Source organism: Borostomias antarcticus (assembly GCF_949987555.1).
Source record: "Borostomias antarcticus genome assembly, chromosome: 4".
Lineage (NCBI taxonomy): Eukaryota > Metazoa > Chordata > Actinopteri > Stomiiformes > Stomiidae > Borostomias > Borostomias antarcticus.
Genome location: NC_140237.1, coordinates 30006570 through 30138597, shown reverse-complemented (window position 1 = coordinate 30138597; position 132028 = coordinate 30006570). Strand labels below are relative to the sequence as shown.

Sequence of the window (132028 nt, the reverse complement as noted above, 5' to 3'; positions counted from 1 at the left end):
CCTTTTCCAAACAGTGTCCAACGGATAGTTCCCAGATGGTTATGCGAGACAAACCATCTGGCGTGTCAGGTTAGCATTGCTAGCCTAGACACTGGTTCTACGGGCCGCTGGTTGGGTTAGGGTTGCTGGCGTCGGTGACACGGGCGGTCGGTAGCCGGTCAGACGGGGGAAGCAGACATCTCCGTGGCCGCGTCGTCCGCGCTCCCCAGCGGACGCGGAAAAGCCCCTCGGTGTCCCGGTCCAGTTGCGGTCCGGGCCTTCCCCGTGGCGAAGGGGGCGGGTGCATCTACCCCTGCACCGCACATTAATAACAACCGCCCATTCATCAGGGGCAGTAGGAAAACCCAGGCCTCCCCCAAACGCCGCTTGTTAAATACAATCACAAACATTCGTCCGGTCCCCCCCCGAAAAACAAGTGGAAACGGGCTTTGTGTGTGAATCTTTCCATACAATTAAGGACTTAGAGAGCGCAATGCCGTGTCCTTGGCAGCGACGAGCGGCCTGGCATCGAGCGTTCCGCCAGCCTGCGTTTCAGATGGAAGATCCCCGAGATCCCGCCCCGATGATGAGACCAACATGCTGCTCTGGAAATTGGGGGGGGAAAAAAGATCAGAACACTTTATTTTTAGGGAATTCTCTCCAGAAGGTCCGTGTGTATGTTTGGGAGTATCATTTTAATGTCTGAATACACACACTTTGCAAAAATGACCCTGAAATGGAAGCTCCTGTGTTGTGGTATTGTTGCCGGAGCTGTTATTCTTGAACGTCAGTGTCGATCGGATTGTTTTCCAATAGAGAGCTGATGCGAGGCGCTAGAGATTAGCTAGAAAACGAACGCTACCACGTGGATTATGACGCAGCCGCCTCCATGACAGACGGAGAGGAAGTGAGCTGATTTGAATCCCCTTATTAACTGTAGCCTCTTCCGTGTGAGAAAGGGAGTGCGACTTTGTCAATCCAGTTTCTCAGAGAGCTGCTCGTGAGTCACTCTGACCCCTGGTGTAGCCAAGCGGCCCACATTGCGTGACAATCGGCACAGTTCAATATACAGCAGCCGCCATCTTGGCTCTGTGGGAACTGGGAGTTTTTCCAGGAGTTCAGACATCTCTCACCTTAGAAAACCCACTGGAAAGCAATGGGTTGTTATGAACTTGGTCCCTGTGATATGGAGAGATGAGGCGTTGTGGCGTATCCTCACCGAACAGGCCAAGGTGAAGCCTCAGTGGTGCTTAGCTGAATTCTCTGGGTGACCGTACGGGTCGCGCAGACCTGATGGCTTCCTCTCCAAACCCACTCTCGTGGTCATCTCCTGGCTTCCTGTTAGCAGCCATTATGTGGCCTGACTGAGGCCTTGTGAATCACTTCCAGGCAGAACAAATGAGAAAGCCAGCGATGATTCACAGAGATGACTGACTTTGCGAAAACGTTTAGAAACACCAGCCCTCGAGCTCCGTGCACTCTGGGAGACCTAGAAAAGAGCGCAGGGCCAAGAAAAGGCAGTTTAAGAGATAAAAGATTGAATCGGAGATGTTAGCCTAGCAACCGACCGAGCCGTTTTCCAGGAGTGACCGTCTGTTTCCAACGCACCAGCGCCCGGCGGATCTCTCCGTCCGACCGAACAAGCGCCTCGCCTCTCTCCTCCGCCCTGTTCCGAGGAGACGACGGGTGCGTGTCGCTACACGGCCTAAAAATGGAAACAAGTGTTCTCCTGACGTCTCCCTCCTCTCAGACAGACCGGGTCTTTGCCTGTCCCCCCCCCTCATACCAGGGTTTTCCATTGTAACATGTTTTCTTCATTTGGTACACAGAGAACAATCACTCAGTATTCATGTGATTTTCTTAAGCCGGCTTCCCTGGAGTAGTGTTTCTGTGTTGCAGTCACTCCACTGTCAGGGGCTGTATTTCATAACCTGTCAGAGAGGAGGATAATGAGACGTTTTCCGTCCTCGCACTGACAACTTGTTTACCTCAGCGAGTGGACATCTGTCTGTTTCCCCTCTGCTTCTTATTAGGAATAATTATTCGACGTGTCTTTTTTCATTTACCGAGTTCAGACATGCGGAGTTGGCTCCGATTTTTTAATTAGATGATCCTAAGCTGGGAAATAATGACAAGGGTTCGGAAGAGGCGCTCTATGCAGATTTGGCAGGGGAACGTTTTGACTGTGATTAATGCGAGTTCCCCCTTTTTCAGTCAGACCGCGACTGATGCCTGCTGCCGGTCAGACGGTCGTGAAGGGACTCGAAGCGGGGAATTCTAGCACTGACTGTAGCCTACTGTAATTACCCTCGTTCACAGTTGAGCGATGGCCTCCCCCCTCTGAAACACACCGAGAGGTGACAGCAGCTTAAACAGGAACGAGACCCCAGCGTCTCAAGGCCGGTGCAGTCATGCTTTAGTGAATCACCCCGCCGGGAAGCCGACTACGCACCTGTCGGAGCTGCTAGGCCCCGGTGTGAAGAAGAGAACGGTAGGCCCGGTCCAGACCTAGGGAGGCCCCCCTACCAGTCATGTGTGGAGGATCTCCCTGCCGGGGAGGTGCGGGTACCCACTGGCCCTACGGCAAAACGGGGTGATTCATCAGGTTTCTACTGCGCAATCATGAAGACGCCAGTCAGTCTGAAACGTCGTTGCAGATGTGAAACCTGGCAAATGATGCACAGCCGGATGATTTAAACGACCGAGAAAAGCGTGGCCTACGGTGAATCATTAATGCAACCGCCCCAGCCGGTGTCACTCAGGATGCATCGAACTCGAAGAACTGGAATTTAGTTCGACGTTGTGTTTTCTTCCGGGCAGGTGAACGTAGGCTATAGATTGGCCTCCACAGATATCCCAGGTGATCCGGAACATTCCGAACGTGGATTGTTCTGTTGGTCAGCTGCTGCAGTCTGAAGGAGGGGAACTTGCAACCAAGGCCTCGCTATAATTTTTCTTGCTGTGAGAACCACAGGTGACCTCGGGGCAGAGCGCTAGCGCATCTCAAGAAGGCTGTGTGAAAGTTTGCATCACCCGTTGAGAAGTGTGAAGTGTGTGGGAGTGGGAAGTGCAGGCGCTTGCACATCTGTGAATACACTCATGTGAGTTTGTGTCCAAATTTACCTGCCAGGGTGAGGGAACATTTACGTTATAGAAACGTCAGATGTGGGGGAAAACAATGATGATTGGAAGTATGTTTGACAGGCTGTGACCTGGGCTGTGTGAGATACACTTGCATAAAGAACGCAAAACAAGAAATCGGAATAAAACACCAGCACTTGGGACACTGGATGCATAAATATTTCTGTTTGTATTAGAGAGAAATATCCTTGAGTGAATAGCTGTGTTTCTGTGTGTGTGTGTGCGTGCGTGTGCGTGTGTGTGCGTGTGTATGTGTCTGTCTGTGTGTGTGGGTGTGTGTTGGCGTGTGTGTGTGTGCGTGTGTGCGTGTGTGTGCGTGTGTATGTGTCTGTCTGTGTGGGTGTGTGTTGCCGTGTGTGTGTGCGTGTGTGTGTGCGTGTGTATGTGTCTGTCTGTGTCTGTGTGTGTGGGTGTGTGTTGGCGTGTGTGTGTGTGTGTGTGTGTGCGTGCGTGTGCGTGTGTGTGTATGTGTCTGTCTGTGTGTGTGGGTGTGTGTTGGCGTGTGCTTGTGTGTAGCTGGCTGATGGAGGAGGAAGAGCCGCCCACACGAACAGGATGATGTGAGGCAGTGGCCAGGCACAAAGGTCCCTGTCACATCATCAGCTCACTCTAACAAACACAAATAAACGCCTCTGTTTCTGTCATGGAACATCGGGGTTTACATTGCTTTTCAAACGAAAAGAAACTCAAATGTAACTGATACTCAAATGTACCCAAGAGTGTACAAAGAACTTTTTCATTTGACTTTTTGAAACAGTTAACATTTAGAGCATGAAGTTGATGATTGTACGGTGATGGTGCCTACAGGGAAATATTGTTTCATGGCAAATTCTAAAGTGCTTAGTTATGTCTCATGTAGCAATACAATTGATTGAATTTAATTAATTAATTAGTGGAATGAAGACTTGCAATTTCAATATGATTACAAAAACTAGTCCACCCAATTATGATTATAGAATATAATGACAAATCAAGCAATACAAACAACTAATAATTTCTAAATATAGGCTAATGTTTAAAACAAAATAATAATTAGATAAAGTGTTTCCAGCATTTGTTTATTTTATTCTCATCCTTGTGCTAAATACAGTAGCTACCAGTCCAAATCCAAAACACAGATGTGTTTGATTTTCTAGTCATCAGTCGGACCCGATCCACTTTCAGTAGAAGACGACTGACGCACGGCGCCAACCTTGCCCATCAGGTGTGCCTTTAACCCTCTCCTCACCAGGGCCCGGGCTCCAGGAATGGGGGATTTCACAATTGAGTTGCACAAGCGGCCAGTGGCACGGGAAGAGGAATTCACCAGAGCGGGCTGGTTCTATCATAACTGTCGTGTACGAACAGGTCTACTGGTCGATCTCCCACGGCCATATTTTGCTGCTGCAAAGCAATGAGCACACCTTTAAAAAAAAAAAAAAAGAAAGTCTGACAAACAGCAAGAGATTCTGTCACTTGACATTTCTAAATGTTGTTCTTTAATATGTTCTTTAGACCTATTTATTTTGAGGGGTTCTTTGCTTCGTATCATAAAATCCGGGCCCTCGTGTTCAGAGATATATAATTTTCTCCCTGAAGCAGTTTGTCAAACCCATACTTAACGTTGCCGTCGTATTTCTGACCTGTCATCACGTTTTACACCTTCTCCACACCAGGAAATGGAGGTATAGGAACAACACAGCAGCAGCAGCAGCGGCTTGAATGCAAAGCTTCCCATCGCTGCTGTGTGGAAAATATTTTATCACTTTTTCCACAAATACCAAATGAATGAACCTTCCCCTCTCTCTCTCTCTCTCTCTCTCTTCCATCTTCTGTTCCCAAGGTGAGAACGGTCCAGTATGTAGCCCATAGTTTACAGTGAAGTGAGGTTTGAAGTTGATTTACTTTACGGCCGTGGGTTTTACTGGCTCCCCGCCGGGCGGCACGCTGGGCCCGCTGCGAGCAGAAAATGGCTGCCGTACCGCCGAAACAATCAGGCCTCTGTTGGAGGTGCTTGCAAACGGGCCCGAGCAGTGAGCGGGAGTCCATAGTTATTTATTTAATATCGGGGCCTAGCGGGGCTGGCTGGGTAATTACCCTGCTGCGCTCGAGTGCCTCTCAGGGTCGAGAACATATGTTTTAACAATGGATTAGTTTTATACAACCCCTTCACCGCGCTCGCAAACCCCAATAGCGGGCCTGCGGAAATACGCTCAAGCTCTATTAAACATCTAATGAAGTAACGGACAACTTGTCACACAGTCAATGAAATTGTTTTCTCCGTCTTACTGTTGATCGGTGGTGATTATGTCTGTATATGCATTTCTGCCAGGCTTGGTCTGCTATACCTGTTCAATGTTCACTTGAGATCCCCACAGTCACACGGTGGACGGCACGGCATCGCCCCCTGGTGGACTGAAAGGGTTACTCCACAGAGTCGTGACCCACTTCCTGTCTGAATACATCCTTGCGCAAATGTGTAATTACTTGGCAAATTGATAGGGCATGAGGTACAGATATGAAGCTGTAGTGACCCTGTGTATCTGTGCATCTGTTCTTGTGTCACAGTGAATGAGATCATCGGCAGAGACATGTCCCAGACCCCCGGAGGCCACGGCTCGTCGGTGACACACAGCCAGTCATAGCCCGGCCGGCGTCCAGGCCTGCGCACACCCCTCTGGGCCCAGCGCTGTGCCCCCGCACCCCACACCTCCACCAGCCACGGCTCCATCCACACACCCTGGACCCCGACTCTGCCACCCCACGCCAGGGCAGGGCAGGGCAGACTCTGGGCTGAGAGATCCCCTCGCCCCCGCCGCGCCCTAAGGCCCCGCCGGTCGAATCCCCGTTTTTGCAACGAACATACAGTACTACTTAACAAATACAACATCGACACACACACACACACACACACACACGACTGTCTCTGGCATACAGTATATCCATGTAGTGGAGTGCAGCACACACATACAGACAGCACGGGTGGAGTCCTACAAAAAGGTCTATGAGTGGCAGCCAGCAATACAAGGTTTAGTTGAGATGAAGTTCTCTCTCCTGCTAAGTACGCACACTAGCTTCTCAGGCTCCGGCCGCCAGGCCCGATAACAGGGGAAGCTGATTGGCTCAGAGGCCGACCTCTGTGCCCAATCAGGTTCTATGCAGCAGAACTGGCCCCTCCCACCTGCTCAGCCAGGAGATTTCCTATTGGCGTTCGCAATCTTGACTCCTCCAGTCACAGCGCAGTCCGTTCGCAGGAGTCTGGTTGGGGTTTCTTTTCCGATCAAGACGTAGAGGACGCTCCCTGGGAGGATGAAGCAGGACCGAGGAGGCGATCCGTCGTCCGACGCGTCCTCGTCCGACCACCAGCACAGAGGCCCCTCGTTAGTCTTCTCTCCTGCTCAGCCTGCCTGGAGACAGCCCCCCTCCACCACGGTCAACACGCCCACAGTCTCAGGTCTGGAGAGGTCTGTGTGTTAGCGCGTGTGAATGTGTGTGTGTGTGTGTGTGTGTGTGTGTGGTTGGCCCTTTCTCTGGTGCTGGACTAGGATCAGTAATATGCAACATTCCACACTTCTAGTGACCTTCCAGCCATGTAGATAAGTGTACATTACTGCCCCCTCTGCCCCAGATCTCTCCTCTTCAGGTTGAACAAATGCCTTATCAACATATAGCAGCTTCGAATGATAGCAAGAGCTTGTTTGTTTGTTTTGCTCAGCTGGCTTTCATTCTGAGTGAGGTTTTTGGTTAGCTATAGACGGACTGATGAGTTGGTTGGTGGATATGATTTCAGTGAACGGAACGGTTTTGCGATGGATGTAATCCATTGGTTTGCTGGTGTGCAGAGAGTGTGTTTTCCAGATTTGTAAGTGTGCATAGAGAGAGGCGCGCTGGACGTCGAAGCGAAGCCAGCGTTTGAATGATCCACAGAGACGGACCCGTGTTCCTCTGTCATGCAATAACTCTCCCGATCTCCAGGGACCCCTTGTGTGCCTTTGACTCCGTAACAACCACCATGCCCCAGGGTGTGGCAGCTTAGTCCACTTACTATGTGATAACTGTGCAGATTGCAATTGTTGTGAAAGTATTTTATATATAGGCCTATATAGTAAACTGTATTTATGTATAGTCTCGACCTCCCACCCTTATGAACAAGGTTAAGTCCGTGTTAGTTCAAAGAACATCGCCCTGTCTTTAATGTCGTTTGTTCTCCCATAATTCCCTGTTACCACGACAATCACTGGTCAATTTGTAGATTATCATCTGTAATCAATTGGTTTAAAAAAAAGTTTATTAGTTTGCCTTTGAAACCGAAACTCTCCCAGTCAACTGAAACTGGTACAGATTTGCAGTGGATGTTGGGAATTCTGGCAGCAATAACAAAACTGATTTTTGCCTGATAATAACAACACATTAGTCCAAAGAAAATGTCAAAAGGCTAAGTGTTTAAAAGTTTCAATCAATCGTCATCAGAAGGATGTGCACAGAGCCTGGTTCTGAATGCTGGATAGATAGAACATGGCACAGTTACTCTGCAGTCACTGTGTGGTTGACCAGTCTGGTAAAAGCAACAACTCTATGAAGAATTGCATTGGCTCTTGGCCTTAATGAGTTCTCTTTGATTTGACCGTGCTACTCTTGCATGTTTGTGTATTTGTTTTCCGAGGAGGGTGTTAATGACAACTGTCAATGTCCAAGTGGAAATAAGAGTCATTCTGCTATGCACTAAAACTCTGCCTGAAGCCTTTAAAAAGAGGAGAAAAAAAGAAAAGAAAAAAAAAAGAAAACCTTGATGCCTATAGTTGTAGACGCTAACGCCCTAGACTAGAGCAGCACATTTATTCTTTCATATAAAAGTCAGCGAATTTGCCTTGTAAAGGACACAGTGCAAGCGTCTTAATAGGTTTGTGTGTGACTGTGTGAGTGTGTGTGTTTTTACCCAATAAACAGTAGACAGGCATTTTGAAAGTCCTGAATTTCAATGACGTAAAGGCACACAGATGCTTTAGGCTATGCAAACCACAGGAGCAACATGACGATGTGACATTTGGAGTCGAACACAAATGACTGATGTAATTTGTTTGTATTCTCTCTCATGAATTGTTTTATGTAAACCCTTTCAAATAGTGAGAGAGGTCACTACTTGACTGTGTAAACTGTAGGAATGCCTTAACTCATGTTTGAATTTGAGTACCAATTATTGGTTGTCTGAATGCTCTTCTGGGTTGATTTAGGAATAACAAGTTCTTTTGGACAGGATGTGAGAGAGATGGCTGGTTCTGGGGCCCTGGGCCCCCAGGGGTGGACAGACCAGACCAGCGTTAATAGGAAGCGCTTGCAGCCGTCCTCTGTCAAACCAAAGACTGAACAATTCTGTTCCCATTTTACATACTGGCAAAACAAAACAACACAGACTAGAACTCTATTTTTGATACTTTGAAATGGATGTCATTCCTAAAGGTTGGGGACATATATCTATAAATATATAAATATATATAGTAATGTTTTGTAAAATAAAAGGGAAATGCAGGTTTAGCTGATGTTTACGGAGCCTTGTATTGTCATTTCATGTACATTTTGTATTTTAACATTTTGTAATTTTTAAGACTGCAGTGCTTTTTGAAATTATTCAAAGGGAATACCTTGCATCGTAGGTTCTTTAGTAGTGTATCAATAAAAAGGAAAATGTTCAACTACTGCTTTGTGTCTCTGTTTCAAACTAAATGGCCTGTTGAAAAAAATGCTAATTCTAGTGGGAATCTTTAAGTGGTGCAACCGCTTCTATACGTGACAGACCTACTGTCCTATTCGTACAGTAGCAGGAGATTTACACCAATTCTGTTGAACACCAGCAGAGGGCAGTAGTGTTCATAACCTGCACTGCTTACTTCACCACCTGATTTTTGTCAAAGCACTCAAACACAGGATGGAGGGGCCAGTCGTGTCACATTAAACCTATGCAAGTCATTAACATCTACACTACAAATGACGCATGTAGTTTATGGAACTGCCTCTCAAGCATAAGTCACTGAAGCCATTTCACATCAGACCACCAGAAACTAGGCAGCATCAGTTTGATGCGCAGGACCACCATTATTTAAATGGGATGTTCATCTGATGAATTCAAAGTGATGTTGAGGGTGCAGTAATGTATACATTTAACAATTCACATGTGAAGTTCAATAACATTTCATATGCACCGGAAATGAAGAGGCCATCCAGATGAGGCAATATCAACATCAATTTATTGTTCTACAGTCATATACACAGGTTAGATCTAAATTCCACAAGTCTCAAACTTGAAAGAAACAAAAACGTTTCCTCTGCCACCAGAGGTTAGCCTAGCCTCAAACAGGCTCGTATTGCACTCTGGGTATTGTAGGCACAGCGAAGATGAGAAGCCAAAGGCTCTAGTGTTCTCGGCCGCCCAGTCACAGGAAAAGGAACTTGGCTTACACAGTTTGCCAGTCCAAAAACAAGGAAGAATCTAAGGCTTGTTGCAGACTGTGTATAAATATGGGTTGGCTTAAACTCAGGCGATATCACAGAGGTCTACTGCCTTCAAGAGAAAGAGATATACCTAAAGAACAGACCTACAGTCAACGTTCTGTCACATTTAAATAACATAAATCTGAATTATTTTTTTCATAAAGAAGTTGGATTAAACAGAGAATCAATTTGACATGCTAATTCTACAACATTTCATGAGGCGAAGGCCTTTTGAGCCTCACTTTTTGATTGAAGAAAAGTAGAAAAATAAACAGCTACAGTGCCTGGACAGTCTAAATGGAATGGCGTTACACCATACATGCTTGTAAATGCTCTTTCAAAAAAAAAAAAAAAAAATCAAAAGATGCATATATAGTTGTCAAAAGGCACATCCATGTCACATTGGCTTGAGCCTACTCCATAGACAATAGTGGTTTAGACTTTGAGCCATTCCCATGATTCACTTCTGCTATCCAGTACAGTAGTATAGGTTTGAGGCAGTCTATATGGCTTATTATTAGTTACACTGCACAGCCCAGCATTAGAAGGTAGTCAATCAATGCAACACACACACACACATACGCACACACAGTAGTTACTGCCAACAGATAAGACGACGCATGGGAAGACAGACATTTTGTTTGCGGCACAAGCGTCCCATGTGATGGGTCCGTGGTTAGCGTGTAAAACATAAGGCAGGTGGTCTCGTGCTCGTCAGTGGTCCGTTTCAGTGGCATTTCTGGGGCAGACGGAGATGATTCACATGAACCCACTCAAGACAATTAGGAGGTGTGTGTCATCATATATGTCATATATATATAAATATGTGTAGTGTCGTGCTGCTCTGTGAGGGGAGGGGGGGGGGGGGGGGGTGCCCGTCTGTGTGTCAGTAGTGTTGGACAGAGGGAGGGAGGGAGGGAGAGGGGGGCGGTGGAGGTGGTCAGTAGTGTTGGACAGAGGGAGGGAGAGGGGGGCGGTGGTCAGTAGTGTTGGACAGAGGGAGGGAGGAAGGGAGAGGGTGGCGGTGGCCAGTAGTGTTGGACAGAGGGAGGGAGGGGGAGGGCGAGGTACAGAGGGGGGCGATGGTGGTGGTGGTGGTGGTCAGCGGTGCTCTCTCCTCCGGCCCGGTCAGTCGCAGAACGCCAGGTGGACGAGGTGACCAGCGAGGGGGTGGCTGGAGCACTCGGCCACAGCCCGCCTGGCCGCCTCCTCGCTGGGGAAGGTGACCAGGGCCTCCCCGCTGCGCTGGCCGCTAAGGTTATACAAGACGAGGACGCCGTCCGACTGGAGCTGCGCGCAGAGCAGAGAGACAACGGCGGAGAGGTTAGCGTTCTGTCCCCACGGCTGTTATTACCGCATCCCAACACCAGGGGGCGACGGTCAGCCAGGCTGGAGGAATGACGAGACCCTGAGGTGATCAGAGCACTTGAAGAAGAGATGTTGAAGAGTAAAAACAGGTAAGATGGGCTGAATGAATCCATTTTACACAAAAAAGGGGGCCTTTGGCGTTTCACCAGTATTCATTCCCCTCAGGAGACATGCAGTCCATAAGACAGCCTAAGGTAGAAAATGAGCCAATCGGGTTAGCACGGTGTTAATTCACCCCAAAAGAACCCCGCACCCGATTAGCAGGCTTGGGATGAGAGAGCGACAGTCAGAGAGAGATACAGTAGAGGTAGAGAGAGATAGGTTAACAGGGAGAGGGGTCCCGGGTTAGAGAGCAGAGCAGGCGGGCGAGGGAGAGAGGGCTACGGGGGTTGAGGGTTCTTACCTTGTGGGTCTCCCTACAGACAGAGCCACTCTTTGGGCTGGATCAGACTCCTGGCCTGATCGCTCATCTGAACCAAGCTGCTGTAGTCATCAGGAGCATACTACAGCATAAGTGGATTTAGTCAGAACGGGAGGCCTTCATACACATACACTTTAAATGACACACACACACACACACACACACACACACACACACACACACACACACACACACACACACACACACACACACACACACACACACACACACACACACACACACACACACACACACACACACACACACACACACACACACACACACACACACACACCTCCCCTAGTCCCCAACACTGCTAAGAACTGTCTTTTGCATTATACATAAGACCTGTTGTCCATGTATACAGTAGGTGCGTAAGGGACACCGGCCTCCACCCGAAACGTTTCTCACCCAAATCCCGCTGAGCGTGTTGAGTGTGAGGACCCGAGCGTGTTGAGTGTGAGGACCTAACACAGCGAGGTGAGCCAGGGCCAGAGACCAGGGGGGCGTGCCGCTACAGCTCGACAGGATGGCGTTACACTCGCTCAGCCAAGAGGCAGGCTGCCCCTCGCATTTTCACGCAGCACACACACACGCAGTGCACACACACACGCAGCACACACACATCACACACTTCTCCATGTGACTGAGCAGCCCTGTAGCAAATTGACAGTTGCTCGAGCATGCTGGGAACTTATCTACAGTAACCCCAAAGGAAACACACAAGCACACACACACACGAGAATTCAGTAGTCTTCTGCATCTTCTCAAGACTAAGTGAAACGAACAGATGAAGAAAAAAAACAAAAAAAGACCCAAGCTCCTTCCACAACACACCGCCCTAGTCCCCCTGAGGCCAGGAGAACCGCCCAATCCAGCGCTGGGAGAACTCATACCATCCTCTGAAGACTGCGCCTACTCAGGGTGGCAGCCAATGAGGGGGCAGCAGAGAGAGGGGAGAGCACAAGTGCACACATGTCCCTGTATTGAATTATGAGGCTGAACAGTGGCGTCGAGATAAATCACTCCGGGAGCCTTGAGGGGGCTCGGTGCCCTGTGGTGGATTTCTGATGGGACCCTTTACGTACGACTGGGCGGGCGGAACTGGGCTATTGTTGCGCAAGAGTGGCATTGCACAGTTTAAAAGGACAGCCGGTCGAGATGGGGGATATCAATATTATAAAGATATAAAAACTCATATTACTCCTTTAAGTAATACACATCATCTGATCCCAAACTGCAGACAAGACTTCTAAGCAAACAATGTTGAGCAAAGCTGTAAATCTTAATTGCCTCGCACACACACTCGCGCACACACACTCGCGCACACACACACGCGCGCACACACACACACGCGCACACACACACACGCGCACACACACACACACGCGCACACACACGCGCACACACACGCGCACACACACACGCGCACACACACGCGCACACACACGCGCACACACACGCGCACACACAGGCTCAAACATGGGGACTTGGTTCACACAGACAGGCTTGGCGGGCGGCCTGGTTGGTGCTCTATGGAGGGGAGAGAGAGAGTAGGGGGGTGTGGGGTCGGAGGGTACTGACCTGGTAGCCTTGGAAGAAGCTGAGGATGTCTTTGACGCCGGCGTTGTAGGGCAGGCCCTGCATCCTGACCAGGGCGCCGTGCGGCTGGGGCAGCATGGACGAGGCGGCGTGGCCGTGGGGCTGGGCCGCCACCGCCGCCATCGTCCCCGGCGGGGCCGCAAAGTAGCCCACCGTGGAGGGGGACACCGGGGGGCTGGAGGGGTGGAGGGGAGGGGGGGTGTTAGCGTCATACACAGGTATGTGGTGGCTCTTTATAAACTGTTGTGGACGCTAAAACAATGTACAGAATAGCATAGATTTAGTATGCTAGTTTGCAGAGTGGATGATGCACTAACCTGGGGTAGTATGTAGTGTACTTGATGCACTAACCTGGGGTAGTAGTGTATTTTATGTACTAACCTGGGGTAGTATGCTAGATATTTGGTTCACTAACCTGGGGTAGTATGCTAGGTGTAGTTATATACTAGCCCAGGGTAGTATGCTAGGTATTTGGGGCACTGACCTGGGGTAGTATGCTAGGTGTATTTATGTACTAACCCAGGGTAGTATGCTAGGTATTTGGGGCACTAACCTGGGGTAGTATGCTAGGTGTAGTCATGTACTAACCCAGGGTAGTATGCTAGGTATTTGGTGCACTGACCTGGGGTAGTAAGCGGTGTAGTCATGTACTAGCCCGGTGTAGTATGCTAGGTATTTGGTGCACTGACCTGGGGTAGTAAGCGGTGTAGTTAGGTACTAGCCCGGTGTAGTATGCTAGGCATTTGGTGCACTGACCTGGGGTAGTATGCGGTGTAGTTCATGTTCATGTTCATGTTCATGTAGAGCTGGGGCTGGGGCTGGTAGTAGGCCAGGGTGGGGGCCGGGCTGTGTGTGGGCGGCTGGGCTGTTCTGGGGGTGGCCAGCAGGGGGGGCTGGTAGAGAGCAGCCTCAGACAGCATGGCAGGCGGGCCGGGGAAGGCAGCGAAGGCTGGCGGAGACAGACCTGGGAGAGAGAGAGAGAGAGAGAGAGAATGGAGAGAGAGAGAGAGAGAGAAAGGAGAGAGGCAGGGGGCTTCATGTGCTGTATCACCTGACCGTCACTCGCTCTCACACTCTCTCACTCACAATCTCTCGCACACACACTCTCTCGCTCATACTCTCACACACACTCTCTCTCACACACACACATTACATTAACATTAGTAACATTAGTAATTTAGCACACTTATCCAATGCGACTTACAACACACACACACACACACAGTCCCACAGACACTTTCTCTCTCACACACACGATCTCACACACACATCCATCCATCCGCTCAAACACAGGCCTGAGACACCCCTCTCACACACACACATCCTCAATCACCTGGTTAAAACACAGAACCTTATGCCGCGTTCCAGATAGGATTTTGAGCTCGTAAGTTACGACTTCAAGTCACGACTCACGACTTCATAGCGTTCCAGGCAAACTGTCTGAATGCGTGGCATTCTGGATAAATGTAAACAAGCCGATATGGTAAAAGCTTGAGATTTGGCACATTGTCAGAGCTGACAAGCTAAACATTGTATGCCTAATTTCGCTATGCTAAGAAATTGTACGTTACATTTTATTTATTGACATCGACTTTTCGCCGTTTGCATGGTCACGTTCAGGTTTACCTTAATGTTAGCTAGCTAGCACTAGCTATCTCTTGCCAACATATTTGGGCATCATTACATACACATAGCAGGTTGTAGTGCATAATCGTTTGTATTATTTTGATTACAACGTACAAATTTACTTTACGTTGCCCTAAAGTTATCTTTGTCGCCATACCCATGGGGGCTGCCATCTTGCTTAGAGGGCTGTGTGAAGTCAGAGAGCGCAACTGGGAGTACATCGATCTGTACGAGTTCACGGGTGGGAAGTTACGGGTTTGACTGCCATTCCAGAGCATTTTCACGTGTAGGAGGTAGGAAAAACACGAGTTACGGGTTGCCTGGAACGTGCCATTAAGCCAACACCGTTTAACCATTGGCCATTGGTGTGTGCTACCCTGTAAACACACTGAAGGAGACCGGCACTGGAGGTGTGTGTATTTACACACAAACTGGTGGTGGAGTCGGTGCGGGGCTGTGGGCAGCTCTGGTCATCCCCCTCCCCCTTCTCCTCCTCCCCCCCCCCCTCCTCCTCCCTTAGGGGACACGTTGACACAGAACACGCGGGTGACCTTGCGGCGGTGGCGCCGCCTTTTCCTGGCACCGCCGACGTCAACGGACCCGGAGTGAACCGCCGCGGCCCCCCCGCTAGGGGAGATTAGCCATTAAAGGCGGAAGTCACTCTCCGCCGCTCGCCGCTGAGCAAACACGCAGCGAAACCGTCGGCGATTCCGCCTCGGCTGAGACGCCGGTCAGAATTTCAAGAGAGCCGGCGGCGATACTGGCAGCTGCTGCTGCTGCAGAGCATTCTGGGTAGCGATAAGCGGGAATCTAATCTCCAGTGCCAGGTCCAGATAGGAGACAGAAATAGAGCAAAGTCCACTCGGGTGGGGGTGGGGGTGGACACGCCCCATCTGACCATGCGTCCAGCACGCCACGTCTAGACTCGCCTCTGGGATCCAACCAGATGGACTGACGCCGTTCATCATACAGTAATCTACAGTAAACGATAGGGTCATCATAGCTACTGTACTACTAGGAAGGGCAATTCATCACACACACAGGACCCCTGCTATCCCTTTCTCTGCCCAAGTCATGTACTTGTGTAAGCTGCCTAAGCTATGTACTTGTATGTTCATCTTAGCAAGGATGGAATTGAGCACCACAAACTGGGCTGGCTTTGGCAAACTGCTTTGGCCTGGTGTGTGACCGGCCTGGTGTGTGACGTGTGACCGGCCTGGTGTGTGACCGGCCTGGTGTGTGACCGGCCTGGTGTGTGACCGGCCTGGTGTGTGACGTGTGACCGGCCTGGTGTGTGAAAGGCCTGGTGTGTGACCGGCCTGGTGTGTGACGTGTGACCGGCCTGGTGTGTGACCGGCCTGGTGTGTGACCGGCCTGGTGTGTGACGTGTGACCGGCCTGGTGTGTGAAGTGTGACCGGCCTGGTGTGTGACTGGCCTGGTGTGTCGGGGTGCGCTGGGGGCGGGACCTACAGGGCAGCTTGCAGGGCGGGGGTGAGAGCCCACTGCGGTTCAGGGTTCCGCCCATCAGGACAAAGCTCATCTCCTCGGTGGAACACTGGAACACCTCCACGTAGCGGTCCTTCATCATCTTCTTGTGGCACTTCTGGGCCACCATGAAGGCCCGGTCGGCCGACTTCATCTGGATGAAGGCGTCGCCGGAGGGACGACCCTGGAGGGTTGGGGGGGAGGAGAGACGCGTGCCATCGTTTGAGGCTTCAAGAGTTCAATAATACTGGATGAATGGATGTCTGTGTGTGTGTGTGTGTGTGTGTGTGTGTGTGTGCGCGCGTCTGCCTGCCTGCCTACCTGCTGGTTGAGGACCATGTGGACTCCGTGGGGCTTGATGTCGACGGTGTGGTCTCCCATGAACTCCAGGATGTCCTCGATGGCGGCGGTGTAGGGCAGGCCGCGCAGGCGGATACAGTCGCGTGTGCTGCCTGTGGTCAGGAAGGGGGGCGTGGCCAGGACCGGCATGGGCACCATGGGCTGCGGCGGCAGCGTGGAGATCAGAGGGGTGGACATGTAGCGGTTCAGAACCTGAAGCGCACAGGGAGGGGAGACAGACGGACGGACGGACGGGGGGTCAGCGGAGGTCAAAGTTCTGAGGACAGTTCTGTCTGCGGACTCATTTGCTTCTTTCATTCAGGACAATAGTAGCGATTTCTGCATCGATGTGTGTATGTGAGCGAAAGGGAGTCACAGAGTAAGCCCCGCCTATTGTAGGTGTGTTTGTAGGTGTGTGTGAGTGTGTGTGCCTGCCTGTCTGTGTGTGTGTGTGCATGCGTGCATGTGTGTGTGTGCATGCGTGCGTGCGTCTGTGTGCCTGTGTGTAGGTGCGTGTGTGTGTGTGTGTGTGTGCGTGCGTGCGTGTGTAGGTGTGTGTGCGTCTGTGTGCGTCTGTGTGCGTCCGTGTGTGCGCGCGCCGCTCTCTCTACCTGCTGCACCTCTGCGGCCGTGCTGCGGAACAGCTCGATGTATCTCTTGCCCAGGATCTGCTTGTGCTTCCTCAGGGCGTTCTGGGCGTACTCCTCGCAGGAGAACAGCACGAAGGCGTCGCCCGTGGGCCGCCCGTCCGGGTACTTGACGAACAGCAGGCCCTCAGCGCCGTCCGTCACGGGGCTCTCGGGCCCCAGGAAGGCCAGCGCGTCCTGGGGCGTGGCGGTGAACGGCAGGCCCCGCATGCGGATGATCACCTGGTTCTCCTTGGACAGGAACTGGGCCACCTCGTTGGATGTGCCTGGAGGCGCGGGGAAGACGGCCGAGTGAGACATGGCGGAGGATCCGGGCGGTGCCGCTCGGCAGGTGATTATTAGTGCCCGGCAGTCGGCGTCCTGTGAATTGTAGCGCGCTCAGACGGCAGCGGTGATAAGAGATAGGGGCCCGGGTGAGAACAGGGGGCCGGTCCCAGCGCCTGGCCTCCCTATCTGCTGACGGTACATCGTGCCGTCTGAGGTATTGATCTCTGCTCGTCTGGGTTAAAGTCCGCAGGCGGCGGAGGATGTGTCTCTATCTGCTCTGGCTCTCTCTCTCTCTCACACTCACACTCTCTCACACACACACACACACACACACACACACACACACACACACACACACTCACACACTCCTGTCCTCCTGTACTGTCAGCTCGGCCCCGCTCCGCGGTCCAGAGGCCCGGGGCCCGGTCTTTGTCTCTTCACACCCCCTTTGTGTGAGCCCGGAGCGGGGCCTTTCAGCAGCCGACGGCTCCTTGTCCCCCAGGGGAGTGCGCTCTGGGCCGGGCGGACAGGTGAGCCGCTGTTGGCCGGCGGGGTAACGTTTCCTCTAGCTACCCTCTGAGGGGTGGGTTATTGGGGGGGGGGGGGAAGAGGAGGGGAGGGGGGGGGTGTGAGGCTTACAAAGGACCTTTCATTCCCCCAGGATAAGCCGAGTTGCTGAGGGTGGTGGTGGGGGGTGGGGGCAGACTACAGGGAGAGTCCCTCTCTACGCTCGCTGAAGAGCAGCTCTTTCACAGACAAGAGGGGGGGTCCTGGTTTGTCTGGGATATGGTGGTGGGGGGGGGGCGCAGTAATAGAAGGACAGAGTAACAGCGAGCCTTTCAACATCCGGCTGCACAGGGAGGTGGGGGGGAGGGAGAGAGAGAGAGAGAGAAAGAGAGAGAGAGTGTGAGAGAGAGAGTGAGTGAGAGAGAAAGAGAGAGAGTGAGAGAGAGAGAGGGGTGGGGGGCGAAAACGACTGAAATATGACCTCCAGCAATCTTGAGGAATTCCTCCCCTGTGGCTTTGTAGACCTGCAAGGATGAGAAGAAAAAAAAACATGGAGATTAGCAAGCTTTGACCAGCATGTGTATTATATTGTTGTTGTTGTTTTTTTAATGCACATTCGTGGCAATCGTGGCGCTCTTTCTCTGTGCCAATGCTGGATTAGTAAGTGCCGTGGGTACTGGAGGCGTCGGCGGTGCGGTGTGAGGGCTGACCTCGATGTAGCGGCTGCCCATGTGGTGCTTGTGTCGCTCCAGGGCGAGGTCTCTGTGCTCGGGGTTGACGAAGCGGACCAGGGCCTCGCCGTTTCTCCTACCCTGGGCGTTCAGACAGAGGGCGACGCCACCCCTACACACACACACAAACACACACACACACACAAAAACACACACACACACAGTCAGTTTCCCTCTCGGCGCAAACGTTACGCCGCTAACGAGATCTAATGGGCGCTAATGGGCGTTTGCGAGGTGTTGAGTGACACCTACTTGGCGATGTTGATCCCTTTGAAGAAACGGGCGATGTCCTGGTCGGACGACTGCCACGGCAGCCCCCTGGCTCTGATCACCGTCTCGCTGTCCACTGGCTCCGTCTTGCTACTGCAGACAGGGGCGGAGACAGGTACGGTCAACACCGGCACCGTGGCCGCTCAAGCGCGTAACGCGGCCCACTCAAAACACTAACCCGCTCTCACAGTAAATGCCAGGGGGTTGTCGGGCCAATGGGCACTGGAAGCCTGAGAGGGATTTGTGCGGGGCTATCGCATAGCCAGGTAAGCGCCTGATGGCGAAGTTGGACCGGTTTAATTACACGCTTGAGGTTTCCTTGTTGCTGTAATCAATGCTGAGAGCTCGGGTTTGAACATGGGAGCCAGAGGTGAGGCAGTGAGACGCACACTGAAGCTAAACAACATGTTTGGCCGATAGGTGTGGCGACGCACGGTGGTAGAGACTTCGAGAGGGCCGAGTTCCAAGTTAAAGCCTAGGAGTATAGCCGAGCTTATACGTACCACGCTCCCGACTCAAACTTGTACTTCACGGTTTCGAAGCAGGAGAACGTGTGGTCTGGAGGGGATTCAAAACAAGACAGGCGAAACGTAAACATTAACCAAATCCGCTTTTTCTATGAATAAGCACCGTGTGAATTTGTGAGGCGCATTCATATCTGTAGACAAAGGAACAGTACCAAGCAACTGCAGGGTTTTGGTTGTTTTTTTTCCTAGGGCTGTGTGCCGCCAGGGTTCAGGCTCAACAGGTCGGCCCTGTTTTCCTGTTTCATCAGCATGCTGCATTCCTGCTGTAGCTGGGTTGGCTGTCACAGACGTGGGGGGGGGGGGGGGGGGGGGCAGGGGGGGTACTTACTGTAGGGCTCAGCCAGGATGTGGAGGATGAGAAGGACCATGCTCCCGACCTCCCTCACGCCCATCACCTGCTCTTCCAAGGGGGAGATGCACACATCTGACGCGCACCCGCTTAAGGAAGAAGCCGTCATGCGTGACTGTAACCTGCGCGGACGTTCGATGACAATGAATACTGAATGGCACGCGACCTGAGGGGTTGGGGGGGGGGGGGGGTATATTTAAAACGGCTGCGTGTTCGCCCCGTGGAGAAGGATACATTCGAGCATGGAGGGCAGGGTGAGGTCCTGGGCCGGACCGGCGTTGGGGCAACATTTGTGAAACTCTTTCCTCACGTCCACGAACGAGTAGAAGCATTCTGAGAGGACCAGGTTCTAGAGGGACGACACGCAGAGAGAGGGTCCAGTCACTCATCGCTGACAGACACAGCAGTGGCTCACGCTCACGAGGAAAGAGAGAGAGAGCTTAGGAGAGGTGGAGGGAGAGGGGACGAGAAGAGGGGAGGTCATGTCTGATTGGATATCTGGCATTCCTGTGCGGATTATGACATGTTAGTACTTCGGAGGAGCTCTCGTGCCTCGTTTTAAACTAGGGAGCCAGGCTGCCACCTTGACCCACCAAATACAACGTACACACTTGTTGACAAAGTTCAAAGGTAGAAACGAATACGGTGCCGATGGCAGAACCCAAGCGTACGTACCAAATCCCATTGGTTTACAACGTGCTTTAGTAATACACATCATACGTTTGACAAAAGAGACAGAATGATCCGCTTTAACAGCACTGGTTCAGTAGGTCAGTAGATCGGTCACCTACCTTTTTGGAGGCCTCGGGGTGCAGGGCCTGTCGTACGACTAAGGGGCCGTCGACACACAGCGTATAGGAGCTCCTGCCCAAAGCCTTGACCTCAACTGAGACAGCCTGCTGGAACTACGCAGAGAAAACCACAAGAAAAGAGATGATTTAGAATTTTCTGCAAGCTAATATGAGGAAAACTGACTTTCCTGTGTGTTTAGTTAGCTGCCTTTGCCGTTTAGAATCAGGCTCTGGGTAGTCTGACTCAACAGATGCATGTTTTGGGGATAAGCCTCGTCATTTGTTTATTACTGCCCAATCAGTGGTGGCGAAATCTGCTGTCTGACCAATCAGATTCAATCCCTACTACGTGAAACTACGCCGAAGACGATTGGTTTAGAAAGAAACACAGCGTGTAGTCCAAATGAGTGATGTTCTGATCTAGTTACAGCTCACAGGTGTTCTTCCACCTGATTCTCCTGGAGGCAGTAACACTGAGGACTGTTTTCTAAACGTGAGGGTTCAACTGGTAGAGCTGTGTGTGCGGTTGCAAGATGTGAGCATTCTGTACACAGTGTGTGTGTGTGTGTGTGTGTGTGTGTGTAGGGGGGCTGGTCAGACTGGTTCTGTGTTTGCACTAGGAAGCAGACAAGGATCACCGTGCTAATCACCAGGATCAAGAAGATCACACTTGGCAGCGAGGTTGGGAGGGGGGGGGGTGCGGGGGGGGCCTGCCGAACCTGCTTTCCATAAACACTCTCACCAGCCCAACACCACGCTGCCCCGCCCCCGTACCTGTGTTTGGCCATCACGAGCGCATCTAATGGGCCCCATTATCCTTGTTGGGTAAACCCAGTGGTGTCTTTTAACCGTCAACAATCGTCTCTTCCTCAATCCTCTCCTGCACAAGTCCTCCACCTTAATCATAGCGTACCTCGCCAGACAGCGACTGAACCATATCCCCAATACGTAGCTAGCTTCTTCACATCGCTTATACACTCTTCCAATTTCCCTTTCCATCAGGCATTCCACGCCCAGAGTTAAACTACAGAGACCCCCCCCTAAAACACGTCTCTCTTTGAGGATCTTCAGAGAGAGGTACCAAGGTTATCTGTCTGGGGGGGAAGGGGGGGGTTGATTGACAGGTGGGGTAATTTCACGTTGCCAGGGGCCATGTACTGTATTCTCTGACAGCCCTCAGACGGTGGGTGAGCGAGTGTGTTAGCGGGGCGTGTTGGAGCACGCCGCCTGCAGACACGCACGGCCATTACCTGCCCAAACAGCTGCTGACTCAGGGACTAAGAGGCTGGGAGAGAGAGAGGTAGAGAGAGAGAGAGCCCTGGGTCATACTCCTCGCCAGCCTCAGGTCACCGGGTTCAGCTGGACTGACCTGCTACCCGCTGCCAACCAACACACACGGCCGTCGAACGGCCGCAGAGAAACCGATGAGCGTAACCCACAGGTAGGTCCCCGGAAGCTACGAACAAACAATGTAGTGGAGGATGACTAAAGACGATTATTTTGCTACTCGTGCACTTAAGCACTAGGTTATGCTCTTAGTCACTTGTTTAGAATGGAGATACACTTGTGAGCTCTGGTGAGTAGTTCTACACTGACTCCCTACATTAAATGCAATTATCGTAAGTCGCTTTGGATAAAAGCATCTGCTAAATGACAAGTTACTGTATGCGATCCATCTTAAACCCATCAACACCCCTTTGGTTGGAATTAGTAGGGATGTGACAGCTGTGTCATCGTGGCGACCAGGATCAAATGAGAGCATTATTGACTCACAAGGCTGCCTCCCTGACACATGGAGCGTGTTGGGGGAGGGGGTTTACATCTGGGTCAGGGCAACGCTGGGGCGCGCCCGTGCCCTTAACCCCTCACTGACGTCCCTGGTAAGAAGATCACCAGGGGGTCCGTAGGTCAGCCGACCATCGCGGCTCTATGGACCCGTCATGGCTGTGCGCCACATCACCGTCACACCATCTCTAAGGGGTGGAATAAGCTGGAACTCTTTTCAATAAGTCCCCAGACAACTGTCCAGCCTAGTCAAGATAGGACTGTCCAGCCTAGTCAAGATAGGACTGCCCCCCCCCCCCACGCTGTGGAAGCTGACAGTGTGGGACGACCGAGGTGTGAAACGAGACAGGCTGTTGTGCTACTTTGGACTCCAAATGAGATAGAGGTTAGATTCCACACATTTGATTGGTGAACCTGGCATGGTGGCATTCTCAACACTCCTTGACTTATCTACCTGTATAGTTAAATTTATACTGACAATGTATGCAGGTACATGGATATCTTATCCTATTGTACTACCTACTGCACAGTCACTGTAGATATGGATGTATATAGTCCCTGATATCCCTCTTTTTATGCTGCTACCCCTCCCCCTTATCTAGTATCTTTTTTTTTTTCTTTTTTTAACTCTGTAGCTGGTGTTCCTTTTCTTTTCAACCTTTCTGTAATTTTCAACTGCTGAAACGCCACATTTTCCTTTGGGGGGGGCGGGGGGTCAATAAAGTATGTATCTATCTGTCTATGCATAGGGATGTGTCTGTGACAAAAGTGGCACCGGGCCACATCATTCTCTCTCACACACACTCACACTCACACTCACACTCACACTCACACTCACACACACACACACACACACACACACACACACACACACACACACACACACACACACACCCTATATATCATGTCACATATCTCCCGCAGTCGCACAAAGTCGCGGGCCTTCGGGCCGGGACCTTCCCGGCGGAGCAGTCGAGTCTCGGTACCGGCAGAGGGAGGACTGCTGTTTGCTCACGGCCAGGCTCGAGGGTATGGAGCCCCGCCTTGCCCAAACACTGGGCAGGATTAGCGGAGACACACAAGCGGTTTAAGGACAACAGAAGGCACACCCTCCGGACCTGTTCTCATTCTGAGCTGCCTCGCTCCATAATTAGAGCAAACACGTCGGACAAAAACAGAGGTTTGCTAATGAGAGCAGGCGTAGGCAGAGGGAAAGGCCAGCGCTGTCCCATGAGCTGGAGAGGCATGGTGCGACAAGAGTGGGTTTGCCTCCGTAGAGTAATGCCACACTTGAATGAGGAAACGGCATTGACTACAACCCTTTCTAGATGACAAGCTGTCAGCTCCACTAATGTATTCGTTGGGAGTGGTACGATTCTATCGGTTCTGTCTATCTTGACCAGGGGAGTGTCTCGCTGTACCAGGGGTGAGACTGGGAAATATTACCTTTGAACCTGGTGCTATCTGTGTTTGCTCTGTGGTAAGACCTGCTCATGTTTGCATGGCGAGGCTGAGCCCTAAACGCTAGCTGATGCAGTTCCATGGGAATTCCAGCCCCAGATACAGTACATGTGTAGCCCGTACATTTCGGCATGGGTAGGATTTGTTTTAACCAGCTACGCCGATGAAGAGGCACGGGTGCACGGTATTTAGACTAAGGAGTGAGTTTAACAACCCTAACAACTCGCTACCTACCTGAGAACTCACAAGAACCCACTTTCACCAAGTTACACTCACCCCCCTCAACTCACTCCACAGCCACTGGGCATTCGGGTCACGGCACCAGTGTAACCCATCTGTTTCAGCATTGCGGGATTAGAACTCGGGTCTCCCGCTTGGGAAGTCGGGCGCGCTGACAACTTCGCCGATATGGACGTCTCTCTCTCTCTCTGAGTGTCAGCGCTCCTTTGAGGAGTGCGTTTCACCAGCCGCTCCACGTCTCACTCGGTTACGTCTCACTCGGTTACACGTGCGCCGTGTAGCCTGAGCACCTCATCAGACTGTGAGCCCCGGGGTCGTTCTCAGGGCCCCTCTGAAGAAACGGCCCATAGCGTCGGACCAGTTGGGCCATGCAGAACGGGTGTTGGTGTCAGAGAGAGGGCTTGGCTGTGTGCAGCTGCCTACCAGCCAGCAGCCTGGCATGTTCAGATCAAGCAGTGACACAGGTGGAGCACCGACTCCCCCGTTCCTAGGAGCAGAACTCGGGCAGGTGCTGCTGAGTGTTAGATAATAAATAAAAGAGATAAAAGTGCCCACAGCAATAAACCACTCTCTCTATCTCTCCTACCTCACCCTCTAACAGCGTGAACCCTTGTATGGAGAGAAGTGAGAGCCAGTGGCCCGTTCAGACTGGAACTAGTTTTTCTCTCGGTACTGGATGCACAATACAAGGATGGCTTTATCATCTAAATGCTAGCCGCTAAAGACAAATCGTCTAAATGACACAGAGAAAAGACATGTTGAACGCATGTTCAAACTGTGCATTTGAAAGGCACCCATCTAAACCTCTCTTCCTAAATGAATCTTTCACTAAAGAAAACAAGCCGGTGTCCTTGGGTAGCCATACATGACCCTCGGGGGTCCAGTCACAGATATGCCCCCTGCGCTGTTAGTTTGCTGTTCCTTAATAAACACACTTCCCTTCCCGGCACAAGTACACAAGAACTCAAAACTAGCTTGGATGTTACGCTATCTATCTATTCATTCCTCCACTGGCTGGAGTTGATTATTAAATCAATGAGGTTCAGTTGAAACTAAACCTGACCAATGGCTGGAGAAAGTGTCCCACCAGACAGAAGTAAGCAAAATTGATTGCTTTGGTTAATATGTAAAAGGCTCCACAAACAAGATACGCTGCATTAGAATAGGAAGAAAGACAATGGCTGCCGCAGTCGGATTCAGCTGCTTCAGAGTCACAGCAAATGTCTAAACCAAGAGTCTTAAAAAATGACTTCTTGTTGTTTAGGATTGGCTCAGCGAGCCTGCTTGTGCTTGTAGGGGAGCAAACCACAGCTCTGGTCATAATTGTAACCCTAAATCACTAGGGGGGATGATAATGAGAGGTGTTCAATTATGAAATACTGGGGGCGGAGTAGGGTGTATCGAGTGCAAACAAATACTCTTGTCAAAGCAGTTGAGAAACACGTTTGGCAACATAGGCCTTTTGTCACAACATACCTGGCGAAGCTAGGGAGGAACCTGGAAGCAAATTCACATCCTGGTCATAAGCGAGTGGCCTGAGACAGCGGCTGCTGTCGCTGTCTGACACGGGGTCGCGTCTCTCTCTGTCCCCTGTCCCTCTCTGTCCCCGTCCTCTGCCCAAGAGTGGTGCGTTCCCAGGTAAACATTCCGTCTTCCAGATGTCAGTATGCATCAGTCTGAGACAAGACAGGACCTGCTAGTCCCCCCCCCCCCCCGCCTTCCTCCTACCAGCCCCCGGCACTGCCCAGCCAAGCTCCTTAAACCAGTCTCTCTAAACTGCCAGGGAGTTTAACTATAGGCCACAAGACACATCTCAAACCAAGTTGAATACTTTTTTTTAAAAGGTCATCGAAACTGAATTCCGACACGCCTCACATTAATGTAAAGTTTTACAGCCAGGCTTGTCATGTCCCATCTTGTTCCAGGCAACGGTCTTAAACTAACATTGAAAGCTGTCAGTTGCACTGAGCACAGCTGCTCATCACTTAACGTCAAATATGCCATTATGATATTATAGACTAAATGTTTTGCTCAAGATGATAATTGGAGTCAACCTGAAAAGATAAAGTAATAAAATATGTTGTCTGCCTCTAAAGTAAGTGCAAAAGATTCTGTTTTGCACTTGAGGAAAGGGTTTTACACCTAGTCTTCGCCACCTATTACCCATAATGGGTCTCACCTGTTGCAGAACTTTGTCGAGAGGCTCGGCCTTACAGATCTCATCCAAGCTCAGGCCAGTCTCTTCTTTACACTGCTCTGTCAGTTCCAGAGTGTCTGGCTTCACAAGTCGCCTCTGAACCTTTCCAACCTGTTAACAGAAGTTAGTGTTTCATGGCATGTGTAGCGTGATATCACCGCTACTTTAACCATATCCCATTTAGGCCTACCCCCTCAGCATGAAAGACCAACATTTATGAACTCTCAAAGCTTCTGATATTGACAATGTAGTTGCAAAGCAGTTAATTGTCAACGCAGGGTTGCTTATGTCGAGGCGCTGACATGCAACCAAAAAGGTATGCTTTTCTCTATCAAACATTCGTACGTTATTTTAGCCTACGTTTGTAATTAATGCACACACCTGAGGACCCAACGCTGAAATCAGAGCGTTGGCCGCGTTAGTCCCAAGTTGGTTCATTTCATTTTGCAAAACGTGTGATTTTGTAAGAGAGCATACCTTGTTGATATAAATGTCAGCTGTCAAGGTAAAACAAGACTATTCCACTACAGATTGTGCCACAAAAACACTACATAAGAAACCTTACAACAGGGTCAGAAAGGTTCGTACCTTTTTCTCATGTAGATCCACAATTTGCCACACCAACAGAATTATTTCCCTCTCATCCGAACCCAGTTTACCCCTATTTGCACCAGCTGTTGCCCCAAAGAACACCACCAGAGTATCACTGTGCGAAGCCATCAGGGACCACAAGGGTAAAAACTACAATTAAAGCAAAGATCAAATAAAAATAACACGAGGGTTCACCTTTTTCCAAGTGATAAGAGGAGCAAACAAAAGATCTGGAAATTCAATTGAGGTAAACGGAGAGGGAAAGAAGATTATTTTCAGAGAGGGCACGAGAGAGTTTGCGGCCACAGACTCTACCTGTTCCAGTACTTGAGTGTGTTCTATCCAGAGATACTGGTTTAACTGGTAAAGAAGGGTGGAAAAAATCCGTGTTTCTTTCACACGAACTCCATAACAAGCCCTGAGGGTTTTTTTTCCTGCTCCCTTCGCCGTTTTTTTCGGAGTTACCTGCGTATGCTCTGCCTCTTACTCCAGTCAATCTCCCAGGGGAGCCGCGCTATTGGCTGCTCGGCAAAGGTGAGGGAGGGGCGCAGCGAAGCATACCTATGTAACCTCACCTGATTGGCCAGGGAAGTTAAAGGAAGTACAGTAGGAGCACACAGAAAGGCGCCTAGCCGCCTGCCATAACAACGCTACCACCACATAGTAAGTGGTCTGTTCATTTTGAACGCCCACGAGGTTTTGGTATTTACTTGAAACGGGCTATGGGCAGTATTTGCACCACCAAGTAGGCCTATTTCGGCTATCAATATCATTGGTATAGTAGCCTAGACTAGCCTACATATCTAGACTTGAACGCAAGCACATACAAGCACACGCGCACACACACACACACACACACACACACACACACACACACCAAGTGCATTTCCAATGTGTACCACCTCCTCAAATACCGATCTTGTGGTGATGATAGACCCACACCTCCACTCCTCAGAGACAACATTTGTTCAGACACATGTCTGATGCCACAGAGCCATGCGAGCTGTATTTACATTCCTGGCCTGGTTCCCAGGGTGCACTGTTTTGTTGATCTCGACGCCCTTCCCCGCTGTGCTGCAGGTAACCATGGACAGGGGACAATGCCGAGGAAAGGGCCTTTGTTTGATCTCAACCTTTCACTATTGAGTTGCCCCGCCTCAGGAGTTAATCCCACTCATGAGTTTGTAGTAAAGTAGCCTAGTAGGTTCCCACTGTGTGTGTGCGTGTGTGAGTGCATGCGTGTCACTCTGTCATGAGAGGAGGAGCATTTCCCACAACATTAGGCAGTGGTGTAGGCTAATATAATATTGGGCGGCTGTGGCTCAGGAGGTAGAGTGGGTCGCCCAATGATACTATGGTCGGCGGTTCAAATCTCGGCTCTTCCTGTCCTCGTGCCTGTTTCCTTGGGTATACTGAGCCCCAAATTGCTCCCAATGAGCAGGCTAGCACCTTGCATGGCAGCTGACTCCATTGGTGTGAATGGGTGAATGAGGCCATTGTAAAGCGCTTTGGATGAAGGCGCTATGTAAGTGCAGTGCATTTACCATTTACCTTAATATATCACAACAAACTAATAATTACCTGCCCCAAGAGAGTTCATCTCAGTAAGAGTTAATGAAGAGATAAAATCCATTGAGAGATGATCATGCTCTGACTGGCCTTCATGATTGACACTCTTTTCTTGCACACAAATGGCTGCTTCCTCATTTTCAGCCATGTTTCTTATGACTTCATATCACATCCTTGACTGACTGTGAATTTCCATGATTGCACTCACATATATATGCTGACTCACTAGAAGTCAAGTTGAACATGAGTCTCTTCTTTTGAATAGCCGAGTATCGCACTGGAGGCCACTTTTCAGGGGAGAGATGTGAGACTTATGGTCAGTTTACGTTCAGGTGGTGTCAGCTAGCCTAAGGCAGGTGAGGCCTCTCAGTGTGAAGCTGCTAGACCTGACTCAACAGAGCAGTGACATCATGAGGGGAATTTGATCTCAGTGCACAGTGAAAACATCTTCACGTTATCCTGCCCACAACCACTGGTCAGGACCCAACAAACCAGCACCTGCCTTAGCCACAGTTATCACCCAGCTACAGACCCACACACACTATGTAGCAGCCAGTGAGGAGATGAGGTAGTGATAATAACACATTTAGACTTCTATTATTAAACTCACTAGTTCAGGAGCAGGTGAAAACTGAGGCAGTATTCTCATGTTGGGTTGCTGTAATTGGGCTGTGTTGACACAAGCCCCTCAGCCCAACTCTGTCTCCTGCAGTTATGCTCATATTCGGAGCACAGTGGCTCAGCCATTACATGCCTGTGTGTGTGCTGAGTGACAGCAGAACACAACAGCTGAATAGATCCAGGCTTACTGGAGCATGATGGGACAGAGCTCCTGACTCCTATCTAACCATGACTCACTCAGTTAGTATATAGGCCTACATCAGAGTAAGGGAAGGAAGGAGAGAGGGAGGGAGGGAGGGAGGGAGGGAGGGAGGGAGGGATGGAGAGAAGCCTTGGATCTGTTTAGCAACCCTAGCTTATCACTGAAGTGTTGCCAGTATTTACAACCAATGTTTTTTCTTTGTAAGTGAGACAATGTTATTGTGTCATTGTTTAGTTAGAAAGTAAAGCAGAGAGTGGAAGTTAAGACAGGTGAACAACAGGTTTAGGACAGTTTCTGTAGTTCCAGGGGAGGGAAAGGCACACGCGCCACCTAATGGACTATAGTCAGAAGGCAAGTACAATCTTTCATCAGTGCAGTTAGAGTATAAGAAATTCACAGAGAAAATATGATCTGAATTAAATATTTATTTAACCAATAAACATATATCTGACATAACAGTGGGGCTTTAATTTCAATATGACTGTGGCAAAGGGTAGTACACAATTCCCCTTTCCATTCTTGACAAAGGGAACACAAGCAGCTTTTCATTTTGCAATATCTGGGTATGGGGAAGTTGAAAGCATGACTGGTGCTGTCACATACATTATTGTATGGCGTCTCTATAGGCCTACTGGGAATCCAGCTTTGAGCAGATTTGATTATTTCTGATGCCTACAGTATTTTCTTCTTTATACAAGGGTATCCAAGTTCTTTTTTAGATGGAGCCCTGCTTTCACGTAAAGATCAAGACATAATCATTATTATTAAACATGTTTCAACAGAAATTAGTAAAAATACACATCATAATTGTATTCCCAAAGAGAGATGTAGAGATCCATACAATAGAAAGAGGATGAAATCTGCTATCGCCATCATGACGGCAAAAGCTCTGTATGAAATATGATCTGGCCAAGTCAGGAGGATCAAAAATAAATATGTTAGGGCAGAGGAGAAGCAGCAGAATACATGTAGCCTACCGCACACTCATAAATCATAGCTTTTGTGGGCCTATGTTTATAAATTCAACAAAATCATTGGCAAACCTATTAGCAGATTTACTATAACTTTGTTTTCTTTCCTTTTCTTTCCCATTTTGTATAGTATTACATACTACAGTATTATGTAGTATGCAAGTATGTAGTATGCTACAGTATGTTATGATATCATTGTGTAAGAAAGTAACATTTGTTACGCATAGTTGAGACGCAATGAGCCTCATTCAATCTAAAATAGCTTTATTCAAAAATAATATTTTACATATTACACGCACACACACACCATATCTATATTTCTATGAAACTCAGGATGAACCATTGTCATGAATCTTTACATCCAGTAGCTCTTTGGGCTCCTCTGTTTGGCCCTGGGAGCTGTGGGTGCGCGAGCCCTGTCTCTTGCTCACGAAGGACAGCTCCTTGGTCCCCTCGCCCGGCGACGTGCTGGAGATGTGCCGGAACAGCTTCTGGATCCCCGTGTCCCTCAGCGAGCTCCGGAACGAGCGTGCCGCGAACACATAGAGCACGGGGTTGACCGCGCAGCTGATGAACGCCAGGGCTCCGGCGATGAAGGTCATGGTTTCCCTGATGCTCTCCAGGCGCTCCGCCGTCTTCCAGTCCATCCTCTTCACGGCCAGCTGGACGAGCGAGAGGACGTTCCCCACGTGATGGGGGGTCCAGCAGAGAACGAACGCCGCCACCACGCTGGCGATCAGGCACGTGGACTTGCGCTTGGACTTGAAGGTCATCTGGGCGATGCGGCTGCACAGGCAGCCGTAGCAGGTCACCAGGACGCAGAGGGGCACCACGTACCCCACCAGGGTCTCCAGCAGCACGATCGCTGCCTCCTGGCCTTCCGAGGCGTACTCTCTGAACAGGCACTGCTCCTCCCCTGGGTCCCCGGCCAGGGTCTGGGTGGGTATGACCGGAATACTGAATAAGAACGCAGATGCCCAGACGACCAGCAGGACCTTGTTCAGGGCCGTCTGTCTCCTCCAGCCGGCGGAGGCGAAGGGGAACCGGACGGCCACCATGCGCTCAACGCTCATGAGGGTGATGAGAAACACACTGCTGTACATGCAGGCGTTGATGACGTACACCATTGCCTTACAGCACGCCTCCCTGAAGACCCAGGAGCGGGCCAGCGAGTAGATCCACAGGGGCAGGGTGACGAGCGCCAGCAGGTCAGCAGCAGCCAGGTGGAGGATGAGCACCACGGTGTGGGAGCGCCGCTGGACGTGCCTCAGGATGGTCCAGATCACCAGCAGGTTCCCCGGAAAGCCCACCAGGAAGGACAGGCCCAGGATCACGCAGGCCACCGCGGTCCCACCGTCAAACCCCTCGGGGGCCATGGCTTCCGAAGGCAGGCCGGTCGAGCTGCTCATGCCGCTTGCGTGCCGACGGTCTCGTCAGACAGAGAGAAGAAAGAGCTGCGCAAACAAAACCCACTTCCCTTTAGCCTCCACAGAAGGACAGCAAAGCAGTTTCTCACAGGGCCATCTGACACAGAGTGGTGAATCATCCATCTGGGTTTGGTTATGAGAGGCTACAGCTTTGTGTTTTAATAAACTGACATGTTTTATTGTAAGAAAAAAATGATGTACTGTATAAGTAATTCATCAAAAGGTCATCACAGCAGTCACCTTCTAAGAAACTCTTTTTCAGATTGACATTGTATTGTATAGGGGCCTATCATAATATCCATCTACTGCAAACTTCACATTTATATTTAAATAAATATGCCACTTTTTTTCTACTGTTATTTCTCTGTTTGCTTGATGTGTTTTCACACTACAAAGGCCTGTGACTTCACCACAGAAATCAACGGCAGCATTCTCAAAGATGGAGCTGAAGGTTGTGGTTTTCATCATGGTTCTGTTCTGGTTCTCAGTGATAACACTAAGCCCTATAGGTTAACATCCCTCTGTGTCACTCATTAGTGGTCTAAATAGCTATGATTAACCCATCCATCTCATGATAGTGTGTGTAGTATCCTCAGCTAAGTCATTTGTGGTAATCTCTAAAGTTGCACCACACAACAGGCTATTGTGCAGTACCCATTTTGGTATGTATGTAGGGTTGCAAAGGGGCGGAAAATTTCCAGTAAATTTCCGTAAACTTTTAGATCAGACCACTACACCACCGCAGATCCATATAACACGGAACTTAGCCTCGTTGGGGAAAAAACATAAAATGCAATTCTAGATCTTGCAGCATGATCTTGGTTAAAACAACCCGATTTAATGAAAATTCAGTTGAGTTTCAACCGTTCTATGCATTCATCCATCACATGTGGATACACACTAAGAGGGCTGTAGAATCCATTAAAGTTCTACTCACAAATAGATTAAGCAAAACATGTAATTTAGAAAAAATTTATTAGATGTTTTGCCTGCATTTCTGCTTATGACAAAACCAAATGTTTGTCTTTATTTATGTCTGTTTATGACAAGGTAGATACAGTTGGTATAAATAACCCCCAAATTCCCAGTTTATTCCCGTTAATTCCCATTAATTCCTGTTAATTCCCATGGAAAGTTTCCAACTTTGAATATTCCTGGAATTTTGCAACCCTATATGTATGTCCAGTTCCATTATCTACTGTCATACCACAGCATTGAGCATTCTATTGCAAATAAGCAACGGATTGCAACATTCATGCAATTCAATATATTAAATCACTTGGGAAATTCTGTATTTTCGGTTGCGTCCCCCTAACTACTGAATTCTACAGCATCACACTCCAGTTCTCTCTTTGGTTAGTTTGCCAAGCTGCCTGTTCCGTTCCTCTTAGTCAAGGTGTGGGATGCCACTTCTTGGAACTGCCTGACCAGGTGAGAGTCTTGCAGAATGTCCTGTAGAGCAGTGTTTCCCAACCAGGGGTCCATGGACCCCCTGTGGTCCCTGGCATAATTACAGGGGGTCCTTGGGAAAGTGTTTAAAATATTTTTTTATGGTATTTTTGTTAAATGTATCAAAAATATATTTAATATTGTATAAGCCCATCATATTTAACAAAAATGAATGCTGTTTCAAAATGAACCAATAGACTAGGCATATTCACACACATTCACAGTTCTCATGTTAGCAGAGCTAACTCACTCATTCTTGAAAAATAATGATTCACAAATGATTCAAAGAGATAGCAAATGTCATTGAAGCCGTAAAATGTGTAAAAAAAAAAAAAAAAGCTTGAAACTGGCCTATGTTAAGATCATTAATGTTAAAGGAGTAGTAAAGGGAAAATGCATGTTTAGCCCTGTTTTAAGGTTATTTATGATCATATACAATGGTTCAGATCAAAACGATGACAAAGCTAGCATTTTCGAGAAAGTTGATAATTGCTCTACCACCGTTTTGGTCATACAATGGATGTGGATGGGCATCTTGAAAAATCATTCAAAAACATGTTAAACTCTTGATTTCAAAGACAAGAAGCTCACCGAGGGGGTAATTGGTGTTCGTTGGTGTTCTGACATCAAATTTGCCGCAAAGTATGAATCCTGTATGGTTTTATTGATCATTTTATGAAATCCATTGACTTGTATTGAAGCGACCGTTGTAGATGTGTAGATCAATCCGCCGAGGGGATTCAGGAAGCGGAACTACTTACGGTAGCTATTGTTATTGTTTATGTTGCTAGGCTACCTAGTTTGCGGAAGTATACACATGTATGTGCTGCGACTAAATAGTTATATGCTAAATATTTTAAAAAAGCCTTTCCAGATGAACTAGAATCTTACTTTATGGCGAATTATTATGTCAGAACGCCAACTAACACCTCGGTGAGTTTCTTGTCTTTGAAATCGAGAGTTTAACATGTTTTTGAATGATTTGATGCCCACCCACATCCATTGTAGGCCTATGACCAAAACGGTGGTAGAGCAATTATCAACTTTCTCGAAAATGCTAGCTTTGTCAACGTTTTGATCTGAACCATTGTATATGATCATAAATAACCTTAAAACAGGGCTAAACATGCATTTTCCCTTTACTACTCCTTTAATATGAATACTATACAAATTACTGTTATGGTGTCTTATATACAGTAGGCCTACCAGGGTTTTTCCTGGTTCAGAATGAGGTGGAGGTGGTACTGTAAGTGGGGGTTTGGGTGAATGACTTGGTTTTGGATTTGGATGAATTTCGCGGAGGTTTACAGTATGTAGGGATGGCTGTTGTATGTTTGGTGAAATTAGTACTGTTTACAAGTTACTGTTGTTTCGAAATGCAGAGGCGAAAGGGCCTATGGTGTTTACAGGACGACTTCAGAGCTTGGTAAGCATAAACCATGTAATTCCTGAACTTGAAATCTGTGTATATCATACTTAGTTTTTCGAGTGTGCCCATAGCTAGCAACGAGCCAGGGTGCGCGCGCCGACATTATTGACAGAACTCTGTACTGCACAAAACAGAAATATTTTAACCTGTACTAGTCAGATACATGCCATGGAAGCCAGGAATAGGGCTAAACATGAAATTCAGTGTCCTTATAGAAAGAGTTGTGTCTCAGAGAGCTACTCCATATGAGAAAGGTTAGTGAATCATCCATCTTGAATTTGTCATCAGTGGTCACAAAATGGGTGCTCGGCCGCACCACGGCTGTGAAACAGCCTCCCCGCCCGAGGGCAGCTCAGAGCACGGACTCTTTTAAAGCAGGCTGAAAAACCTACCTTTTTAAAAAGGCCTTTGCCTGTTAAAATTGTGTTATATTTGTTCAGTTGTGTTTTGTGATGCTATGCTTTTAAACATGTAGCATTTTGAGATTTGCGTTACAAATAAAATGTATTATTATTATTATTATTCGTTTTCTTGGAAAAATCGGAGTGAATCTCACAGAAACCAGTAAACCAAACTGAACACATTTATTTCCTATGGTGTTCTCTTCTAAATATTTCGGATGTCCTACCTATGGTCCAGTTCCCTGCATTCAATTTTGAAATTAAGCGTATCAAAGGAAGCATAAACATTAATTGTGGCATTAAAACATAACATAAAACATAAAAACAAGTATACAATACACACTGATTAGAAAGTTGAACCATACATTTAAGATCCTAAGATCTTCTCTAGTTGAATGTTTACATACAGTACAAATCACAGACTTAATGTTAAACAATAACACAATACAACAATAACAGGTGCATGTAAAGTCTCATGCACCTTCAGTTTCTTGTAGACAGGTGCTTAGGAGGAAATGCAAGGGAAGAGATAATTCCCACACACTGTCCTTTTACTTGCAATAAACTTTATTAGTACTGTACTGATACAATGTTTCAGTCCGTAGACCTTCATCCAGTTTTAGTACTGATACAATGTTTCGGTCCGTAGACCTTCATCACTTAACGGCCGAAACGTTGTATCAGTACTTATCCAATTTATTGCAAGTAAAAGGACAGTGTGCAGGAATTCTCTCCAAACAATACCGCAAAAAATGCAAGTATTTCATCAAAAGGTTCCTCACAACAGCAGTCACCACCTAAGGAACTATTGTAAATCATTAACTCCAGGGGTGTAAACAGGAATTTTGGGCCCCCGAAAAAGATATTCTACTGGGCCCCATATCAGTTATGGCTGGTTTTCATTCCCCCTTTTCCCCCTTCAACAACACCCCTGATTGGCTTCATGGTAAATTTTATACCATCACACACAAAGACACACACACACACACAAGCCTTATTTCCACTGTCGTGCCAAACCGATACCTTGCTCAAACCGCGCTGATCCGGACCCGTGGGAACGGTTACAGTGTCTGTTTCCACCTCTCGGGCTGTTGCGTTCCACGGAATGTTGTTTGCGGAACTAACATTTCACATTTCTACTAAAGAACGGTTCTGCTTCACTCAGTACGGTTAGACAACCGTGCCATGGGAACGGTTCTGCGAATGGTTCTGGGCCCAACCGGTCCTATGTGGAAACACCGTCGGAACAGTTACCCTGCGTGCTCAGAACGGTTCGGCACGACAGTGGAAATAAGGCTACACACACACACACACACACACACACACTTCCTTTTCAATGTTGCCATGTCCCATTCTAAGTCAGAATTAACCACCAAGTTATTGAATTCTACAGGGTCACGCCCAAGAAGGTTATATATTGGTCACAATATTTCTCTCTGAGGGATTGTTGCCCTCTGGTCCATCGGAGGGCAAGCTGTTAGTTCCTCTCAGTCTGGAGGTGTGGGAAGCCACTTCCTGGAACAGTCTGACCAGACGAGACTCTTGAAGAATTCCCTGGAAATTCCTCGCAGAAAAGGTGTATAGCACAGGATTCACAGAACTACTAATGAAAGTTAGGGCTCCAGAGATGAAGACTGCACCCTGAGCGTCAGAGCTGGCCCTGGCGTCTGGCCCGGCCGTCAAGATCCTGACTAGGTCAACAGTGTTGAGGACATGGTAGGGCAGCCAACAGACAGCAAAGGCTATGACTACACTGCCGATAAGAACTGTGGACTTCTGTTTGGTGCTGGAGCGCAGCCTCCTCAGTTCGACCGCCATTAGACAGTAACATACAGCCAAGATGGAGAAGGGGGCCACAAATCCCACTAAGGTCTCCAGACTTAAGGCAATGGCTTCTTGGGCAACTGAGTTGTACTCCTTGAAAAGACACTGCTTGGTCCCATCAATCTCATCAACGGACTGAATCAGAATAACTGGAATTCCCAAAAGGATAGACAAGAGCCAAATGACTGCCAATAATCTATTCATTACCGACGTCCTCTTCCAAAGCCTCATCTTGAATGGATACCGGATAGCCACGTAGCGCTCGACGCTCATGAGGGTGATGAAAAACACACTGCTGTACATGCAGGCGTTGATGACGTACACCATTGCCTTACAGCACGCCTCCCTGAAGACCCAGGAGCGGGCCAGCGAGTAGATCCACAGGGGCAGGGTGACGAGCGCCAGCAGGTCAGCAGCAGCCAGGTGGAGGATGAGCACCACGGTGTGGGAGCGCCGCTGGACGTGCCTCAGGATGGTCCAGATCACCAGCAGGTTCCCCGGAAAGCCCACCAGGAAGGACAGGCCCAGGATCACGCAGGCCGCCAGCCTGCCCACTGCAGACATATGGTCAAACACTGCATCCTGATCCGAGATGGAGACGTTCATTTTGCACTACTAGTCACTACAGTTTATGGAGACTTATAGAGGGTGTCTGGGGGATAGTTCCTTATTATCAGAGTGACCTTGTCAGCAAGTCACTTTTACTTCTCTAATGCAACATGGGGCCTAGCAACTGAGTAATAAACAGTCTTGTGTAGTATGTAATGTTGAAATATAAACATGAATTTCCTTTCAAAAGTGGTGTTAAGAAATGGCTTCTGGAGAACCAAGTGTCAACACTGATCTGTGTGTGTGCGTGTCTGTGTCTGTGTGTGTGTGTGTGTGGGAGAGCGTACGTGCCCGTCAGGTCCTTAGCTAACATTTGTATGTTTTTTATGTAATTATCAGTGGCGGCTGGTGACTCAAAAAACTGAGGACAGGAGGAAGAGAGGCGAACCGCCCATGGGCGCCGGGGGGCACTTTCCCTCAGTCAGTTATTATTTGAAATATCAGCTTTAAAGTGGATAAATTTACAGTCAATTTTAGCACATGAAAAACTGAATAACACTTTCTTTAACTACATGCAGCATTTATTTATCATATTCATGATAAAATATTACTAAACAACAATAAAACATTGTAATCAATAGTTGCTGTAATGGATTGTACTCTTCTCTAAAGAGAGAAAATAATTGATATTGGTGAGGTGCTGGAGAGGTTAGGTGATATATGAAACAAATATTTAATGTATTAGGGGACACTAAGGTGTGCTGGATCTCAAACAGTTTGTTGGCAAATAGATTTGACAACTGGACAATGGAATACGTTGCACAGCAAATGCAGTATCCAATAGTTCGCTCATGGCTAGCTAGCAATGGTACAGCTATGGGATTAGCTCATTTGGGTTGCTGTCAAAGCTGCCACTCTTATGTTGCTATAGCCTACAATTATCAGAACAATATGAACATTCAGTTGAAAGTTTTCCATCCACCCATCCATCACTGGATGAGGAATAAGCACCACAAAGCGATAAATTCTCACGCAAGCAGGCCAGGCTGTGGATTTCTCCGATCCGGTGTTGCGACCCAGTCTCTAGTTTTTTTTTTTCGACGAGTTGCCGATAGTTTGCGCCTCCAGCCAATCTGCGCGCCTGCCTATGCCGTAGCCTGACGTGCACCTCGTAGCTAACGTTACCTGCTATAGCCAGCCAGTGGAACTGTCGTGTTCAGATGGCTCTAGCTCAAAAAGTATTTATGTCAGCTAAGATGTTTAGATGGCTAGAATCAAGACAAATAGACAAACAGTTTGATGTATATGTCCCATAATACTTTCGGATGTATTATATTATGGATTTACGAACACACAAAAAGTCTCCAATGGCACAGGGAAGAGAAACACAGACATCAACGCCGACCCAATCGGCCTTCACTGTGTAAATCTGGAATCTGGAATGTGATTGGACCAGAGACATCACAAGCCTGGAGGAAAGAGATACTGATTGTTTGGAGTGGCCTGCGGGGGAAGGTAGTGGTGGGCTACTTGAAAAAAGAAGATCTGGTGGCAAAATATAAGGTGATTTTGTCTTACAACATTGTGGCATTCATTCCTCTTAGGTGATGGATTAACATTTTCTATGTTCAACTGTTTAGCTCTGTTCCATGTCAGGCTGCATGTTAGCAAAAGATATATGGATTCAGAGTTTATGAGAGAGAGATTGAGGAGAGAAAAAGAGAGAAGGAGGAGGCAGCTTACAGGGAAGAGCTGAGGGAAATGAAATGGACTGCACTTGGGTTATGTTGTTAATTTATTTATTAAACTTTGTTCAATTACATCGGCCTCTTGTCTCATTCCTTATAATGTATGCCCAGTCAAAAGAGAGCAAATGTCACTCTTCCTAATGTCCCGATACCGATCCCCGGGTCGGATCGGGGCCGATCTAGGCCTTTTCAGCTGGATCGGTATCGGCCGATCCAATTTAATTTCAAGGCTGATCCATTTCATTTTTATTACTTCAAAATAATAGCCTAAATAAAACGGGTAAACACACATTATACCATGGCCTGGGTTAATACTCTTTTCTGATTGGCCAGCAGACGTGTGTTAAAACGCACATGTAGTTCGGCTGAAATTAATGCACCGGCTTTGACAGCAACCCAAATGAGCTAATCCCATAGCCTGCTGTACCATTGCTAGCTAGCCATGAACGAAGTGTTGGATACTGCATATTTGCTGTGCAACACATCCATTGTCCAGTTGTCAAATCTATTTGCCAACAAACTCTTTTTGATAGCCAGACACCTCACTGTCCCCAAATCAAAAACTGTTTTTTCACTTCGTGTTATAATGTTAGCCTATCACTTTGTAACGTCAGTCTGAGAGTTGCAGTAAAAGAAGCCAGGCGTATGACGGCGAATGTCAAAACATTAGCTAAATATCATTTTGTGAAGAAATTACAAGGTAGGAAAGACATTCAAGTGATTCAACATGTTTATTAGACTACAAGGAACCATATAATCGAGGAATTTCGAAAATAAACAATGAACGGATTGTTTTGATTCACGTTTCGTTGGGTACCTTTAAAGGACAATGCTCGTTTTTGACAACCTGGACCTTATTTAAGACATATTATAAGACGTTTGACTCACCGAGATCACTTTGGTGTAGTTCGGAGGCATGTAGAAGAAATTTAAAATCCAGCGCGAGCCAGTATATCCATGTAATGGCGGTGGTCGGGGCAGAATGCAGTTTCTAAAAATCTATTTTCTGCCGCGAAACGGTTGTTTTCATCAATATGTCTTGATGAATCGCTAGTTGTGCTTACATAGAGCATAGGCCTGTTGTGTTGTTTTTCACATGCCTCTGTAATATGATCTTTAGAAACGTCTTTAGACACGAAATAGCTTCCTCACTTGCTCCAGCACGCATGCGCACAGCGTGCTGGAGCAACGATTGCGCGCTGTGCGAATGCGTGCTGGAGCAAGTGAGGAAGCTATTTCGTTTCGAAAGACGTTTCTAAAGATCATGGCATGTGAAAACCACAACAGGCCTATGCTCTATGTAAGCACAACTAGCGATTAATCAAGACAGATTGATGAAAACAACCGTTTCGCGGCAGAAAATAGATTTTTAGAAACTGCATTCTAAGTGCCCCGACCACCGCCATTACATGGATATACTGGCTCGCGCTGGATTTTATATTTCTTCTACATGCCTCCGAACTACACCAAAGTGATCTCGGTGAGTCAAACGTCTTATAATATGTCGTAAATAAGGTCCAGGTTGTCAAAAACGAGCATTGTCCTTTAAGGAAAAATAAAGCAAGCGGATGTTGGAGGCGGGCTCTACAGGCTCGAGCCGGATGATGGGGCGGGCTTAAGGCAATTAAGTAAATAGATACCTAGCCTCGCGTCACCAGTCTCTCCTCGGGAGAAGCGTGATGCAAAAGTGCAACACATAAAACGTCATAAAAACGAAATGCAAATCAATTAGTGAATGCTAATCTTCACATTTTTACTTTGTCCTGTCAATGGACAAGGTAAGCTTAAAGTATTTGGACAAAAATATGAGTTTTCACTGTTTATGAATTTGCATACATAAATCTAGCTATGTTGGTCAACTGATAGTAGTGGCTAGTTAGTATTATGACATATTATGACAACAGTTATGGCATTATTCATGTTTTTTTTATTACTGTATGGGGAACATTTTAATAACCATTTATGTAAGATTTCGGGGACCTATCTTGATCGACCAATAGGCCTATATCAAATAATGCTCCCACTACAAAGTAGGCTAATTGTATTTCACCATTAGGCTAGGCTACTGTAAGAATATGGGGAGCATATAGTTTACTCTAGATTCAAGATATGTTTATTGCATGTCTATTAAGACTTCAGGGGTAGCATCTATCGGCCAATATCCTCTAACGCTTTTTACCATCGATTTGATCGAGTAGTAGTACACTGACTACCTATGTTAAATGCAATTATAAGTCGTTTTGGATAAAAACATCTGCTAGATGACTGTAATGTAATATAATAAAAACATCAAGGTCATTCCATTACTGATCTATAGCATGTTCTTAAATGTCAGCAGTACTTTTACAGCTCCTTTTGTGAGTAATACTCTCCATGGGCATCGTGGTTTTGATGGTGTTCAATTGTTAATGGGTGTAGATGGTTTGGTGTTGAACTTTGTGGTTATTGAGTGATTGTTGGTCTGTTTGATATTTGGTTTAGAGGTGGTTTGGTTGTTTTTGATAGAATAAGCATTGGTTTATGGGTTTGCTTTAGTAGAGGTATTTACATAGATACACATATTACGCTTTGCATATTGTGTGTGTGGTGTGAAAGAACTGAGTGGACGGACAGTAGGACTCAACTTGCGGACAGGCAAAGTGGCGTTGACATTTTGATGTTTATGCCAAAATCTTTTTTATTTTAATTTATTATTTTCTGGCATACAGCGGTTAATGAGGGGATTGTCCTCTGATGCACAATACCCTAAGCTTGTGTCAAATCAGGCTTTGTGGTTTTTAATTTGTAAAAATTAAAAGTGCTTAAATGAGGCCGATCGCTCCCTGTGCTGAAGACTAGGGTTGAGATTGAGCAAGATTAGATCTGGTTAGGAAGTTTAGTCAGAGCAAGAAAAGTCCTATGTCCGTGAGTGATTGAGTGTTCATTTCTTTATTAATTACATAATTGATAAAGCTTCATTTTAATAGTGTTAGATTCTTAAGAGGTTTATTAATAGTTTGAATTGTTAACAGTTTATCAATTCGTGAGGATATTAAGTGGTCATGACACTGTTCAGTAAAGTAGGACAGAGACAGAAAACAGCATTGGAAGCAGTAATCACAGCGCAAACTGAAATAAATGAAGTCAACAGCACGATGGACAAGCGGTTGAGTTTTGACCTTGCATTCCTATGACATCAAGTATCATCATAGAATTTACTATGGCTTATTCACAGATACCCGTGCTAAACACTGAGGGAAGATATGTCATCAAAGATGATAATGACGACATTATGCAGACGGGAAATGCCAAAACGACCATCATAACCCATCCTGATGCGAAGCGCAAAACCAAGAAATTAGCCCAACCTCTGACACCAGCTGAAAAGAAGAAGAAAAACAAAAAGGGAAAACATGAAAGTGACAGTGGTTCCTCTGAAGAGGAAGGAGTGGATATTGGAGGATATGATGAGCGTATTAGACAGATTATGGCACGTGCTGATGGGAGGGGAAGAATTGAGCAAGAAGCAGACTCTAGTAGTAGTAGTGAAGAAGTGAATGAGGAGTCTGACTCGAATGAAGATGATACAACGTGGACCAAGGAGGTACCAGTGGAAGTAGAATTGAAGGACATGAGAAAGTAGAATTGAAGGAAATTAGAAAGTAGTTGAAGGAACAAGATGCAGAGCTGAAGAAGAAACTCTCACAAACTCAGATATTGGATGGAACATGGAAAGTAATGGAGAAGAAACAAGCTGTTGTTTTGCAGAATTAACAATCACAGATTCAACAACAACCAATGATGCAATCTTCACTCCTCGTTTTCCAGCAGCCTCAGACATGGAGAGGTGTGGAAGAGGCTTGTTATTCATTCTGAAGAATTCAAAACCAATTCGAAAAAAAAAAAAAAAAAAAAGGAGGGGGGGTGAAGAGGAAGTCGAGCATGTCATTGGACAGGTGTCATCAGCTCCAAGCAATGTCAAGAGTTGTCATCAGAGGATGAAGAGTTACAAGCTCAACCTGGGGGGTTATGACCAGCCAGGACGAAGAAGAAAAAGCCCTGATGGCAGGAGGACTATGCCACCTAGTCCACAGGTGTGTCTTCACTGTCAGGAGGTGCAATGGAAAATCTCGAGAATAAGAAGGAATTCTGGTCTATCCCTGTTTGGATGAGTCGCCGAGATCAATCACAGAAAGAAGATGAATAGAGAGCAAAGTTGAAGCGGGAAATGGCTATTCGTAGCCGGAAGAAAAGACATTTGAACTCCATTGAAGCTGAGTAGAGGAGTACAGTCTTACTGTCGTGAATCTTTAGGCATAACGCCTATTACCAACAAGTGGATAAAGAACAGAGAGGGGCTATGTGCTAGTAACCTCTGGCCCCTGGATAGCTTTGCTGCTGTGTGATGATTTGGTTATTTGTATGTGTTTTGGGGATTGTTTGTTATGTTTAGTGTTGTTATGTGTCGAGGCATTAAGACGCCTCGAAGGGGGGATATGTAGTATATTTTTATACTGTATTATGCTGTATTACATCAATACATTTGTATTACTCTCATGTCGTAATCATTTTATTAAGAATAATGAATAAACTTTACTTTAGGTGGAACTGTGTTAACTTAAGGAGTTTAACAGGTGGGTTACAACAGAGGTCTTTGCCCCTGTGTCAGCATTCCTTTGTCCTGTCTCTGAGTCAGCTTGACCTAAAGTTCACCTCGGATGAAGAAGTCAGTTAGCCTACAGTTAAAACATGATTCTAGGAGGACACATGAAGTACCAAGCAGCCCCTTTGTCCGGAGGGGGGCCAAATACCAGCTGAGTTAATGAACATTACTTGTATGCAAATGTGTTTTTCATGTGATACCTGACCTGAAGCCAGGACATATAAGCTTGGCGCCTCTCTGTGAACCTTAGTATTTTGCCTAGAGATTTGACCCTGTGTAGGCATGCTCAATAAAGTGATGATTCGAAGTTATTGGCCTCCTTGAAGTTCTGTTCCACACGAAGATGATGCATTTGAAATCATTGCAACTGCTTAACTAATTAGAACTGTTAAAGACATAGCCTACCACATTCTATGGCATAAGTGGTGGTCCACCTGTCACCTCCGACATGTCACTTTCCCGTCCAAGTCGGGGTCACCACTGTGTCTTCAATGGTGATGGCCAGGTCCTGGTGCGGGCAGCCCTTCCCCGGGAGGAACAGCAGCTCAGTCTTGTCCAGATTGAGCTTGAGGTGATGTGTCGTCATACACTCCGAGAAGTCAGCCAAGCACCCAGCTATGCATGTCTCCACTTGTGTTTCAGAAGGGGGAAATGACAGGACCAGTTGGGTGTCATCGGCAAAGCAGTGATAGGAGAAGCCATGCGAGCGAATGACAGAGCCCAGAGATGTAGTGTAGAGGGAAAACAGAATTTTCCAGCGCCAGGCCCTGGTTTCCACCTCCACGACATGCCTGCAGAGATATCAGAGGAAAAAAAAGTTATTCTACATGGTACCACAATGCATAGTTAAGTCTAATAGTAATGTGAACAGGACAACACATACTGTTAATGACATTTAAAAGAGAAAATGGCTGGATAAGGGCCGTTTCAGACGGGGAGTGATATTCCGCCTGCGTTCTCGCTCGGATCAGTGGGGGACGCACGCGTCCTGTGCGCAGCGGGGAAAGCTGACTACAATTCAGCTCGTCGCGGGCGGGCGTGTGCACGAAACGAGCACGCGCGTGACAATTTCGCCTCTCTCATTGAAAATGAATTACAGTGCGCGGATATCGCTCCTTGTCTGAAACGGCCTTTATAAATACTCATTTCTGATGATTAGGTTGTAATGTTGTCATGCCTTATGTGGACATCTGGGGTCAAGAAGATTTCTTCTGCCCTCTTACTGGTGACATTTTGTACTGCTGCAATTGCTCTGATTGTGGCCTGTCATGGAGAGAAGACTTTGTTAGGAAAGACCAGTTTACTCCATGAGACAAAGCTGAGTTAATGACAAGCCAATTAGCCTCCGCAACATGCATTATTTTTCAATAACCACACATTTTGACATGTATTATAATTGAAATATGTGAACAAAGGCTTGTTTCGTTATCCTGAAGATATAGTGGAGAAATACATTAGTGAGTGAAAAGTAAAATATAAGTATATATAATATATGTTCAGGTAATCAAACATGGGAGGATGCTAGTTGACTTAGGCCCATTTGGCTGTCAGCAATTATGACACCAACCATTCAATCAGGAGAGCTCATTTTAATTGGATAACATATAGGCATCAAAAGTTGTAAGGCTACATAGAAGTCACCATAACTAACTGGCTGCTACGTTCGTTTAATTTTAACCCTTATACACATTCATACATTCTTAATTGAGCCACAAAATAAACCAAATGAGCCCGATGAAATGAAGCAAAAATAAATACTTAATAATGGCGTGAGCAAACATTTCCCTCAACTGGAATACATTAGCATGCACTGTTACGTAGCATGCGACTTTACGTGGGGCAAGCTAGCTATGAAGCTAACTAACTTAGCGATATATTCAAGTTAGATAAAATAATTATTACGCTGGACTAAATGACCCAGAACTTCGTAGTATACAAGTTAAATATATACATGTATGGTTTCTACTTCATTTTAACATGCTTGGTGACTTCACAGACCTGTCAAACATAACCAGTAGGCAACGCCACAGCTTGTCATCGCTATCGCTAGATAGCTATGGAGAGCTTCCGGCACGAGAGTGGTCCACGCATGGATGTATTAATAGATAATTATTATTAATTAATAATAATATAATATAATAATAATATAATAATAATATATAATAATAATTAATTATTAATTATGGATGTATTAATAGATTAATAGCTGCAGCCTCCGCCTATAGCTGGTGACGGCGGAAAAAATCAAGGCGAATTATGACCCATTTGGCGTTCCATAGAAATAGACGCCGTAACCATGGAGGTAAAGGCCGTAACGCCAGTCGTATCATAGGAAATCAATTTGACTAGCGTCTGTTTCTAGCGTCTTTCCCAGGTGTGATCCGTTATATTATACCTCCATGGTGTGATCGCCCCCTGGGAAAGACGCTAGAAACGAGACGCTAGTAAACCCATTGATTTCCTATGATACGGCGCGTCTGACTGGCGTTCCGGATCAACCAACCCTAACGTTCACGTTACAAAACAAAATCTGTTTTCATGTTTTCAGCTGGACTTGCTTATCTGCACAAGTAGCCTTTTAATTATTTTGGTTTCATTATTTTTAAGAATGGGTTATTAACCCATGGGTTTCTATAATGTGATTTGTATAAAAATATGTAGGCGGTTATAAATTACATCGATTTCTGTTGCTCTAAATCATATGATTGCCCAGGTAAAAGCAGTATGACATTAATCACCCATTTCGGTGCAGTGTTCTTTGAATTGAGATTTCCAACATGAATATGGAAAGAGTTGTGACGTGCAGAAATGTGTATTGTCATTCTTAAGTAAATACTTTTGGATTCATCACAAACAAGAATCACAGGCAGTAATGTAGTTCGCATATGACCACAAAATGAAATGATTTCAGTTGAACAGACATATATTGAGGGTAACACAGAGAGTTCTGATAATGTAAAGGGGATTTGACTCAGCCCAAAATTTATTTACACGAATGCCTACAAGAAAAACATGTAAAATTGAAAAATTGATAAAAAAAGCCCCACACTCACAATAGTAAGAAATATGTTTTCACGTCAACGTGATATCGCAAGTGCTGTCCCATTCCTTTTTATAGTAATTCGAGCCCTTGCAGCCTCTCGCACTCAACCACTTTACCAGGTGACGTCAATAAATCTGTGAGGGCTCAGGGCTTGAGGGTTTAAGGGGGACATTGGGACTGGGCCATATTTGTCCCAGGCGTTTCAAGCGTTTTTGAAGCGTCCGCGTTTCTGGCGTCTTTTCCAGGGGTGATCGCCCCCTAAACTAGCCTCCCTTCCATATCTATAGGTCCTCCAGCTGCATGTTATAGATGTCACTGTTGGAGCTTTAGAATTTAAATAATGGGTTTTTATCCATATGGAAAACCTGCTTTATGAACGAAACTGAGATAATATTAATTATGAATAAATACATTCATATATTTATATTTTAATCCCTCTCTTCTCTCCAAAAACTGAGGAGGACTGTCCTCCCCTGCCTCAATGGACGAGCCTCCACTGGTAATTATGTATTATTTGTTATTATGTATATAATGTATTTTAATTATTGTAGTGCTCATGCCATCTGCCCCAGAGACTATGGTTGGAAATTAGCCAATTTATATGACCTTGATTCCTATAGTTAAATGCAATTACATGAGCTACCAAGTGTCATTATCTCCGCAATTTATGGTGCGTTCCAGGCAACCCGTAACTCGTGTTTTTCCGACCTCCTACACGTGAAAATGCTCTGGAATGGCAGTCAAACCCGTAACTTCCCACCCGGCAACTGGGAGTACATCGATCTGTACGAGTTCACGCGTGGGAAGTTACGGGTTTGACTGCCATTCCAGAGCATTTTCACGTGTAGGAGGTCGGAAAAACACGAGTTACGGGTTGCCTGGAACGCACCATTACTTACACAGCAATCATTCGGGACCTTTATTTTGAAAGATGCCGTGATGACGTTGATTAGAAGTAGCCAGGTCTCGCGCTACATGCGCGCTACCTACCTAGCTAGCTAAATTACCGTAATAGATACGAGGATTTCGTCAATATAGCTAACTGGACTCTGAATTGAATACACACGGGCCTGCCAGCAAGCTCCAACCCGTAAGAAAGGGACAATGGGTGTGGGACATATTCCAAAGTTATGAAAGATCGTAGCTGGCTAACGTTAGCTAGCTATCATCATAGACACACTGTATGTTTATTATGTTCACTGAATGTTTGGGTACATTTAGCTAGGTAGCTGGCTAAGGCTGGTAGGAGTCGCCTTCTGCCGCTGGAGCAACTATCGCTAGCTAGTTAGTAGTACGTTAAGTTACTTAAACGGTCGACAGGCACTGATCGAGTACGCTGGGGCTGTTGACAGTCGAACCTAGCCACCTAGAAAACGAGCTACTGGCTAGCTAGCTAACTTAGGGGCCAAACGTTAGTACTAGTCTAGCTAAGTTAGCAAGGAACCGAGAGCTAGCTAGCTAACGTTAGCTATCCAGAACTAGCCGGCCAGCTGCAGTCATGGCAGCCAGGCCAGGGGACCAGGTTATTTCATGATCGAACACACCGTTAAAATGACTTACTTGAGATAATCAACTGTTGCTGTGCTGCTGTGTTGTGTTTGCGTGTTATGATGGATCAGTTAGCCATCAGCAAGGCGTCAACCTGAAACGGAAGACTGAAGTTGGCGTAGGCTACTTGGGGATTACGCCCACTGACTGAAAAACATTTTGTTTTCTGCTCTTTTACAACGTAGCAAAGCAGAGCTCGGGTGTTTGGGGAATTGATGTCAAGCCAATTAACTTCCCAAGTCTGATAACAAGAGAAGCCCGACCTCAACCATGCCTCTGCTGTTCCTGGAGAGGTTTCCGTGGCCCAGCCTGCAGACCTACACAGCGTTGAGTGTGGCCCTGCTGGCTGGGAGTATCTTCAGTGCCTACACCACTGTGACAGATCCTGGGTATGGGGACCCAGACGTGGACGAACCTCCGTCCGTTCCCACTGAAGTGGACAATGAACACTTGAGCAGCGAAATCGAGGACACAGAGTTGGCGACCACTGTTCTGTGGTACCTCGTCACTGACAGTCTATTTGTATGGGTGAGTTTGAGTTGTTCTCAACTGAATGCTGTTGAATGCTGAATGCTGTTTATTGGGTCCAATTAATCAATTAATCGTTCATGACAGTCAAAGATGATTTTTGGTCACTAATCGATTTTGGTCAAATTGTGGTAATAGCGTTGGAATCAAATCTTTAGAATGTCGGCCAAGAAGTGATTAATGATTAGTGATTACCACCCACTGATCGACTATGAAAAATGTGAGTTGTGCACATCCCTAGTAAGGGTCTCATTCACTCATCTCCTGTCTTTACCCCCAGGTGTTGGTGAACACAGCTTGCTGCTGTCTGATGCTGATCGCTAAGATAATCCAGTGTGTGGTGTTTGGGCCACTCAGGGTCAGTGAAAAACAGGTGAGCTATGTGGTTGTAACAACATTGGCACGTGTTTCTTCTGTAAAACGACTAGCCTTCTGTTACAAATATGGCCTGAGCCTAACATCGTTCTCCCCCTCCTCTCTGATGTCTCCTCTTGCCTCCAGCACCTGAAGGATAAGTTCTGGAACTTCATCTTCTACAAGTTCATCTTCATCTTCGGGGTGCTCAATGTGCAAACGGTGGAGGAGGTGGTGATGTGGTGTCTGTGGTTCTCCGCCCTGGTGTTCCTCCACCTCATGGTGCAGCTCTGCAAAGACCGCTTTGAATACGTAGGTGGCCCTTCCGCCCGGCTTTCCTATCACACACAGCTTTCAACCTTGGGTTGAGAAAGTTATTTTTGTAGTTGTTGTGACATCTGTACCTTAGAAGGGGATTCAATAGGAAAAGCCTACCACAGTTCAAGGGTTGTGCTAAAAAGGCATGCCAACTAGAGCGTTTGATATAGATAGTTCAAACACCTGCTAAGATGTATTGTATGTGATGATGTGATGAAGTACAGTCAAGTCATATATGGAAACCAGGTTTGTTTTATTATTATTTAGTTATTATCCACTTTAGTATTATTTTTGGCTCATTTTCAAGTGGTGGTGCGGGGTGTATACGGTCAGACCCACTAGGGATAGTTTATTTGTTTACAGCATAAATATACTGTATACAGGCTTCTTGGCTAGGCCTACTTTGTGGATGCCACTGCCATGACATGTGACATTACAGTCAGCGAGTGACACAGTATCGTTTTCAGATCTAGCACTATTAATAGACCTTGCTACATATGTTTGGGTCTTCACTTTGTTGTTTCCGAGTTAAATAAATTAACATCCAGCCCTAAACTACTAGGTCCTGGTCCTTGAGGCTACATGGCAAACAAAATGTGGTCATATCAGATTCCGCTCCTTTGGAAGGAAAGGAAAGGAAAATAAATGGCTTTTGAAATAGGTGTCAGGTTTGTGCCTTGTCACTGATGTAGGATACTTTTAGCCAACTGTCTGGCTGATAACAGACGTTATCTGCCGTCAATAGCCTATGTCGGTCACTGACGTAATATGCTACCCTTTTGCATGACGACTGCAGCCTACTATCTTTTGGCCTACTATCTATCTGTTATGTTTGTCATTGTGTCAGTCTTCAGTAAAATGTGTGTGTGTGTGTGTGGTTAATGTGTCTGTGTTCTCCCTGGCTGCAGCTGTCCTTCTCCCCCACCACTCCCCTGAACAGCCACATGCGTGTGCTGGCCCTTCTGGTGTCTCTGCTGCTGGGCTGCTGCAGCCTGGCGGTGGTGTGTGGCCTGCTGGGAGCCGCCCACGGCATGCACACCCTCTCCTTCATGGCTGCTGAGGTGAGAAACCCCCCACCACGCCCCATCATTCTCTGAGCATTTACCTTGCCTGTATGCTTTGACAGTTGAACACAGATGGCTGATAGTAGGCAACATTTCAATAATATTATTTGAATAATAATAATAATAATACTTATTATTATTATTAGTAGTAGTAGTAGAAGTAGTAGTAGTAACTTTTTCTTTTTTTTAAACAGATAAGTCAATTAAGAGCTTCACAAACCACCATTACAAAAAATAGTTAATGAAATAATTCATACTTAATTCAACATTGTTTTCATGATGGAAGCCGACGTCCATCTACTCATTCCGTTCACCACTGTCTCAAAATTATTTCCAATTCTTCTTTTTCCACTCCAGTGTCTGTTGGTGACCGTACGCACGGGGCATGTCATCATGCGGTAAGTGTTTGCACACTCCGCAGCATCTCTGATGTCTGATGCCGTAGCATCTGCAGATTCACAATGATCCTCCACTATTATTAGCCCAATGTTTGTTTTTCCTCTGTTGCCATGGGCACCCAGCTGAAAGACCGCTTTGTGCTAAAGAGGGTGATCATGGGGTGATTACCTGGAGCTAACGGAGGCTTTTTACTTGCTTTAAGGTGATGATCTCTAATTTCCCTGTTTAGTCTTTTTGGAGACAACTAGGGTGTCACCGGGTGTGTTTTTGGGACTGTATTTCCCGGTGATCACTTGGAAACGGCGTCGCTTGTGTGCTTTCAGCGGACAGTCGCTTTCCTTTTGAAATCGTTTGCCTTCATCTGAACGTCTTGCCGGTGTTCTGCTGATCTATGCTACCTTGTCAAAAAATGCTACCTTAGTGTGAATCTATGGCAAAGATTATTATTTGATAGAGGTCTATCGAAATTTGCTGCCCCTGAAATCTTACATAAAAATGTATCAAATTATGCCCCCCATATTCTTACAGTATACATGGAGTGAATAGAGGTGAAATCTTGAAAGTTGTGGTGGAAGTATTATTTGATAAGGATATTGGTCGATTGAAATGGAAGGTCCCTGAAATCTTACATAAATGTTATCAAAATATGCTTCCCATATTCTTACAGTACACATACCCGTTTTTAATAACAAAAATCATGAATAAAGATGTCACTGCTGTTTTTCTTATCTAGAGTTAAATACACGCATGCGCAAAACCACTATGTAGCAACCCTCGATACGTAGCATAGATCGACAGAACACCCTCAGTTTCCTTTTCTATGTATTTTCAGAAGTTTGCTAATTAGAGGCTGCTCCTCCAACATGGCCACTGTAGCATCAGTTCTGCCTGTCCTCTGAGATTATAACTTAGGAATTATTACATCCAAAACCTACCAAGATATTTAGAGGTGCTACTGTGCATAGCTGACGGTTTTGTGGAAACCCATCGCTTGACGGACTGAGCTCTTCTAGGGACAGACCACTTAGCCTGGCACCGCCATCCTGATCACGCGAGCTCACATTCCGTTTCTCTCCACGGATCAGTCTGGTAACCCTCCTGTTTCTTCTTATTCTGACTAATTCATATTTGCTGAATTGGTCTGGCGATGCCAGCACGAATCCTTAAATCGATCCGCCCACTACCGTTATTGAATTATGGAGCGAACGGCAGTGCACTCCAAAATTCAGGATGGGTCACCAGGCAAACAGCTTCTAGGGGCCAAGTGTTTTGGCTTACCCGGTTTAGTAAGCATTTGAGAAGCTTAGTTTAGGAGTTCAGGTTTTGACATCCTACATGTGTAAAGCCATGTAGCCTGAGCAGGTTTGCTGGTTCTCTCCAGGTATTCCATCCACCTGTGGGACCTGAACCACCCAGGGACCTGGGAGAGTAAAGGCACCTACGTCTACTACACAGACTTCATCATGGAGCTGACCATGCTGAGCCTGGACCTCATGCACCACATCCACATGCTGGTGAGAGAGGCCGAACGGCCGGCTGAACGACCACACGACTGCCGAGCTGATTGAAGTATACTGTACATTTTAACCTTTGACCCCTCTCTCTGTTCCCCCGCAGCTGTTTGGGAACATCTGGCTGTCCATGGCCAGTCTGGTCATATTCATGCAGCTGCGCTACCTGTTCCACGAGGTCCAGCGCCGCATCCGCCGCCATAAGAACTACCTGCGCGTCATCGACAACATGGAGGCCAGGTCTGCGCTCTTTAGCTCCGCTACTTGTTCAGAGGCACCGGTTGTTATCCTCTTGTTCGGCGGCCGATATAGGCCCTGTCCTTCTGTGGGTGTCCGTTGTCTCGCTACAAGATGTGAGCTGTTCCGTCGTGCCGCTTGCATCACGGAAACAGTGCCGAGTTTGAACCTTGACCTCTTGCGACACACGCAGGTTTGCGGTGGCCACGGCGGAGGAGCTGGCTGCCAACAACGACGACTGTGCCATCTGCTGGGACTCCATGCAGACGGCACGGAAACTGCCCTGCGGCCACCTCTTCCACAAGTAAGGGCCCGTGCCGGTCAACCTCGGGAACTAACGGCCACTCGGAGTCAGGAATGGCATACAGGGATGTATTGGGTAACAGTGTCCTAAACAGTGTTTTGTGCGTGCGTTTGTGCGTGTGTGCTCGCTCAGCTCCTGCCTGCGCTCCTGGCTGGAGCAGGACACCTCGTGCCCCACCTGCCGGATGTCCCTGAACATCAGCGGGGACGGGGAGCAGGCGCGGGGCCAGCAGCCCGGGGGGCCCCTAGTGGACAACATGGCCCCCGGGGGCCCTGCCCCAGACGCCAGGCCCCACATCAACCAACACAACCACTTTTTCCACTTTGACGGTGAGACCCACAAAGTACAGATGAAAGTCACGCACACAATCAGCATTGCTAGTCTTTCAGGGATGTTTTTGCCACCGAGTACCTTCGGCAGGATGTGGATGTTCCTCCTCATCTTCAGACCCCTCTAGGCCCTTACAGACGAAGCCAAGAATGTGTTGTATTTTTATTTTATTTTTTAATCATGCGTTCTGGTGTCTCCAACTATCAGGGTCCCGCATTGCCAGCTGGCTGCCCAGTTTCTCAGTGGAGGTGATGCACACCACCAACATCCTGGGCATCACTCAGGCCAACAACTCCCAGCTCAACGCCATGGTGAGTTAGAACCCGTCACGGCCCCACACACGTCTTAGAGAGGACGTTTAGCAACAACCGGCCAACTTTCACAACGCGCGCGATGAAACATGCACAGCTTCGCTTCAAGAGTTTCATCTCGAGTTCAATGACAAGCTTTTTAAAATATTGTTGTGTGCGTACACGTGTAGGCTTTAATCTGATCCAAGATGGCTGCTGGGTAACGTAGTGTTTCCTCCTCCTCAGGCCCACCAGATCCAGGAGATGTTCCCCCAGGTGCCCTACCACCTGGTGCTGCAGGACCTGCAGCTGACCCGTTCCGTAGAGGTCACCACCGACAACATCCTGGAAGGGCGTATCCAGGTGCCTTTCCCTGCACAGGTGAGGTCTGGGACAGGAACTAGACATGTTAACATTTCAGATTATACGTATGGGTCTCCAGATAGTGTAAGTCAATAACCACCAGTAATGATTTCTAAGAGAATTTTAGACTCTTGTACAGATTTAGCGACTAACGGTCGGCTGTTCGCCGCGGTTGTCCTTCCTCAGGCTGTGGAGCGAGTCCCTCTGCAGGCAGGCCCGGCCTCAGACGAGCCAGCGGGGGCCGCCGGGGGGGCGGAGGCCGGTCCCAGCGAGCTGGACAACGTGGAGGTCCGAGGCAGTCGCTTCTCGAAGTCGGCCGAGGAGAGACAGAAGATGTTACTGCAGAGGAAGGACGAGCTGCTGCAGCAGGCGCGCAGGTACAAGACTAAACACACACACACCACGACCAAACGTTCAAAACCAGAATCTCTGTATTTTACTCTGTTTTTATACAAGGGCAGTGATTACACTGTCAATAATCATATTTTTCCCGAGTTCAACTTCAAAAATCATTAACAAATACATCACCTGAACTCGGCTTTCCGCCGTTTCACTCAGGGGAGAAAATCAACCCCGACCTCATCGACGTCAGCTGCTGACGCCAAATCAAGATGGCTGCTCCGCGAATTAACAATAAGTGAAAGCTGTAATTAGACTGTTTATAAGCGCTTCTGTCTTATTTGTGTCTCATTAAATCAGTTGTACACACAGTACTGTCCAACGTCTATCAGCGGACAATGTTGCTGCAGTGTTCGCATGTGCAAAATGGCGCATAGTGCGTTGTTATCAATATCAACTGATATTCCTAACTTAGCGAGAACTACAAAGATGGGGCAAAAGTGAGTTTTTCGCATTTAACGGAGATATGACGTCGTCCCGGGTGCCGAATTTCAACCTCCGATACAACTGGAACGCAGCATGAAATCCCTCTGTCCTAACGTCTCTCCAAAACCTTCAGAATAAAAGTCCCCTTTTCTTATAAGAGCTTATACCTCTCTTGGTAATAGTAGATGACTAAACTTGTCTAGTGATTCAGAATTCAGCAACTGCACCCATTACTGAGGAAGTGGTGAGTAAGTGCAGTCACAGGTCACGGGTTCATAACCTCCTGAATTCTTTCCTTTGCAGGAGATACCTGAGCAAGAGCCCAGAGGATGAAGAGGAGGACCTGTCCGGCCTGGAGGACGAGGGCCCAGGCCCGGACTCAGAACTCGGCCTGCTCAGACGCAGGACCATGGCAGCGGCGGCAGAGAGACGCCTGCAGAGCCACCAGGACCCCACGCCCTGAGGCCAGGCAGACCCCGGACACACCCCAGCCAGCCTCCGAAACCAGCCCCCCCTCCAGAACGACCACACCTATTCTAAGAGAAACCGAAAGAGCTAGTTCGCCTGTCGTTATGACCTATGGGATTACCCTACACGAAACCTGATTCAAAATAATAAAAAGTGATAAAAGCATGGGCTTTGGCTGCAGTGGGGCTGGGCTGTTTTGGGCTGCCTTAGAGAGGCGTGACCTGCTGATGGCAGCTTGAATATGGCCTGCGCTTCAGAGCTTTCATCACTGGCTGTGTGGTGGGCCATGGAGGGGTGTTTGAATAAAAGGCCGCGGAGAGTACCGTTACAAGCATCCGCCTCCATGGTGGTAGTGCGTCCGACCCCTTGGGACTGACTGCGGGGCGAGGAGCCAGCGTCTGTCGGAGGGTGAAGGGCCTGGTATGGTTTTGTACGGTGCTAGCGCTAGATGCAGCTTCAAACATAAATGAACATTTTTCGATTCGATCTATGTGGGGATTTATTACATGGGTGCAGCAGAATCTCAACTGACTTTTGTGTTATTTTATGAATTGAGTTTCAACTGTGAATTAAGAGTAGCCTAGATTATGATTCATTTTTATTTCTTGCCTTCGAGTAAGAGAATGTCACTTTAGTATCACATGAGATATTTATGTACTGATTTGCAAATGCTGGAAAGGAGTATCCTGGAGGATCACTTGGTCAAGTGTCATATATATCTGCCTTTGCAAACTGTCGTATCTGCCTTTGCAAACTAATCATGTCCACGGGCAGCAGGTTCCAAACATACTCACTCAAAGCAGATGATCCCAGACCTCTGGATGTACCGGTATCGTTTCTGCAAAATTAAAAAAAATACCACCATAATATATTGAACACGTTCACTTCTTCTGATGGCTAGACAGTATTGAATGGGCCCTTGGAGAGTGGGGGTGAATGGGGTAGTTGGATGTGCTCCCTCACGCTGCTTACAGCTCTTGGTTCATTCATGGAGACGTTTGTAGACTGGGTATACTGAGTGACTCGGTACCCTTAGATGAAGGCCACTTGTCTTCATCCCAAAGAGCATCCTATGGACTTCCACGACATGCAGATATTTTGTGACGTGCATCTTTTTGTGTTGTATTTCCTCTGTTTGAATGTTTCATGATCTGTGGGAGTACTACAGTATATTGTGATTAAAGATAAACTGTCAAAAAAGAAATGCATTATAGGCCTAAACAACCTTTCTTGAATTGAACTATTCAACTATTTGTATCTTCAGATCCATGGCATATTTTCCTATTCATGGGTTATTTTTGTAACCATTTAATAGCCTATTTAATCTTATCAAAACTGAATGACCTTTTGGACTGAGCTTTCCTGTCTTTGTGCCTAAAAGAAGACTGGTTCAATGATGGATTAATTATGTAAATAATGTAGTTTTTTAAGTGTACTATTAATATGAAGACTCAATAAACAGCGTCTCTACAGCTTGTTAAGGAGTTTCTTTTTGTTTTTGAATATCCCATGTTTCCCCCGTTTCAGCACGGAAAAGGCTAGTTCTCATTAACACCCTTTTAGGGTTAAATTTTAGGGTTAGGTTAACGTTAGGCTTGGGTTACAGTTAGGTATAGGGTTGGGGTTAGCGTTTGACCGGTCTCTGCGTTGATAGGAAATAGTCACTACCGTTTCAGCATTCGTGATGGCAAAATGTTCAGGTTACTACCCAATACATCCATGGTTATAACCAAAATTGTACGAGAGGTGGCGTAATTTGGTGATCTTAACCTCCGGGCGGACGTACTGAACGTAGCCTACATAGCCTGCAGTGCAGAAGGCTGCATGACGCGTTCGAACCAACTGATCAACTTTTCACGTAAGTTTATTTATTCAATGTGTTACATTAGTGGCAATACGGAAGTTATGGTCACATTGCGATGACATGTTTTTGATTCATATAATTGCCTGCATTTAAGCGTGTTATATGATATGTTATATGTTATACTTTTATATGGATAAAAGTAGTCTTTAGAATTAGAGATGGTGTCTCAAGTCAATTTTCAATAACTCGGTTATTCGTCCGCTTTTTTCGTGTCCCACAGTCCCATAGCGTGCCCATGTGTGCCCAGAGTTGGTGAAGTGGTCAATATGCTGTCGCGGATATTTCCAGGTTGTTTCTGGGTGCGCACAGTCAACCTGTTATTGTTCCTCAGCTGTACCCTCACCTCTGCAGAAACAGAGAGTGAAACAGCGAAAGCCTTGATGTCTAAACATCGCCTGATCGATGGGTACGGCTAAAGCAAGCCCAAATAAGCTCTTTATTCTTCCTCCCCGTTTTTTTATTATTATTTTGGAATGCATTTCACCACCACAACTTTAGATGTGATGTATGTATTGTATGTGTATTATATTTCCCTACTATATTCTCACCCACACACTAGTCGTGATATGTGGAGCTATCTCTGCTGGAACTGGATTTCAACATGACTCTCCTCCCTCCCACTCCCCTCCATCTGCCTTCCTGCTCACTGCTCAGCCATAACGACCTTGCTTTGCGCCTGAGGATCCTCCACGAGAACAGGCTGAGTCAAATCGACCTTCACAACGTTAGCAAAGTGGCCACGGACATCGGTCGTCTCACCAAAGGCCATGTTGGTGGTCAGGTAATGAGTGGCCACAGTCTACGCCTCAGTTCTGAAGCCCCGATGATATCCCAACACACAAGCCACACAACAATTGATCCATTCTGAGCTAGCTAGTGTTGTTCCGGGGCTTCTGCCCCTATGTGACTGGGCCCTGGTCTTGTCAGGTGTTCGCAGCCTACGTGATGTGTACCGCTCAGGGGAAGGATGTGGTGAGGCTCACCCTTGAGCAGATAGATCTGATCCGCCGCATGTGCACCGAGTACCCGGCGTTGGAGCTGGTGACGTCTGCCAAAGGTAGGGCAGTGGGCGTCTGATGCTGCAATAGCCTGGCGTAGAGAACGGCACTGAGGTTGTGTGTGTGTGCGTGCGTTTCTGCAGGACTGAGGGAGTCCAATAGGATTGCATGTCTGATCAGTATTGAGGGAGGCCACTCCATCGACAGCAGCCTGCCCACCCTGCGCATGTTCTACCAGCTGGGGGTGCGCTCCATGGCCCTCACACACACATGCAACACCCCCTGGTGAGGAGCCCTGACTGGCAGAAATACATTTGTTTGCATCCATTTTGTAATTGCTTTGTGACACTTGTTTTGTTCTCCAGGGCTGAGTCCTCTTCAACACTCTATAGTGCCTATCAGAGAGTGAATGATAGTCTAACACACTTCGGTATGGTAAGGTTATTATTTTAATGTTTTTTTTAAATGTATTTATTTTTTAAATATGTTATTGAATGTACAGGGATACATATAAACATTAGTTCTTTTTTTTATTTTTTATTTTTATAATACACAAACACCCTACCTACCCCCCCCCCCCAACCCACCCCACCCCGGTCCTACAAACATTCCTATGGATACACAAATAAAGTACAGAGTTAAAGGAAAATGACATTAATGAAAATCAGAAGAGCTTGGGAAGATGAGCTTGGGGGAAATATAGATGATGAGGTCTGGAATGGCACTTTAGCCTGAGTGAATGATAGTAAAATAGTCTGGAGCAGGATGTGCTAAGTCTAGACTTTCCAAAATATACTCTACTGTCACAGATACCAGTACTAGATGTAATTAAACCTTTATTTAACCAGGTAAGAAGCTCATTGTGATTTAAAATCTCTTTTTCAAGAGAGACCTGGCCAAGAGGGCAGCATAAAGACACATTAAGGTTACATAAACAAACACACAAATATCAATATTTATAAATTATAAGATTAGATAGGAACCAATTAGATACAGAGATCATTTCCAATACTTTCATGTTTTAAGTACTTAAGGATTGAAAGGCATCGTATGAAATCAGTTCTGGCAATTGTACAGCAAGTCTTTTTTGCCCAGCTGCAAATATGTGGAACAGTCATCTGCAGAGCATCTTGCGAGGACAGGCTACTGTGTATATTTTGGGTTCTGCTATTATATCAGACTATGGGTTCTGATAAGATATCAGAACCAGAATTCGTTTATTGCTGTAAATGCTAGTGCAAAAAATTATAAGATAAGAAAAAGGACATTAGACAAAAATGAGCACAGTCAGTGCGTATACAGTGAGTATGCAGAGTGTAATGTGTATGTGAGTGTGTGCATGTGTATATGTGTGTGCATGTGTATGAGTGTGTGCATGTGTATATGTGTGTGCATGTGTATATGAGTGTGTGCATGTGTATGTGAGTGTGTGCATGTGTATATGTGTGTGCATGTGTGTATGCGAGTGTGGTGCGTCAAATATACAGCATGTACACAAGTAAGTAGGGACTGATCCAAGGAGAGTTTTAGAGATAAAGCTCAACCAATGGGTGTGCTTGCGTACATACAGAGATGGCCAGTCAGATTTTGCATACAAGGTACAATGACGATGGTTACAATCAATCAAATCTTTATTTGTATACCCAGAGGCAACACAATGCGCTTTACAGAGAACAAGGGAGGTGGGCATACGACCCACTCTCTACATATTCCAGAGGGAAGCAAAAAAACTATCACCCGGGGGCCAGATAAGTGAGCTGTAAAAATTCTTCCCTGACCCCTCTCAACAAGGCGATCGAGCAAGCTCCTGGAGTATGTTTGTCTACCGCCTAAGAACATTTATAGCAGTAAATTACATTAAATTACATTTTCAGAGTAAGAGAGGCTAAAAACATCATAGGAGGGACATGGCAAACACTGGTGTATGTCTGTGTGTGCGTGAATGTGCCTGGGCCCAAATAGAGGCAGGGGTTGGGGTAGGGAGGGGGTAGGAAAAGGATACGGACCCGGGTTAGGGTGAGGGGGAGGGGATCCGAGCCCAGGACTGGTGTATGTCTGTGTGTGTGAGCGTGAGTGTGCCTGGGCCCAGGTAGAGGCGAGGTCGGGGGTAGGGTGGGGGTGGGAAAAGGATACGGACCCGGGTTAGGGTTAGGGTGAGGGGAAGGGGGACTGGGCCCAGGTCCAGGCCTAAGCCAGATGTGGACTGATGTGTGTCTGTGTGTACGTGTGTGTGTGTGTGTTAACTAAATACTACGACATCCACAGCTGACACAGGGGTATCTATCGGACTCAGGGTGGTCTGCAGGCGACAGTGGGGCATCCACTGGACCTGGTTAGAAGGTAGGAGGGAGAGAGAGACGCACTAGGGGAGGCAGAAAACGGTTAGTAGCACGCTGAGCCATTGAAGCAACACAGATATCAGAACAAGCCTGTTTCAGGGCAACCAGCTTCTGTACACAACTTGATATACATACAGTGCATAGCAGGATAAACACCAATGTATACAGAGGATTCACAGGTAGGTTTTAGGCAGCCTTTCTGTGTCTCAAGGTCCTGGCTAGTGATTGTAGGCTAGGCCGAAAAGGTACGTCTTGAGATCTCGCTTGAAGACCTCCGTTGTTTCGGCCCTTCTTAGGCACTCCGGCAGCACTCCGGTTACAAGCTGAACTAACATTCTCAAAGTTTTCCATTTAGTCTATAAAAGTGCTGCACAAATACAAAGTATGTGTCTGACATTCAACCCCTGCTGAGATCTTCAGGATTAAGTGGCAACATTTTATTGCTCATTTCCTGTTTGTGTGTGTGTGCATGCCTGCATGTGTGTGTGTGTGTGTGTATGCTCTTACTGTGTGTGTATGTGTGTGTGCACATACTATTTGTGTGTGTGTGTGTGTGTGCATGTGTGTGCATGCCTGCATGTGTGTGCGTGTGTGTATGCTCTTACTGCATGCGTGTGTGTGTGTGTGCGCACGTACTATGTGTGTGTGTGTGTGTGTGTGTGCATGCCTGCATGTGTGTGTGCGTGTGTGTATGCTCTTACTGTATGTGTGTGTGCATGTACTACAGTATGTGTGTGTTTGTGTGTGTGTGTGTGTGTATGTGTTAACATACGCGTGTGTGTGTGTGTGTGTTAACATACGCGTGTGTGTGTGTGTGTGTGTGTGTGTGTGTGTGCAGGCGGTGCTGGAGGAGATGAACAGGCTGGGGATGATGGTGGACCTCTCCCACAGTTCCTGGGCCACGGCCGCGGCGGCGCTGCGTCTCTCCAGGGCTCCCGTCATCTTCAGCCACTCCTCCTCCCACGCCGTGTGCAACCACAGCCGCAACGTCCCGGACCGGCTGCTCCGCGCTCTGGTGAGACCTCCGGGCCCTCTGGTCTCTCCCCTTTAATCTCTTTAATCCCCCTCCATCCATCTCCTTCAGCCTCCCTCTCTCTCTCTGTCCCTCTCGGTCTTGGATGCGGCGTTCTAGAAACGCAACGGAGGGCTGATCATGGTGAATCTCCACACGCCGTTCGTGTCCTGCTGCGATAAAGCCGACGTCTCCATGGTAGCTGGTAAGAGTCATCTCGTGATTCACGGATATTTTGAGCACTTCCTTGTCAGGCTTGTGATTCACTACTTATTTAATTTAATTCCAATTGATTTATTAAGTGGTTATGCAGCACTCTGTCCTCTCTTCTTGCACAAAAGTTATATAAATAAAGTTTGATTTCATTTGTTGTCCAGACCATTTTGACCACATTAGGAAGGTGATTGGAGCTGATTCAATTGGAATAGGCGCGGACTTTGATGGTGCCATAAAGTAAGCACTGACTTCCAAGAAAAGCATCACACCTGGTTCCAGAGAATTAGTTTAGAGGTCACTTTGTTGTGAGCGGCAGCTGTGCGGCACGCATTGTTACTTAGCGTCAGCGCCCTAGGCAACAACTGCAGAGTCCGCAAATATGTTGTGCATGTGCAGCTTTCCGGTGGGGCTGGAAGACGTCTCCCAGTACCCCGCCCTGGTCCAGGAACTCCTGTTGAGGAACTGGACGGATGAAGAGCTGGCCGGCGTCCTCCGATCCAACTTCCTGCGAGTGTTTGAGGCGGTGGAGAGAGTGAGTCCTGTTGTTGTCGACGATGATCACCGGTTCTTCACATTAGTGTTTAGGGAGTGGGTATAATTGCATTTAAAAACCATTCTGGTGCTTTGAGTACATTCATCCAAGAGCTTAATGCATGGACGTAATTCAATTCATGCTCAGCTCACCATCAGCACTGAAACAGGCTTGGCTTGATTCACCAAAACAAAGTGCTCGTCTTTCCCTTCAGGTCCGTGATGAGTTGAGAGAGACCCCGCCCAGCGAGGTCCAGATCCCCCTGACAGAAGTCCAGGGCCCCTGCCGCCTGGTCCTGAGACCCCCACACCCAGCACCCGTGACTGGCCAGTTGTCCTCCTCACACCGTGCTCAGCTGGCCTCCATCACCCTGTTCTGCACCATCATCACACTGCTCTCCTGCCTCGGCTTACTGGACTGATTAGCATATTAATACTATCAACAGTTACTTGTGACAGACCCAAGTTTACCGTGGCAATTCCATTTACAAATGTCGGTTTGGGAAATGTTTATATTCAGATGTTTATATTCATAATATCTATTACCACCTCATTGTCCCCCACCCAATGAAATTGCAGGGGGGGGCTTTGTCCTGTGTTCATTCATCTGTCACACAAACCTTTTATATTTATATAATTATGTTAGTCACTGATATTTAATACAATACTTACTTTCAAATTAATTCTTACATTTTCTTACATTTTACAACCATGTAAAAATTATGATGGACTTATATGCCGGCTATATAGATAAATATAAACTAGAAAAGCCCTCTCCACTTAGACTTTCAACAACTGTACATGCTCGTTTTGAACAAGGTTTTTTTTAAACATTCCTTATCAACTGTCCTTGGATATATTTACATAAGAGTGATGTCTAGAACCTATGTATAATTTGAATATTGATATATCATTAGAACCTTTTGGTTGGACTGAATCTTACGAGGCTTGTAATAAGTAGTTACATTTAAATGGAGAATTTACTGAATGTTGCTTAGATTTATTTTTAAAGTTTGTATTATCTGTGGACACAATGTAACCTCTTTATAACAGAATGAGGCATAATTTTCCTGGTGCTTCTCTTGCCTCTTTTGCACATACTGTACAAGTACAGCAGCTAGGTATATATTATTGTAGCATTTGCATTATGTAAATATATTATATCCATCTATTCTATTATGTTTAATATAATTGAAACCACTTTGAGTGTGCAATCTTTGGCATCTTGGTCAATGAGTTGATGTACTAAACATGGTTTAATACGGAAGTCAAGATTTCACAGCTAGCATATGAAGTCTCATACATTTTTATTGCCTTGTTTTCATACAAAATTCAGTTTGTAAGCAAGCAGTTTGTTACTAATTTGGTGGCCCAGTTCTACCTACCTGTCACAATGACTACTGAACCTATAATACATTTACAGATGTAGAAACATTCTCTTTTCAACAATACAAATCACAGTCCAGTAAAAAACATAAATTATAAGCCCCTTGAATTATTACTTTACAATCACTAAGCATCCACATTTACAACCTTATTCTATCTCACGGACTGGGCATATCCCAACTGGCTCTTTGTTCATTATCTACAATCTGATTCTCTAACTTCATAGGGGAAGGTTGAGAAAATAAATAAGAAAATAAATATGTTATTTTCCACCATGGAGTAGTTGAGAGGGATGATTTTGCAGTCTACATGAAGGCTGTTCTATGGACCACACAGGAGAAAGCTTGTTGTCTGCCTGCCAAACTATCACTGATGAGAGAAAATCTATCGTGAAAAAAAAAATCATCTGTTTGTTAGCCAAAATGCAATATAAAATACTATCTCAGTTTATGTATAAAATTGCATTACGTGGTTTTGAAAAAAGGTCTACATATCCTTCCTTTCTGTAGTCCCCATTACTCAATAAAAATCCTCTTAATTTCATAAAGATCAAGGGTTTGTGTTTATGTCCACGCTTGGCTGGGAAGCCGGTGCTGCCCCCTGTGTGTGGGGGTGGAATGTCTCCTGAGCAAGCAGTGTGGTGACCTTTGCAGCGTGTGTGGCTCTCATCAGGGTCAGGAATAGATGGTGATGACCTCTCGTCCTCCTCCTCTCACCAGCAGCACTCTCTCCAGGCCCTCGGTCAGCACCTCCAGGAACTCCATATCTAAGCCCCGGGGTCAAGGAAACACCGCTAGCCAAACGACAGCTGTACATGTCCATGTTAACGCAAGGGACTTCCCTCAAGGGAAGTTTATAAGCTTGCCAGCAAAGTAAAGTAGTTGGAATATGGCCCGCCAATCCATTAGTGGACTTTAAAAAACAGGTGGTGGACAGAGTGAACTAGACCCCTTTTGAGGTGAAATCTATATTTGGTGGAGAACCATTCCTAGAGTCTGTAAATAACAGTACGACCTAGAAATGGAGCACAGACCTCTGCCCATGAATGCATTTCTTGGCTCTGTGCGCGTGCGTGTGTGCGAGCAGGACATGTTTGGTATTTCTGCATTCGTTTGGTCGAGAGCTTTATGCCAATCCAAACACCATGTCTCTGTGACCTCCCCATCCAAAAAATGTAATGGGTGGCTGTGTTTGGGTGGCTCTGTGGCACCCCCCTCAGGTCGCAGCTGGCAGGGGGCGGTTTAGTGCACTCCGGGTTCTACCCTGCACACCCCAGTCCAAATCCTGTCTTTAGCGCCCCCACATGGGGTGCTGGCTTCGCTCAAAGTTTTGTTTTCATTCATGGATCCGCCTCATGATATGGATCCAGTCCAAAATGTAGGCTACTGGGTTCTAAGCTGGCCCATGCTTCACCTCTACACCAAGTTTCATGAAAATCGGTCTGGTAGTTTTTGCATAATCCTGCTAACAAACAAACAAACATTGATTTCCAGTAATTACATTTTAACCGGGCCATTCAGGGACAGGACTGAAGAGCATCTGTTTTTCTGCATGTTTTTCGTATTGGGTTCTTTTGGGAGGAAACCCTTGCAAACACAGGGAGAACATGCAAAAAAGGCCCAAAGACCTTCTTGCTGTGAGGCGACAGTACTAGGTACTGCGCCACCATGCTGCACGTGAGCTATTTGGGATTCATTGTCTTGCACAAGGACACTTCGGCACACGCCAGGAGCTGGGATCGAACCGGGGAACTTCGGTCGCTCTACCTCCTGAACTACATTACAGTAAGGTCACACAGGTCAAATAAAACCTACAGTTTAGGGCTAGGGACGTGTGTAGGATACAGTTCTCGTCCCCGTCAGTGTTTCGTGGCGGCCCTGGCATGTTCAGCAGCACCAGTCTGGCATCGTGAGATCTGTTCACAATCACCTCATTCAACTTGACGGCTGTATGCATCCGCCGCACGTTGGACTGGTCTCTGAAACAGGAACACATGCACACACACGCACAGACACACACACAGAAACACACACACCAAGGATATTATAGTTAATGAAAACTAACTAAAAAACTAAAACTAGGTGTGAAAAAACATTTTAGTTAACTGAAATAAAAAAAATTATGGAGAAAATGTCTTTTTCATTTCATACATAAGGATAGTCGGGCTCAACGGATGTAGGTTTTGGCAATAAACCTTGTCATTCGTTGTCACACTGCCCAATCAGTGGTGAGTCTGGCGATGCAAATTAATCTGATTCGGGCCGAGAGATTCTCTCGGTACCAATCAGATTCGATCCAGACTATTTTGCAAGAGCACAGTCGCTGCGTCCGGGGCTGGCTCCGCCCAAGACGACTGTGATTGGTTTAAAGAAATACTGCGTTTTTTTCCCCCCTATTGCAGAATGGTAATATGTCCAGCCAGACCTGTCTCCGGCGCTGGCACAGCGTAAACGAAGTGTGGAGATAACATAAGGGAAGTATTTTGGGTGGATATGAAATCTATCGTCCACTGTTTTTGTTTGTTTTACAGAGTGAAACCATGTGAGCTCGTGAGATCAGGATAGTCTCACGAGGCTAGCACAGAAGAAAAAAAAACTACAACTAATTCTGAAACATAAAAACTTAACTAAAACTAAGCATTTTCAAAAAATAAAAAATAAACTAGCAAACCTGCTTTAAAAAACTAATTTAAAAACTAAACTGAAATTGAAAACAAAAAGTTAAAACGATAAAAATAAAAAAATAAACTAATGAAAAAAACTAAACTATTATAACCTTGACACACACGCATAATCTGTTTAAGTACACAGTTTAAGTTTAACTGCACAGAGGCTCAGAGAGACTGAAGCGCATCTGGCGTGACAGGGACTCACGGTTTGAGGCTGATGAGCTCTCTGAAGTTCTCAGGGGCGTTGCTCCTGTTCCTCCTCTCGGCTTCGCACTTCTCCCTGGTCCAGGTCATCTGGATCTTCTCTGGGACGGTCTCCACCAGCTCCTCCTCCTCGTCCGAGTACAGGCTGCCCATACGCACCAGGGAGTGCCTGTCCTTCACCAGCTGTGCCTGTAGGGGGCCCCATTCACAGATGAGCACAGGAGACATATAGTCGACGCTCGTCCACTCGCCCGCCCGCCCACTCACTCACTCACGGACAAATTTTGCCACTTGTGGAGAAATGTGACATGATGGGGCAGACAGATGTGTGTGTGTGTGAGTGCGTGCGTACCTCTCTGTCTCTCTCTGCGCTGGACAGCCTCATCTGCCTCAGCATCTGGGACCTCTGCTCCATCATCAGCGTGCGTTCGTACGTGTACGCTGAGATGTCGCTGTCGTGCTGTGGAAACACGCCAGCGCTTCATTCAGTGTGCTACGCTAAGAGTAACATGCGCTGGCATTGACCAACGGACGCACACAAAATGGGGGATGGAATATGTAAAGCAAGGCAACCCCTAATGGATGCGTTTGTTCCGAATCAGCTCTCACCATCTCTACCACCTCCACCTCAGCCTCCAGCCTCAGCTGGTAGAGGAACGTGGCCAGGTCCTTCTTCATCTGGATGCTGTTGTCGTCCATCTGTGCCACGGTGAAGATGCGCATCTTGCACTTCCTCCAAACCTGAAACGCCAACGACCACGTAAACTCTCTGAAACATGACGGCCGAGATTCAATTCCATAACCTGGTGTCGCCATCCTGCTCACGTGAGCTTACGTTCTGCTGTGCACGGATCTGGACACATTGATTTCCAGAAATTACATTCTAACCGGGCCAATCAGGGACAGCGTCCTTACTGCTGTTCTGCCCCCATGTGGGAAGGCAGCCACTGATTGGTTCCCGTAGTTGATGTGTGAAAATGAAATACTGGCCACTGGCAAAACCGTCTCCCAAAGCTATAACGTTAAATAAACACAGTCTGCAATTTTTACAGAAATAGACTCAGTCCTTCTGAACGGATTTGGCAAACATTTTCTTACACTGGCTGAAGGAATCGGTTAAAGGAGTAGTAAAAGGGAAAATCATGTTTAGCCCTGTTTTAAGGTTACTTATAATCATATACAATGGTTCATATCAAAACGTTGACAAAACTAGCACTTTTGAGAAAGTCTGATAATTGCTTTACCACCATTTTGGTCATACAATGGATGTGTGTGGGCACTGTGAAAAATCATTAAAAAAACATGTTAAACTCTCAATTTCAAAGACAAGAAACTCACCGAGGTGTTGGTTGGCGTTCTGACATATAATTCGCCATAAAGTAAGATTCTAGTTCATCTGGAAAGGCTTTTTTAAATATTTAGCATAGAACTATTTAGTCGCAGCACATACATGTGTAAACTTCCGCTTGAACAATAACAATAGCTACCGTAAGTAGTTCCGCTTCCTGAATCCCCTCTGCGGATTGATCTACAACAGTGGCGTCAATACAAGTCAATGGATTTCATAAAATGATCAATAAACCCCTACAGGATTCATATTTTGCGGTGAATTTGATGTCAGAACACCAACGGACACCAATTACCCCCTCGGTGAGCTTTTTGTCTTTGAAATCGAGAGTTTAACATGTTTTTGAATGATTTTTCACAGTGCCCACCCACATCCATTGAATGACCTAAACGGTGGTAGAGCATCAACTTTCTCAAAAGTGCTAGTTTTGTCAACGTTTTGATATGAACCATTGTATATGATCATAAGTAACCTTAAAACAGGGCTAAATATGATTTTTCCCTTTACTACTCCTTTAAGGCCAGTAGCTTACTGTACTCCCGCCCACTGAAATCGTTCTGGGCGACTAGAGGTTCAGACTAGCACAAAGGGATTCCGGGCTGTGAATTAGCCATACCTTGTGCTGCTTGAGCAGGAAGGGCAGCAGCATCAGCATGCCCCCGTCATGGACGATCCACCAGACGTCGATGGTTCCGTCTGTGAAGCGCTCGTGGTTGCTGGGGTAGAAAGACACGTTCTTGGGCACCATCAGAGCCAGGTGGGCAGACGTGGTACAGCGGACTGTGTCTGTGGGCGGGGGAAGGATTGTACGGACGCTTGAGTGTAATAAAAAGTTAATTGGTCACGATGACCTTCTAAGCGGTATTCCCGTGTGAAATGCTGGCTGCGCTTGTGCGGCGCGTGTGTGACGGTTGGTGAGGTTCTTACTGATGAAGGTCTTCCAGGCGCGGGGGTCCTCGCTCTGCCTCCAGCCGTAGGGCCATCCCATCACTACCGTGTTGTGCTTCATGCCCCCCAGGCCGCACGACTGGATCATGTGGGTGAGGCCCTCTCGCAACTTGGACGCCACCACCACCTGGCAGAAGCCCTTGACCCGCTCGATCTCCATCATGTTCTTGATGGCCTGCTCTGAGGCCTGCGTCTCCCCGTAGCTGTCCAGGAAGTTGCCCTGGATGACCGAGCCCACGATGGTCAGGCCTTTGCCTGCCTTCAGCTGGGAGGCAAAGGTCAGCAGGCGTGGGTACTTCACGTGGAGGTCCTCGTCAAGCTTCAACAGCACCAGCAGCTGGGGTCTTCGGTGGAGAGAGAGAGAGAGAAAGAGAGAGAGAAAGAGAGGCGTGACAGGGGTGGGGGAGTAGTGATGTTACAGTATCAGCTAGCTCCATAACCAACACAGATGGGGGGGACAGCTGCTATACAGAACTCGTAAAGGGAAGATCACCATAGGGGAATAGAGATGTTTATTTTTTTTATTTTAAAATCCCCATTAGCGGTCGCAGAACAACATATGACCACTCCTGGTAGTCAGGAAGTAAAGTGGGTTAATTTCAGATTAGGCGTGCGTTTTAGTGGGTTTTATTTTCCATCTTATGCTTTGAGGCATGTCATTTTAAAAAGCTTCTCACTTGATTTATTTTTATCGTTAAATCTTACTTCACTTTTATTTTTTAACTTCTTTTATTGTATTTTATGGCCCATCTAATTACCTCCACCCCAGCGACAGTGCAGGGCGAGAGGTAATGTTTTCAGTGGCGTTTGTGCATGTGTGCGTGTTTGTCTTTTAGCAGGATTACACAAAAACTACTGGACCAATTTTCACGAAACTCGGTGGAAGGGTGTAGCATGATCCACGTTAGAAATCTTCATTTTGGAGCAGATGCGAAGCACGGGTCGAGTCCACGGGCCGCCCAAACACGGCCGTCCATTCACCTCCATTCATTTTTTTCAAGAAACTTGGTGGAGCGGTGTAGTATGGGCCAACTTACAAAACCTTACATTTTGGAGCGGATCCAAATCACGGGTCAGGTCCACAGGCTGCCCAAACACAGCCAGACTGGCCATTTACCAACATTCATTTTTTGGACTATGATTATGCCAAAACCGCCAAACTGATTTTTATGAAACTTGGTGGAGGGGTGTATCATGGGCCACCTTAGAACCTAGGAAATTTTGGAGCAGATGTGAATCACGTGCCGGATCCACGAATGAAAACAAAAACTTAGAACGAAGCCAGCTCCTTGTGTGTGGGTGCTAGAGACCCGAGGGGGCGCCACAGAGCCAGCCAAATACAGCCACCCATTCACCTCCAGTCATTTTTTGGACTAGGATTACACAAAAACTACCAAATTGCTTTTTATAAAACTCATGGAGAAACATGATTAATTACTCTACTTGCACAAAGGTTATGTTTACCTGCCTGAAAAATAATATTGTCCATTCGGTCACATAATTTAAACAACATGATTGTGCCAACATGATTGTGGTGTGAACAGATTAAAATATTTTTTAACAACATTATTTTTTGGACTAGGATTAAGCAAATCATGCTTTTCTTGAAACTCGGTGGAGGGGTGTAGCATGGGCCAATTTAGAACCCATTCAATTTTGGCATGGACAGAGCCACGACATGCATTCAGGGGCGGAGGTCTGTGTTCTCTGAACACCATTTTTTCCCCCCATGTTTTTATATGAAGCACTTTGTGCATCTAATTTCCTTGTTGCAAGCACTTTGGGCTGCATCTCTGTATGAAAGGTGTTATACAAATAAAGTTAATAATAATAACAACAATAATAATTATAACAATAATAATAATAATTGTTATTAATATACTATTATTATTAATATTAATAACCAATAAACGTTGGAGAGTGTGGTGGGATGAGGGGTAGGGAGCGGGGCCTACCTCCAGTTTTTAGTGTGTGGGGGTCCCGCCTCCAGACGTAGGAGGGCGTATCGCGCTGCGCTCAGGGACAAGCCCCGTATCCCATCACCCCACTCCTTCTCAGCTCTGAGAGAGAGAGAGAGAGAGAGAGAGAGAGAGAGAGATGAGTAAAAAGACAGTGTGTGTGTGTGTGTGTGTGTGTGTGTGTGTGTGTGTGTGTGAGAGAGAAAGAGACAGAGAGAGAGAGAATGAAAGAGACAGTGTGAGAGAGAAAGAGACAGAGAGAAAGAGAGAGAGAGGAGAGACAGACCAGCAGATTCTGGTTAAGTCCAAAGTCTACTATCTCACTCAGTGACTCAGTGAGATACTGGAAGGCAGGCTGGTAGCCCCCTGCCAGAGTGTGTGTTCCTGCAGACAGACAGACAGACAGACAGACAGACAGACAGACAGACAGACAGGCAGACAGGCAGACAGGCAGACAGGCAGACAGACAGGCAGACAGACAGGCAGGCAGACAGACAGACAGACAGACAGACAGACAGACAGGCATACATACATACATACATACCCCTGGTACTCAATGTACTTGTAGATCATGCCAGCGATGACCATGGCCACGATAGCATAGTACCAGGAGGAGATGAACATCAGGGCCACGCACATGCTCATCCCCAGGAAGGAGAGGGCCCTGGGGAAGAGACAGATACCCATCTACAGTAGCACTAATGCATGCCAGCTGGGACACAACAGAGAGCCGATGCCACATCACTCAGATCTGCAGCACTAACACATGCCAGCTGGAATACAACAGACAGCCAGGAGTGATACCACACCACTCCAACAACACTCCCAGACACCCACTCTCTGCTCTCTGATGGGGCTAAACCTGGTTTTCAGACAGCTGCGACAAGATACTTGTTTTACAACGTCTGTCCCATCAGGAGTCTATAATGTACATAGGTTTTGAATCATGAAAACGGTAATTTTAGAACTTGAGGTGGAGGATGTCTTACAGGCAAATTTGCGGAGGATGAATGGGTGCATGTGACATGTTTACAGGTTCAAACTAAATGTTCCTGAAGCCTTTGATAACCTACCGGGTTATTCAAATAGAATGAATGGGTGTGTGTGCGGTAGAACTGCTGTTTTAAATATACAGCTAAAACACCCACGCGCATACAAATGGGAATGTGCTGACCAAGCTACGCATAGGCCTACAGTACAATACCAACTCACCACATCTTTGCTTACCAATGATAATATTTAAACCTGGGCCTCCAGTTGGGTGTTCTCAACAAGGTCTGTACAGCACAGGCCAAGTTCACAAACAGATAGCACATCAAAAAGAACCTGTTAAATAAAATACATCTCATTGTTAGCAAACTTGTCTCCTAATTAAATACAGTGCAGTACAGTATATGTGTGTTTGTGGTAACTCTATGACTACTGAGCTTGATATTGCTTTGGATTTACACTATACATTCTGGATTCAGAGTGTTACTTTGCTCCCAACACCAGCTACTGTATGTGTGAAGGTGACCTGACTGAGCTGTGGATGTGTACATGCCCATATGCAAAGACAATATATTCTGCTATATATTAACTGTCAATACATTATAGTATACAACATATATGGAGGAAATATATGATATATAATATATTGAATGATACATAAGGAATTGCCAGTTTTCATATATTACAATACATTGGAAAATATAACCACTAGTTTCCTATATATGGAAATGCATTGTTTGATAAATTATATTAGATTTTGCAATATATCGCTATATATATTTTTGTTTCATAAGGGCACAGAGCTGTGTGAACTGTCAAGTGTTTGAATCGAAGTGAGTGGAACACTTCTCTGAGAAGCCTTAGAATTATGCAAACGTCCCTGTGAGATGGACTTGAAAAACCAACAGGAGTTTGTTTGTTGTTGTTGTTTTAGGTCAGTGGGAAGGTAACATACATTAAATGTTGACATTACAGTATTGAGTTAATTTGTGTGTGTTTGTGTGTGTGTTTATTCAAAGGATCCCAATTAGCTAATGCTTTGGCAATCAGCTAGTCTTCCTGGGGTCCACACACAACAAACATTACAACAAACATGAGGACAGTAACAATGGATCCATTTAAATAATCAAAAGATAATTATTTTTTTTATATAGCATCATCAAAAAGCAAACATCTTTCCAACAAAAATAAACAGCAACCAGGTATCCCTCTGAAACCATAAACAGGTTTCCCTGCTACTGTTCAGCCTGTCATCTGCAAAACAATAAATGTGCCTTTGGGTTCTTTTTGAAGGATAAGTTGTTTTTGGACTGACGGATATTAAGGGCTAAATTATTCCAAATTGAAACGGCTCTGTCAATTACTTTTATTTTTAGGGAATTAGCTCTTGGACTAATTTGTATAATATGACCATTGTCAGAATTTCTGGTGTTGGAACATTGTTACAAAAAACGATTTGATCTAGCAAGAACTCAGGCTTATGTATCCGCATTGTGGGCTATTACAAAAAATATGTCACTAAATGTGTGTGTGTTTATGTGTCTGTGAGAAAGTAATTATACGTGTATGTTTTATGTTTTTGTATGCATGTGTGTGTATGTGTGTGAGTGTGTGTTAAACTCACATGGAGAGGATGGGCGCCACCATGTCCAGTGAGGCGATGAGGATGCCCAGCTCCGTGATGAGGCCGGTCAGCAGCAGAGCCCAGGTGGGCTCCCCATTAGCCTTGCCATGGCCAAACACCTACACACACACACACACACACACACACACACACACACACACACACACACACACACACACACACACACACACACGGTCATTTTATTTATATAGCACCATTCATACAAATCAATGTAGCACATAGTGCTTTACATAAAAGGAGACGGATAAAAACATAAATCATACAAACACATTGAAAACATATAAAATAAACAATAAAAGTAAAAGTATTAAAAATTCAAATAATAAAATAACAGAATAATAACTATAAAACAGAATGCAAATTAAGATCACTAAGATATTAAAACAACTATGTGGTAAAAGCAATGTTAAAAAGGTGTGTTTTCAGATCTCACTTAAAAATGACCACAGTCTCAGACATTCTCAGGTCCTCCTCTTAATCCTGGCTCTAGGGGCCGTTAAAAGCTCAGTGCCAGAGGACCTGAGGGACCTACAGTACTGGGTGTATATTTTAAAAGCATATCTGATATGTATTTAGGTGCTTGATTATGTAATGACTTATAGACTAACTAGGAAGGGTGCTCAGAGAGCACAGGGCTCTGCCCATTAATGCATTTTGTTTGTGTAATCGAGTTGAAATGGTTAAACTCACTTGTCAGTATATAGCACACTTGCACCATTGAAGAGTAAGCTTTTTGGTGGTGTAACTGCTAGTGGTTTTTATTAGAGGTGGTCATGTATGAACACAGCTGAACATACTTGTGTAAATTTTTCAATCAGCCATTACAGACAATAAAAGAAGACATACTTTCTGTATATAGTTTTGTAACTTAAGTCCAGTGTTCATTCCTCTGGGGGGTAAAAAGGACGGGCACTAGCCCAGTGTCCATGTCTCTGGGAGGGGTAGAAGGGCACTAGTCCTGTGTCCATGCCTCTGGGAGGGGTAGAAGGGCACTAGTCCTGTGTCCATGCCTCTGGGAGAGGTAGAAGGGCACTAGTCCTGTGTCCATGCCTCTGGGAGGGGTAGAAGGGCACTAGTCCTGTGTCCATGCCTCTGGGAGAGGTAGAAGGGCACTAGTCCTGTGTCCATGCCTATGGGAGAGGTAGAAGGGCACTAGTCCTGTGTCCATGCCTCTAGGAGGGGTAGAGGCATTTTGTATAATCCTGCTATGTGACGGATAATACTGTTTTTTTCATTTACTTCAACACTCAAATTAAAAAGAACACATAATTAGTGAAACCTGACACTCAAGGGGCAAAACCTCAGCCCAGATGTGCAGGTAGCTTATGATTTATGTGTAGGCTAATACCACAGGATCCAGGCTAAGAAAATGTAACTTTTCCTAATAGTAATTAGGCGCGCACACACACACACACACACACACACACACACACACACACACACACACACACACACACACACACACACACACACACACACACACACACACACACACACACACACACACACACACACACACACACACACACACACACACACACACACACACACACAGGTCCACCAACCCAGATCTACCCAGGGCATAGTTCAGCAGGCGGTGCTGCGGCAAGATGGTGGTGATGATGATCAGTGGCGTGCACAGACATTTTGGGGGGCAGCTGCTCAGTGAAAAATTAGGGCACCTTGCGCCGGGGGGGGGCTGACAAATAATTTGTATTTTGATTGCCGCGCGAATTTTGGGGCATTATTATTACACGCTTTTAATCGAGAATTGATCGATGTCACCATGGGCCACATACAGTGGGCCTACACTGTAAAAAAAAAAGAAAGAAAAAAAAAAAGTTACTTTCAAAAGGGCACTTGCCTTGTCCAGGGGGCAAAGGGCAGGTGCTCTAGCACCACCTAGTGTCTATCTGTGCACGTTGTGCACGTCCCTGATGATGATGATGATGACTGAAAGGTGTGGGGTGCCCTACCCTGAGGAAGGGGATGATGTTGTCCTTGGCGATGGCCTGTAGGAGACGTGGGGCGCCGGTCAGCGACTGTAGCCCCGCCCCCACGGTGGAGAAGAAGGAGCCAATGACGATGACCCAGGGGGACGGCCATGAGAGAGTGCCCACCACCAGGTTATTACTGACCGCGTCCCCGAACCTGCAGGAAAGCACCGCATACTGTAAGTGTGGCAGTCGCTGTATAGGTAAGTAAGTAGCCTTGAGAACCGATGGTTCTCAAGCCTAGTGTCCCATAGGGCAGGAGCCTATCTCCCGATTCCTTAGCGTGAGACAGCTTGATGTACAAGTAGACATGACGCTAGTATGTCACAGGGACTTAACCCCAATCCAACCCTTGATGCCGAGTAGGTATTGGGTGCCACGTTTTAATAGTCTTTGGTTACGACTCGGCCGGGCATCGAACCCCCCAACCTCCCAATCTCAGGGCGGACACTCTAACCACAAGACCACTGTCCAATGTACAGGGCTGCGTTTCCCAGAGGCATCGTAGCGCCACGATGCCTCTGGGAAACTCAGCCCAGAAATGTAGATCATATGTCTGTCTATCTCCGTCCATGGTACAGTAGTTTTGACTGCTGTCAGTCAGTTCATTAAGCAGGGGATCAGATTTCTGACAGGTTGAAGGCACTCCATGCTAATGACATCCTCACAAGATTACCACTGAACTATTTGTCTTGTATACTCTAGCGGGTAGCTGCAGTAACTAAGGTTATTATAGTTAACGAAAACTAACTAAAAAATGAAAAAAAAAAAATCATATCTAGTTATGTTAACTGAAATAAAAACTAAAAACTAGGCTTTACAAAAAACACAGAGTGAAACAACTTGAGCTCGTAAGATTAGGATAGTTTCACAAGGCTAGTGCAGAAGGAAAAAACAACTAAAACTGATACGGAAACTAAACTAGCAAACCTGCTTTAAAAACTAATTAAAATGAAACTGAATTTCAAAACAAAAAAGTTAAAATGATTTAAAAATAAAAACTAATGAAAAAAAGCAAAACTATTATAACCTTGGCAGTAACACAGAGCCAGCGCTGCCACGGGTGTCTGAGAAGCTGTTGGCGTGGGCTTCACTTACTTGTCCCTCAGTACCACTCCTTCAATGCAGGCCCCAAACAGAACCACCGAGCTGAAATCTGAACACAGGACGTTAAGGGGAACACATACGGGTACGGCACACCTGTTCCCTTGTTGTTCTCAACAGAACTGAACCTACAACGCCTATTATTGACTGGTAGAACAGTACCCCAGAGCATGAAAGGATACAGACTAGGGAGGTGGTGGTGATGGCTAAGATGGTTCCTACCGGGATGGACTTCTGAGCATCACGGAGATCTCCAGATCTGTTGGAGCCTGCCATTATACCTGCAGAGAAATGACTGAAGGTTTATCATGGTTACTCGCTGTCAATGAATGCTTTGCAGGATGCTGGATATCTCTTTCTGCTGACTCTTGCCAAGGCGGGTCACCAACCATATTGAACAACACAAACAATTTCCTCTACGTCAGGCACAGTAATGGTTGCCAGGTCTGGGTTGCCAGGTCTGAATTGCCGGGTTCTCACCTGTAGCTGAGGGGAAGAAGATGCCCACTAGCAGGGTGAAGGACGTAGCGATGTCTGCAGACACGTACAGGCTGAAGCTTTCCATGGCGCCATGGACGTCCACCGAGGGTACACCAGCCTTCTCCAGGATCTCACCTTTCTGCAGATAGTCCCCCCACATGTTATCTAACACACACACACACACACACACACACACACACACACACACACACACACACACACACACACACACACACACACACACACACACACACACACACACACACACACACACACACACACTTGAATAATTTATTTATGTCCACATAAATAGAAATACAGAGGACAAACACAAACGTCAGACAGTCAGTTAGTTACACAAGTGCCTAGTTGGCAATCACAGTAGACACAAGATGATGACAATGACAGGTCGAAAGGACACAGTAGCCTACTGCGTACAAAACTCCTCCATATTGAGCATATTGAGCAGCTCCCAATAATTCCTGAAATTGAGCAGTAGCTCGCTAACTGCAACACATGCGCGTGCGCACACACACACACACACACACACACACACACACCCACACACACACACACACACACACACATTTGTTGAATTCCCATTCAACAGCAACGTTGTCACAGTAGCCAGCCCACCTCTGATGATACTGCTGGCCAATCCGGGGATGCCCTGGACCTCGGTCACATTGTTGAGGTTGAAGTATTCGTCACACTGGGAGCTGCTCATGTTCCCTGGGCTGCAGAAGTTCCTCCACAGCTGACTGGGCACCGTCTCGTTTCCCTCTACCACCGTCTTGGCGCACACGTCAAACTGGTCTCTCACCAATGTCCTGTTCCCCAACATACAGATCCTGGACAAAAAAATAATGATATGATGAGTTTCAGCCTACTCTTACTCAAATACAGTTTGAGAGACTAAATATTTGCATTAACTGCTGATAAATTGAAATCTATAATTAAGGATTTTTGACGACGTAGTCACAAGCAATGGTCAATAAACAACACACGCCTTGGCTTCCCTTGGAACAACAAACAAATAATGCATCCCACTTCCTGTTTAGACAGTAAACAAGTGTTCTGGCCTCCCTCGTCACACACTCACGAGAACTCTGGTGGATGGAAGATGGATTTGATAGCCCCGACGTAGATGGACACGATTGAGATGATGACGCAGGCCAGGAAGAGTGAGGCCAGCTTGTTGACATATTTGACGCCAACGAAGACGACCACAGCCATGAGGCTGAGGCAGATGGTGCCGTACACCCTCATGTTGTTGAGCATGGCGCTGTCGCCTCCGTGGGGGTCTGTAGGGTGGAATATGGCCGCCTGGGGGATTAGGTATTTCTGAGGGGACGAAAAAGACAACAATGGAGGCCATTCATTTTTGGTATAGAAATATACCCAACATGTTTGTCATATTTTGGGACCTGAAATATAAAACTATAATAGTAAATACATGTTTTTTGGGACACAATGATATTGACGGTTCAGTATTCCATTCTATTTATTCCCTTTTTATTGAACAGGGTTAGTCTATTGAGACTTACTGTAGCCCAGGTCTCTTTTATAAAGGAATAATAAAAAAAGAACAGTACAACAACAAGACACAACAAACTTGCTATGAAACCAAATACAAAAAAAAAAACATTGGAAAAGAGAAAAGAAAGGAAAAAAAGAAAGAAAAACAAAGAAGAATGCTCTGAGACCAGTCTCAGTCCATGACTCACCAGGAAGATCTCGATGGCTCCCAGAATGTACATGGCAGCAGCGAAGGTGGTGCCCAGGTAGAAACATAGACCCACAGCGCCCCCAAACTCCGGACCCAGGGACCGCGAGATCATGAAGTACGCCCCTCCAGCTGTCACACCCCGACCAGAACAGAACAAAGTTACCAAGATTGAAATTGGTAGGATATCAGAAATGTTTGAATCCACCTCTGTAAAGTGTATTGAGACCTTGTTAAATGTACTCTCAGTACAATTTGAATTTGATTTACTGTTACAAAATATTAGGTTTAGGAATAATAATTACCCGGCACAACCCCATTTGTAGCTATGGCACTCATGGATATAGCCGTTAGCATTGTCTGTAAAACAAGAATGTAGAGAGGTTATGACTCATGCAATAAGCAGACTAAATAATATCATCAGCCTCATATTTCATCTGAATGTCAATCATGCAATAAGCAATGTCATCAGACTCATATTTAAAGGGGTCCATGTTTGCAAAACTAACTTTTTCATTGTTTTTGCATGTACATTTGAGTCTCTGATGGGCCGACTAACACACAAAGTATGAAGTGAAACAACCCAGTAATTTTGTTGTGGTCAGCTGAAATGAAAACATTAGAAAAAAAAGTCAGTCCCTGCAAGCCGTTCAAATCTCCCGTGTCACTCTACGTCACGTTCGGGGACCCCGCTAGCAAGCATAATGTCTTTGCACGGAAAATGCTCTGTTCTTGGATGTACTAAGCAGCAACTTTCCGGCTGAAATTGGCAAAACACTGGCAGTGTGTGCTAGTCATTTTTTGCCCAATTGCTTTTCCTACCTGGGTCAGTACAATGCAGGATTTTCAGATAAACTCTTTCTGAATGATCAAGCAATACCAACTGTCTGTGGAAATCATGCAGGAACATTAAGTAATTATACTGTGTGTTTGTTTACATATAGAACTAACGCTACCTAGCTAACACGAACAAACTCCCCTTTTGCCTCAACCTGGATGCTTGTCTCATCATATGCTAGAGTAACGTTAGTGGAATGAAATTGGTAGACCTCTAGTTCATCGAGAGGTCATTAAAAATGATCAAATGTTAAGAAGTGGACATCATTGGATTCCCCTCGGCCTACAGAATCTAGCTTTTATTGTTTGTAGTCAAATGATGTCATATAGCCTGGTGGTGTCTAGCTAGTGAATGTAGCTAGAGGTAACAGCATGCAACCGTGAAGATAATAACATGGGAACTAACGCTATCATGTTTAGTCAGGGAGAGAGGACAATGAAATTTGCCACAGTGGCATTGAGTGTGGATGGTCCACGCTAGCCAGCTATATTTGAGGTAGCATAGCGTCGCAACAGCCCTCGATCTCTAGCCTGCCGACTTGCTTTTAGCTGAGCTCATTTGTATATGAAAAAAAAGCGCTCAATCTGATCTCGTGGTCAACAGAGGGGTATAGAGGCATGCTAGAACACTTATTCTGAGTGCTATTTTCAGCAAAAATACTCAGACATGTTTTGGGGACCCCAAAGACTTATATTAAATTGTTGGAAATTAGCATAATAGGACACCTTTAATCCGAGCCCATTATCATGGAATGTATATGTGTACTGTAACAAGCAAACGTGAGGTCTGATTACTTGCAGATCTCATGTACAGTATTCTATATAATATATTTTTATATATATAATATTATATTGTGTTTGTGGTTTTGTATCTCACTTTGATTAAATGCGCCATTTTAATGTGCTTTAATAGTTTTTTTTATGTTATCTGTTCATAGTATGGTTTAGGTTATGTGTTCATATTTATAGTATAGTGTATGTCATGTGTTTGTATACATGTGCATCTCAGAAAATTAGAATATTGTGGAAAAATGCATTATTTTAAGTAATTTAATTAAAAAAGGGAAACTTTAATATATTATAGATTCATTACACATGTAGTGAAATATTTCAAGGCTGATTGGTGTTGTACAGTATGTCGTGTGCTTTTGGACTCCAGGAAGACTAGCTGTCGCTTTGACGTCAGCTAACGGGGGCCCCAATAACTTAAATTTGAACTATCTGAGCTTATATGAACACAATGAACACAGTGCAATTCAACAGAAGCAGAGGTCAACTACACCAACTGAGCTTAAATCAATTGGGGTGGCAGCAGCTATTGGATGACCCACTTTCATCAGGGACAAGAACAGTGTGTGAAATGCTATCCCGGTGACAGTGTGTGTGTGTGTGTGTGTGTACAGTAGTGTGTGTGTGTGTGTGTACTAACACATGAGCAGCACATGAAGACGATTAGGAAGGACTGGACGACGCCAGCCGTCCCAACAATCCAGGTCAGGCGGAGGAAGAGGATGACGCCGAAGATGTTCTGCAGGCAGGGAAGGTAGACGCCCATCAAGGTGCCCATGTTGGGAGACTGCAGACACAGACGGGGGAGGAGAGAGGGGGATGTTCACAGAACGCTGAAATGCCACAGTAGGCGAGGAGATTAACAAGGGTACTGCACATGACCCCACTGGGAACGGCTTATTGAACAGAGCAGGTATTGATCTGCCATGTCAAGGTTGGCCAGCAGCCTCGCACTGTAGTTCTACTAACGGTTACCGACAAAGCCTCTCACACAACCCACAGCGATAGAGGGCTAGGGAGAGAGGGGTAGAGAGAGCAGCAGAAACATCTGAAAGGCAGACTCAATTTACATGAAAGATGTACGATTGAGAGGAATTGAGGGACGAGAGAGAAAGAGAGGGACAAAGATAGAGCAAGGGTGAGAGAGAGAGAGAGAGAGAGAGAGAGAGAGCGCTGGACGGAGGGCGAGAGAGAGAGAGAGAGGGTGAGAAAGAGCGACAGTTCGTATCCTCCAGTGTGTATGACCCCTGACCTTGGGGGCCTTCTTGCGGGGCAACCCGGCATTCTCGGCCTCCTCGTGCTCCTTGGCCCCCTGGGTGATGTTGGTGTAGTTGACCAGGCGGCTGAGTAGGGAGGAGACCTTGGGTCGGATGTCCAGCTCCTCCTACGGTGTGGGTCAGGGGTCAGGGGAGAGGGGGGGGGTGCAGTTATAGGGGTGCACATGTTTCTCTACAGGACGTGGTACAGTTTAAAGGTGAAGAGTGTGTTCCCTGTGTGTAGCGAGGATGGACAGTGAGGTCAGCAGTGTTTATGCGCTACACATGGAATGTACACCACCTGCAAAGTACAACGCACCGAGATGTCCTCCACAGGCATCTAAAGACACTGGGACATAATGAATACACAGTTACACTTTTAGACGGTTCGGTTCAGAAACAGATGTGGCGACTGACCTCAAACAACGCCAGGTTCCTGTCGTAGAAATCATTTTTCTTGGGCGCCGCGTCTGCACTGTTGAGGAACGGACTGTCTTCTTTGTGATTCCCAAGTCCTGAGAGGAGATAGGAGATAAGATAATACTTCATTAGTCCCACAAGGGGGAATTGCAATGTTACAGTAGCAAGTGGATACAATTAAAGAAGGAAGCATAAATAACGATGACATTTCACACGCTGCATACATTAGGGTGCAGTTAGTTGTCAGTTCAGTTCCAGTATGTCTGTGTGTGGTCTACTGGGAGCAGCGCTGGTTGTACAGTCTGACAGCGGCAGGGAGGAAGGACCTGCCATATCGCTCCTTCACACACTTTGGGTGAAGCAGTCTGTCGCTGAAGGAGCTCTCCAGTGCTGAAGGGAGGGATGTAGGAGAGACGTGTGAGGAGGATAGGGATATGAGAAGGAGGGATGTAGGAGAGACGTGTGAGGAGGATAGGGATATGAGAAGGAGGGATGTAGGAGAGACGTGTGAGGAGGATAGGGATATGAGAAGGAGGGATGTAGGAGAGACGTGTGAGGAGGATAGGGATATGAGAAGGAGGGATGTAGGAGAGACGTGTGAGGAGGATAGGGATATGAGAAGGAGGGATGTAGGAGAGACGTGTGAGGAGGATAGGGATATGAGAAGGAGGGATGTAGGAGAGACGTGTGAGGAGGATAGGGATATGAGAAGGAGGGATGTAGGAGAGACGTGTGAGGAGGATAGGGATATGAGAAGGAGGGATGTAGGAGAGACGTGTGAGGAGGATAGGGATATGAGAAGGAGGGATGTAGGAGAGACGTGTGAGGAGGATAGGGATATGAGAAGGAGGGATGTAGGAGAGACGTGTGAGGAGGATAGGGATATGAGAAGGAGGGATGTAGGAGAGACGTGTGAGGAGGATAGGGATATGAGAAGGAGGGATGTAGGAGAGATGTGTGAGGAGGATAGGGATATGAGAAGGAGGGATGTAGGAGAGATGTGTGAGGAGGATAGGGATATGAGAAGGAGGGATGTAGGAGAGACGTGTGAGGAGGATAGGGATATGAGAAGGAGGGATGTAGGAGAGACGTGTGAGGATAGGGATATGAGAAGGAGGGATGTAGGAGAGACGTGTGAGGAGGATAGGGATATGAGAAGGAGGGATGTAGGAGAGACGTGTGAGGAGGATAGGGATATGAGAAGGAGGGATGTAGGAGAGACGTGTGAGGAGGATAGGGATATGAGAAGGAGGGATGTAGGAGAGACGTGTGAGGAGGATAGGGATATGAGAAGGAGGGATGTAGGAGAGACGTGTGAGGAGGATAGGGATATGAGAAGGAGGGATGTAGGAGAGATGTGTGAGGAGGATAGGGATATGAGAAGGAGGGATGTAGGAGAGATGTGTGAGGAGGATAGGGATATGAGGAGGGATGTAGGAGAGACGTGTGAGGAGGATAGGGATATGAGAAGGAGGGATGTAGGAGAGATGTGTGAGGAGGATAGGGATATGAGAAGGAGGGATGTAGCAGAGACGTGTGAGGATAGGGATATGAGAAGGAGGGATGTAGGAGAGACGTGAGGAGGATAGGGATATGAGAAGGAGGGATGTAGGAGAGACGTGTGAGGAGGATAGGGATATGAGAAGGAGGGATGTAGGAGAGACGTGTGAGGAGGATAGGGATATGAGAAGGAGGGATGTAGGAGAGACGTGTGAGGAGGATAGGGATATGAGAAGGAGGGATGTAGGAGAGACGTGTGAGGAGGATAGGGATATGAGAAGGAGGGATGTAGGAGAGACGTGTGAGGAGGATAGGGATATGAGAAGGAGGGATGTAGGAGAGACGTGTGAGGAGGATAGGGATATGAGGAGGGATGTAGGAGAGACGTGTGAGGAGGATAGGGATATGAGAAGGAGGGATGTAGGAGAGACGTGTGAGGAGGATAGGGATATGAGAAGGAGGGATGTAGCAGAGACGTGTGAGGAGGATAGGGATATGAGAAGGAGGGATGTAGGAGAGACGTGAGGAGGATAGGGATATGAGAAGGAGGGATGTAGGAGAGACGTGTGAGGAGGATAGGGATATGAGAAGGAGGGATGTAGGAGAGATGTGTGAGGAGGATAGGGATATGAGAAGGAGGGATGTAGCAGAGACGTGTGAGGAGGATAGGGATATGAGAAGGAGGGATGTAGGAGAGACGTGAGGAGGATAGGGATATGAGAAGGAGGGATGTAGGAGAGACGTGTGAGGAGGATAGGGATATGAGAAGGAGGGATGTAGGAGAGATGTGTGAGGAGGATAGGGATATGAGAAGGAGGGATGTAGGAGAGATGTGTGAGGAGGATAGGGATATGAGAAGGAGGGATGTAGGAGAGACGTGTGAGGATAGGGATATGAGAAGGAGGGATGTAGGAGAGATGTGTGAGGAGGATAGGGATATGAGAAGGAGGGATGTAGGAGAGACGTGAGGAGGATAGGGATATGAGAAGGAGGGATGTAGGAGAGACGTGTGAGGAGGATAGGGATATGAGAAGGAGGGATGTAGGAGAGATGTGTGAGGAGGATAGGGATATGAGAAGGAGGGATGTAGGAGAGACGTGTGAGGAGGATAGGGATATGAGAAGGAGGGATGTAGGAGAGACGTGAGGAGGATAGGGATATGAGAAGGAGGGATGTAGGAGAGATGTGTGAGGAGGATAGGGATATGAGAAGGAGGGATGTAGGAGAGACGTGTGAGGAGGATAGGGATATGAGAAGGAGGGATGTAGGAGAGATGTGTGAGGATAGGGATATGAGGAGGAGGGATGTAGGAGAGATGTGTGAGGAGGATAGGGATATGAGAAGGAGGGATGTAGGAGACGTGTGAGGAGGATAGGGATATGAGAAGGAGGGATGTAGGAGAGACGTGTGAGGAGGATAGGGATATGAGAAGGAGGGATGTAGGAGAGATGTGTGAGGAGGATAGGGATATGAGAAGGAGGGATGTAGGAGAGACGTGTGAGGAGGATAGGGATATGAGAAGGAGGGATGTAGGAGAGACGTGTGAGGAGGATAGGGATATGAGAAGGAGGGATGTAGGAGAGACGTGTGAGGAGGATAGGGATATGAGAAGGAGGGATGTAGGAGAGACGTGTGAGGAGGATAGGGATATGAGAAGGAGGGATGTAGGAGAGACGTGTGAGGAGGATAGGGATATGAGAAGGAGGGATGTAGGAGAGACGTGTGAGGAGGATAGGGATATGAGAAGGAGGGATGTAGGAGAGACGTGTGAGGAGGATAGGGATATGAGAAGGAGGGATGTAGGAGAGACGTGTGAGGAGGATAGGGATATGAGAAGGAGGGATGTAGGAGAGACGTGTGAGGAGGATAGGGATATATAGTGCTTCCATACCAATCGTTTTTAAGTATGAATCATGATACTGGTTGTTTTTAAAGTTTTGGTGAACACAACCAAACCAATGCTGAAAACCAGACCAATGCAAAAAATTAAAACAAAGAAATTTGACATAAGTTAAATATTATTAAAAGTGTATTAAAAATATGTTCAATCATTTTCACAACTATTTTTTTTTTTGCTTCCGCCCATCATTGTATCAAAATCAACAAAGGACTAAGAAAGGCAGCTCTGTGCAAGTATCCATTCTTAAAAAGGACACCGTCGCGTGGCCAAATCAGAACCATCTGACGCGAAGCAGAAATTAAAGACTATTAAAACAATCTCAGGTCTGGTTTTAAGACACGTCAAGCAGAGACATAGGTCCTGGGGCTACTGCACCATGCATGACGCAAAGTTGCAAATTGATATTAAAAAATAACCGCCACATGACCTGGTACGTTGCACTACCGCAGGATCTGACCGATGGCTGACCTCAGATCACACTGGAGCACGCCAACTCTCTTCAAGCAAACATTTAGCTTGTTCCATCTACCATATACTGTACAACAATAATTCAACCCACTTGTTTTTCAAGCTAAGGCTCAGCATGAATGAATCCAAGAAACCAGATGCTCCTCTTCCCCTCTCACCTACCAGTAGAACCTAGTCCTGTGGTTCCCCCTCACCTACCAGTAGACCCTAGTCCTGTGGTTCCCTCTCACCTACCAGTAGAACCTAGTCCTGTGGTTCCCCCTCACCTACCAGTAGAACCTAGTCCTGTGGTTCCCCCTCACCTACCAGTAGACCCTAGTCCTGTGGTTCCCTCTCACCTACCAGTAGAACCTAGTCCTGTGGTTCCCTCTCACCTACCAGTAGAACCTTGTCCTGTTGTTCCCTCTCACCTACCAGTAGAACCTAGTCCTGTGGTTCCCCCTCCCCTACCAGTAGAACCTAGTCCTGTGGTTCCCTCACCTACCAGTAGAACCTAGTCCTGTGGTTCCCTCTCACCTACCAGTAGAACCTAGTCCTGTGGTTCCCCCTCACCTACCAGTAGAACCTAGTCCTGTGGTTCCCCCTCACCTACCAGTAGAACCTAGTCCTGTGGTTCCCCCTCACCTACCAGTAGAACCTAGTCCTGTGGTTCCCTCTCACCTACCAGTAGAACCTAGTCCTGTGGTTCCCCCTCACCTACCAGTAGGACCTAGTCCTGTGGTTCCCTCACCTACCAGTAGAACCTAGTCCTGTGGTTCCCTCTCACCTACCAGTAGACCCTAGTCCTGTTGTTCCCTCTCACCTACCAGTAGAACCTAGTCCTGTGGTTCCCCCTCACCTACCAGTAGAACCTAGTCCTGTGGTTCCCTCTCACCTACCAGTAGACCCTAGTCCTGTGGTTCAACTCACCTGTGACCTGCTCCCCATTGCCAGTGGTGATGCTGGTGTTGAGCATGCTTCCACACAGTGTGCAGGCATCAGCGTGCTCTGTGCTCTGGCCATGGTCCTAGTCAGGCACAGCTAGGGACACCCGCTCACCCAGGGGCAAACTCTCTGAGAGAGGCCTGATCCACACACACACAGTAAGGGGGGCATACGCTGACATCCAATCACCCATTCACAGGATCGCACGCACACACACACACACGCACACAGTAAGGGGGGCATATGCTGGCATCCAATCACCAAAGCACCCATTCACAGGATCGCACACACACACACAAACACACACAGATTGTGCATACACACAGGGAGTTCGAGAGCAGATGCCAGATGTAGGCTAAATCAAGAAAAGCTTGCAGTATGAAGATCTCAGTGCATTCATACTGTATAGGTTTTAAATTAATCTTGATAGAAATGCCAAGAATTAAAAGATGTGAGGCATGGCAAGCCCTCTCGTCATGAAACTTTGCCAATTCAAGTTGGAAAAAATAACCAGATTAAGTAAACATAAACGCAACTACTATAAATGTTCTGCAATTACTTGTCCGCCACCTGATTAAATTGAGGAGGGAGACATTAGATTGATCCCTGTACGTTAGTTTGTGCATGCCGCAATTAATTTTTCCCAGTACATTTTGCTTTGTACATAAAATATATTCTCATTCTCAGTAAAAGTATAGTCTGTTCTACTCAAGAGCCGTCTACTTTCTAAATACAGAGCTCAGAGCTTGAGGGGTTAAGTAGCTCTTTTGGTGATTGTTCTAAATGTTAGAATTCTGATAGGTTAGTATGTGGGTTAGGTGCATTGTGGGTACAATTTTCATTAGTTATAGTCGTTATATTCCCAACAACGACCAGATGACTCTTATATAGGTAGTGTGATCATGTTGGATAGGTCAGAGATACAGATAAGAGTATGACTACTGTAGGTCATGTGTTTTCCAACCGTGACCATTTCAATCGTGACATTCGGCCGGGAGTCTGTGGGTTTTAGCCGGCGGATGCATGGTGGCGCTCTCCATTTCCACGATTGACGTTTTGGGCATGTGCTGAGATGCTCGCATTTCAGGAGTTTCTCTGAACGTCTCAGATGCACACAGCCCAGTACTGCAGAGCTCCTGAGTGCTCTGGGGTTCTACCTTCATTTATTTATTTATTATTAACGGGATGGCTGCGGCCCAGGATGTAGTACGGGTCGTCCAGTGATCGTAGGGGATTGGCGCAGGTTCGAATCCAGGCTCCTCCTGAACCCCGAATTGCTCCCGGTGAGCAGGTTAGCTCATTGCATGGCAGCTGGCCGCCATATGTGTGTGAATGTGTGTGTGAACATGTGAATGAGAGACCATTGTAAAGCGCTTTGCATAAAAGCGCTATATAAGTGCAGTTCATTTACCATTCACCATTTACCTGAGATTGCACTTCCAACAAACAATACATTCCAGACAGAACAAAGATCTCCCAGAGGAAGAATCAGGGCATTTGTAACACAATGGTCAGAAGTTACATAATATCATACAACACCGAATCCTTTCATTTTGTTGCCAGGATTCCGTGTATGATGCGGCGTACTTTGATTCAACGCAGTGTTGACATTGTACTTCGATACAATGTTGACAGAATGAGCATATCCTCGGAACGAATGAAACCCAGTGGATAGTAGCGACACGTGTACAGTATCATACTACACTGAATCCTTTGATTTAGCTGCACAGGGTTGGACACTTCACAGACATAACTGCGTCTGATTCACGTTGCCAAGACGCAAGCAAAAACAAACAAAGCAAAACATGGTATCTGTCGGTCATTCGGGAAGTTTCCTGGATTTCCAGAATTGAAAGAAAGCACTCGGGGGCCCTTCTACTTTTCACACAGTTTAGAGCTCCAGGAGTCAAATACTATGTACATACAATTAATAACGCCTAAAAAATGTCATATTATTCATATTCATGAAGAAAATATAATGTAAGGAACATGCATCATGGGTGGGTAAGAACATGTTTACCATCTGGTTTGCACTGTGTGAATCTTAACGTTTCATCATTGATGTGCATGAATGTGATCACTGTTCCTCTTCAACACAGTATTACGCAAGTCAGTATGAAGTCACTGACAGTGGGTGAGGACAGAGACGAGAGCAAATCAACATCAAGGTCGTCCTCTGGTGTCAAGTCGCCATAGTGCCCTGAGAACACACAGAATACTTTTATATCTCAAGAGAAAACGCAGAAATATTCCATTTCAGAAACATCACACAGTCATCACTGAGACCACAACGGACGACCAAGGGGTGCTAAACCTATTGAAGCCTCTATTTTAACTCTTCAATATCCTCAATGGGCAGCTTCCTGAGACCACAGCACTGTTGCAAGTGGTGAGCTGTTAATGGCCTCTCTTTTGGACATGTACAGAAATTAAGGGATTCAAGATTAACTTTGGCGTTATGAAGGTAAATAGGCTCCTGCTGTGCAACAAAGAAAGGCTTGTGGCCTTTATGTCGGCGTGTCCTGACAAGTCTACTGTGCCTCTGCACGAATGCCCCGGCTGTGAGATCCCAGGCTGATGACGAGGGAAAGACTAGCCACCCTACAGAGCCTCCTCTAGTACAGAGCCGTCACAAGCTTGATATTGTTAGCGGAGTCAATCAAAGGCTTTTCTGGCACTGGAACTCAAAGGGCAAACATATCTTACTTGAATAACAAATGAATATATTAGCAATTACCCTATGGGCACTGCTGACATTTGCAGGTTTCCGACATCAAAAGGACTATTGATAATTGTTTTCATTGAAATAGGCTCATCCTTCCCACTTCTACTACAGTATATAGCACTTTTGAGCTTTTGTTTTTAAAGTGAGTGTGTATTGTATGAGTGAGTGTGTATTGTATGACAGTGTGTGTGTGAGTGAGTGTGTATTGTATGATAGTGTTTGTACTGCTGCCATTCTTGGCCAGGTTGCTCTTGATAAAGAGATTTTAACCTCAATGGGTCTAAACCTGCTTAAATAAAAGTTAATGAAATAATGAAAAAAAGACGTGACATTCAAACATTTGGCTGCCACACACTTGGCAGCCATCTTCCCAATGTGATCCTCTTTTAACACAGGGTAAGGGGAAAACCACAAGCAAATGTGCTGCGATCAGTCTGCTTGGCACGAAGGGGAGTCTGTCCTGGGAGGGATCCCGTCAGTTCACTGTGTGTTTCAACACGACAAAACAGATAAGAGCAAGTGACAGAGTACCAACCTTCGGCCCTTTTCCACCACAGGAACTTTTTGTGGAACTCAGGAACTGTTTCAGGAACTCTAACTTTTTCCACCGGAGGAACCCGGGATGATTTTGGTTCCTCGGTCATAGTTCTTATCCCACTTTTTAGCTCCTACTCCAAGGATAGTATGTTTAAATGGTACAGGAACTATTAGGGCGGAGCTTGCAGTACTGAACATCACTGATTGATCAAATTCATGGTCAAAAGCAAGCTTCACACTCAATGACCACCGCGTCAACCTCCATTTTGAAATACCAGTTGACAGTGTTCTCCTCTTCAACGTGCTCAAAGCCTCAAGGGGATTGGCTTGCCTTCCTGTTGTCGAGACCTCATCAATAAAAGTCAGAGACTGTGCCAATGTTGACGGATGCAGAGCCTCCTCGCGGTCACTTTACCCTCAGGTTAAGTTCACACCTCAATAACCTCATGTCTGAATGTCATGATGACCAGACGTGGTCAGTCTTCTGTTATCAAGGTTGCACATGGAACCTAAACAGAGCTGTGTCCCAGCTTGTGCTGGAGTCCTAGCTTTCAGGAAGTTGACTACAGAAGTGTAACCCGAGTCACAGAGTGTCCTCGTGAGTCCCAGGTAGTGGGAGCGAGTTAAACTCACTCCTCAAAGGAGCGCTAACAGTTCCTCCAACTGTCAGCGTTCATCCGTCTCAAGCGGTAGAGTGTCAGTTTGAATCCCGCCCTAGGCAAGCCTTGAACATGGGTTACATAAGGAATCAAGGAATCAAGCAGCTTAGTCAGCGAGCACTAAATCTGATTAGATGTGGAAAACAATGCCCCCGTCTGTTAGCTTCTTTGGTATGAAAACCTCTTTGCTAAACTTCTCCTTTAATGAACATTTAAAACTTCATTAAGAGCTTCAGTGGAGAAGTCATGCAGTTTAGGCCGCTTAACCTCGTGTGGTTAGTTGGCAAGGATGTTCTTCTGATTACTGCTGTGTGTGTGTGTGTGTGTGTGTACGGATGCCCTGCTGAGTACGTGAGACTGAGGTTACATACCTACACGTGAGAGTGTTTATAGTATGTGAGTGTATGCATACTCATTGGTGTACATGTACGTGACCACAGAAAAACCTAATCTCATAGGGACTGGCTGGAGCCAAATCAAAACAACTCAGTTGACACTGTCACAGGAACAGTACCTGTGTATTTCTCCACGAGCTCAGCCATCACTAGCTACCAGCGCCCATCAGAGCCACTACCGCACTCTGCCAACCAAACCTCCAGTACAGTAATACACCACCATACCAAGGGGCAGGTAGGCAATTTATGTGCGTTTATTTAATGGACCTTGATGTAATGTTGATTTGAGATGTAATGTTGCTTTCAGTTGACTCATAGAGAAGAATAGCTAGTATATACAAAAAGGAATGTTGAAAGTGGTGTTACAAATTTGATGCAAAATTGATCTTGGTCTAGATGCCTTGGAGAAATAGGAACTTGTCCAGTTGATCCGGTTTGTTTAATTAAATGAACTAATGGGTAAATGAAGTTGAGATTGCACATTAAGGATTAGAACATTTAGTTACACATGCCAATCACTTATCCCATCTCTGAGAGTTGGTCATGTATTCAAAGTGCAGCTGTTAGCTTCTGTGAGCCGTTTCAAGCAGTGTGTATGCTGTGAGCATGTCAGTCACTCTTGCTCTGCTGAAGAGAGAGAGAGGGAAATAGATACTGGTGAGAGGAATAAAATGGTGTCTGTCAAAAAAACAACTCAAATTTTTGTATGAAACCATTGATTATAATGTTTGCCACATTTACACTAATATGAATCTCACTGTGCCTCCAAATGAGCTGTTTCTACAGATCACCACTTCAGAACCACTGGAGTGAACTTGGGAGACTTCAGTCTTCAGACGGAATGTTCTCGTTCGTTATTAATATCTCCCCTCCTCCATTTCCTGTCGAGAAAAACTATTCAGCTCTGCCGCAACAATGGGCCTTCATTAGCTGCAGTAGGTATTTTTGATGATGAGGAGAGAACAGAGTGGAGGAATGCTAACCTGCTGTTCTGGGGCGTAGCGGCTAGCTTTGATGTGCTCCAACGATGGGGAAAGGTCTGGTTAAGGGGTTGTTAAGGGGTGCGTCTGGGGGGGAGCTGTACAGTGCCGCGCTGTAAGTACAGCCTAGTGGCCAATAGGGCAGGAGCCTATCTCCTGATTTCCTTAGCGTGAGGCAGCGTGATGTACAAGTACACCCCCTGGACATGGCGCTAGTATGTCGCAGGGATTTACCCCCAATCCAACCCTTGATGCTGAGTGCCAAGCAGAGAGGCATTGTGTACCATCTTTGGTATGACCGGATCGAACCCCCAACCTCCCAATCTCAGGGCGGACACTCTAACCACAAGGTCACTGAGCAACAAGTGAGCAAAGAGTAATACAGCTCAACAAGACAACCTGAACATGGCGGGACCCTGAACACCTGCATGCCCAGGCACAGTCGTTTTGCCGGCGTTTTGGTTCTGTGCTCATTCTTAATCCGACCTGGCAAGTTTGTACAATACAGTGACACTGTTTTCTTGAAGGTCGGGTGTCTTTCAACAGAAGCTAATCCATCCTGGCAAACTCAGGAGAAGAGCCATTGTTTCCAGTCTAGAGGATGTGGAGAAAACAGATTCCTTACATGAAGGACTGCCAACTCCCACTTTAAAATAGGTCCCATGATGTTTTACATGTTTTTCCAGGGGCTAGAAGAAGCCCTAACCATTGCTGTGAGGGAAATGGACATAAATGAAGACGCTCATTGACACACTTGAGACTACAGTTCAGGGCATGTGCAGGAACAGTACAAACATAATTTTGTGTCGCCACTCTACTGAACACAATGTAACTTTATTTAATCCTCAAATCGTCATATGATTATTCCTCTTACTCATTTGGACAGTTTGTCTTCTGGCTATCCAACCTTTATGGTTGGCTGTGACAGTCAATATCATCATGATTGTATGGGGCCATACAGATCTCCAACGATGTGATCAACAACATTCAAGCAGCTAAGCCATCAGTCTGCAGGCTATCTATATTACTCTTTACCCCCTTGATAAATTCTTTCTCTGGGGTCTTTTTCTGTCACTGGTCTCACATGATCAGCTGTCTGGTGTGTTTGTGTGTGTGAGTATGTGTGTGTGCGTGTTAGACAGTCTTTCAGCTTCACATTTCTCCTCCATGACTGTTTAATCTCCACGCAGGTCTAATGATATGCGAGAGGCATGTGGGACAGAATGGCAGGAATGGACACCAGACTCTCCTGAAGCTGTGACGCCTAAACAAAGCAGCATTATCCAAGTGATACACCATTTACGCAATGATTTGTTCTGCACTGTGTGTATCTATGAGCCCTCCAAAGGGCAAAATGCTGGCGGAAAATTAGATTACAGCAACATAATATCACTGTAAAGATTACATTAATTCAAAACACACTTCCTTACACATGTGACGGAGTGAAACTGTAGGCTTCCATCAACTCAAGTATAGTAAGGAGTAAGTTATGGGAAGGTCAATAATTTGGGGCTGGGCAGCCTCAGCTTCCGGAACCCTCTTGTATTTGGCAATATTCTCAATCTTCCTAGGAAGACTTGAGTTCCCATGCATGAAAAATCACCAAACTATGCACATATAGGTCCAGTCCTATGCCAGAAGTCCTCAACTGGCATAGGGGGGCAATAATCCTGATGGTGACAGTCTAAAGTTTAAAACTTTAAAAAATCTGAACGAATCAGCCATATATGCCATCACTTTGCAACCACCACCCAAGTGGTAGGCCCAAGTGAGCAGAAACTTCCATATGCTTTGAGCTGGCAGGAATTATGAAGTCCATCACTCTGTTTTCTCAAAAACTGTAAAACCTATCAATCAATATTTTTTGAGGTCAGAGGTCTGAAATGTGCTATACAAATAAAGTTTGATTTGATTTGATTGACTTAATCAAACAGATGGGTCAAGGGAGGAAACAGTATCATCTCAGGTCTGTCTGCAAGTAACCTTGATTCTTCTCAGGTCAATACTAACACTGCTGCTGCACCTAATGTGCCAGATTGGACAATGGTAAACCTCATTATGACATCTGTTTTTCGTGAACCCACTATTTTTAGGGGAGATGGGACAGACAAATGTAATGTGTCAGGAAATTATGTAAACCTATTTGAGTAAGAAGGGTTACAAACCGTCAAAGCAGGGCAGGGAGATTATGGATAAACGGATGGGGAGTGAAGATGAAGGATGAAGGCATTCGTAACAACCCTCTAGCTAACATTAGCATGGTAAATGGTAAATGGACTGAACTTATATATAGCGCTTTTCTTACCCCTAAGGGACAAAGCGCTTTACAATGGCCTCTCATTCACCCATTCACACACACACACACACACACGTGGCACCAGCAGGCCATACAAGGCGCTAGTCTGCTCACTGGGAGCAATGGGGGGTTCAGTGTCTTGCTCAGGGACACTTCGACATGTAGACTGGAGGCGGGTTCGAACCGCCGACCCTACGATCATTGGACGACCCGCTCTACCTCCTGAGCCACAGTCACCCCACAAAGCAGAGACACTGAGGTCATTTATAGGGTTCTGAAACAGCCCTAAGGTGAGGCTCTCTCTTCTACCACACCCCTTGCAGACTTCTATGCGACTACCTGATCAGATGGAGAGTCGTCTAGATTACTGGATGTGCTTAAAGCAATACATCGCATTTTCTCCGGTTTTCTCTGAACTGCGCCCCCACAGGCTCTGCGAGTAAGTGCACTGTCGTACTGTCGTAAAGTTATCAGACTGTCTTTTTCTTTTTCTGGCTTCCTCCGTGATGTTTCGCTTCGGTTTTCTCACCTCCGCCATGATATCATTGAGCTAAAAAAAACCGCATGATATCCATAGACGCCGGAATAGTTAGCTCCTACTGTGTTGTTTAAGCACAACGTTGCGCATGCGCACTTCGACTGAATGCTGCGTCCCGGGGGCGCGAGTTTTAAAAGGTAATAAATATCAATGTATTATCTTTCTGAGTAGACTGTTTGGACGATTCAGCTTACTTTTAGTAAATATAATTGGAGAATTAGCACCAGACATGTTTGTAAAGGTCCAAATATTGCGATGTATTGCTTTAAATAAGGCAGCTGACCTAGCTAATGAGTGCCTACAGAGACAGGGCCGGCACATGGAAGATGCTGGGCAGGAGGTTGCCATGACGTTTGTGAAACACTGCCCCAACACTGAATTATGTGCAGCGGTCAGATGCATGCCTAGGGAGAAGTGGAACGTGGAAATGCTTGACAGTGTGTGGGGAAGCATGTAAACAGACACCCACTGACAAGCTGATGGAGATTGGCATCATTGATGTAGTGAGTCATGTGACATGTCAGATGAATGGAAAAGCAAGATGGCTGCCCTCATCATGAAATTTGAGAGGATCTTATCCAGAGATAAGTTGGAACTGTGGAGAGGCAAAACAATGTGCATAGGACAAAAGGATGTGCTGTTTGTCCTAAAAGCACGAGGAAAGGAAAAAACGATAAGGCACATAGTAAGACACCACAGAAACTCACACCTGAGGATTGTACAAACAAATGCCAAAAGGCTTTTGATGAACTGAAATTGGCTGTGGTAGAAGCAGTAGTACTGGCCCATCCAGATTTTGATAAACCTTTCTTACTGTTCACTGATGCGTCATTAGATGGCTTAGGTGCTGGGTAGCCAAGTTAGTCCTGTATGATTTTGATCTCAAATACATAGCCGGGTCTCAGAATGTGCCTGCTGATTTGTTAAGTCGTGTTCCATTCGTTAGGGAGGGGGTGACCCAACATGTCACAGCAGAGAATTTCCAAGCAATGCTGAGGCCGTCTGTGAACACCCAAACCCCGCATATCAATCATGCAGCAGAGCCAGGAAACCAGAATGTGGAGAGGACCAAAACGCAGTGCACTGTGGTCTCAAATGAAGAAGTGAAGGCCATTATGGAACACTATTTACACAGAAAGTGTATAGTATCCACGTGCCCTGTCCCCCTAGTACAGTAATATCAAGAACAGTTACAGGGAATCCAGTCAACACTACCAGTCTTTTCCCTGATGGTACTTAAGGAGAAACAGCAAGCAGATGAAACTTTAGCACGAGCGATTTATTACGTGGAACAAAAGAGGAGACCGTAACGTAGGGAAAGAGAAAATGGAAAAAAGTGGATGTTCAGAGAATATTGAAGCATTGGGACAAGTTGGAACACAAGGATGGAATTCTGTATACACAATCGAAGGACAGTGCTGGGAAAAGGAGATACCAGTTTGTGGTACCCTTGTCTTTGAAAGGAGATCGAGTACTGAAGGAAACGCATGATGATGCAGCACACCAAGGCCAAGCAAGAACCCTTAGTCTCATCAGGCCGAGATTCTTTTGGGTCGCTATGGATGAACAAGTGAAAGACTATGTTATGAGATTTACTATAAGCGCAGGTCAGTAAAGCACGTCAATCCGAAACGAGAGCCCCACTTGAATCCATCAGAGGAAGTGCTCCACTAGAACTGGTTTGTATAGATTTTGTGTCAGTGGAGTGTAGAGATGGAGAGAGAATAGACATACTAGTGCAGACCATTTCACCAAAGTAGCGCACGTGTTTCTTTGCCCAAAACAGGTTGCTTGAAAGCCATGGGATAACCTTTTCTGCATTTATGGTTTCCCTCAGCGTCTCTTAAGTGATCAAGGAGCCAACTTCTAGATGTTTTGGTACACATTATGGAAAATGGTTTTGATGAATAAACGCCATGTGTTTTTGTACACTGTACATACCAGTTGATTCTCAAGGTTAAAGGGGTAAAGGTGATATGTAATGTAATGTAAAAGGCATACAGTGCATACATTTCTGTGTATACAGTTATGTTATTAATTGTGATCTTTTAAGTTTGTTTTAGGATTTAACAAATGTATACTACTGTAACATATTTTTGTATTGAGACTGAAAGCAGAGACTGAGCAGCGTCGCCAGGGACCGTCTTGTTCATGTGTATGGCTCAGTGTGATATACTTTCTGTGTATACCGTTCCAGATAAACCGTTCCTAAAAGCAAGTGTCCGAGCCATTCCTGCACGTTAACAGTGGTCACACACACACGCACACAAACACACACACCACAGACATGACGTTCACAATCAGTCATGTGGAAATGAGGGACTAAGGCCTGGTCTGATAAAACTGCACTGACCGCTCACGCTAGCCCTCCGGTGGAGCACTGCTCTGGGCACAATGGCCGCAGTGTGCAGCCCAGTCCAGCCCAGAACAGAACAGAGCTGAGTTCACCGGCTGGAACAGACTCGGCACTGTGGAAGTCTCTCTCTTTCCCTCCGCTCCTCTTCCCCCTCTCAACGTGCCGTACAAGACCCACCCCTCCCCTCCAATGATGAAATCACCCATTACACCCTTCTGCCCCGGCACACTCCCCATCCTTCTGGCGCCTTCCTCCTCCTCCGCATCTCTCGTCATATCTCTTGCCATATATCTCTTCCTGTTCTTCTCCGATTATCTTCACAGAGTCTCTTTCCCTTTCAGGACCAGGACCCCCCCCCCCCCCCTCCTGAGTGCGAGAGCCCGATGAGAGGACAGAGAGGAACCACGTAGAGAGAGAGAGAGAGAGAGAGAGAGAGAGGGAGAAAGAGAGAGAGAAAGAGAGCAAAACACAGCAGAACATTCCAGTTCATTTCAGGCCATCTGCTGTTTGCTACACTCTTCATTTGGAAGCCCCTCTCATGGCCGAACTAGGAGCCGCTAACACATGCTGTAGCAGTGTCAGAGAAAATATTTTTCAGGAGACTATATTTAGGCGTTTCACATCGCTTGACAATCCGAGGAGAAGAGGCCACTCTAAAAGCATGACCTCCATGCATTCCTGACATTATGCAGGCAGACAAGTAGGTCAAGACGTCCCATGATTTCTGGGTGGCTCTGGATGAGTCGTCAGTCCTCCGGGCCCATCGAAGCGTCAGTTCTCTCTGCTGTACAGTTTCCTGCCACAGGGTGCCACACACACACACACACGCACGCTCGCTCTCTCATACAGTACTCCTATCCCCCTATTAAGACCACAAGAAAGGAAGAACAGTCACCAGTTGTGTAACCCGTCTCGGTAATGAGTCTAAGAAGTCTAGAACTAGCCGCCGTGACTCCCCTGCTTAGATCCCAGATAGCAAGCGGATCTGGGCCATATATGGGCCGGAACTAAGCCACAAGGGCCAGATCTGGCCTGTATATGGCCCAGATCCGCTTGCTATCTGGGATGGGAGTGGATTCCCTGTCCAGACAGTAATAGGTGGTGGGCCCCTGCAACCAGGGTCTGTGTTCCTTCCTTCTCTGCCAGGCCCCAGCCTGTGGTTGTGTGTGGGTGGTTCATTTAGAGACCGCTCCCTTGTGTGTGTGTGTGTGTGTGTGTGTGTGTTTGTGTGTGTCTTTTATTAAAGGTCTCCTTTCACCCTCACACAACTGACGCACGCCTGGTAAGTTCCCATGTCTGTCTTCACAATTCAGCCCCAGTCTCAAATTATCCTACCCAGAGGCTACAAACTCCTCTCTCTCTCTCTCCTCCCTTACTAACACCAAGGAGTGGATCCTTTACTTTCTCACTTGATACAGAGGCAGAATAAGAGAGATAAAGTGAGACAAACAGACAGAGAGAGAGAGAGAGAGAGAGAGAGAGAGAGACAGACAGACAGAGACAGAGAGAGAGAGACAGACAGACAGACAAGAGAGAGAGCGAGAGAGAAAGAGAGGAAAGGCTGTTGCTCTACAGCCTGCACCACCCTTCTCTGTGAAAGGAGAAGCATGCATGGCACAAAGAGAGCTCCATCTTTTGTGTGAGAACACGCCAAGCCTTTTCTTGTTACGGCAGGGCTGTTTCCCGCCCCCCTCTTCTCTACCCCTCTCTCTCCCTGCCCTCGCCCCTCCAATTGTTTTCCTTTTGTCACAACCACAGACATCTTTGGCATTAGGGGGGGGACTAGTATGGCAGGGTATAGGCTTCCTCCTGAACTTTTCCCAACAGCCTTGTCAGTCTACAAAACACACCATAAAACACACAATATGTTCCTGAAAGGTTCTCCAAGAGTCTCTTAGAAAGTGAGCCATCAACAACAGCCCGTACTGCCGGGAAATTCTGTATGGAGGGTTACCATGGTTACCATACAACCAGCTGTTTTGAGTTCCCTCAGGACAAGTATAGAGTTCCCACGCCTAAGGTCAGGACAGATTCCGTAGAAAAATGTGGAACACACTTATCAAGACTCACTAAAGTGAGAGCTGTACGTTTCCCTTTGTGACAAAGTTTTAGGAATCATTGTTTTAGAGGTTGAGAGACTCACCGTCAGAGCTGACAGTGTCTTGGTGTCCTGGGTGGCTCTGTCCAGTGTCCCTATAATCCACCCAGTTAATCCCCTCCAGACTGTCATAGTTGGACTGAGCGCTGTCCTCCACTGGCACCACAGTGAAATGGGGCATGTTTTCATCCGCTAGCCCCTGCAGCACTATCTCCAGACAGGCTAGCCGTTAGCGCTCCCCAGTTTCAGTCTGCTCAACTCCTACTAATCCCCACTACATTCCACCACACTGCGCTCACTTCCTCTGGAGGACATTACCATAGTCCCGCCCACTGGCCTGCCTCCTGGCCTGCAACTGTGAATAGAAAGGGTTGTGTGGATAGACTGACTCAGGCAGGCGGAGGACAGGAGAGGTCTGGGTCTCAGGGAGTTTTCTCACCTGTTAGTCCGCTCTAGTCCACTTATTTGGTTCGCACCAGATACACCGTTTCATTTTTGAGCTGGTTCGGTCGACTAAACACCTATTCTTGGGTTCTTGTCCGGACCAATTGATGAGTTGGTGAAGTGAACCAAAATGCACGCTTATTTCACTAATTGGTCAGATGTAATGCACGCTAATTTCACTAATTGGTCAGATGTGTCGGGCATGTGTGAGCATCCAAACTGATCTGTAACTGGCAGGGCTGGACTGGGTGAATATTTCCTACCGGGAAATGTAGCCCCAGTCAGGCCACTAGCCGAGCCGACGCGGTGAGATGGAACACCTTCAGTTTCGTTTTGTTGACGGGGGGGAGGGGGGGGGGGGGGGGGGGGTGCTGCGCGATTTGTTGACGGGGGGGGGGGGGGGGGGGGGTGCTGCTGCGCGATTTGTTGACGGGGGGGGGGGGCTGCTGCGCGATTTGGTGACGGGGGGACAGGCCATTCACTGCGGGCCAGGCCAGTTGGCTCTCTGACGGCCCACGCAAATGACACCTGAAACTAACAGAGGAAGGGGTGGGGCCTACATATGATTGGGCCAGCCCAGTGTCAGTATAGAAAATGGACCAATGGGCCGCTGTCCCTGCTCTATGGGCCGTTCGTTAGCTCTTTTTTTTTTTAGATCGGCCCACAAGTAGGTCCGGCCCACCGGGCATTTGCCCGGTACGCCACATGGCCAGTCCAGCCCTGGTAACTGGTCAAAATTACATGTGGGAGATCAGGTAAATGGATGTGGAGAGAAAGAGCATGATGAAAAGAAAACTGCTTGGATTGATCACGGCACTGGCCATCCTGTAGGCTATTATATAGTTTGCATTAACCACTACGATTCCACGATTCATATTTGCGGAAGTACAGTAGGCTACACAATGCACTGGGCACCTACTGTAGCTACGGGAGCTGGTATAATTCAATAATGTGTATTTTTTTCTTGAGTTTGGTCAAATCGAGGTCAGTTAATGTTCTCACCACACAAGGACCATACCAGAGTTTACTTGGGACCGGACCGGTCCAGTCGTTTTGGTGTACACCCGAATTTGGATGGCTGCATTCACACCTTCCCAAATGAACCGCTCCAAGGGGGAAAACAAACTCTGATAGCCTACGGTTGAACTCAATTCAACTCAACTCAAATTTTATTTATAAAGCACATTTAAAACAATCGAGCTTGACCAAAATGCTGTACAGCTCCATAGCAACAAAACACACAGCATGCAACAGAACACTAGGCTACAATACATCATACACAATAAGCAATATAAAATACAGTACAATACAGGGGCCATCAGGTGTCCAGCTCAACCTGAGTTGAAGGCCTGGGAGAACAGGTGTCTTTAAAGAAGACTTAAAAATCTCTATGGTCTGGGCAGACCTAATGTGCCAGGGCAGACGGTTCCAGAGCCTAAGGGCCGCTGAACTAATAAGGCAGGTGTGAAAGCACCCTGAGAGTGTCCTCCGCGGGAGAAGACGGCATCACCGGTGATGAATACAAGATGGAGGAGAGAGGAGAACAGGAGAAGAGATACAGCAGCCCTCTTTGTGGAGCCTGCTGCTAATTGTAATTTCTCTCAAGAGGGCATTGTTTTGTCTTGTCATGAATAATAGAAAACATGACTTTCTGGTTTTGAAAGCCCTTAAAGTTATGAAAAGTAGAAATGCAATGAAACTTGTTAATAATAGCAGAATATGAGTTACATGAAAATCCCTAGCTCCCCCTTTTTTCTTTTCCTTTTCTCCTTTGTGTGTACCTGATCCTTTTTGTAGGCTATTTTATGAAATGTCTTTGCCATATTGTATAGGCTACTTTAATACATTTGTTCAAATAAATCAATAAAAATAAATTGTCGGTAGGTATGGCTGTCAAATGATCTCAGAAATGATATTCGACTTTCTCTCTCAAATATTTTCCGAAACCTGCATATCCAAGCCAACTGAAAACAAAATGAGGAATAGCCTATAGAGCTGGTCCACTTGATCATATCAATGTTGCATGACGGCTGCCTAGAAGAAGCGATCGGATTTTAAGGAAGCGAGGTATTTCCTCGCCACCTAGGTAGATAGATACTTTACAATGTTTTTTTTTCAGATTTTTGCCCATGTTGAAAAGATTTAATACTTATGTAATGTGTTTTTAGCATCATTAGAAGATGGGTGGGACTTTGGAGGCTGTGTGGCACGCGCTGCTTTCCGGTAGCCCACTATAATCGAAACTACATTTTGAAGATCAGTTCTGTATTTTTCCCCAAAGTCGACGACTAGTTGAAGTTCGAGTATTTATTTGACAGCCCTAGTAGGTAGCATACCCGCAATGGACACCATATATGTCTGGAGTCACACAGACAGACAGCCCTGTGTTTGTGGCCCTTTACCAAAACACACAGCATAATGACGTGGCAGTTTGGAAAACAATCAAACCACGTGAGAGAGAGAGAGAGAGAGAGAGAGAGAGAGAGGGAGAGGGAGAGAGGGAGAGAGAGACACACACACACACACACACACACACACACACACACACACACACAGACTCTCTACCAACAAATAGCAGTTCAATGTCATCCGAGACTGCAGCTTGGCAACTTCTTCTTATTACTATGCAATATCCTCTTTTTCAATATATCAAAAGTATCAAAAGTCAAATGTTCAGCCCTTTACAAGCTTTGGAGTTTAAATAATTGATCTCAAATTCAAATGGAATAGGAAATCAAGCTGAGATGAATTACCAACAAGTGTTTCTCACACTTTTAATCTGAGCATTTTTATAGCGTCCTCACCACGAGCTCCCAGCCCAAAACTTCAATGATAGACTGCAGCTGGAATAAAAACGTCATGCCCTCTCCTGTCTTTGGCAAATTTCCCATGCGTCATGATAGTGTTTTCCGACTACAGCTCAGCAAGCCTTCTCACCCTACAAAATAGAATGCTCTCTAACAGTAAGAGCATCAGGCTGATCACACAAATCTATTTCAAATTAAACTGTTGTAAACTACATGCAACCAGATGATTTTTTTGGATGGACCTCAGACATTTACTGTACACAGTAGAGTTGTAAAGCAGCTGTTAACAGTTCCCAAAGACTGACCTCACATAACTCTCTTCTTTCCTAGAAAAACTGACTTTTTTTTTTTGTTCCCTAAAAATGTTCCTAAATGCAGCTAATATAAGAGCTACGCAATGGCAGCTCTATAATTACAGAGTACCTATTTAGTTTTGAGGTCATCTGCTGCTCTGCTTGGATTTGAGGAAGCTCAAGAGAACTTTCACAAAACTGTCACAAAACTATGGCAATGTAATAATCCTGGCTTTTTGTTGTCTTTATCACATTACAGAGTCTGAAAAATGCTTTTTCTGTTTATGGTCGTAAGATATGTCCTTTCGTGACTGTTTGTGTAGAAAAAGATTCTGACTGGCTGTCGTAGTCCAGAATGCACTGGCATATAATTCACTCAGAACTTCCTCACAACAGTCAACAACATATCAATATAACAACTAACTTATACATTCAACTCGGCCAAAAAATAATCTTTGTTGAAATATCCAGTGATAAAAACTGTTGGACCCATGGAACTACATAGACTATCCTTTGTTGTAATTTCCTATGTAGCATCCCACAGTAATTGATACTTCTCTGTGCCCAGTTCCACATCAAAGATTCCAGCTCCTTACCCATCCTCTCTACAGACAAGCCTTTGACGTGGTCGGCTGGCTAGCTTTCACAGGGCAGGTCTGGTAGTGTAATTGCCACAGGGATTCCAGTAGCCATATATGGCCCTGCCCCTGGCTGCCAAGCCCAGTGCTGTGTGCGGTAACTGAGAGGTCAGTGAGTACCAGGCAGCCAGGCCGAGATGCACTCAGCTCTCCCACTCACAGTGACTCAGTCATGGGTGAAAACAAGTGGGGAGCAGGGGCGGCTTCCTGGAAACTGAGGCCCACTGGGTCTACGCAGCACGCAAACATTCACAGCTCACAGCAGGAAGTGACTTAAGAACCTGTTGGATATGTGTTAGACAATCCCCTCATGCCAGAGTGGAGCTCTGGTGTGGCATTTCCTCAGGGAAGGGTAAAGCTATTAATCACATGTGCTCCTAGGGCACAAGCTGCAAAGGTTAGAGGTCACTGTAAATCCATGTTAAGTGAGCAAACAGAAGCAGCACCAGCAATGTTTTCAAACTATGATGTAATTTTTTGTGGTCTTAATTTTTCTAATGTAAACTAAACTAAAAACTAAACACACACACACACACACACACACACACACACACACGGTCAAGCGTTTTCACACAGCATTTTAAAATGTTTCAGGCTGACTCTTCTCCTCGCTTGTCTAATGAGTGGAATACTAACAGCTGTGGTGCCACAATTTCGTGCACCCACAGTTCACTGGACCACAGCAGCATTGCACTACTGTGGACATTTTTATGTACCGACCGACCAAAAACAAGACTCACCTGAGGCCCGCCTCTAATAGATGAACATCCTCTGCGTTTCAACGGTCCTCCACTGAAGAAGCCTGGCCATAGGAAACAACGAATGAAATGTCGTGCCACGTAGGTAAAAAAACAAACAAAAAAACCATCCTATGCCGACCTGGAGCTAAGGTTTTGATACTTGGCTGTTTTCCAAGACGACATTGTCCCTCGACCCCATTGATCTGAATAAAATAAAATAAAAAATAAAAACAAATAAATGAATAAAAAACATCACAAATTACGATTGGGGTAAATAAATCTGTGACAAAATCTCTTCCCAACTAAAGTGAACCAGTAACAATATAGTAGGCTAACTTTCACATACACACAATTAGCCTTTTGCAGTAGGCTACGGTGCAGCAATAGCCTAGGTTAGCCTACATCACAGCACGCATGCAGCCCTATCTTCAACAGGTGTTGCCAATAAAAACAATGATGGTTCTTTTTTGTATCACTACAGATGCGAGTAAAAAACGTCGGCACTAGATGGCGACATTCGCATGTATAAGAAAATCCTCTCATTGAGATCCATTCGGTGGTTGGAGCAATGTCAGCCTAATGTAGGACATTAGTCAAATTCGCCTGTTCTCGTGAATTACTCCAGGATGCTCCTTTTAAGATTTCAATGTTTTCAGTAGGGGAATAGTAGACTATTTTAGTAAATGTGTCTTTGTCTGTAGGCTATGTGCCTCTCTCATTGATCCTGACTTTATGTTGAAAGTATCTGACAGCCATATGGCCACGAGAATCATTTAAGTTATGAATCATAAGTCCAACAGGAGACATAACAGTTATATGTGATAGGCTAATAAAAAAAATCAGTTTTTTAAAGTCATCGCAAATTAACTTGTTACCTGCTACACTTTCTAATAATCCATATGAAGATCTTAAGATGAAGTGTTGGATGCAGATTTGTTTCTTGTGTCTTGCTCCACAACACGAATCAGAAAAAATATATAGGCTAGGTCTATTGTATTATTATTTTTTTTAGATTAAACGTATAGATTATGACTATTCATGTTCTAGGGCTCTGGTAGACTTTGTTCCCACAGCCTCTTTTTCCAGTTTTCTTTGCCAGTCGGATACACGTCTCATTTTTATGTAGGCTAGTAAGGTCTCGCAAAATTATTCCGTGAAAGAGGGGATTTCTGAATGAATGGGATTTAGCTGCACCAGAAAATTGTTTGTGAAAGCCATGTATCCTCTGTCTGTTTGCCAATGACATTGATTAGGAGTTTCTAATACTGCGTCTGAGGGGGGCGCAAGTCAATCCAATTACCTTTGGCTGCCATCATTAGCTTGACGGGCCCTCCAGTCCTTCGCCATTGTCTCTGCCGCTAAATCCAGATTGGAGGGACAATGAATGCTGTGCAGCTTGACTCTCCTAATGAGGGAATGCTGGCTATGGTAATAGGGCTACCTCTCATCTAAAGCTGTATTACCTTTGCACAGTGGGGGAGTGAGTGTCTCACGGTCTAGGGACCCCTCGCAGTTAAGAGTGGGTGGGTGGGGGCAAGGCAGGAGAGGCCTCACTTCTAGCCAAGACTATATAATCTAGCATACCATTGAATATCGCATGTTTATATTAAATTAAAAAGGACACAATGGGTAGGTCTAATTCAAAAGACATTTCTAACATTTTTTTCTAGACTGTATCTGGCAGGTTTGGGCTAAATCATTTGGATTTTGAAGAAACAAACTTAGCATTTGCATCCCAGGCTTCTGTGGAACTACAGTAAGCCCTGAACTGCCCAACCAGATGTCCTGACCAGGGCCATAAACCAAGCTGATAAGGCCTGTGACAGATGTCCTTTTCCTAATGTCTCAGCTCAAACACCTAATGCACCTTTTTCATCCCTCACAGAGAGACAGGATAACTTGCTTAGAGGCAGAGTTACTGGGTTATTCTACCAAATGGCACTGTGAAAGGAATAGTGAAATCTCTTAGTGGGTAGAAAAAAAAACATTCTCACAGAAGTGTCCTACCCTTTTCTCACAGGGTAGTTAGTTCTATGACATTGCGTGTTTTTGTATAGCCTTTGGCCTTATGCTTGTGTTTATAGCATAATGTGGACTATGGTATATGTGCTTTCCATGTTCATTTGCCTGTATTATTGCTTATTGTGTATGGTTTATTGTAGTGTTGTGTTTGTTGTTGCCCTGGAACTGTACAGCACTTTGATCAACCTTGGTTGTTTAAAATGTGCTTTATAAATACAATTTGAGTTGAGTTGAGAATTATTGGAGGTTTCCATAGAGATCTGAGTGTGATTGGCAGATTGAGCCTTACGATGCTGCAGGGGTCAGAAACACACTCATGCACATGCGCGCGCGCGCGCACACACACACACACACACACACACACACACACACACACACACACACACACACACACACACACACACTGAACTGGGCCTCAGCCTCCCAGGAAATCCGCTGCAGATGGACAGGATAACATCAAGTCCACTTCCCCCTGTGACAGAGAGCAGAACGCAGAAAATAGGAACCGGTCCAAACAGGATTAGAGTTGGAGAGATGGAGATCTAGCCCTGAGTCAGAAAAACAAAAGACTCTCCACAGGAGCTGCTTGTATTTGTCCTGGTCTGCCTGAAGGAGAGTCCAGCAGATTGCCATCATGCCGGCTGCAGCCCCAGCTGTATAGCACCACTCTGGACAGCCCCTCCGTGTGTTTGTGTAGCTCGTTGTCAGTGAGGCCACGGATGTTGTTGCAGTTTTACACAAGGGAAACGCCATAGCACTGGAGTCTACCCCCCCCCCCCGGGGTTCAACGTGTTCCAAGCGTTACGCAAGGTCTTGCCACCCCCCATTAGATCCGAGAGAGTGATAAGCTCCTCAGCTTCCCTATCGGTTTGAACTTTCTGCCAAATGTCTTCATCTAGAAACAAACAGCCGTCCTTAAGTTTACTCATAGCGGTGGAAGACAGCGTGTTCTGAGCTCATAGCTGAATGTACAGGCTGCCATGTCCTCTGCGGTGAAACAACACCGTTATTCAAGTCATGTCCGTACTTGCTGTCATAGGTTAGGCACTTGCAGTACCATAAAAAGGGCTTTACTAGCTTTATTTTCAGTGATGCTGTTAAAAACATCCTTCCATGAATAAAATGTATAAAGAGACCACACATTTTTCTAATATAGGCCTGCAGTTTTATCAGGTCACTTGATAATGTGACCACATGGGTGGCACTGGCAAAAGCCACATCTTGTTTCTTTTCTTAAAAAAAACCCAAATAAGCCGGATCTGACTCAACTTGGTATTGTATGCAATTACAGATTGTGTGCAGCAGGGAAAAATCAAGGGAAAGTGGTGAGACATTTCCTGTTGATTCTGAAGTAGACAGACCGCAGAAAACAGAGCAACAGTCTCTCTCCACATTGCCCAACTTTCTCCCACCGAGTCTCCGACCCAGCGCCCCCCTGTTCTCATGTGCAGTTTGGCTACAGTACAACTCTTCACCAAATCCCAGAGCTTTGCCACCTTCAGTGAAACACTGCTCCAAAAAATGCCATTGTTAAACCAGCCAAGTGCCACACAGTCCAGGCACCTACTTGACCTCTGGAAGATGTCCACACGGCCGTGCAGCGGACATAACAAGCAGCACTATTGCAAATAAATAACAGCTGTCTCGGAAACACGCGTGATGTGTGCCTTTAAACAAACGTTAGAAGTGCGACGCCAAGCCAAGACCTTGTTGCATAGAACTGATACCCCCTGTTGTGTAGACCTGACACAGGCCTATCAGAGACTGAAGACATTGGCATAAAGATTCATGCAGATACTAAACAAACATGTTGACTTTTCCAAGTCGTTTATTTCTAGTCATACAGCTTGTGACACGCAAGACACGTGCAATGCACACACACACACACACACACACACACACACACACACACACACATGCTGAAGCGATCACCGATAAACTGATTCGTCCTTTGCATTTCTCCCACCCAAGCTGTCCTCATCTAAGGACAGCCATTGGACAGCCTCATCAGCGGTGCCCGGGGACCAAGTCCAAGTGCTGAAGAGCATCTGTTCTTCTGCATGTTTTTCATATTGAGGTTCTATGTGGAGGGAACCCGAATGAGCACGGGGAGAACATGCAGGAAGGCCCAGCTGATAGCCCTTGCGGGAATCGAACCCAAGACCTTCTTGCTGTGAGGCGACGGTGTAACACACCGAGCCCTTACATACCCACATGATTTTACAGTAAAAGACATCACATCATTAAATCTCTGTCCTTTATGTACGTATCATCATACCTAATGATATGATGATCATATCTAATGATATGTCATTTCCATACGAAACATTGTTTGTTGTGCTTGTGAACAGACAAAGTCAAGTAAACTGATGGGATAATAACTGAGAATAGGTGGATCATTATCTCCACACTGGATCAATTTATGTCCACACAAGGGTTTCTCTGCATATCCTATGTTGCAAAGCCAAGCCTCAAGGATATTCCCCTTGTTAATCAATTAACTTACAGTAATAGGGCAAATCGATACTCTATCAGTTCAACTGCAGGTCTAGAAGATTTAGCGTCCGAGGCTAATGTCCGTGAAATTATACCAGATCTGTTTTACGTGAAACTCCTACAATGTTATTTTGAACAATGACATCATGTGTAATACGTGACCTGCAGCACAGACTCGGTAAAAGAAAACAGTTTACTGGTGCAGGAACAAGGAATGTAAACATTTGAATAGACAATGTAACGTTACAGATTAATGTCATAGTAAAGACAAAATATTATGAAGACGGTATACTGTACAGTACATAGAGTTCACTCTTGTGATATTGCAGATATGTTCTCTGTGATAATGTCCAAGCTTTGTGTTGTTAACAGTCATATCTATATATCTATAGATAGACAGATCTATAGAAAGTAGACGACAGATCTATAGAAAGTAGACAAAAGTTAACTGTAGTAGTAGTATGGACGTATGGACATTTGATACTGTGTTGATAGTCTGGATATGTCCTTATATGACAATAAGGACCTGTTTCTTACAGCTCACATATCTCTTCCAATGAAGTCTCAATATTATGTGTTTCAGTGTAAATCGTAGTTAGATAGCAGAGTGCCCAAGCGGAAAAAGTCTTGACATTGCAATAATAAGCCAGCTCATTGTATAAACACGGCAATGCTCCCTCTAAGAAACAATCGTTGTGCTGTCTATTTTTAATACTGCGCTGTTGTTACCCTCCTAATAAATGAAATAACTGTATTAGAGTTGTGTGGTCTCTGCTGGAAAATTGTGTTTGTCTTGCACTGCACTAGATTTTCCTTTTTCCTATTATCTTCCTACATTAAATTCAATTCATTTATGTCACTTTTGATAAAGGCGTCTGCTAAATGACTGTAATGTAATGTAAAAAAAATGTATTTTACATTTAATATTCACATTTTAAATGTAAAGGAGAGAACTGTATCAGAGTTGTGAGTTCTGTGCTGGAAATACTGTATGTGTGTGTGTGTGTGTGTGTGTGTGTGTGTGTGTGTGTGTGTGTGTGTGTGTGTGTGGAGGATGGGAAGATGGGACACTTTGCCCAAACAAACACAGTCAAGCTCGATTGCTCAAAGAATGTTTTTTTTCCCCATGTGGTACTGTAGCAAGTTTCTTTGAACTGAGTGACTATGTTAATACTGGCTACTTATTTTAGTAACATTAACAGTGTAACTAAATATATCAAAGAATTCAAATGTACAGTATTGCATAAATTCCATATTATCAGAGATGCAAATCATGCAAAGTAAGTTCAAATTAATGTTTCCAAATGTTTTATTTGCAACTGTTCATTACCAATCACGCACAAGGTAAGCCGTTGACTTGAGGCTACATGTGAAAAGTTCATAGTACAGTAGTTTAGCAGCCTTGTAGACAGAGCTGTCGGGTCAGGGCACCGTGAAGTTATCAGTCTGGGGATCTGAAGCCTGTCTGGAGCTTCTGCTGCTGATGTCTGTGATGGTGGAGGACATCGAGGGCGAAAGGGCTGGGGGTCCAGAGTCAAAACAGGAAGCACGTGTAGCACATCATCTCCAGAGGGTGCCCATGGGAGGAGAAGGGTTCTGTGGCAGAAAATAATGTTTAGCCCTTAACTGCCCCCTGATGACGGCAAGCACACTCTGATTCCTCCATTGTCTAATGAGGCTGTCTAGTCACTCACATCTCTAATGAGGCTGTCTAGTCACTCACATCTCTAATGAGGCTGTCTAGTCACTCACATCTCTAATGAGGCTGTCTAGTTACTCACATCTCTAATAAGGCTGTCTAGTCACTCACATCTCTAATGAGGCTGTCTAGTCACTCACATCTCTAATGAGGCTGTCTAGTCACTCACATCTCTAATGAGGCTGTCTAGTCACTCACATCTCTAATAAGGCTGTCTAGTCACTCACATCTCGCTTTGGTTGAGGCATCAGACGCTGGTTCCACTGAGAGGTTCTGTGAATAACAACAGAATGGGATCCAGTGGCTCCATAATATTTTTTACTTATTTATTTATCAACATGGACATATTCACTTATCTACAGGTATACACTAGTTTATTGTTGTTTATTGTATTGCACTTTTTTTGTATATTATGTACATCCTTTGTGTGTATTTCGTGTACTTATTGTTGTACAGTATTTAGTCCTTATTGTGCATTTTTGTTTTCCTTACTGCTGTAACACAACAATTCCCCCTGGGGATCAATAAAGTACCTATCTATCTACTGTACAGTGGACTCCAAAATTACTGGCACCCCTGACAGGCAATGCACAAACCTTTAAAAAATAAATAAATAATAATATAAATATAGAAAAACTATAGTAAATTCCAGCATGTGATCAATACTATACTATATTAATGTTCCAATAGAACCAACCAAAACCATTTACTGATTTAATTAAAAAACAATTTTCTCTAAATCAAGGTTTCACAATGAAAGACCCTTAAAGATTATTGTAAATAACATCTATCAAAATTAAACTAGGTATTACATTCCAATTATTGGAATTATGTAGTGTGCAATTTTGGACATTTAGCCCTATTTGTGGTCTGTCTACCATGAACCTGAAACATAGAGACCATAATTTCTCTGAACGTTCGTTCCAGTATTGAGCTAGCTGCAGTTTTTATGCAGGCTCTCACTAGGCTACAGTGGAAGTCAATGGGGCATACGTAAATGAGTATGATGAATGTACTTTTCTGAGATGGGAAGCACAATGTGTAATCTTATCAGTCTCAGTATGCTCTCCTGTGAAATGTATTGCAATCTGAATATTTTTAGGTGTTTGGCATGACTTGCACATAGTCCTTTGTGGGTACAGTGAAAACAAGTGCCAGGGGAATATTTATGTCCAAGCCATGCCAAACATGTAAAAACATTCAGATTGCAATTCATTTCACAGGAGAGCATACTGAGACTGAGAAAGATTACACCACGTGCTTCCTGTCTCGGAAAACCACTTTATCATAGTTTTTCAACGCATTTATGTATGCCCCATTGACTTCCATTGTAGCCCATTGGGAGCCTGCATAAAAACAGCAGCTAGCTCAATATTGGAACAATAAGTGCAATTATGGACTTTATGTTTCAGGTTCATGCTAGACAGACCACAAATAGGGCTAAATGTCCAAAATAGCACACTACCCCTTTAAGGAACTACAGTAGGCCTATTGAGCCATTACATACTTCCTGTATCCCTAAGGTATAAAAAATGAGGTAACACGCATGCAATATCCCTTTGGCCCAGTCCGAGTGTCCCCCCTTAAACCCTGAAACAGAAATGCGTGTTGTCATTCTTGAGTAAATACTTAATCACAAACCCTCACAGACTTATTGACGTCACCTGGTAAAGTGGTTGAGTGTGAGAGGCTGCAAGGGCTTGAAATTGTATAAAAAGGAATAGGACAGCACTTAAGGCTACTTGTGCAGATAAGCAAATCCAGCTGAAAACATGAAAGCATACTTTGCTTTGTAACGTGAGCATTACGGTTGGTTGATCTGTTTGTTTAGAGGCCATTCTTCCGGTAACCCCGTGTTTCACTTCACAACGATATGAACTGTGGGTAATTCCCTGCAGAAGTGCAGACTTACGGTAAGGGGGCATAAAGGGCTCAAAATGTCTGCCAGAGAGCCCTCATGCACTTACTGTAGCGTGAACATGCCTCGAAGTCTGTGAGTCCGTAAGGGTAGACATGAGGACTGGGCCTTTGTCATCCAACACCATGAAGAAAGTAAAAGAACTGGCAGTTCAAAAGAGACAGATGTAGGCCTTCTGACCTAAATCTGGCAATGGCTACAAGAATACTCACAAACAGTTAAATAAACTGTATCACTGAGTACTACCAGGGCAATTAAAATTAAAATTCAAAAATTCAAAACCTATGGAACTGTTGAAAACCTCATGGGTAGAGGACACAAGTGTATGTTGCCCCCCAGGATGAGGATGGAGAGAGAAGCAAAAAAATCGCTTTCAACGAAATCACTTTGAAAGAATTGCAGGCCTTTGTGGAGTCTTGGGGTCACCAGGTTTCATGAAGTACCATCAGATGCCACCTCCACAACCACAGGCTCTTTAGAAATGTTGCCAGAAGAAAGCCTTTTCTGACCACAAGATACAGAAGAAAGCACTTGGAGTTTGCCAAACCTCATGGTCAGATGAGGCCAAAATGGAACGTTTTTCTCAGATACAGCATTGGCATGTTTGGTGTTGAAACAGAGATGCATACAAGGTGAGGCACCTCACACTCTTGGTGAAATGTTTGGTGGTAGATCAGTGATGTTTTGGGGCTGCTTTAATTCCAGAGGTCTAATTCCTGAGGGGCACTGGTTAGGTGGTGGTATAATGGTATAATTAATTCCACCTAATATCAGACAATTTTGGCTGACAATCTGGTTGCCTCTGCCAGAGGGCTGGGACCTGGCTGTAGTTGCACTCTCCAACAAGTCAATGACCCAAAGCATACCACAAGATCAATACACTCTGCAATGGCAATCTCAGTTACCAGACCTCAATCCAATCGAAAACCTGTGGGCTGAGATGAAGGGGGCAGTTGACAAGCGTAAACCCAAGAATGTGAAGGATCTTGAAAGGATCTGCTTATAGGGAGCCAAAGCGTAAAACTACGCCCTCTACTGGTTTGGTTCGCACCCGCCCTTTCTTTTGCATGGAAGAAAATATTTAAATAATTCTAAACCAATATCAACACAAAACTTAACGACAACGCATACCATTTTGGATAGATAAAGCAATAAACTACTAACTATATCAACTTCCATCGCAATAACGTGTGATTTCTCAAAGGTACTTTTTAATTTATTTTACGTTTCGTTATTTCACAGCGAACTACACATCTGGGTAGGCTACTCTGTCACATTTTGAGCACTTAGCTAGCTAGCTAGTTACTATTGTAAAAATAAAAAATAAAAAATATTTAAATGCGTTAAATAAAGGTTATGATGACCATGATGATTGTGTACAATGGTAGGGTGAACAATAGAATGCAACAAATCTGACCAAATTTGCATGACAAGACATGACAAGACAGATTAATCTATTGACATAGCCAGAAAGCACATCACTATTTCTGTGTAGCAGTGACACAGGGTGTGTGCATCATGGGAAATGCAGTCAGTTTACACCCAGCGTTCCAAAAACCGTTGTAAAACATTTTATTCTGTCTTTAACTGCACAAAATCGACAAACAATGACTCAATGTAAGTGCCTTAGAAATGTGAACAACAATGCAATGCAGCCAACAATATATTTTTTATTTAAAAATCGCAATGCATTTTAATACAACGGTGCGAACCGTACCACTAGAGGGTGCTTCATCACTTTAACTCCCTATAAGGAATGGTCCAAAATCCCTCAAAATGTGTTTCTTAACCTTGTCAAAAACGACAGGAATACAATGGCCTCTCATTCACCCATACACACACCAATGGCGGTAGCTGCCATGCAAGGTGCTAACCTGCTCATTGGGAGCAATTTGGGGTTAGGTGTCTTGCTCAAGGACACTTCGACATGTGGACAGTCGGAGCTGGGATTCGAACCACTGACCCTTCGATCACTGAACGACCCGCTCTACCAACTGAGCTACAGCCGCCCCCATAAATACATAGGCCCCTGCCTTCCACCGACGCATGCAATGCACAACCAGCAGTAATGGCAAGCGCGAACAATGACATGTTTTGACAGCTTAAATACATGCGCTCTAGTGAGCTGAACCAATGCTATGACAGCTGACAGTCAGCTGGTGCTGGCGTCATGCGTGACTGATTAACCTCTGCCGACTACCCCGGCCGTGACGTTCGTGCCTCGCCTGAAGTTACGTCGGAGACTTCATTTATGAAATTTATTTTGGATTAAATTGGAAACATGAATAAAGTATTTCCCACATGTTGGTATATTCATTTTCTCTAGGCTATATTTGTTATTCTTTTTATATTTTAAGCATTTTGTGCATTGCCAGTCACGGTTGCCAGTAATTTGGAGCCCACTGTATCTATATCTATCTGTCCGTCCGTCCGTCCATTAGTCAGACTATAAAAAAGCCACTATTGTCCTGTAACAGGTAAAGCCAGCACCACCAAATTATTCTGGAAGGTTCTTAATGTGTTATGATCCACCAAAGAGGCTCTCGTATTATGGTGGATTCCATTCTTGTGTCATTTCTGATTGATTTGGTTCATGTGCACACATTGCACACTTTGAACACATTTTTGGCAAGTGGCAATGGAAAAAGCAAAAGGGCTATGGCATACAATACATCAAGATATTCAAACAACACCCCGGGTCTAAAAGTAACAGCAAATGTTTGCGTCCAGTGCATAGGGGCTTGGTTGGAGGGAGGAATGGAAAAAGCTCATCCCTCACCATAATGTCCTCCCATGGCCAAGAAAAACAACCACAGGGAATATTTATTGAACTTAAGAAGACCATTGATGGCTGGCTTCCTGTTACACCCCAAATCCTCTACAGCCAGGGAGGAAGAACCCTGGCCCTCTCTCTAATATTAGTCTGTTCCGGTCATAGGCCGGCACACGGTCACCTTGTTAACAAGGTGGAGCACTTACATCACAGAGGAGGACTCCCAGGGGTCCCTCGCACAGGAAGCAGGAGGACAGGGGGTGCACAGCCTCACTCGCTGCCTGCCTCCCTACCTGCCTGCTCAGCAGTGAGGTGAACCGTTCAGTGTGGAAAGCCAATCAACTTTAGATGTAATATGAGAATGTGAAGACATTGGTTTTCTAGTTTGGGTAGGTGTTGACGGTCCAGATGATTCACATGAGGTTAAGGCTCGTTAAGATTCAACCAACCAATCTGTAACCTCGTGTGAATGAATGTCAATCAATGTCTCATTCATATCCTCCAACAGCACAGACAGCCAAACCGTAATGTCATGTGAAACATCTGGACAGCCAGCACATATCCAGAGCATGTATACTGTTGCAGTATGTGAAGAAGACAATGTGACACCCTGCTTTGGATGGGTGTTGACGGCCCAGATGTTTCACATGAGGTTACGGCTTGATTTAATGGGGCTGTCTGGCAGTTGTGAACATTGCCTAATGCAGGGTAAATAGAAAAACATAAACAATATTGACCAAGGAATGGTTGTTATTGTGCATTCCCAAGAACAGCTCATTGGACATTCTCTGCTGTATCTGAAGGTAATTTTCAGCAATAAATATTCTCTGCATCATTTATGAAACCATGGAATCTAATAGGCATTATACATGTTACTCATTTTAATTTAATTTAAAGGCTGACCTTTCCCAATGCAGTGTGAGGAGCCGTAGGGGTTAATTATGAAAACACAAGCCTGAAATATGTGAAATATCTTCTCTGCTCAGCCATGCCTGAGCCAAACAGTCTATAACAACACCTTCTCTTCTCTCTCAATGGCTCCATGTCAGAGTCCCTGCCATCAACAAAAGGAAAACCTTTTATTGCTCAGTCACGTGGATTAAACCTGCAACTGGATTACAAGTAGAAAAGAGGTCCTTGATAAGAGGAGGAAAACAAAAGTCCTCCTTTCTTCCAATCACATTAGTGCCACACAGAGCCTGCAATTAGGAGGCAGTCTGTGGAAGGCCGGCTTGACTTCTATTGGTTAAACAAATTCGATGAAAGTTCATGGTTTTGACCTTTTTGCTGCAATATGGCCCAACGGGAGACTCAGTGAGGCAGGATGAAATACGACTGACTGAAATGACAGGAGAGTCAGGTCCTTATCAGAACAGATCACCTAGGAAGGAGGGAGCGATAGAGATGAAGAAAGAGAGAAAAGGTAAGAGCAAGGGAGATTGATCGATAGAGGGATAGAGAGATACCTGTACATGTATAGAGAGAGAGGGGGGGCAGAGATGTCCCTAATAATGCAGAGATGTCCCTAATAATGTAGTTCCATATGACACGAAAGACATCCTGCTTTTTTAAATTGTGCTACCTCCCACTAACAGTGTTCTCATTATGACTATCCTGCCGTGACACACCTGCGTCAAACAGGACATTCTTTACAGCTGAATGGGCCTCTGTGATGGTGAATGGAGATATGTTCTGTTTGATACCCTATTATTATCATGGGCAAAACGCACACCCTCAGGATTTGAGAGGTGCTTCACAGTTCCAAGCCTATGGAGTAGTTGTGGTTATATTACATCATGTGTCTGCCATGTTGTAAACAAAACCCCTACTGCTGTTAATGATTGTTACAAAGAGTGATATCCCTTGGCTTCAAAATTCCAGGCCCTTCGTGGTTAACTCTGGTCTTTGTCTAGCTTTCACAACACTCCATGGTAAGCATCAGGACACAAAACATGTGGTGTTGACATGACAACATTCATAAAAATAATGATAAATGATAAATAAATAAATATAGCTGCAAGCTGCAATAACAGGGGCCAAGCGCAATAAATGCATCATAGGCAACAAGTGAAACATGCAATACCCACATTTGAGCTGGATGGGTTGCTTTGCACGCGATGGGTGGCTTTGTTGATATGTGTAGAAAGTTTTGTGGTCCATCAAACCGTTCAGAAAAGCCACCCTCTCTGTAATATTCATTGGCTCTTTTTCTTTTTTAACTTTCAAACTTCTAGCGCATTTAATGCAGATTGGTTAAAAATCCTAGAAGGAGACAGATTTTAAGCGTTTTTCAAAAAATTCAAAATGACAGAAAATCTAAGTAACCAGAAGTGAGCATGAGATATTCCTGTTCAAAGTTCAAAAGCAGCAATAACGGGGGCCAAGCGCAATGAACGCATCAAAGGAAACAAGTGAAACGCGCCATAGCCACAGTTGAACTATGTAGTCATTGAAAATGTAAATGAAAATACAATGAAAGCGCGATAGGGGTGGCTTTGCACAAAAACACTTATATCAACTCTAAATTGTATCTGGCAATTTTGTGTCCAATTAAGTTATAGAGCATCTCATGACAAACTCATACCTACTCATACATGACAAACTCATACAAACTGAACCCCATTTGGCCACAGGGGACACTAGAGCAATCAATTGTGTTAAAGCTCAATGATATAGCTTTTTTATAGTTCAATATTCACCTTTACTTGCTATTAGTTTATGAATTGGCCTTAGCAAGACCCCAACAATCATTTTCGTGACATGAGACTGCATGAGACCCTGTGAATTTACTATTTTAGAATTCCAGTGTACTGGCTAGTACACTGGCGGGAAATCTTGTGGTGGAAACGGAAGTGACACGTTTTGCGAGTCACAATAGGGAGGGAAAGCAATCTAATCGCAATGTTATTTGACCTTTATTTAAAGGTATAATATATAGTATGTGGATTATTTCCCCCATCTAGTGTCTAAAGATAAGAACTGCAACAACACAACGTATTGGTTGCCAAAATGCCAGAGAATGCACTGTTTCAGTCATACTGTGATAAGATCTTCACTCTGAGAGGAACATAACGTTACACTAATCAGTAATCACAATCAAGTATTTCAGAGTGCCATGTAATAAATTACGTTAGATGCTGTTGTGTGGAGATAACGTTAGGTCTGGCTATGCAGATTCCAAGAAGGATAACGATAGCTAGTTAGCTAGCTTACCAGTCTAGTAGAAAAGTAGCCATGTCACCATGCGACTTTATCCCATCCCATGGAACTCCATAAACTCCGTCCAACGAGCAAAGGTTGGCCCGAAATTCATCCGACTTTTGCTCCTTCTTTGGTCAATGAGCTTTTGAGATTCGTATCGCACGGTTCGCAGGGGCTCAGGCGGAAAAGCAGGACGACAAAACTCTACCACGTTTAGCTGAAAAGAGTGAGCGGAAGTGGACGTAAAGGCTGCCGTTTTATAGTCGCACAGACACTTGATGCTAACCAACATCTATAATGCTGCTAATTCATGGAAGTATAACGTTTGCTGGCTACTGCTAATCCCACAGGGGTGAAGCTAGAATAGTACCTGGCAACTTCTCCCCGAGGAGAGACTGGTGACGCGAGGCTACTGGCAACCCAGCGCGCAGTACCAACGCTGTAATACTATTGGCTGGTATGATATCTATGGTATGATATCATATGGTATGAGTGTCATTGTCGGGCCGTCAAAAATTCATAATGTAATACAGTAATTTCAGACAAAATATCATTTTTTATGGAAAAGCAATACTTTTACTCTGCAGCCTTCACAAAGCACTATGGATATTTTTTTATTTTTTTTTATTTTAATCCACATATACCATATTATACCTTTAACCAGATAAATTGGTCAATTGAGAACCAATTCTCATTTACAATGATGACCTGGCCAAGAGGCAAGAAAAAATACATACAAACATACAGAAATACACAAGGTCAACACAGAACAATACATACAATACATGAGAACAGCAAAGACAGTACAGATAACCTTGAAGGTTTGCTCTTCTAATTTCGTTGTACTTGTACAATGACAATAAAGACATTAATTCATTCATAAATACATAAAAACAAAGTCAACTAACACTGTGTGTGAAAGGAATGGGGAGGTTGAACTGTGTGTGTGTGTGTATGTGCGTGTGTGCGTGCACACGTGTGAGCGTGTGCGTGCGTGTCAGTGAATGTGCAATCAACAGGAGCAACAGTCAACTATGATCTGTTGATGTTTCTGTTTGAAAGTAGTGAGTGAGTGCCGAGAGTTTGAGTGCAGAGAGTTTGAGTTTGTTTTGTCAAGTATTCCAGTCGTTTGCTGCAGCAAAACATAAGGAGTTGTGGCCAAAACAGTGTGGGCTTCTGGGATATTGAGCCTGATGATATCACTAGACCTTAAGTGGTAATCATTGTGAGAGAAGTGCAGGAGAGATGAGAGATAGAGCGGTAACTTTCCCAGAATTGTTTTATAAATTAATTGAGGCCAGTGAAGAAGCAGTCTGGTGTGAAGGGAGGGCCAGTCCACCAGTCTAGAGAGGTCACCGTGGTCGGTAGTGAAGGGTGCACTAGTGGCAAAGCGAATGGCTGAGTGGTGGAATTTGTCAGGTTTTTTAAGGACACACTCTGACGCCATTTTATAGATTGTGTCACCGTAGTCAAGCAGTCAAGCAGTAAGGTCATCTTCATGAGAGCGTGTTTAGCGGAATGCATGAAGGAAGCCTTGTTGCGAAACAGGAAGCCAAGTCTGGCTTTGACTTTGCCCTGAAGGTTGTTGATGTGAGTTGTGAAAGAAAGAGATGAGTCCAGCCAGAGGACCAGGTATTTATAGGACAAGACAAACTCTAATTCAGAGGCGTCAGCGCAGATCTTGGGGAGAACTTCACACAATGCTGGAGAACTTTACACAATGCTGGCTACACAGGCACTTCCTCCACGTTTGATCAGGTGTAACTCTGCTTTGCAAAGGTGGTGATCTCTTTACCATCTGGGAGTCTCATTCCAGTCCTATTTGGAGAATGATTAATATGCCCTTATATAAACATGAGGTTTAGAGAGAGAGAGACTTATTTTGGTTGACCTCTACAAATCATAGTGGTTTGGCAGGCAGATCAGAGGACTTACTGGGTGTTTCCAGGTGGATAGGGGTTCTAGTATTGGCTGTCACATCCCAGGATATTATTTCCACTCAGTGAATAAACACATGGATAAATTGTAGGCAGAACAAGAAATATGGAACAAAGACTGCTGGGTCTTTATTGTATGACTGACAGGTTTGCTTAGCGAATTCAAGGGTACCTGACACAAGAAGAGACACTTTCTAATCTAGACTGCAGAGGGCCATTTGGCAAATAGCACTGTTGTCTCTCGCTCTGTTGACTCCTTCTGCTTCCTGGGCACCACCATCGCCCGGGACCGCAAGTGGGAGCTGAACATCAGCTCCCTCACCAAAACAGCACAGCAGAGGGTATACTTCCTGAGGTAGCTGAAGAAATTCAACATACCAAAGGCAATGATGGTACTCTTCTACACCTCCATCCTCACCTGCTCCATCACCATCTGGTTCTCCGCCCTAACAGACAAAGACAAGGGCAGACTGCAGTGCATCATTCTCTCCACTGAGAGGGTGATCGGCTGTAGACTGCCATCCCTACAGGACCTGCACGCCTCTAGGACCGTAGAATGGCCGACCCCTCCCATCCCGGTCACGGTCTCTTTGAACCACTCCCCTTGATTGTTCCACATACGTCAATGGCACACACGCTGCACATACTGTATATAAAACATCGCTCCTCTATCACACTGCACTCTGCACACACTGTACATACAGTACACTCACCACACTCCATTCTGTAAATATTACATAGATTGCATTTGTGCCTTCCTTTTTAATAGTAATATCGTATTTTGTATATTGCACTGTATTCTGTTTGCACTGTCATGTCTTTGCACTGTCCTGTCCTGCCTTGTCCTGCGCCCTGTCCTATGTCTGCAACAATGTATGCTATTACCCTAGTCAAATTCCTAGTATGTGTGAGCCATATACATGGCTAATAAACAGGTCTGGATATTTTTAGTTTTGTTGAACTAACTTTATAGGGTAGGCTAGAGCTAGAGGGTTAGCATGGTGCACCCGCCTCGAGTCCCCGTCCTCCTAGACATTTTTTGTTGTTGTTGTCCTTATTTTGCCTCTGGAGATTTGTTGACGCGTTTCAATGCAGTAAATCCCCAGAAATGCAGACTTGCTTGAACATGCTTTGTTTACATGGAGCAACTATAATCAAGGAAAACACATTTTTCTTTATTGTTTTGTGGGTGTCTAGTTGTTGTTCTAGGGTGGAAGTGGATTCCCTTATGTTCATATGTTCCTCTCTGGTGAAGGAACTGTCGGTTTTATCGCAAAAAAACAAAATTACCTGAAAAAACAACACAAAACAGCACGGACCAAAACACCGGGTTGCCATTGCAGCGCCTGCACAGAAGGTACTGTAGGTCTCTTCATGTCTCTCTCTCTCTCTCTCTCTCTCTCTCTCTCACTCTGTCCTGTTCCTTGATAGGGTACGTAAAATGAAGAGGAAGAAATAGAAAAAGTTTTCCATGGAATGCAACATGGAGAGGAACCGATTTGCTCTGATACAGCACATTGCTCTTCACTTCATTGTTTTATCAGGGGAGGTCATGAGCAAGCAGGGGAAGTAGACATGAAGTCTGTCCATAGTTTTCATTTCACTAGGATGTGGTGGACAGTGGCAGAGAATATGCCTGATCCTGGAGATAACCTTCCAAGGCCACATTTAATACACAGCAAGGGGCTGGGGGCGGGGGCGTCACTTGGGGTCATAGCATGGATCATTACATCCTTGGATTACATCAGACACGCCTTGATTTGTCGCTTTGTGTTTGTCAGTTTAACTTGAGGTAACCTTACACAATGCTGGCTACAAAGGCGTTTTCCTCTGTGTTTGATTAGGTTTGCTCTGCCATGCCAAGGTGGTGATCTCTTGACCATTTGGGAGTCTCATTCCAGTCCCATTTGGAAGAGAACGATTAATGTGCCTCTAGATAAAAATGAAATTAGAGGCTCATTTTTGTAGAGCTCTGCCAGTTGTTTGGCAGGCAGACTGGTTGTTACTGGGTGTTTCCAGGTGGAGCGTGGGGTTCAAGTACTGGCTGTCACATCCCAGGATATTATTTCCACTCAGTGAATAAACACATGGAGAAATTGTAGGCAGAACAAGAAATATGGAACAAAGACAGCTAGCTCTTTACAGTATTTAATGACTGACCGGTTTGGGAGCCGACCACTTAGTGACTTCAAGGGTACCTGTCACAAGAAGAGACACTTTCTAATCTAGACTGCAGAGGGCCATTTGGCACATAGGACCATTGTCTCCACCTCTCTCTGTCACTCTCTTTGTCTGTCTTTCCGTTTGACTGTCTGTCTGCCCCGCGCCCCCCCCCCCCTCTATCTCTTCATGTCTCTCTTTCACTCTCTCTCTCTCTATCCTGTTCCTTGTTAGGGTCTGTAAAATGAGGAGACAGGAATTTAAAAGGTTTTCCATGGAACGCATTATTAAATCAAATCAAACTTTATTTGCATAGCACATTTCATAGAGGCAACACAATACTCTTTACAGAGAGCAATGGGGTGATGGACAGGTCCTACCCCTACATTTTCCAGAGGTCAAGGTCAAGGTCAACTTTATTTATATAGCACATTTAAAATCAACCGAAGTTTCACCAAAGTGCTTTTACAGTATAAATAAAATAAAAACAGACAATACTGTACATACAAACAATACTGAATATAAAAGTGCACCATTTAAAAACAACACAGTCATACCAGGGCCAGGGATGTATGGCTTAACTAGCCTCAGAAAGCCAGTGAAAACAGGTGAGTCTTAAGCTGTGATTTAAAAATGTCTAGGGTCTGGGCAGACCGAATTTGTAGCGGCAGGCTGTTCCACAGCTTCGGGGCAGCTCGGTCGCCTTTCGTCCTTAGCCTAGACCTTGGGACATCCAATTTAAGCTCGTTTGATGTCCTCAGTGCTCTAGCTGGGGTGTGAACATGGAGAAGTTCAGCTAGGTACTGAGGGGCCAGGCCATTCAGTGCCTTAAAGACAAGGAGCAGTATTTTAAAGTCAATCCTGAAGCGAACAGGAACCCAGTGCAGGGAAGCCAGCACCGGTGTGATGTGGTCTCGCTTCTTTGTGCCAGTCAGGAGGCGGGCAGCAGCGTTCTGCACTAGCTGCAGGCGTCGCAGGGAGAGCTGGTCTAGACCCACATACAGTTTTTATGCCCCATATATCTGGAACAAACTTCCAGAAAACTGCAGGTCTGCTGCAACTCTTGGTTCTTTTAAAACAAGCCTGAAAACTTTTATTTTTGCCACTGCTTTCTAAGAGGAGTTATGTTTATCTGTATACTGCACTGTAACTTTTATTCCTGTATTCTATTTGTCCTGCTTTTTGTTTTAAATGTCTATAATGACTTGCTTTTTGTTTTAATGCTTTTAATTTGTCCTGCCTTTTGTTTTAAATGTCTATAATGTCTTGCTTTTTGTTTTAATGCTTTTAATGTCTCATGTAAAGCACCTTGAATTGCCCTGTGGCTGAAATGGGCTATATAAATAAACTTGCCTTGCCTTGCCTTGTCTTACAGACCATTGCTGTAGTCCAACCTGGATGAAATAAAAGCATGGATAACCCTCTCCAAGTCATTTGGAGAGAGGTAGGGCTTTAATTTGGACAGGAGCCTTAGCTGGAAAAAGGAGCCTTTTACTACGGAGGCTATTTGTTTGTCAAATTTAAAAACACTATCAAACGTAACACCCAGACCTTTGATAAAAGAGCGATTCTTGGCAGCTAGGGATCCTAGAGCACCAACAGAGTCCCTTTGACAGTGTCCAAACACAATAACCTCTGTCTTCCTATCATTAAGATTGAGAAAATTTACATCCACCCAGATCTTAACATCATTTAAACAAGTTAGCAGAGGCTTGAGGGAATCTTGACATTTCAACGGAAGGTAAATTTGGACATCATCTGCATAGCAATGAAAGGAGACATTAGCTGTGTTCGGAATCGCTCCCTATTCACTATATAGTGCACTAAATAGGGCGTCAGCCATTTTGTTTGTAGTGTCTGAATTCTCCACGGAATTTTCGTTCCCTATACAGTCCACTATTTATTACCCACAATTCACCTTGATTTCCAGGGAACAGTGCATGTACCCTACATTTTCTCCGTTCCCTAGGTAGTTCACTACATGGTGAACCCTATATAGGGAATAGGGAGTGAGGGAACGAGGGAGCGATTCTGAACACAGCTATTGTGTTTGCGGAAAATAGAACCCAGGGGCAGCATATATAAGGAAAATAATAAAGAGCCTAGGATGGAGCCTTGCAGGACACCACAGGTAAGGGGGGCTACATTTGAGGATAACTCCCCTAGGTGGACAGAGAAACTCCTGTCAGTCAATTACGACTGAAGTAACTTGAGGGCAGCACCTTTAATGCCAACACACTGTTCTAGGCGGGATAGAAGGGTCTTATGATCCACAGTATCAAAGGCCGCAGTTAGATCTAATGTTACCAGGATAGCAGCACACCCAGGATCATTTTTCTCTAGAAAAGATTGCAGCTGAATAGAAACTACTTTCTCCAACACCTTGGACAGAAAGGGCAGTTTGGAGATGGGCCTGAAGTTTGAAAGAACAGTGGAGTCCAGACTTGGCTTTTTGATTAGTGGCTGCACTATGGCTTGTTTAAACGGAGTTGGAAAGACTCCTGAACTAAAACAGGCATGCACCAAAACCAGAAAGAACGAGCCAACTGAGTCAAAAGCCTCTTTTAGGAGGTGAGAGGGAACACTGTTAAAGGGGCAGTTTGTTGGCCGCAACTCCTGAACAGCACCAGGAGGAGTAGTAGTAGGAGGCATAGAGGGGTCAAGGTCAGCACTAGAGGGTACATAGTGAAGAGATTATGTTTTATCAAGAAAGAAATTGAGAAAATCATTACAGAGAGCAGGCGAAGGTACAACAGAAGCAGTAATCCGAGGGTTAACAAGAGAGTCCAGGGTATTAAACAGAACCTTGGGTTTACCAATGTTCTTTGAGATAAGATTTGAAATGTACTCTGTTTTAGCAACCTTCAATGCTCTCTGATACTGCATTAGACAGGCCTGTAGAATCCCAGAGGAAAGCAAAAAACAGTTCACCCAAGGGCCGAAAAAGTGAGCTGTAAAAATTCTTCCCTGACCTCTCTCAACAAGGCGATCTAGCAAGCTCCTGGAAAATGTTTAATTCTATTGGCCAAGAACATTTACAGAGCAATAAATATAGGCTAGATACTTCATAGGAGAGACGTCATTATCAGTAGAGTAGATAAACAGTTATAGAGATGTTACATACATGGTAGGCCATTATGTGTAAGCTATCACTGTAGTCCATAATAGGATATTTAAGTATCATATAATAACACACAATAAGCACTAAGCAGACAGGTTCCTAAAGAATGTAGAGTAAAGTAGGTGGAGTATACATGGAGAGATTCGCTCTGATCCAGCACATTGCTTCATTGTTTTATCAGGGGCATTCATGAGCAAGCAGGGGAAGTAGACATGAAGTCTGTCCATAGTTTTCATTTCACTAGGATGTGGTGGACAGTGGTAGAGATATGTTTTTCCCGGGGAAGTGTTGCCCGCACCGGGACCTGTCCATCACCATTGACGACACAGTGTTGACACCAACTCGGACTGCGAGGAATCTGGGTGTGACCCTGGACGACCAACCGTCGTTCCTGGCACATATCACATCCATTACACGCTCTATCAGATTTCTGCTCTACAACATCAGGATGATTCACCCTTTCCTCACTGACGAAATGGCACAGGTGCTCATCCAGGCTATTGTCATCTCCCGCTTGGACTACTGCAACTAACTCCTTGCTGGGGCCCCGGCGTCAGCTGTCAAACCTCTGGACCTTGTCCACAAATCTGCGGCTCGCCCAGTGTTCAACCATCCCAGGGGCTCCCACACAACTTCCCTCCTCTGTTCTCTACACTGACTCCTTGTAGCAGCTTGCATCCGGTTTAAAACGTTGGTATTAGTCTACCGGGCACGGTGGCACAATACTTACCAATCAATCAATCAATCAATCAATCAATCAATCAAAGCTTTATTTGTATAGCGCATTTCATACCCAGAGGCAACACAATGCGCTTTACAGAGAACAAGGGAGGTGGGCTACGACCCACTCTCTACATATTCCAAAGGGAAGCAAAAAAACAGTAATCACCCGGGGGCCAGATAAGTGAGCTGTAAAAATTCTTCCCTGACCCCTCTCAACAAGGCGATCGAGCAAGCTCCAGGAGTATGTTTGTCTACCGGCTAAGAACATTTATAAAGCAATACATTACATTAAATTACATTTCAGAGTAAGAGAGGCTAAAAAAGCATCATAGGAGAGACATGGTAAATACTGGTGTGTGTTTGCTATGGCCCAGGCCTAAAGCCGGAAGTGGGCTGGTGTATGTCTGTGTGTACGTGTGTGTGTGTGTTAACTAAATGCTACGACATCCACAGCAGACATGGGGGTATCTATCGGACTCCGGGAGGTCTGCTGGTGACAGTGGGGCATCCACTTGACCTGGTTAGAAGATAGGAGGGAGAGAGAGAGGCACTAGGGAGAGGGAAGGCAGAACAGGGTTTGTAGCACACAGAGTCATAAAAACCACACAGATATTTAAAACAGGCAACCTGGAGCAGGCTCCTGGAATATATTTGTTTAATGGCTAAGAACATTTATAGAGCAATAAATTACATTAAATTAAATTTTCAGAGCAAGAAAGGCTAAGAGCATCAGGTCCAGGCCTAAGCCGGATGTGGACTGATGTGTGTCTGTGTGTACGTGTGTGTGTGTGTGTGTGTGTACTAAATACTATGACAACCACAGCTGACACAGGGGTATCTATCGGACTCATGGTGGTCTGCGGGCGGCAGGTCCACTGGACCTGGTTAGAAGGTAGGAGGGAGAGAGAGAGGCACTATCCCCATGTTACCTTTAGCTAATCCAATTAAACATTTTCCAGGAGCTTGCTTGATTGTCTCGTTGAGAGAGGTCAGGGGGGAATTTTTACAAATCTCCTATATTGGCTCAAATGGGTGAACTATTTTTTGCTTCCCCCCGCCCCCCCCCCTTTTTTTCTCTTTAAAGCGCATTGTGTTGTATCTGTGTATGAAATGTGCTATATAAATAAAGTTTGATTCGGTTTTGTCGCCTCACAGCAAGAAGGTCCTGGGTTCGTTTCCTGCTTGGGACGACACTGGGGATGTTCTCCCCTGGGTTGTCAGGTACTCAGGTAATCTCCCTGGCCTTTCTGTGAGGAGTTTGCATGTTTTTCTCATGTTCGCAAGGGTTTCCCCCATAAAGAACCCAATACGAAAAACATGCAGAAAAACAGATTGCTAACGCTGTCCAACCCTAACGAAGAACAGAACGAGGACAGAAGCACTTGGATTGGTTCCCCGGGCATGGCTCATGCGTGCTGCCTACTGTCTGCTCCCAGCTGCCCTTGGGGGAAGACGACGGGCTGGGTTAAGAGCAGGAAAGGCATTTAATTGGCGGCCCTGAATGCCCTGAGCGTGTATGTTGCCATGTGTCACCCATGTGTTGGGGTGTGCTGTGTGTGTGTGTGTGTGACGAATAAAGATTTCTTCTTCTTCATGGCAATAAAAGGAACAGTTCCCTCCTACCTCCACACCATGGTCAAGCCCTACACCACTGTCTGACCGCTACACTCTGCTACCTCAACACGATTGGTCACTCCGAGGTCCCTGTGGTCAATAGACCTGGTCACAGTTCTTTTCTGTCCTGGCCCCGATCCTTCCTCTCAAGCATCTATTGTATTTGTATTTTGCTGCTCATGCACTTTGACTTCAGCACTAGATTATGGTCTATAGTCACTTGTTTAGAAAGGAGATGCACTTGTGAAGTTCTGGCGAGTAGTGGTATACTGACTACCTATGCTAAATGCAATTATTGTAAGTCACTTTGGATAAAATTGTCTGCTGAATGACTATAATTGAATGTAATGTAACAGGAAACAGCACGTGAAGCTGGGAAAAAACATTCCTGACTCCATGTCTGTCAGCACCAGCTCCCCCCAGGGCTGTCTCCTTTCCCCACTACTTTTTTGCTTCCCTCTGGAATATGTAGAGGTGGGACGTATGCCCACCTTCCTTGTTCTCTGTAAAGCGCATTGTGTTGCCTCTGGGTATGAAATGCGCTATACAAATAAAGCTTTGATTGATTGATTGATTGATTGATTGATACTCTTCTCCCTGTACACAAACAGCTGCACCTCCAGCCACCAGTCTGTCAAGCTACTCAAGTTTGCAGAAGACACCACCCTCAACGGACTCATCTCTGAGGGAGACAAGGAGGCGTGGGGGGATTGGGGGCGGGTCACTTCAAATCAAATCAAACTTTATTTGTATAGCGTATTTCATACACAGAGGTAACACAATGCACTTTACAGAGAGCATTTACCATTTACCAATGGGGGGGGATGGACATAGATCCTACCCCTACATTTTCCAGAGGGAAGCAAAGAGGGAAGCAAAAAAACAGTTCACCCAAGGGCGAGGCAGACACCTTCTCGTGGTGCCCCCCGTCAGTAGCTGCGATTAACCACTGCAAGCCAAGCAAAGTCTGCCTGAGGGCCACCACCCCGGGCTGGTGTTCGGCTGTCAGGCGGGGAGGGTAGGCTCCCAACCCAGAATTCTGCAGCTGAACACCAAAGGGCTCACCCCCAGTAAGATCGACGTCATCGAACACCTGGCCTGCACCACCAAGGCCCTCGTCATCCTCCTCCAGGAGACCCACTGCGTAACAACGCCTCTCAACGAGGCGATCTAGCAAGCTCCTGGAAAATGTCTATTGGCTAGGAACATTTACAGAGCACTAAACATGGGCTAAATACTTCATAAGAGAGGCATGACTATCAGTAGGATAGATAGTTACAGAGATGTTGCCTACATGGTAGGCCATGTGTTAGTTATCCCTGCAGTCCATAATAGGATATTTAACCGTATAATTTAATAAGGCACAATAAGCACGGGCTCCTAATGAATATAGAGTAAACTAAGTATAGCTGCTAAGCTGAAATGAGGAGACAAAAAGCAGAGAGCCAAGAGTGAAAAAAAGGGGAGGGGCTAGGTGACTTGATAGAGACAGCTGGAGACACATAGAGGGATAGAGCTGGACACGAGGATGGCAGGGGGCCTTTGCAGCAGTCAAAGGGTCTTTGCAGGGTGGGAGACAGGGGAGTATCCACAGGACCTGTTTCAAGTGGGAGAGACACTAGGGAGGAGAAAGGAAGACCGGCCCAGATAGCAAGCGGATCTGGGCCATATATAGGCCAGATCTGGCCCTTGTGGCTTAGTTCCGGCCCATATATGGCCCAGATCCGCTTGCTATCTGGGGGTTTAGTTATTATTGCTACAGCAATCACAGGGATTTCTACCGGACCCAGGGTGGTCTGCACATGGGAGCATAGCATGCTTCCACACATCCATCGATTACATCTGACACAACCTGATCTGTCACATGTCATGTCTGTCAGTTTAGCTGTTATTTCCTCTGTCTTTGATTAGGTTCACTCTGCCATGCCAAGGTGGTGATCTCTTTTACATCTGGCAGTCTCATTCCAGTCCTATTTGGAGAATGATTAACATGCCCCTAGATAAAGATGAGGGGAGAGGCTTATTATGGTTGAACTCTACCAATCATAGTTAGGCGTTACTGGGCATTTCCAGGTGGAGTGGGCTTCAAGTACTGGCTGTCACATCCCAGAACATTACTTCCATTCACTGAAGAGGAACTTTAATCTAGACTGCAGAGGGCCATTATCACATAGGACTACTGTCTTTCACTCTCTCTGTCACTCTCTCACACTGTCTCTCTTTCTCTTCATGTCTCTCTCTCTGACCTTGTTTCATGGTTCCCTCCATCCTGGAAAAGTAGTTGAAATTACAGGCAGTGACCTCAGACCTGCCTCTTGACAAGCCCTCTAATAACACCACTTCTGGGCTTCCCTCTAATCAGTAGGTAGGTGCCTCTGAGAAAGGCCAGAAACATGGCCTACGTCAGTCCCATATCAGACGCAAACAGCTCTTATATGATTGAACACAGGTCACTGTAGAATAGACCTAATTTGGTCAATGAATTAGCAAGAGCAAAATGGACTAAAATGCCCCTGGCTTGAATTCTCGGTGGGTGTGTGGTGCAATTAGCTGTTCAAATGGACTGTGCAGGTCTGCTAGATAGATGTGCACAATGGCTCACAGGGAAGAGCTCCAGAAATGTGTATTATCAGACAACTTGGTGGCCAACTCCAAGGTAATCACGTTAGCTTCGCTGGACAGGTTCTGAGTCGTTGCACTCCATTGAGCTGAACGATTGCTTCGAGAATGAAAACCACACATCAGACACTTTACAGACTCATTGACAGTAAGCGATATAAGGTGCTGCACTTGTCAATAGTTGTCTTACAATGTGAATGTTCTTAAATGTTCACAGAACAAGTTGGACCAGGCATACAGAGACGATTCTAGAGAGTCATAAAGATGAGGGTGTACAGTATGTACAGTACGAGGCCGTTGAAATAATACACAGTAGGTGAATAGAGGAGACAAGGGTTATAGAGAGCGCCGTGCACGTCAGCAGAGGGTTTGGCAGTGGGCACATTGACAGGTCATGCCACCAGTGTGTGAAATGGGCACGGAGTGCACACAAAGACCAGGGTGGCGGGGGAGTAGAATGGCCCAGTCAGCTACAACCAGAAGCCCTCACTCAGCAGGAAAACAGAATTCTGTTAAAGGAAAGCTGATTAAATGCAGTGTAACAGCAGCTATAGTACTTGGTTGCTGGTTGTACGGTAAAGTACAGCGCTGTAGAGCTGTGCATACCAATCGGCTATTTTTGTGTTAATATCACTTATGGGATGCTGGAAAAAAATTATGCTTTCAAATTATACAGCTCTCAATTTGAAGTACGTGAATGCAAGATGGCCGCATCGTTCCTCATAACGTGAATGATTTACAGCGTCCTTCCACACCGCTTTAACTATGAGCTTCTTCCTATTACACTATTATAGTGTTTTATGCCTGTAAGAATTCAAAATGGCTGTAATGTACTGTGATGTAACAAACATAAACAACATAATTCCCATACTTCTCAACAGAGACTCCAGGAGGCAGGTTGTGTGCAGCCTTCAGAACAGTGAAGCCTGAAACTGTTCCTGGTTTACTGCCATGGACTTTGGAGAGAAGAGACTTCTCGGTGGGGGTTGTCATGAGGAAAATACCCTTAACCCATTCCACCCTGACTGCAGCATATCTTTCTGTACCTGGCTCCTACTGGCTCACTCTCGTCCCTCAAACGGCCAACAGTAAATAAACACTGCACATTCCCCCAAACCGTGTGTGTAGAAGAATCTCTTTATTATAATAGTGTGCATATTTTGACTTCTTCATAGATATTCATCACTCACGTTCAACTGGACATTTGTATTGTACACAGTATTGTGTAAACATAGTTCAGGAAAGCCAGGGCTTGTTTGTCTACATTCACGTGGCAAAGTTGCCCCAGGTTATACTGAAGAATATATCTGTAAATAGTTCATCTTACCTACATCAAACACCATGATATAACAGTTGACAGTTACGTTTAAAATACTTTACATTCACGTTTTGTTATAAACAATTTGATAAATACAAGATTAGATATATAACAAAAGAATATATAATAATAATATATTTTTCATATTCTATATTTCCACATACTATTGAATTTCTATGTGTGGCTTTCTTCCAGCCAGTAATGGTGTTTTA

General features: G+C 45.7%; 7 protein-coding genes across 8 annotated transcripts in view; 3 read left to right on the top strand and 4 right to left on the bottom strand.

The window, feature by feature from the left end:
* The window catches only part of LOC311308214 (nuclear factor of activated T-cells, cytoplasmic 3-like), a gene marked incomplete at its 3' end in the record, with an annotated part of 54501 nt that extends 48757 nt beyond the window's left edge, over positions 1-5744 (top strand). Inside the window, 1 exon segment of the mRNA XM_084437152.1 lies at positions 5668-5744. Coding sequence (XP_084293278.1) covers positions 5668-5744 — 77 coding nt within the window.
* Positions 5745-10754: 5010 nt separating this feature from the next.
* Positions 10755-27218, bottom strand: esrp2 (epithelial splicing regulatory protein 2). Its single transcript, XM_084436766.1, has 16 exons — positions 26788-27218; positions 26182-26310; positions 20517-20630; positions 19960-20074; positions 19705-19800; positions 19353-19407; positions 18832-18942; positions 18559-18691; positions 18330-18372; positions 17039-17340; positions 16410-16640; positions 16074-16272; positions 13733-13940; positions 12959-13151; positions 11357-11456; positions 10755-10875 (listed from the first exon to the last, which is right to left on the bottom strand). The coding sequence occupies exons 1-15, from the start codon at positions 26917-26919 to the stop codon at positions 11370-11372; spliced, it is 2148 nt and encodes a 715-aa protein (XP_084292892.1). The 5' UTR covers positions 26920-27218; the 3' UTR covers positions 10755-10875; positions 11357-11369.
* Positions 27219-30482: 3264 nt separating this feature from the next.
* On the bottom strand, positions 30483-31562 carry LOC311308471 (leukotriene B4 receptor 1; the record flags this gene model as incomplete). Its single annotated transcript, XM_084437430.1, has 1 exon — positions 30483-31562. The coding sequence occupies one exon, from the start codon at positions 31560-31562 to the stop codon at positions 30483-30485; it is 1080 nt and encodes a 359-aa protein (XP_084293556.1).
* Positions 31563-36269: 4707 nt separating this feature from the next.
* LOC311308470 (leukotriene B4 receptor 1-like) lies at positions 36270-37289 on the bottom strand (the record flags this gene model as incomplete). The annotated part of the gene is made up of 1 exon (XM_084437429.1): positions 36270-37289. One exon carries the CDS (start codon positions 37287-37289, stop codon positions 36270-36272), a length of 1020 nt encoding a protein of 339 aa, XP_084293555.1.
* Positions 37290-47140: 9851 nt separating this feature from the next.
* amfrb (autocrine motility factor receptor b) lies at positions 47141-56628 on the top strand. 2 transcript variants are annotated; one of them, XM_084436605.1, is made up of 14 exons: positions 47141-47164; positions 48399-48741; positions 49022-49114; positions 49243-49407; positions 50322-50474; positions 50835-50875; positions 52258-52390; positions 52494-52627; positions 52818-52928; positions 53061-53257; positions 53466-53569; positions 53795-53929; positions 54098-54288; positions 55040-56628. In XM_084436605.1, the coding sequence occupies exons 2-14, from the start codon at positions 48484-48486 to the stop codon at positions 55197-55199; spliced, it is 1875 nt and encodes a 624-aa protein (XP_084292731.1). In that variant the 5' UTR covers positions 47141-47164; positions 48399-48483; the 3' UTR covers positions 55200-56628. The 2 variants fall into 2 exon arrangements, with proteins under 2 accessions (XP_084292731.1, XP_084292730.1); XM_084436604.1 differs by lacking the exon at positions 47141-47164 and adding an exon at positions 47615-47755.
* Positions 56629-57448: 820 nt separating this feature from the next.
* Positions 57449-62586, top strand: dpep2 (dipeptidase 2; the record flags this gene model as incomplete). The annotated part of the gene is made up of 10 exons (XM_084437428.1): positions 57449-57474; positions 57723-57849; positions 57996-58125; positions 58210-58351; positions 58432-58501; positions 61244-61420; positions 61538-61622; positions 61795-61870; positions 62030-62165; positions 62380-62586. 10 exons carry the CDS (start codon positions 57449-57451, stop codon positions 62584-62586), a joined length of 1176 nt encoding a protein of 391 aa, XP_084293554.1.
* A 1601-nt stretch (positions 62587-64187) lies between these two features.
* slc12a4 (solute carrier family 12 member 4) lies at positions 64188-99477 on the bottom strand. The gene is made up of 23 exons (XM_084437143.1): positions 99339-99477; positions 81915-82012; positions 81494-81625; positions 80882-81028; positions 78921-78975; positions 78617-78747; positions 77992-78233; positions 77526-77740; positions 76890-77054; positions 76592-76690; positions 76404-76461; positions 75288-75462; positions 73291-73409; positions 71904-72002; positions 71221-71340; positions 70674-70778; positions 68698-69062; positions 68387-68556; positions 67032-67163; positions 66775-66882; positions 66424-66611; positions 65395-65528; positions 64188-64316 (listed from the first exon to the last, which is right to left on the bottom strand). The coding sequence occupies exons 1-23, from the start codon at positions 99472-99474 to the stop codon at positions 64225-64227; spliced, it is 3285 nt and encodes a 1094-aa protein (XP_084293269.1). The 5' UTR covers positions 99475-99477; the 3' UTR covers positions 64188-64224.
* Positions 99478-132028: the final 32551 nt, after the last annotated feature.

Bases quoted from the DNA above. Each gene is read 5' to 3' on its own strand.
- esrp2 (XM_084436766.1), bottom strand. From the start codon at position 26,919: ATGGCTTCGCACAGTGATACTCTGGTGGTGTTCTTTGGGGCAACAGCT. The intron at 19,801-19,959 runs GTATCCTTCTCC...GGTGCGCGTCAG, and splicing joins CCTGCCCTCCATGCTCGAAT to ATGTGTGCATCTCCCCCTTG. The intron at 18,943-19,352 runs GTACGTATAAGC...CCCTGTCTGCAG, and splicing joins AAGTTTGAGTCGGGAGCGTG to TAGCAAGACGGAGCCAGTGG.
- slc12a4 (XM_084437143.1), bottom strand. From the start codon at position 99,474: ATGCCCCATTTCACTGTGGTGCCAGTGGAGGACAGCGCTCAGTCCAAC. The intron at 81,626-81,914 runs GTCAGTCGCCAC...CCCACACCGTAG, and splicing joins GGAACCTGGCGTTGTTTGAG to GAGGAGCTGGACATCCGACC. The intron at 70,779-71,220 runs GTATGTATGTAT...TCTCTCTCTCAG, and splicing joins AAGTACATTGAGTACCAGGG to AGCTGAGAAGGAGTGGGGTG.
- amfrb (XM_084436605.1), top strand. From the start codon at position 48,484: ATGCCTCTGCTGTTCCTGGAGAGGTTTCCGTGGCCCAGCCTGCAGACC. The intron at 52,391-52,493 runs GTGAGAGAGGCC...GTTCCCCCGCAG, and splicing joins TGCACCACATCCACATGCTG to CTGTTTGGGAACATCTGGCT. The intron at 54,289-55,039 runs GTACAAGACTAA...TTTCCTTTGCAG, and splicing joins CTGCTGCAGCAGGCGCGCAG to GAGATACCTGAGCAAGAGCC.